A 144,179-nucleotide genomic window follows, 5' to 3' on the forward strand; every position below is an offset into this window, starting at 1 on the left:
CATAACATAACAAAATCGTGAGTCCTGTCTGAATCTTGTTAATTAAATAGTGGATAATGTATATGAAGTGTTTAATGCTCAAACTGAGAGCGGAGTTGATAAAATAATGAAAGGATTCGAGGTGGACATAAATAGGCTTGCTGGTGAGTTGAAAACACGGGGCATAACTATAACCACTAGCAGATCTGTAAGAGAATTTAGCAGGCAAAGGGTGTTGATAATGTGAAACCTACTGCTGAAACCTGTGGTTGAAGTAGAAATTTAAGATGAAACTTGGTACATGCATGAGGGAAAATGGAATACAGAGATATAAGAGGGACATAGGAAGAGGGGATTAGGTGGGGTCGAGGCTCCTATGGAATATAAACACTGGCATGGCCAGTTTTGGTGCTGTACAGTCTATGTAGACCCCAGCTCGGGTCTGAAATGCTGTACTCTGTCCAGCGCCTTGGGATGTCCTCCCGACGTGAAAGGGCTATACATATGTTATCTTCTTGTTGTTGTTGTCGTTCTATGTGATATTACTCAAACCTGTTTATAAATAATAATAATAATAATAATCCTTGCATTTGACTCCCCAAACAGCAGAATAGTCATGCAATCCCATAAAGCAAGCATAGAATCTGTTGGGTTACACTCATCTTTAGCAAAGATAGGAAGTTTAACTAATGCACTCCAGTTATTGATTGTCAGCCATCATCTTCAATTACTTGAACTGCTCCACTCATTCATCGTACTCTCTCCACTCACCAATTTCTGAATCAAGATCCACATTGTTCCCTTTTGTTAATCCTTTTAACAATGCAATCTGGTCCAGTGGCTGAGGTTACTGATTAAACATTTGGGCCTGTCATTGTGCAATTGTGCACCTTACTCTTAGTATTTTATATGAACAATGATCATTCGCTAAATTCTATAGAAAATGATAATTACACTGTGCATCTCAGTGAAAGGCATGGAAAGGAGATGAAGGGTCAAAATTGCTACACTTCATGGCAAGAAGAATTTCACTCCCTGACTTTCTGGTAAGAGGAAAACAAAGTTCAGGAATCAGTCCTTCTCCCAAGAACCAAGAAGCTACCAAAAATGCAATTGTACATATGTATAAAATACATCATGACTTCAAATCGCTTGACTTAGGCAGGTCAAAGAAATTATATATTCTACTTTCAATTCTAATTGGAACGTGGGACTTCAGCCTAGGAGCAAGCTATTCATAATTACTCCAGGGTCTCCTTACCTCAAAATGCTGAGTTTTTGTTTTACATTCTGAGGGTTGGCAAGTATAGTACATTAGTTGTCATATTATAGCCTCCAGAGACTATACAGTTGGCGTCGATAGCCAGACAGAGGACTTTGATAAATGTCAGTAATATTTACAGTGTAAATTAGAGTTATTTTAGTCCAAGTGTTTTGCCAGCAGTGGCTGAAGCATATAATGGACAAAGGACATGCTCCTATTTAAAGGAACTCCAGTATACTATGGTGCTGTTCATTGCACCAACCTTCACTGAGATGTGCTCCAAATCATCCTCTTCCAGTCTTTCCTGTCAATTGCATACATCATAAAACTATGGAATGGATTCATAAAAAAAAGGAATGGATCTATTCCAAAATGTAAAATAGGCCCAGTGGTATAGTGGACACAATACTCCAGCTGCAGCCTACCAATGATTTATACAAACTTAAGATAATAGCTTTACTTTTGTACTCTATCCCTCTTTGTATAAAATACAGCATACTATTATTCTTCACAGCCTATGTAACTTGCGATGCCACTTTCAATGACCTGTGTACTTGCACTCCTAAATTGCCGTCAATCCCTTTGCCCTCAGATCCTAAAAAAACACTACCATTCAATCTATGCTCCCATCCCTCATTTTCTTCGATCTCATATTCCCCTTTACACACAGTATATAATTGGCCACTGATCAGCCCATTGTGCTAATCTGTTTAAATCCTCTTGTGTTCTCTTGTCATCCGCATTACTCTCAGACAATCAAGTAGCTGGAGTAGAATCCATAATACTGTAGGTAGATTATTCAGTCTGTGGAAGGAAGGTCTTGATACACTGTATGGCCTTTTCTCTTTCATGCTTTTCTATGATACACAATGTAAAAAGGAGATTCTCCTGGTATTCTGACCAACAATTCTCCAGATAATAGTGATCATTCACTTCCTTTTCACCAACAAAACTCAGTCACTGCACTTTACAGTATATCAGTATATCCTGTGATACATTTTGGGACGTCCTCCAGACATGAAAGGCGCTATACCAAATGTAAGGATTGGTATTATTTTACATTAAAGGTGTTAGCCATCTGTAACTCTTCAAAAATTAAAGAGTTACGGATGATAAAATACTCAGAAAACACTTGATGCAATTTGGCTGTCATTCAGTTAACTGATTGTTGGAGGCGGCTCGCATTTTACCCTGAATGCAAGGCATCGAGTTAGACATAAGTATGTGTTTGATTCAATCTTTTTTAATTGCCTCTTTTGCCAGTCAAACAATAGGTCTTCTATTACCGTGGCTGCCATTGTCACCGTGTGACAGTGTAACCAAGACCCATTGAAAATTAGTCAGGAGGTTTGTTCGTGAAAAGGGATAGAAAGCAGACCTGTAGTTGTAACCAAATTATATAGGGCTTCCTTTAGTGAGTCTATTTTTGACTGCTTTATGCAAATAAGGAATATGCATTTTTATTCTTATATCACTATTGAACTCCACTTGAAGCTTTACCTATCCTAACTCACGCCTCTCCTATACCCCTCTATCTCTTCTGTCTGTCGTGTACAATTGAAAAGGTTTCAAAGAGGAACCACTCTGACTCTGGGACTTAGGGCTTTAACTCAGAGAACTAGATCTGTTTCCATTACAAAAAGATTAAAAGGTCACATAATCCAGGTTTTTAAAATGCTGAGAGCAATGTAGCTGCAAACTGTGTTTAAGTGGTTCTGTGAGAATAGTGCTGGAGGACGTAAGCAATAAACCAAGATAACTTAAACAATGCTTCAGCTTAGAAAGATTCACCTACCCCCCACGCGCCCCACCACAAACACACACAGACACATTTTTGGGACATCAGGAATATATTCTTAGATAAAGCATTGAATGCTGTGTCGATTGATGCATTAAAAAAGGGTTGAGTATGGGAGAAGAGGAGAGAGAGAACAATAATAATAATAATAATAATCCTTGCATTTGATATAGCGCTTTTAATAATAATAATAATAATAATAATCCTTGCATTTGATATAGCGCGTTTCACATCGGGAGGACGTCCCAAAGCGCTTCACTGAACACACTGTAAAGTGAATTGATTGTATATTTGTGTGCGAAACGCGGCAGCCAATTTCGCACAGCAATGTCCCACAAACAGTCGTAGATTGAAAATGACCAATTTATTATTGTTTTGTTTTTGGAGGGATTATTATTAGGCGTGTGGAGTAAGGAAACTTGCCCAAGGTTTCGCCCTGCCTGGAATTGAACCCGGGTGTCTCACTTGCAAGACGAGTGCTCTAACCACTGAGCTACAGGACTCCACAACAACAACAAAATGAGATTTCTATAGCGCCTTTCACATCGGGAGGACGTCGGGAAGGCGCTGGACAGTCAGTGTTTCGGACTCGAGCTGGGGGTCAGGATTGGGGAGGGTGGAGGGCAGGGAGGGAAGCAGGGTGATTGAAAGCAGTCGAACAGGAGGGACTTGAGATGGGTCTTCAAGGAGGCAAGGGAGCGGGCAAGGCAGAGGGACTGCAGGATGGAGTTCTAGAGGGTGAGGGCAGAGTGGCAGAAGGCCCGCCAGCCAATGGTGGGGTGGGCGAGGTGGGGGAACGTGAAGCAGGCCGGAGCCTGCTGAGCGGCGGAAGCGTGCAGGATGGTAGGGGGTTAGGATGTCACAGAGGTAGGGGGGAGCAAGGCCATGGAGGGCTTTCAAGGTGAGGACCAGGATCTTGAACTATATTCTCTGTGTGATGGGAAGCCAGTGAAGTCCGGCAAGGATGGGGGTGATAGAGTCATGGAGCCTGGTGCAGGAAAGGACACGGGCTGAAAAGTTCTGGATAATCTGCAGCCTTTGGAGGGAGGAGCTGGGGTGGCCGACAAGCAAGGAGTTTGCATAGTCAAGTCTCGAGGTTATAAATGTGTGCATGAAGGTTTCAGTGGCCTGCGATGTGAGACAGTGGCGGAGCCGGGCGATGTTGTGGAGGTGGAGGAAGGCAGAGCAGGTCATGCACGGATGTGGGGTAGAAAGGATAGTTGAAGGTCAAACAAGACCCCAAAGTTCCGGACTGGCTTAATAAGGTGGAGTTTGCATCCATGGGTGGTGATGTTGTCAGCATCTAAGGTATAGAGGCACTGACGGGAGCTGATCAGGAGAACCTCTGTCTTGTTGACGTTCAACTGAAGAAAGTTAGCTCTCATTCAGGACTTGATGTCCGACAGACATTCTGTCAGGACAGCAGTGGTCTTGAGTCAAGGGTGGAGGCAGAGAGGTACAGTTGGGTGTCATCCGCATACATGTGGAAGTTGACCCCATGTCACCAAGAGGGAGCAAAAAGATATTGAAGAGGAGGGGGCCAAGAACAGAGCCCTGAGCCCTTAGAATTAAATGTGTGTCAGCCTGGCGTAGTGGTAGCACTCACTTCGAATCAGAAGTTTTGTGGGTTCAAACTCTCTGTTGAGACTTGGACTCACATAATCTAAACTGAGACTCCAAAGCAGTGCTAGATGAGACATTGAACTGAGATCCCATTTCCCTCTTCAGGTACAAGTTAAAGATCCAATGGTACTTTTTGAAAAGAGAAGGAAGTTTTTCCCGGTGTCCTTGTCAACAAACCCTTAAATAAAATTGGTTATTCATTTCAAGGCTATTTGTGAGACATTGCTGTTGCAAATTGGCTGCTATGTTCACCCACAAATATAGACAATTCACTTTAGAGTAAATCCCATAAAGCACTTTGGGATATCCTCCCAACATAAAAATCACTGCAAGGATCATAATTATTATGATTATTATTATTCTAATATAAATGCTGCAGGAGACATGACAGTTCTTACTGTGATTATAAAAGTCTTGTATCAAGAAAGGCAGGGACTATGACAATCCATGACTGTTGGTGGGACACTGCTGTGCACAATTGGCTGCCGCGTTTCGCCCACAAAATTTTTAGTCAATTCACTTTACAATATATTTTGTGATGTGCTTTGAGTTATCTCGAAGACGTGATAAGGACCTATATCAAATGCAAGGATTATTATTATTATTATCTTGGACTCTGCTTGATTTTACTGTTGAGGGACAAGAACATTTTTTGCAGAACTTTTGCTCATCAGACATAGATGTACACAATTTGTGAGGCTACTGTTTATCATACTCATCAACACTCACTTCCTAGGTGTATCATTTTGGTTCTGCTGGTAATACTCTCACCTAAGAATCAGTACATTGTGGGTTCAAGTCCTGTGTTTGGGACTTTGAGCTCATGGTTTAGACTGCCACTCCAATGCATTGTGCTGCATTGTTGGAGGTACCATCCTTCAGATGAAATGTTAAACTGAAGTCTTGTCTGCCTGCTCAGGTGGTTACTAAATAATTAGTCATTTACTTCATGTAGAACGTTGTGTGTAAATTGTCTGCTGTGCTTGTCTTTAAAAGCACTACACTTTTGAGTTTTTTTTAATGTGATAAATTGCTATATCAAGCATTATTTTATTATTTACAATTTTCCATTTGATTTCCTCATGACACTTCATCTGGTTAAATTCATGTTGCAGAGATGTTGGAACCCGGGCTTTTAATTGGTTGCAAAACTATTTATCCCTCCTTCAGATTGAGCAGGGGAGACAGATTTAAAATTTGTAACAATCTTTTGGAAAAATAACTAATTGTAACAGATTTGAGGTAAAATAGTTCAGAAAGAGTAAAAACTAACAAGTTCAAAACAACAATTATTATTTCTTATTATTTGTTTTTAAACTTGATTTTAATATTTATTTTAGTAATTTATTATGTTGATATTTACAGTAAAGGTATTCCTGAATTTGGAGTGGTTGAAATTATCTGTCCCATCCTATTGTTTTATAATGCTGTATTATAAATATTGCAAGAATGATTACTTTCATTATATAAACTGAAAATGTTAAGTGGGTAGACACCAACCTACCAGTCTAACCATTAATATTATTAATATAGCAATTTGTGCATCCAATATAGTGCCTTTCACATCAGGAGATATCTCAAAGCACTTCATATAAACTTATTATAAAGTGTAATTACTGTATTTGTAGGCAAATGCAACAGCCAATTTGCATACTGCAATGTCCCTAACTATGAAGCAAATAATTAATTTTACCTGTGAGATTGGTGGTCAGGATACTGGTGGAATCTTCCTTCTCATTTCAAATTGTGCAGTGGGTATTTTGACATCCACCTGAACAGGCAGATGAGAGACCTCAGTTTAACATCTCATCCAAAGGACAACACTTTCAACAATGCAGAATCCCCCAGCACTGCATTGGAGTGTCATCTTAGATTGAGTTCAAAGTCCCAACATGGTGTCTGAACCCACAAACTTCAGACTCAGAGATGAGAGTGCTACCAACTGGGCCAGGCTGATACCTGCATCAAGTGAAATGGTATGTGTTGCAGATTTGTTAACCAGACCTTCTCAGAGTTAATCTCTGGATGAAACAACTCTTTTAAAGGAAAGACTTGTATATTTGATAATCATACGTTAACAATAGTAGCTTCCCGTCTGAAACAAACAAATACACATATTACATTATGAGGATTCCCTCAAGCTTCTCCAAACTGCAACATTATATGTTAACCTGTCGGGATAAATTGATTGTGTTTCCTTAATTCCTTGCATAATTAAAATGAAATTGGTCGTACTTAATTGCTGGTGAAACGTGAAACTGAGCAACATGAGTGATAGAAGGGACATGTACTAAACTGTACTATTTGTGCCACATGGTCTTATCAACCACCTACAACCTACAGAGCCAGCTGGGAGCCCCCAATCCCAGGGGGGNATTGAGACATCCTCTCCATGTGAAAGGTGCGATATGAAGGTAAAATTGGTGTTATTCATATTGAGTTTGTTCAGCATTCAAAATACCATAACAAAAAGAAAAAGTTGTATTATCTTTACAGTTGTGTTGGATTTAATTTCAAATATATAAACGTTAGAAAACAAGTTTAAAATTCTAATTTTCTCATTTTCTAAACTGCTTTCATGAGTGTCACTGCAGTGAAGATAAGTAGTCTTATATTTTTTTCCATCTGTTTTGTGCTTTGGACAAAAAACATCTGGTCCTCTGGACAAAACAGATCTAATCTGTTAATCTAATAACTAGATTAGATCAGATGGCTACTCATGTAGAGTCAAGCTGCTGAATGACAATTCCTCCACAGCCTTTATTTCCCTGGCTCCCCTGAAATCCAGGGCTGTTTCCAAACCCACCCGCTCCCCCGGTACATGCAACAGTCATCTCTGCTCACTTAAAACCCAAACCCAGACGTTCGAGCGCTGAAAATCCGGCCTCACGATTCACCGCCAGCTGTGGCTCGAGCAGCTCCTCACCTGCTGCCTCTCCCTATCACAGGCCCAAACTAACTTTTACTCCAAAGTCATCCTGGAGACCAAAAACAACCCAAAGACATTGATTTCCACCATCCATCACCTCCTCTGTGCACCCCCTCCTTCTATCCTCACATCAAATGCTAAGTGTGAAGAGGTCCCTAGACTTCTTTGCCTCAAAAATTGAAAACATCCACTTGATTGCATCGTCCTCTCCCCTTCCCCCACCCCCATGTTCCCTTTCACCCCACCCACATCATCCACACCGTATTTTCCCTCCGCCTTAGTGGGACCATAATCGCATGGTTCAAGTCCTATTAAACCAACCGCTTACACTTCATCTCAGTAAATGGTTTCTCCTCCCACCCCCACCCGGTCACTTGCAGGGTACCCTAGGGCTCCATCCTTGGCCCTCTTCATTTCCTTATCTATATGCTCGCTCTGGGTCATGTCAGCTGCAGACACGGGGTAAACTTCTACACGTATGTGGATGACACAAAAAATCCACTTTGCCTCCTCCAGCATCGACTGCAGGTCCACCGATGTTCTGTCAGCTTGTCTGGCAGACATCAGGGATGAGTGCAAACTTCCCGCAGCTGAATGTGGACAAGACAGAAGCCATACTCCTTGGCTCCCATCACCGTCTTCACTCCTGCAGATCTGCACTCCTCAACCTCCTTGGGCTCTCCCTCAGACTTACCGAACCAGTGCGCAACCTAGGCATCTGCTTCAACCTCCAGCTGCCTTCTTCCCCCACATCTGGTCCCTGACCACGATCACCTTCCTCCACCTTCGCCACATTGCCCACCTCCAAACGTACCTTACCCGAAATGCAGCCAAAACCCTCATGCATGCGTTTATCACCTCTCGCCTGCATTAGTCAAACATACTCCTCGCCAGTCATCCCAACTCCACTAATCAAAAAATCCAGCTCATTCAGAACTCTGCTGCCCACATACTTTCCCAGACCAAACTCTGAACCCCCATCTCACCAGTTCTGGTCAGGCTCCACCAGCTCCCATCACCGAACAGATTAACTTCAAGATCCTCACACTCGTGCTCAAATCCATTCACTCCCTGGTACCTCCCTACCTCTCCGACCTCCTCACTCCCCAATCCACACCCGGCACCTCCGCTCAACTGGCACCGGCCTCCTGCTTATCCCTCATGCTTTCAGCCAAAATGCCCTGAAACTGTGGAACACTCTCCCTAAATCCCCACCTTGCCCCCTCCTTTCCCTTTTTCCACTCCCACCTGAAAGCCTTCCTTTTTGACCGTGCTTACAGTCACTTCCCCTGCCACCCCCAGCTCAGACCAGGCTCCACTGTTAATCACCCTGAGATGCTACCCTGGGTGGAGGCCACCAAATAAGTGCAAGTTGTTGTTGTAGAAACAGAGTATAGTTTTTGTAAGTTTTGTGAATTGTGTCAAAAAAGTTAACTGGAACAACAACAACAACAAAATTACATTTATAGAGCGCCTTTCACATCGGGAGGACATCCCAAAGCGCTCCCAAAACTAAATATAAAGATAAATGAATTAACCATTCCATTTACTGCAATTGTCAGCCTGACTTATAAAACAGTCAATTTTATAGCACTCTCATCTCAGAGTCCTAAGATTGTGGGTTCAATATAACTTACTTGCTAAGGTTCTGAGTGTAGGCCCATAATAATAATCCTTGCATTTGCATAAGAAGCTCAGTCAAGGGTAACCCTGATGGTGGACAGAGCTGCAGCTGAAATCTCGGCCTATGTTGAGTTTGCTGGTCTGAACCGTTATTACATGAGGCTAGATTTGCCTTGGACTTTCCAGGGTTAGGAAGGGGAAATCCAGTCAGGATTCCTGGTCTTTGGTTCAAATCATATCCCATTAAATAGATATTTTGAATTAGGCGGACATATACAGAACATAAAGTCTTCATTTTTATTCAGTCTGAAAATTTCAAATCTGTTTACATGTGGTACTTTGAGGTACTTGATTCTGTTGAGGACACAAAGTGGACATGGTTACAAACCAATACACCATGCATTGTTTTCTAGTGTATTCCTTATCTGCATTGTATGTGGAATCACCAGGATAAACAATTATCAATGTCATTATTGCATTGCATTTCAACAATGACGTAAATAAAAAGCAAATGAATTTAAACTGTTAGAGACAACATGTTTTCACAGATCGTTTGGAATGGGTATCTTATTTCTGAGCCATTTCTGGTTTAATTTATTTCATTTATTTTTGTCAGCCGGGTGTCTGACACATGCAAAAATACATCACCATGCTTAAGAGTATCTAAACCAAGCTGAGATTTCCATACATCCCACCTACACATGGAAATCCCAGAGATAGATTGTTGGAATGGAATGTGCACTCTCTTCCTGGAGAGACACATCCAGCTTACCTAATTCTGGAAAGTATTAGACTCAGGTTGGCAAGCGTCAAGGCTTTGGGATGCCAGAGTGTGCATTAAAAATAATAATAATAATAATAATAATCCTTGCATTTGATATAGCGCTTTTCACATCTTCTAGACGTCTCAAAGCGCTTCACAGAATATACTGTAAAGTGAATTGACTGTATATTTGTGGGCGAAACGCGGCAGCCAATTGCACACAGCAGTGTCCCACAAACAGTCGTAGATTGAAAATGACCAATTTATTATTGTTTTTTGTTTTGGAGGGATTATTATTAGGCTTGTAGAGTAAGGAAACTTGCCCATGGAATTGAACTCAGGTCTCTCAGGGTACTCCTGAAGTCTAACCAGCTAAAACCGCAGAGTTTGCCAATTTTATTGCTGTCAAGCAAGCTTTCTGCTGCTTGTCCAGGTGGGACACCCTATCCATTAGGGCTTTGGCTTGCAGAGTTAACAGGAGCCTGCCCAAGTGACGGGTCTTCCCTTCCAGGTCCTGCTGATAAGCCAGACTGGCTGTGCTGTCATCAGCAGTGCCCTGGAATACTGTGGACCCGCCTTGCTCAGGAACTGGACTATCATGGGGTAGGCCAAGTGGGGACATGGAGCAGGACGGAGCCTGCTGAGCAGATGGAGTGGACAGGTTGATAAGGGGTCAGCAGGTTGGAGAGGTAGGAGCGGGCAAGGCCATGGAAGGCCTTAAAGGTGATGATGAGAATTTTGAACTATATCCTCTGAGGGATGGGAAGCCAGTGGAGCCGGGCAAGGGTGGGTGTGATGGGGTCACGGAGCCTGGTGCACGGAAATGGTTTCATTTAAAAATACAAAGAGTAAAATGAGTAATACAGTCTTCTATACTTTTTCCAAATTATACAGAGTATACATATAAAAAAGGCATTTGCACTAAAGATGGCAAATTGTCAGCAATGGATGAACATACACACATCTCTTTTTTCTCTACACCTGTTGTTTTAGGGGAATTTGCCCCTTTTTTTCACAAAACTCTGTGATATATCATAATATCAACAACGAAAGCAATTTTAGTTGAATTTAATGCTCAATTAATATTCCGGCAAGAACATGAACTCAGAAACGTGTCAACAGAAGGTCATTTACCACAGTGATTGATGGATACCCTACAGTTTTACTGAAAATAGAGCAGCAAAATAAGTAGGGAGTATAATTCAGTGAAATAGCATGTATTATATATGCATATATGGATCATCAAGTAAAAGGTATAAGAAAGAACAAAACTAAGTAAATTCATAGAATGATGGGAAACTGCAAAAATAACTTTATTTATTTGGCTCAATAAAGAAATTGTCAGATTAGTTTTCTAAAATAAATAATAGGTGGACCAGAACACATGATGTACAAAAACGTATTGTAATAGTAAACAGAATGCATCTTAATTCTTTACAAGCACTGATGTAAATCCTCTTATGTGAAATATTTTCACTTTATCATGATTATGCCAATTATTGATAAGAATTAATAATAATCCTTGAATAATAATAATCCTTGCATTTGATATAGCGCTTTTCACGTCGGGAGGACGTCCCAAAGCGCTTCACAGAACACACTGTAAAGTGAATTGACTGTATATTTGTGGGCGAACGCGGCAGCCAATTGCGCACAGCAATGTCCCACAAACAGTCGTAGATTGAAAATGACCAATTTATTATTGTTTTGGGTTTTGGAGGGATTATTATTAGGCTCTGTGTGGAGTAAGGAAACTTGCCCAAGGTTTCGCCCTCTGCCTGGAATTGAACTCAGGTCTCTCGCTTGCAAAGCGAGTGCTCTAACCACTGAGCTACAGGACTCCACGAGTTAGTTGTTTATGTGAAGACATCTGATACTCTGTCAGAAACATGCATGTTAGAGAATACTGATTTATTCCCGGCAAGTACTTTCAATGATTCGATGACCTTCAGGGTACTGCCATATTAATCTAGGAAGCTGTTTATTCAATTATAACTGTGGACATTTTTGTGTGCTTGAGGAGGACAACTGAAAATGTGTTGTATTTTATGCTGTTCTGTTTTTTTCTATCCATAAATATAGTCACTGCATATTTTGTAGGCGAAAGCCTACAATTTATTAAAAACAGAGTTGTACCTGAAAGTGTTTTTTGGGGTTTACTTTCTCAATCCCATTTGCATCTAATAAGAGCAAATGTTTACTTAATCTTTCCTTGTAGTTCATATGTCTGGAAATTAGCCTTTTTACTCTTCTCTACATTTCCTCTCGGAATTGGATAGGCCTCCACATCTTGTGGTGATTGGATCTGTTGCCAGAAACTTTAAAGGAGATTGATGAAGTTCCGCTCTATGGGCAGTAACATATCTGGGAACTGAGTTCATCCCACATTGGACAGCTACTGGAAGTATCAGCAGAATATAAGGGCCAAACTGGAGATGACCCCAAATGCTCAAGTGAAGAAAGTTCATTAACAGGCCAGCTCACAAATCTGTAAAAGCAGCAGCTTTTTTGTGGTCAGAGAGCTTTGAACAGCTCACCAAGGACTAAACATTTTGAAAGGCTTCGAGAGGATAAATAGTGCAAAGTTATTTCTGTTGGTTGTTAACCAATAACTGAGGGGAGAGGGAGTAAGTTTAGGTTTCACTGCCAGTGAAAGAGTTAAGGGGATGTTTGGAGAATGTTTTGAACACATAGGGGTTGTTACAAAATAGAATGTTTTACCACAAGTAGCTGTTGAAGCTTAGACCCTAACAACATTTAAATGGAAATTGGATAAATATTTAAAGAGGAACAATATAGAAGGGTCTGGAAAAAGGAACATGGAGTTGGAATTAAAGTAGTGAAGGAGTTGGCACAAGCATTTGCTCAATGGGCTAAGTAGCCTCCTTCTGAGCAATCATTTTGATCATTTCCGATTGGTGCGTACAAAAGTCCCCTGATAAACATTAGCAACTTTTACGATACCTACAATGAATTAGATCTGCAAATCACCACCAATTTGTAACTATCTGATTTACAGTTTTGTACTAATCTTCAATGAACTCTATTCTTGTTGATATTACGTCCACTATTGTAATTCACTTTGTTTAATTATAGAACAATCCTCAGTCTTTCATGGTTATTGCCAAAATATCTTGAGTTAAACCAGTTTCTCTCATCTTTTATTCGGCTTACTGAAAAGAATCCACACACTTGGGTTTTCACGCAGTGCAATAAATCTCATTGCAACATTTGTAAAGAATGTCAAAGAAAAGTGCTTAAACATAAAAATTAGTCTAAACAACTTACAAGACCTTTATACTATTGACTTAAATGATGAACATGTTAAATTCCAGCAAAAGAACAAATATTAACATTCTCTTCCTTCAGGAATCTTCCATAGTTTATATCATTAAAGTAATCTTTTTACATGAGTCTCAGTGCTAAACATCCCATTAAATTAACAAGTGCCCTTAGTCAAATTATGCAAACATTTCTGTGCTCTGAAAAAAAACCCTTCAAAGTAGAATTTTTATTGCAGGCTTGTTTAATAGCAGAGGATTTCTATATAAGGAATCTGTAAGAACACTAGAGTAAAGAATGAATGCTTCCAGGACCAACATTGACTTCTTAAGATAGTTTTCATTTCCAAGCACAATATGTGTTACGCATGACATACATTTTTGAATTTCCTTTTTAAGTTTCTAAAACAGAAATCCTTCATGTATTTTGTTACTAATCTGTTTTGTTTTCTTTTGTGTTGCAAGAGAATGTAAAATAATCATTTAATGCCTGCATTCATTTCTAATGTTCTAGCAGTTTTTTTTGTTCTGTTACAAAAATGCACATAACTTTGTTAAAATATTTCAGGATTGTGTCAAATAAATTGCCTCAAAATGAACTGTTACTTCCACTTACAACTTAATGTGCATATATTGCCAATCTACACAGATTATTGTTAATGTGCGCATATTATTACCAATTATATTATTACTTATTGTTATTTCATATATTATTGCCAAAGCACACATATTGTCAATACATACAGATTACCAAAGCACACATATTATTGTGAATGCTCACCTATTGTCAATACATATATTCTGTATGTTTCTATGTTAGAACTCTATTGTCGTAGACAGAGAGCTAGATGTACAAAAACAATACCTTATTTACTACAACAAGTTGCATTTTTAGAGTCTCCCTCATGCAGGTAGCGTCTTGAAGATAAGGGTATCCCATTATGGGTAGAATGATAGTTACATGTATGTCTTGTTTACATGGCTATCTGGCTTAAAAATTCAATGGATAGTGAATTGGTTACTGACAACATAGAAAAGCCATTGAATGTGCATGATTTAGAATGTAGGTCATCACTGTGTATTGTCCTTCTTTGCAAAGAGTCTAAACAGTGTTTGATGTTTGATTGTGAATGACTAATTGCTGAAATTACAGTACATATATCTTTGTTTAAGATAATAATTTTCCCGGTTGTCATACTCCTCTGCTATACAATCACACATGTTTCACTGTCTTAAATGTCAGCTCTTCTACATGATGGCAAACAGCTTTCTAAATATAGTTGTCTCCTCTTAAGAACAACTTGACATTTTCAACAAGAAATGTACTCTTAGCTGAGTTTGCTCTTATCCAGAAGTCACTTTTTATTGAAAGGAATTATTCTCAATGTTGTCAGATAGAGGTGTGTCACTCACTGTCTTGTATAAAAATGTTCGAGACATTCTCAAACATTAAGAAGCAACGTATTATTCAATCCTGGCCCGCTGTCCCTCTTGCAGACAACATCCCTTCATGATTTCAGGTGCACAAAAAGAATTGCACCTTGTGGAATATTTGTCTGTTTCAGGTCAAATCCATCCTATGAGTTCCAGCTCTGTTTCTTCAGCTGCTTTTTGAAGTAGTTATGGATTCAACTTTAACTGGTGACTTGGATGAGATACAGCAACAACGAAATTACATTTGTAAAGTGCCTTTCACGTCGGTAGGATGTCCCAAGGCGCTGAACAGTCAGGGATCAGGACCCGAGCATGGGGAGCAGGATTGGGATGAGGGAGGGCAGAGGATGTAAGAGGGTGGCTGAAGGCACAGTCAAAAAGGAGGGTCTTGAGTCATGCCTTGAAGGAGACAACAGAGGGAGCAAGATGAAGGGATTGTGGGATTGTAGGGCGGGTCGGGCGGGAGACCCAGAGCAGGCCAGAGCCTGTTGAGCAGAGGGAGCAGACAGGTTGATAGAGGGTCAGCAAGTCAGAAATATAGGAGAGGGCAAGACCATAGAGGGCCTTGAAAGTGAGGACTAGGATTTTGAACTCTATCCTCTGAGGGATGGGGAGCCAGAGGAGCCGGGCAAGGGTGGGGATGATAGGGTCATGGAGTCTGGTGCAGGAGAGGACATGAGCTGCAGAGTTCTGGATGATCTGCAGCTTGTGAAGGGAGGATTTGGGGAGGCCGACAAGGAGGGAGTTTCCGTAGTCGAGCCTTGAGGTGACGAATGCGTGTATGAGGGTTTTCGCAGCCTGAGGGGTGAGTTAGTGGCGGAGTCAGGTAATGTTGCGGAGGTGGTCATGGCATGGACATGGGGGAGAAAGGACAGTTGAGGGTCGAACAAGACGTCCTAATTGGCTTGGTGAGGTGGAGTTTGCAACCATGGATGTTGATGCACCTTGACCAAAGCAGTTTCCATGCTGTGAGCAGCACAGAAACCCAATCGGAGGGGCTTGTGAAGGGAGTGATAGGAGAGGAATGAGCAAAGCTGGGAAGCATCGACTCTTTCAAGGACCTTCGAAAGAAAAGGGAGGTTGGAGATGGGCCGGTAGTTAGAAGGCAGGAATGGGTCCAGGGAAGGTTGTTTTCAGGATGGGGTTGATTGTTGCTATTTTTAGGGGATGGGAACGGTGCCAGATGAAAGGTGAGATGCCAGAGATTGATGGTGTCGGAGAGTAGTGGGGCGAGAAGTTGGAGCTGGGAGGTAAGGAGAGGGGTGGGGACGGGGTCAAGGGAGCAGATGGTGTTTCATGCTGGACATGGTGGTGATGAGAGCAGTAGACAGGTTCAAAAATGTGGAAGGAGGGATGGGTAAGGATCGGAGTGTGGGGGAGAGATGGGGAGGGAGTGGCAGTTGGGAGGGGGTGGCAGCTGAACGGATCCCCTCAATTTTGGACTTGAACAAATATAGAATCTCCTCACAGTCAGAACTTGAGGAGAGAATGGGCAAAGCATGTGAAGGTGGACAGAGAAGCCAATTGATGGTGGAGAAGAGGAGCCTGGGATTTCCTTCACCTCCAAGATTATCTTGGAGTAGAAGGATGATTTGATGGAGACGAGGGCAGAGAGGTATGTATTTATGTAGTGGACCGTTAGATCAGATTTAAGCCAGGTGAGTTCGGCAGCCCACACTTGACCTGTGAGAGAGCGGAGATGGCTGGTGTACTAGGGTGAGGTTCATAAGTAGGAGATGGTTCAGGAGGTGAGAGGAGCAAGGGCATCAGAGTAGTGGAGAGGGAGTTGTGGAGGAGAGTGAGTGAGGAGGATAAATCAGTGTGGGAAGGAGGCCAGAGGGTGAGGAGTTCAGATGACTCCAGGGCAACGGAGAGGGATTGTGGGGAAATGTTTTTCCAGGGTTGGTAGGAGATGAAGATGGGTATGATGGCGGTGGAGGAAAGGGATTGAGGAGTTAAAAGAGATGAAATGGTGATTGGAGCTGGCTTTGTCTGTGATTGTGATATCCAAGACACTGAGGCCCCGGGTAATCACCAGATCAAGTGGGTGGCCATGAACATGGGTGGCAGAGTGGATGTGGAGGGAAAGTTTGTGAGAGGAAAGGAAAGAGGAGAAGTCTGAGGAGATAGAGCAGCAGGGGGTGAAGTGAAGGTTGAAGTGAATACAGAAGGACTATTAGTTCCATCCCAGCAATACTCTGCCTTTAGGAGTTATTACAATTACTAATGGGAAACTGCACTATAACATGACATAACATGTAGGAGTAGGCCATTCGGCCCTTCGAGCCTGCCCCGCCATTCAATCATGGCTGATCTTCTAATCTAACTCCAGTTAATAACCTGACTCTGCCTTATGCCCATATCCCTTAATCCCTTTTGCAATAAGAAATATATCTATCTCAGTCTTGAATATGTTCAAGGACTGAGCGTCAACAGCTCTTTGGGGTAGTGAGTTCCATACATTCACCACCCTTTGAGTGAAGAAGTTCTTCCTCAACTCAGTGCGAAAAGGCTGGCCTCTGATTTTAAGGTTGTGATCCCTTGTTTTAGTTTCTCCAACCAGGGGAACAATCTCCCACTATCTACTCTATCATGCCCTTTGATGATTTTATAGGTTTCTATAAGATCGCCTCTAATTCTTCTATATTCCAGAGAATATAGGTCCAAATTGGTCAGTCTATCCTCGTAACTCATCCCCTTCATCCCTGGTATTAACCTAATAAATCTACGCACCCCCTCCAAGGCAAGTACATCCTTCCTTAAATAAGGAGACCAAAACACATGCACAAGAACCATGTGAGAAGCTGGAACTCTACTAGTCTTCTGTTAACCACAGGTGTACAGGACTCCCACATTATAAGTGAACTCATTTTCTAGCAAGGAACTTCTGGCTTCAGCGCCTTAGGACATCCTTCTGACATAAAATACAAATTTAATTTTGTATTATAATTTTGTATTGTATTATAATTGGGTCGCCCCGGAGTAATCATTTCTGGTGGTAGATTATTGGTCCATTTTGACTCTGCATCCAATTTCCCACAGGATTCCTTTGCAATTCTGTATCAGCCTAGCTCTGTTGATAGCACGTTTGCCTTTGAGCCAGAAGTTTGTGGGTTTCAAACCCCAAATTGAGTGTCACTGCAATCTACAGAAAATTCTAGTAATGCTTTAAGATGACTCAGTGAATCAATAAGATGATATATCAAATGTAAGGATCATTATAATCTCTCTTTAAATCTACGGTAATAACTTGCTTCCTTTTACTTGCTAAATACTTGTCGCACGGAATTCCTGAATAGGAAATCTGACTGGGGATTCCTTGCAACACGGATCTAAAAGGAAGAAATGGAAAGGGGAAAAGGTAGGAAAATGAGACTACAGAGATAGCTTTTTCAGAGACACGGCAAATAACCTTCATATGTGCTGTAAATAGCTATGGTTCTATTGTTCTACAATGACCTCCAGATTCATTGATTTAATGTAAGTCTAATGCGGACATGTGACAATTCATGCACCTGTTCAGAATGCACCAGTTAAGATGATTCCAGGAGGTACTTTTAATACATGTGTCTGGTATTAATGCAAATTCTTGTCCTACGGTTTTCAGTCACCTACCCAGAAACAGGGGACCCTTTCTTAGACAGGATTTGAGTGAGTTCTGAGTGACCTTGGACATGGCACCAAATCACATCCCAAATACCATTCCACATTCTGCAGACTGTACATACAATGAAGCTCATGATGGACATGATTGAAAGGACCCTACAAAACATGCCTCCCAAAAGGTATGCTGTCTTAATTTGGCCACAATAATATGTGGCATCAATCTCAAAGCTTCTGAAGAAAAAATGTGCCCTTTGGCAATAGAGGAAGCAGAAGTACAACCTGCGTGTGCAGATGACTCTGGGGAAATAAGAAAATCCTTGTCCAGAGACATTTAAAACCTATTTGATTTGGGATGCTTGAACTGCAGTTTTTTGCCCCTGGCATTGCTGATGGTCCAAGGTGATCAGCAGGCAGAATGTAGACCCATAGAAATATTTTGAATTCACATGTGCATGTAGCCATAAAATGCTTGTCATGTATGTATCACCAAATGATACTTAACATAGTTAAGTGTCTATCATAAATGATAAAGTATGTGTAAGTTTATGATCAAATCTCTATTTTGATTCCTATCTACTGAGTTATTTCTTTCTCTGTATACATACCTGAAGACACTTTGTAAAATCATTGAGTTACCATCACCCAATTTCATAGGCATTAACTCATTTCTAAGACTCCATGGAGATAGATTGTGATAGTCTTTCATTTTCGGGTCGAGGCTTTTGCCAGTGCCTCTGGGAGCCCAGATCTTGAGTGCTAACATCTCCTTTGTGATCTTTTTAAAGTTACTGAATCCTTGACATTGTGACAGCTTTTATTAAAAGAGTTTGTGTTGAAACAATCAGTAACTTTATCCCAAAGGAGGAGATGAGCATGACAGAATTCCGCACACTAGTATAATCCTTTTAATACGGAATGAGATAAATACTTTAAAAGTAAGAATAATAAGGGATAAGGGAAGTGAGCAACAGATTGGGATTAGGCTGGGTGGCTCCTGTAGAGAAACAGAGCCCAGACCTGATGGGTCGAAAGCACTTCACAGGATATACTATAAAATGGAGTGACTGTATTTTGCAGGCAAACACAGTAGCCGATTGGCACCCAGTAATGACACCCAAAAATCCATGATTAATTTTGATTGATTCATTTTATCAGGGGGATATTATCACCAATTCTCCCATTGTACAGTGTGTCCATTTCCTTTTCAAACTTTGGGCTTTTAAGGAGTTGGTGAATGTGCTGGTAACAAACAGAAGGTATGCAGTAGAAAGAAATGAATATGTAGAAAGAATAGCAACATTACAAATATATCAAAATCTGAACAAACAAGAAAGCTAGCAAAAGATAACATATGGAAATACAGAATCATAAATGTAAAGACTGGAAACTTGGGGATGAAAAACAGAATTTTAAAGCTTCCAACAGAAATGTTTCTCAATTTGCGACAACGAAAAGGAGCATTGATACGCAATAAAGATGTAAAGAGGAAATCTAATACAAACTAGATTGTTCTGATTGAAAGATAAGTTATTATTAAGATTCCTGAGGAGAATGAGAGACATCAGATTACTAAAGAAAGGTAACCTCAAGGAGAACAATCAAAAGAAACACAGGGGAAATGGATCTGATCTAAGGAGATTGCTGGGAGGCCTATGTACTTAGATCTGCCCACAGAGCACAGTGGCTGAAGAGGAGACAGAGCTGGAAGGTGAAACATTCTAATCTTTTCTTTTAACTCATGTATTATTGAAGCTCTACGGCAGAGTCAAGTATCTGTCTTCAAATTCACAGAGAAACTTAAAAGATATGTGCTTAATCCCTAAATCCACCGTAAAATAAATTATCAGTATCTAAAACATACATATAGGGGTGAACAATGCAATAGGACAATTATTATGCCACTAAAAATTGTAGTCCCAAATAGTCTTTAATAATCACTGATCTATTACTCCATCCAGCAATGGTCCAAAGCCAGCAAAATCGTTTGACCACCACTGTTGTTACTATGCACAGACTATGAGAGAACATCTTAAAGCATTTGTATAATAAATGTGGTCCCACGTATTAATTTATTTGGGAGTTTGCAAGTGGCTGATTCAAGGCAGAAAGGGAGGGGAGAGCACAAACACTCTGGTACCCATCTGACAGCTTGGACCTTGTTCCATATTTCCTTTCCTCCCATCTTCCTAACAGATCAAAAGAAACATCTGCTTATTGAACCATGGGGCCACGTGGTTGGGTCAATGAACAGTCAGGGGATTGACGATGGAAAGAGCTGCATGCATGATGAAAACTCTATCATCTAAGTATATTGACATTGATAACTATCTAGGGTAAAAGTAAAGACATAATGCAACTAGGGTTCATTTCCTGTTCTTTGATAATTGTCCATCAACTGAAATCCAATGTTTCACGTAAAACACTCACGGGTAGAAATTCCACCTGGGATTAGACTTTCTCTTTCAGAACATTCAGAAATGGTAAAATTCTTAAGGCAGGTTTTCTTAATGCTCTTTCAAGAATTACAGAAGCTTAAAAACTAGCTTAAAAATCAAAAGTGAATTCAATCATTTTACAAATTCTGGATGCTCTGAAATTTTAACAGAGTAAATCTGGACTCAGGTGGAATGTTACCCGATCTGTGTTTTAGAAGGTGAAGCACATATTACATGAGGTTAGTTTAACTCAGAGTAATGTAAATTCAATACAAAGGAGAGTAAAAATATTTTGGGTTGAAGATAGGCTGCAGTAACTGCAGTAACTCCTTTACACTAAGGCTAAACTTACCAACAACTCACAAGAAAATAACCGTTTCTGATGTCCTGTGTTATCCATTGGAGTTCTTATTGGCAGAACTGTCCTTGTTTCTATTTTCGTATTGTTCTGAATGAAGCAAATCATGTATATAGAATCAAAGAAAGTTAAAAACTGGAAATGTGACCCATCATGGGAGGGAGTTTCTCCTGAATAGCCTGCCGATCAAGCCCCCAAATAAAATTGATCATTCACTTCATGGCTGTTTGTGGGATATTGCAATGCGCAAATGAGCTGCCATGTTTGCCTACAAATAATCAGTCACTACACTTTACAGTAAATTCTATGAACCACTTTGAAACAGCTTCTCAAAGTGAAACTCGCTATATCAACCTCAATTATTATTATTAAGTCTGTGCTGGTACGTTACTCCACATGAATCATCTAATTCCTGGTCCACTAGCTGCTCCCCACATCTCTTAATATTCCAATGTGGATGTGTAAAGGTTCTCTAAAATTAGGAAAAAAATAAAGGCAATTGTGAAGCACATTAACACTAGCCACAAGTGGCTTGTTGAAATTTTTTATCTTTAGCACATGCTATATTAATGGTTTGCTTCCACCCCAAATATCTTTACTCTGCTTTGTGTTGAAGTTACATTACTCTCCATTAAATTGATAATGTTTGATGTGTGCTTCACCTTCAAAAACATTAATAAGTGTTTTACATGGAACACATTGGATTCCAGTTGATATACAATTATATTTGCCAGATCCATACTGCCTTCCTGGATTCCACTTTGTTCTTCCACTCTGAGACGTTATCCTATGTGAAGAGAGCTTTGTAAATGCAAGTTGTTGTTGTTGCACGAGAGAAATCCAGCTCATGGACATCTCGCAATTCACAAAGATCTACAAAAACAGCAAAAGGAGAACTTAGATGGAACGTTTTCACCTAGAGAGTTGTCGGAGATGTGAAAAGGCCTACCCAGTATCCATTATAGCTTTCAGGGGAAGTACTGTGATTTGAATATGTTTTCAAAGCCCAGAGTTTTGACGCTTTAGTAATAATAATAATAATCCTTGCATTTGATATAGCGCTTTTCACATCTTCTAGATGTCTCAAAGCGCTTCACAGAATATGCTGTAAAGTGAATTGACTGTATATTTGTGGGCGGGGGCTTGAAGAGTTTGGCGAAAAGGCTTGGAGGTGGCATTGAATTGATCTCCTTGCTCTGGGATGCTACCCTTCATGAGGGGCACTATATAAATACAAGCTGTTGTTCTTGCTCTGTGAGACGAATGGTCTCTTTCTGCACTGTCTTTCTATGTTTGGGTAGAAGCAAACCATTAATATGATTAATATCCGTCCTTCAATACTATTTTGGAAAGCAACTTTTAAATGTCTATGGAGGACTGTGTAGACCCCACACTCTACTGTCATCCTCACCACACCCCAACCCATGGAGCTCTATCCAGATACCATTAACACTGATAACTAACCAACCTGCCAGAAAGCACTCGTGAAATGTGTGAGAAGGCATGCAGCCAGGTTTCCTTCCCTTGTCCAGGCAACCCAGCTGAGAGTTGACCTTAGAGGAAGTCCAAAGATGAATAACAGATGAGACTATGATTTGAATTTGTTTTCCAAACCCAGGATTTTGATGCTTTAGAAATGTAGTTATCAGACCACCCTCAAGCCATCTTAAGATCCAATGCTTTACACAGTCAGAGGGATTCACAGTAAATTTTTGAGATATGATATGGTGTTATATCAAATCCAAGGATTATTATCATTTGTAAACATAAGAAATAAATCTGAAACAAAAACAGAAGGCTCTCGATTACTCAGCAGGTCAGGCAGCATCTATGGAGAAAGGAAAGTGAGTCAGTGTTTCGGGTACACAACCCAAAACTGTGGCATGTTGGGATGGAGAGACTTTTAAGAGGACAGGGGATCCTCTACCCCATTTTCTCCTTCGTCTTCCTTGCCCTGCCTCATCCCTCTCTGTTAGCCCTTAAAAGCCTCTCCCTCCCAACATGCCACAGTCGTGGAACCAAAACGTTGACTCACTTTCCTTTCTCCATAGATGCTGCCTGACCTGCTGAGTGTTTCCAGCGACTTCTGTTTTTGTTTCAGATTGCCAGGATCTGTAGTGTTTTGTGTTTTGAAATAAATAAGACTTCACTTATCAGGTTTCTAAGAGATTCATACAAACCAGCAGAGAAGTGTCAATGCACTACCTGCATTGGATGTTAGCAGTTACAGTCACCGGATTGTCCAATTAATCAGAAAAGAATACTCATTTAAATGCTATGATGGTGTGCTGAAGGACATCTTGGTTATCAAAAATGATTGACAAAGTATTTGCACATTTTGTTAAAGCGTTTTCTGTCAGAGCAATAGTTATTCAGTGCAAGAGTTATTTTTAAAGCATAATAATCTGGCCCGGTTTATGTTGTCAAAAGTCATTAATCATGCTGACGTCTGCTGATGACTTTGTTTTCTACTTGTGAAAAACTTCAATCTGGGCGATCTGTTTCTTAACAGCTTTTGTTTGATTATTGTTCAGCTGTAAAATGTACCTGATTAATTGTTTTTGGCATCCAGTCAAAAGCCTGGAAGGCATAGGGCTTGGAAACAGAGCCGGACCATGACAGTGTGCCAGACTATAACAGTAAAACAGAGCCCCTATTGTGTAATGAAGAAATGGGCCTGTAGTGTGCTGTGTGTTTTCAGCCTTTTTCCTGTGGCAGTGTGAAGAGCGGAAGTGAGCTGCTGGTTTCTCAAATGAAGCATGCTGTGAAAAGTGAGTGCACATTTCATCCCTGAAAACCAGATGGGTCATTAGTCTTAATCTGAAGGGTTCTGTTTGTCATTATCAGTTAGCCTCATAATGGCAAGCTCTTGTTACTTCATCTATTAACCTGTTTATAAGGCTGATTGTGGGTGAAAGGGGTGATAATCTTGATCGGTAATTGTTACAATTTAAAATGTCCGTGTGAATAAATGCAATGTACTTTAAAACATAGAGCAGCGCTATTTATGCAATATACTTTTAGGTACCATTGAAAGCAAACATGTTTAATAGAGATTCCCAGAGGTGATGTGCAGAGTGTCATATTCCACCAAAAAAGGAGTTTGAAAGGAGAGATTTATACAGTAGAATAAAAGTTGTTGCATATTAAATAACATTAGCTGCAGGTGAGAAATTAATATGGGCTCAGAAAGGTCTTGGCCAAGGTTTCTGCGTCGCCTGAAAAGCCACATTGTGCTGTGTAGTGCACTTCCAATCAGGTATAAAGACAGATACAGTATCAGTGCAACCCTAGGCATACACAATTCAACCTGAAAAGAAACTTCTAATAGTTCAGCTCCTGCACACATCAGACACTTTAAGAAAAGTTCCAGCTGAATGAGCTATCTCTCATCACCAGAATTAGCCGTCTGCATCTGCTATCTACATTGGTAGTCCTGGCCTGCTGTCAAGGTCTTTCAAGCTTAATCCTTACAGTTTTTTTAAAAAATGCCATTCCCTAGAGGTGCCAGTTGGTGTTGTTTCTTTCTATTGATGATTTTTTCGAGGAATTGCTATAATTGACTATATATTTAAGTTTTTCAATCAGATTACAGTGATTTATTTTTGTTTGAATTATTTTATTTGTTCCTTAATCTCTTATTGGCTGATTTCTCTAACATAACAGGGTGAAAAATACGACATAATTATATGATAATTATCACGAGTGATTTTACATCATCAAAATTTCCATTCCTGTTAATTTTTCAATCAGTGTCCAGTGAACTTTCCTCTGCTTCAGTTTTATCGCAATTTTTGAACTCAAAGCCACCATTGAACTTGCAGATCGCAGTATTTCAGCACCAATTCCTGGGATACTGCTTTAACTGAACTTTATTATCACATGATCACATGTTGCTTACACCCCAATATCATTTCCCAGTGGCTCAGTTGAAAAGTAAGAGAAACATTATTTACCTGATTTGAGTATTTTGGAGAAAAGTTTGGATCCAGATTCTTAGAAACAGCAGTAGGCTATTCAGCCCCTTTAGCCTACTCCACCATTTTATAAGATCATGGCGGATCTGTACCTCAAGTCCAGTTACCTGCCCTTGTCCCATATCCCTTAATATCCTGATCTAACAAATATCTATCTACCTCCGTCTTGAAAATGTGAATGGATCCTGCATCCACAGCCAATGGATCCAGCATCCACAGCCTCACCTTTGGTATCTCATATTTTTCAACAGTGAAATATTTTTCAATGGTTATATATGGAATAGAGGTTAACACCGAGCTAATTTGGAATGGATATTGGTACCATACAAAGTTTAGATTGATCCAAACTAATATTATTGAAAGAAATCAAGATTGGGCCTAATTTTTAGAATTTGCTCATTTGGACCTCTTAGATTTAAAAATGACCAAATAATAATAATACTAATTAATTATTAATAATAATTATCACAGGGTGAAACACTGGGCAAGTTTCCTTACTTCACACGCTTCTGTTTGCCTAGCAGTAAGTAGAAACCCGGTTGTTATTCAATAGGTGGATTGCTTTTCCAGGGTAATAATTTCTCAAAAAAAAAATGATAATAATTTGGTCACTCAATCCATGACTGTTTATAGCACATTGCTGTGCACAATTGGCTGCCACATTTCTCTCACAAAATATACAGTCAATTCACTTTACAGTATATTCTGTGAAGCGCTTTGAGATGTCTCGAAGATGTGATAAGGCACTATATCAAATGCAAGGATTATGATTATAATTATTATTATAATCCTTGCATTTGTTATAGAGCCTTATCATGTTGGAAGGATGTGTCAAGGCTTTTCACAGGATTTATGGCAAAGAGAATGACTGTGTATTTCTAGGCAAACTCAGCAGCACAATTTCGCAAATCAGTGCCCCACAGAATGAATGACAAATTTTATTTGGGAGATTATTGGTCAGGAAACCGGGAGACACTCCCTTCTTTATTCAAATAATGCCACGGGATCTTTAATATACACCTGAACAGCCAGACTGGACCTTGGTTTAACATCAAACCCATTATTATAATGAATAATTATTTAGTACATTTATGTTTCATTAATTTATTAATTTTACATTCATGTAAAGTGTGAACATGGTTGTATAATATTGTTATATAGTATTCTTAAAGAACTTGAGCTATTCATTGATTTGTGAAAAAACTAGATGCTATACAGATCTGCTTGTGGCTATTGGAAAAGCAAGAGAAACATACTTTTATAAATGGCACTTAACTTTTCAGTTGATGGTCATTTATGAAACATGGTCAGAATGGTTTCTGTCAAATTTCATGATGTCATGCATTTTGAAGTGAAAATAGAAGCTTAAAGGATTTTGTTCTGAGCAAGCCACCATTCACAGACTCCATCTGGGTCCATTCATCTCTTATCTGAGACTTTGCTTCATTTGTGGTAAATGCATAATATTAAAATGAGTTAAAATCTAGTCGCTGCAAAATTTGTCAGCACTTTGCTCTATCAAATATAAAATTAAAACCAACATTAGATGCATTTTGTCAAGTCCAGGCTCAATTAGGCCAACTGTATGCACACTGGATTTTCCAATTCTTCCCTCCACAAACTGCAGACTATCTAGATCCTCTCCCGCACTAAGCTCCAAGAGCCTACCTTCCCCATTCTTGCTTTACTCCACTGGCTCCCAATCCCCCAGAGAATTGAGAGAATCACCAGTCTCAAGACCATCCTCTTTGATCGTGTCTTCGGTCATCTTCAGCGCCTTGGGACGTCCTCCCGACGTGAAAGGCGCTATACAAATGTAATTTTGTATTGTAACTTTCCTCCACCATCCCTTCAACCCCTTGTCCACTCCACAAATCTAATCCCCAGTTCAGGTACAAACCCTCGACTGTCCAAAACCTTGGGACTTCCCCCTGACGTGAACGACGCTATATAAATGCAATTTATTGTTGCTGTTGTTGTTCTTGCTAAACAATATGTTATATTTAAGGAGATATGGAGAATAATAAGGTATTATTTGGTGTTACTGAGTTGCTTTATGCTCATCATAATAAGGAAGAGTTATTTTAATTATAGATCAAATAAACATTTTTCATTGCATTCTTGAATAATTTTCTACACATCTGATTTGACAATTACAATATACAGCACTTTGGGACTTCCTCCTGGGACGTTATGTAAATCAGATTTACATTTCATTGTACATATATTCAGAAAATGTGGCAAATCATGCTTTCAAATTTACTTTATCATTTTTTACATACCATAGTAATCATCTTTATTTAAATGAATCTTAGTCAATGAAGTCGAAACTAAATTAGTGAGTAAAGCTGGGGCTTAATCATTGAGTCTTTCTGATCTGATCCTGTTGTAACTTAGACGAAACACTAGATGAATGGAGAAACTTTTTTATTTTATTCATCTATTGGTTTCTGTCTGCTGCTTAGTATTCCAGCACCAGGAATAGTAATTATAATCTTTATTCGATATAAGACTTTATCCCAATGTGGTAAAGTCTCAAAGTGCTTCACAGGATTTACTATAGAGTGTATTGTGTATTTATAAGTGGACAAGGAAGTGAGTTTGCATACAACAACAACAACAAATTACATTTGTAAAGTGCCTTTCACGTCAGGAAGGCATCCCAAGGTGTTGGACAATCAGGGATTTGGATCCGAACAGGGGGTTGGAATCGGGGAGGGGGTGAGTGGAGGGCAGGGAGGGTAGGGATAGTAGTGTGGCCGAATACACAGTCGAAGAGGAGGGTGTTGAGACAAGTCTTGAAGGAGACAAGGGAGTTAACAAGGTGAAGGGACTGTGGGATGGAGTTCCAAAGGGTGGGGGCAGAGAGGTTGAAGGCCAACCGCTGATGGTGGGGTAGGCCAGGAAGGGGACATGGAGCAGACCAAAGCATAAATACAGCAAAGTCTCACAAACAGCCAAGAAATGAACAATTTTTATCCATGGGAATGTTGACCAGGAAACAGAGAGAAATGCCCCTACCTTTTGAAATAATACCATGGGATCTTTCATGTAGACCTGGACGGGGAGATGGGATCTCGGTTTAAAGTCTCATTTGAGGATGGCACTTCTGATAAGGCAGCACCCCAACATTATACTTGGCTTGTCAGCCTAAACAAATACGAATATGTGACAAACCTGAAAAGCTGTCCAAATAAATGTTGTTTCCACTGTTACCACAGAACAAGGGTTTGCTGTTTGGTCAAACTCCAAACCGGTGGCCCACCTAGTCCATAAACTCTTATCTAAATTCAAGCTGCTGGATAACTGCAAAATCATAACAGAGGATTTCAGCTGAGTGCTTTCAGAGTGAATGATTATAAAGAAATATTAAGAATTCCAGGAATAGTTTCTAAGATACATCTTTGATCCAAGACGTAATCTCCCACATCTAACGTGTATGCAGTTTTGTGTGCTGGAGCCCACAAAATGCAACTATCTCAAGGGGTTTTAAACCTCGGTCCACTTCTATTTACTCTTGTTAGTGTAAACTTTTCAAACAAGCTGTAGAAATTCCATATTTAATCTGATATTGGCCACCAAAAAGACCTCTGTATCACTTTTTTTGACAATTTGAGTAAATATTTTAGCTTGAGTAGTGATGCAGTCTCAGTGTCAAAACCCTACTTACAGCAGTGTTTAGTCTGTAGGAATAAAACATTCCAGTTATCCAATTACTTCAGCGCTGCTCTCCTAAGAACCAGTGTGTCATCATACAAAAGAATGGAGATTGAAAGCTCCAAATTGTATTGAATAGTGTTTACTATATCAGCCCATACTTTGGTGTATGGAATGGGGATAGTGAGAATTGTAAAGGACTTTCTCAAAAACAGCTGATGCTGAAGTATGCAAGTTAATTGGCTGAACTTCCCATCATTCTCTCACACACACACCAGTACAAATTAAGCAGATTATACAGACAAGAGATTTGAAAAGAAATATGTAGTTAAGTATTTAAGTGAAACAATATAAAAGGATAAAAGGAAAGAACAGGGGATTGGGGTTAGTGTAGACACACCAAATGAAAGAGCTGGAAACATCATAGCCTCAATGGGCCAAATGGCATTCTTCTGTTCTGTAATTTCTATGGCTCTAATTGCAAATATCTGGGAGCTCTGTGAAATTAAAATCCAGTGGAAAAACCACTGACAAGTCTGTCCTCATAATTACATCCGCCTCAGAATTAGACCAGAACTGTGACTGCGCTGATAGGAAGTACTCAACCCTGTAGTGCTAACATGGTCTGCGTAGATACCCAAGCTGAACAAGAGAATAGGATAGAACTTGTCCACATGTGGGTGACAGAGTTTTGACAATAATATAGAAACATAGAAATCTACAGTGCAGAAGGTCCATTGAGTCCACACAGGCTCAATTCAGAGATCAAGGAGATCAATTCAGTCCACCATCCTGCCTTAATTTCTATAATTTCTCGCAGTGACCTGGCCAACAATCCCCAGCTAAAAAAATAATAGATTGTTCACTTTACAGTTAATTGTGGGACATTGCTGTGGGAAAATTGGTTATCGTGTTCACCTACAATTAGAGATGGGTGATCCTTTCCTCGCCTCTGGCCTTCATACTTTTTTGCTTTGTGGCAATCTTTCCTGTTGCTCTCTTCACATATATTCTACATAGAAACATAGGAATGTACAGGACTAAGAAAGATAATTGTAATTCAATCCAGCTGGTTGGTCTCAAAATGTTTTTATTAAAAATAATTACTTGCTGCAATATCTCATATCTCTGAATTGAATTCTTCATTAAATTGTTATCTGATTCCCTTTTGAATTTTCTCACACAATTTGCTTTCACCGCCTAAATGGGTAGTCAAAACATATGATACACCACTCGATCTATCCACTAGATTTATTTGGTAATTCTATGGCCATGGCTCCTCTAAACCTTCACCTCTTGTTCTTCTCAAGGTTCAAACACATTAAACCCTCTGGCACCTTTCTGCACCCTTTCTGTGTTGAAATGAAAATTCTTTCACTTTAATTGCTTCCCAGGTTGCCAAGATTCCCTTCAGTCTTTACTACCTTCATCAGGTATTTAAAGGCTAAGCTTGGTGTCAATTTACAGATCTCGTTGAACTATATAAAAAGTATCCAGGTGATTCAACAGTTGTGTAGCTCCCTGCAACTACACGCCATACATGGATTAAACATGAGTGAACATTATGAGTTTAGGATTAATGAGAGGAAAACAAGACTTTGTTTTAATAATAATAATAATCCTTGCATTTGATATAGCGCTTTTCACGTCGGGAGGACGTCCCAAAGCGCTTCACAGAACACACTGTAAAGTGAATTGACTGTATACTTATATTGTCTGCAACTCTTTGCAGGCATGGTAGTGTACTGCACCCGGGACCTCCGCCTACATTGCGGTTGTAATACACAAAATGTCATATTCCTCTGGAATGCTGCAGCGAGTTTATTAAACCATATCAGAACTCTTTTCTCTCTATAATCTCCCACTATTGCCTTATTTTGTCTTGCACCATCAACACCTCTGATCTCATCATCCACTGTCCTCCACCTAATTTTTTTCCTTTGTCTTTCTTTCCCCGCCCCCTTCTCTGTTTGTCCTTAGAAACTGTTCCCCTTCCAACATCTCCAAGTTCTGACAAAGGGTCATCGACCTGAAACGTTAACTCACTTTCCTCTCTCCATAGATTCTGGCTGACCTGCTGAGTGTTTTCAGCAACTTCTGTTCTTATTTCATAACTTTTAAAAATGGTGGAAAACCAGATCTATACTTACCACAAGCATCTACCACAGCTCACAGCTGCCTACTCAAAACTCAAGATTCCTAATATACCTTTGGGTTTACAGGCCCAACATATCCCACACTTGCAGCCTAATTTCTTCCATGTCCAGTATTTGTTTATTGGCTTGAAAAGTTGGTTATACTGGTGTGGATCCTTTGAAAGATGTTAGGCCAATTAGGACAATTTATAATAATAATAATAATTCCTACATTTGATACAGTGCCTTATCACATCATTAAGTGCTTCACAGAATACAACAAAATTATGTTTGTATAGCGCCATTCACGTTTGGAGGACGTCACAAGGCGCTGGACAATCAGTGTTTCGGACCCGAGCTGGAGGTCGGAATCGGGGAAGGTGGAGGGCACGATGGGGTAGAAGAGTGACTGAAGGCACAGTCGACGAGATGGGTCTTGGGACGGGTCTTGAAGGAGGCAAGGGAGGGGGCGAGGCATAGGGACTGCGGGATGGAGTTCCAGTGGAGGCAGAGTGGCAGAAGGCTCGCCCGCCAGGGGTTGGCAAGGCAGGGGACGTGAAGCAGGCCGGAGCCCACCGAGCAGAGGGAGCGGGCAGGTTGGTAGGGGTTTAGAAGGTCACAGTGGTAGGGGGATCAAGACCATGGAGGACTTTGAAGATGAGGACCAGGATCTTGAACTGTATCCTCTATGTGATGGGAAGCCTTTGGAGTTGGGTGAGGATGGGGGTGATGGGATTGTGGCACCTGATGCGGGAGAGGACACAGGCTGGAGGCCGACAAGCAAGGAGTTTGCATAGTTGAGTTTGGATGCAGTGGGCCTGCAGTGTGAGACAGTGGTAGAGCCAGGTGATGTTGTGGAGGTGGGGGAAGGCAGAGCAGAACTTGGCATGGATGTGGGGTAGAAAGGATAGTTGAGGGTCAAACAAGATGCCAAAGTTCCGAACAGGCTTAGTAAGGTGGAGTGTGCAACCATGGATGGTGATGCTGAGGTATGAAGACGCTGAGGGGAGCCAATCAGGAGGGCCTCGGTCATGTTGACGTTTAACTATAGAAAGTTCGCTCTCATCCAGGATTTGATGTCTGACAGACGTTCTGTCAGGACAGCAGTGATCCTGGAGTCAAGGGTGGAGGCAAAGAAATAGAATTGGGTGTCATCCGCATACGCGTGGAAGTCTGCGGATGATGTCACCAAGAGGGAGCATATAGATATTGAAGAGGAGGGGACTAAGGACAGAGCCCAGAGGAACGCCACATGAGACAGTATGGGGACTAGAGAAGAAACAATTTGTGGAGATGAAGTGGAGCCAGTGTGAGAAGTAGGATCTGAACCATTCATGGACAGAACCATGAAGGTTGTGGAGTCCTATAGCTCAGTGGTTAGAGCACTCGCCTTGCAAGTGAGACACCCGGGTTCAATTCCAGGCAGGGTGAAACCTTGGCAAGTTTCCTTACTCCACACGCCTAATAATAATCCCTCCAAAAAACAAAACAATAATAAAAAATTGGTCATTTTTAATCCATGACTGTTTGTGGGACACTGCTGCGTGCAATTGGCTGCCGCATTCGCCAACAAATATACAGTCAATTCACTTTACAGTATATTCTGTGAAGCGCTTTGGGACGTCTAGAAGACGTGAAAAGCGCTATATCAAATGCAAGGATTATTATTATTATTATTGAGATGAGAGGAGAGGATATAGGGTAAAGTGAAATGATAGTGTGTATTTTATGGACAAACAGGGCAGGCAACTTACAAATAGCAATGTGCCACAAAAAGTCTTAGGGAGTGTGACTAATTTTATTTGGGGATTGTTGGCCAGGACACCGGGAGAAATTCTTTTCTCTAAGTAGTGCCATGGGATCTTTAACATCTATGTGGATAGGCAGACAGGACCTCAGTTTAATATATCAAAATGAAATTACTTTCTACACACTTGTATGTGCAAATACTTAAGTGAGATCTCTGCAAAGGTAGATGATGGTTTCTGAATAAAGAAAAAAAAATGATATGCAGATTTATTTGCAACTATAAACCTCAGACTGCAGACAGCTGCAGCTGTTCAATTGGCCATGTAGATGAGCATTCAATTTTCAATAAAGATAATAATATTAATCATCCTTGCATTTGATATAGCACCGTATCACATAGTCAAGACATTTTAAAGCCCTTCATAGGATATACAGTCAAATCTGTTAAAGCAACCACCTCTATTCAGCAACCACCTGCTGTCAACAACCACGCTGAAACGGTCCCAACCGATTTTCCATAATAATAATAATCCTTGCATTTGATATAGCACCTTATCACATCTTTGAGATATCTCAAAGCATTTCACAGAATATACTGTAAAGTGAATTGACTATATTTTGTGGGCGAAGCGCGACAGCCAACTAACTGCACACAGCAGTGTACCACAAACAGTCATGGATTGAATAAACAATTTATTATTTTTTTGAAGGAATTATTACTCCCGGAAAAGTGATCTGCCAATCAACTAACAACCAGTTTCCTAATTACTGCAGGTAAACAGAGGTATGTGGAGTAAGGAAACTTGCGTAACATTTCACCCACCTGGGAATCAAACCCAGATCCCTCGTTTGTGAGACAAATGCTCTAACCACTGAGCTACAGAACTCCTGATATATAAACCACTTCTATTCGGCAACCACCTGTCAAGCACAATGAGTGGCCACTCTATTTTAGCCCTATCAGTGAAGAGATACCCTCTTTAATAGCCAGTTCTAAATGAATTTAAGGCTATTTCCACTGGGATGTGTGTAGACTCTTGGCACATTTACCAACACTGCACTGTCCACATGATGCCCACAGCTTCCCACCTCACTGAAGAGGTCATTGCATTGAAAGGTTTTTATGAAAATGTTTTTAAGATGTATCAGAGTATATGCAATGGCTAATTAGATGGCCCATGTGGAACATTTCTAAAGATGACTCACTAACTCATGTACAAAGGAATAGTTGACTTTGGAGGCAGATAATAACAGATGGAGAAGGATTTAGTGTGGTTCAAGGGAATAGCTAGATTTACATTAGGATTTGATTTCCTTTCAATTGCAAATGAGAGAAAGTGGAATCTGAGAAATAGAGGAGTGGTTTTACAGAGATTGCTTTTATTTGTGTAAAATTAATCAGAATATCCTTCTGTGTAATATTACCACATATTTGATGTTGGCATACTACTAACACAATTAATTATGCAGTAAATGTATCCAATTTATTAAAACCTACCTTTAGTTTGATATATGGGTTTGTATGTGCATTGAATTTTTCTATAAACTTAGAAATTTTATACATACACAGTACATACATATACTTACACAGATTGTCTTCCTGCACTAAACATGTTGTAAAGCTTACAGCTAATACATGATGCTGAAACAAATTGGAATATTTCAAATGATAGAACAAGTCAAATATCTGGAAAAGATCTATTATTGTAATATTACCTATTATAATAACAATGTTTGCATTTGATATAGCGTCTTATCATATCATTGAGACATCTCATAGTGCTTTGCAGAATATACTGTAAAGTGTAGTTTGTGGGCGAAACACGGCAGCCAATTGCGCATAGCAGTGTTCCACAAGCAATCGTGGATAGAGTGACCTACTTACTTCTAGGTAAACAGAGGCATATGGAGTAAGGAAATTTTCCCAAGGTTTCACACCACCCAGGAATCAAACCCAAGTCCTCTCATTTGCGAGGTGAGTGCTCTAACCATTCTGCTACGAGACTCCACTATTGTGTTCTGTGGAGCATTTGCTTATTTCACTCTGCATATCCCTATATCCCCCTAAACTATTCTCAAACAGATATTTATTGACCTTGTTTTTAAGGAATTAATCGACACAGCATCAACTGCTGTTGATTTTTTTTCTTTTTCGCAAAAAATGATGAGACATCTTAAGAAATTATCATTGTAAGTCTATGGCGACATTAAACCCTCTTTCCAGTTTGACTAACCCTTTAACATTTTTGTCTTATTAAACCTAAACGCATAATATTCGCTCATATCTAATTCATGCGTAGCTACCACTTTACCGTTCCAGTGGAAGCAACACATCTTATTATCCTGTTGAACTCACCTGATACAGGGAATAGTTCAACTAGATCCATGCATTTATGCAATACCTATTCTGTCAAAACATGATCAGACTGGGACAATCACGGATTTGTTCTTTTCAAGAATGTGTTGCCAGAGAAATTTGACCTTCCTAAATCTATATTTGTCTAATATCTACAATTCAGAAATAGAACCTCTTATTTATTTCCATGTCTGGATGATTTCCCTTTAACCTCCTCGTCTGAAAAATCATAAAATATATTTTCAGCATTCTCCACATGTGGTAGCAATCGTTTTACTATTGACTAAATGTAGAGACAGCCTGGTACACGTTTCTTTTACACCATGATTACTCTGTGTAATTTAACTAAAGCCTCTAACACTTAATTTTAACTGGATTAAAAATTATAATGAATGATACAGACACACCATAGAAAGAGATCGATATCTTGATCTATTTGGAAAATATGATACTGCAAGATAAGCAATCCATTTCTCCTGTATGGACATCAACATTTTTGTCAAAATATATGCACTTCTTAGATTTTTTTGAAAATATTGTGACATTGGGATCTTTGTGGTGATGAATAGCAAATACTTAGAGGGTGAATATATAAAATAATCCTTGCATTACATGTTGGGTGAACAACATCAAAACCACTTCACAGTTAATTGCTGTTAAGGGAAGTGACTTTGTATTTGTTGGTGAACATGGAAGGCAATTTGCACACAGCAATGCCCCACACACATCTATCAAATGAATGACCAATTTATTTGGAGTATTGTTGGTGAAGATATCGGGAGAAACTACCTTTTATTAAATGTGATAAGATCTTTAAAGTCCATCTGAACAGGCAGACAGGACCTTAGGTGACTTGTTCCCCCCGCGCTGCACTGAAGTGTCAGTGCAGATTATGCAATCAAAGTCCTCCTTGAATGCAAATTCTTCTGCCCCGGAGGCAGGATTGCTACTAAGTGAACCAGTTTGGCACATTTACTACGGAAGTCTGTTAAACTGTTGAAGAAAGTGATGGCTCACATTGCCAATTCCACTTATAGGATACATTAAAGTCAATGTGGTAATTGCATCACATTTAATTTTTCATTTTATCCAGTTGGTGAAAGTATTGCCCATTGTATAACTCAACCAAATTGATCAGGAAGAGTGTCAAATTAATCGCTATTCTTTGCTGAGTTATCTGATCTCAGCTGGGGCAGCAGATTGGCACAACAATTGGCTTGAGCATTCGGATTATGAAGGGAAATATCAGCAAGGGTTTCCTGTCTTGATCACTGTCACTGTTGTTTCCTTGTAAAGTGCATGTGTGTAGATTTTTAATGATAACAGGATTAGATTTAGCTCTGTTGTCTCTGATGCTTAAACAATCTGCTGACTCTTACTGTCAAAGCTCACACATAAAGAATAGCCACTTGTTTGAGTTACCAAATATGTTTGTTCGTTTGTTTGTCCGTGGAGTCCTGAAGTGTATTGGTTAGAGCACTCACCTCAAAAGCAAGAGGACCCGGGTTCGATTCCTGGGGAGAGCGGAACCTTAGGCAATTTTCCTTACTATCTATACCTATGTTTACCTAACAGTAAATAAGAACCCGGTTGGTAGACAATTAACGGTTCGCTTTCTGGGGGTAATAATCCCTTTAAAAAAATGTGGTCACTCAATCCATGACTGTTTATGGGAGACTGCTGTGCGCAATTAGCTGCCGTGTTTTACCCAAAAATATACAGTCAATTCACTTTACAGTGTATTCTGTAAAGAACTTGAAGATGCCTCAACAGTGTGATAAGGCGCTATATCAAATGCAAGGATTCTTATTATCATTATTACCAAAGAACAACCACATCCATGAAAATCTACCCAAGCACAAGAAGTTGGGACCTTCAGGAAAGGATAGCATTTGAAGGGGGGAAAGGAAACAAAAAATAAATTTACCTCAATTCAGCATGTTACAGGGAATGGTAATTAAGTTTGCCAATTCCAAAAAAAAATGTGCTTTCTGCTTTTAGGACAACACATCTACTTCAGTTTTATAACATGCAAGTTACTTTCATTGGAAAAAAAACATTGGAAAATTATATAGCAGTAAAACTGAACCTACCTTCCAATATACGGTGAAATATATAACACGTTTCTTATTTTCTCCCAACAGGTTAAGTGGCCAGACCCAAGTGATCGGAGGATCACTTGATAAACTCAACTAATACAATCCTCATGCCTTCGTCATCTCCTCTCCATCATTGGTGGCCGTGCTTTCACCACTATACCTGGAAACTCTGAAACTCCCTTTCTCAATTCTTTCACCTTGCTCCCTGTTTGCCTATCCTTCAGACCGCACCTGAAGACCTTCCTCTTTGACCATGCCAAAGGTCACCTCTCATATCTCCATGGCTAAGCATGAACCTATACCATTGCTAAGCGCTCTGAGATGCTACTCCGCAGAAAGGACGCTATATGAATGCTAGTTGATGTTGTAGAATACTATAACTTCATTAATCCATGGCAAAAAATTATTTGATGTAATTTACATTGTATTTGAAAAGATGAGATTGTTCAGTTGGGATTCTGAGACACTTTCTCTACTTTGGCCTCTTTCTTTTTCCTGCATATCTGCTGCACAGACAATTCCCTGTGTAGAGGCTGAGAAGTAGCCTGTCCTTGTGCCAAGGCCAATGAGCTGTTAGGAGTATTAAGGTATCTCAGTTTCATACTTTTTCTTGTTCCCTCCGGAGAGGCAAGATCATGGAGGGCTTTAAAAGTGAGGATGAGAATCTTGAACTCGATCCTCTGGGGATGGGGAGCTAGAGGAGCTGGATGATGATGGGGATGATAGGCCTGTGGAACCTGCAGCGGAAGAGGGCACAAGCTGCACAGTTCCATATAGTCTGCAGCTTGTGGAGGGAAGAGTTGGGAGTACAGCAAGCAGGGAATTAGTGTAGTCAAGCCTGGACATGATGAAAGCATGGATTAGTGTCTATGCAGCTAGAGGGAAGAGCTAGTGGCGGAGGTGGACAATGTTGTGGAGATGGGGGAAGGCTGGATGGGTAAAGGTACAGATATGGGGTTTAAAGGCCAGTTATAATAAAAATAATCCTTGCATTTGATTATCCCCATCAGTTCTTCGAGACATCTCAAAGTGTTTCGCAGGATACACTATAAAGTGTAGTGACTGTGTATTTTGTGGGCGAAACGCGGCAGCCAATAGCGAACAGCAGTGTCCCACAAACAGTCTTGGATTGATTGACCACATTATTATTATTACTTGTTTGGAGGGATTCTTACCCCCGGAAAGCGATCCAATTGACGAACAAGCGGGATCCTACTTACTGCGAGGTAAACAGAGGTGTGTGTGTGGAGTAAGAAAACCTGCCTAAGATTTCGCCCTGCCCGGAAATTTAACCCAGGTCCTCTCACTTGCAAAATTTGCAAAGGCAGTTGAGAGTTGAACAACAACACTTAGGTTCTGTACTGGCTCTGTGATGTGGAATGTACATCCATAGATAGAGATGCTGTCAGTGCCTGAGGTGAAAAGGTGCTGACAGGAGCCAAGCAGGAGAACCTCTGTCTTGTCGACATTGAACTGTAGAAAGTTAGTTCTCATCCAGGACTTGATGTCTGACAGACGTTCCGTTAGGACAGCAATGGTTCTGCAATCGAGGGTGGAGCCAAAGAGATAGAGTTGGGTGTCATCTGCATACATGTGAAAGTTCAGCTCGATTAAATAACCCAGCGTATTTTCCCCTCTAGCTAATGGAAAATGATACAGATTCTTTTATCTAAAATAATCTGCGGCTGGCAATGCTGTCAACACTCACTAAAGACCTGAAAGGCTGAAGGGATTTCATTTTATATCGGCGAGAGCCTTGAAGTTATCAGCTAACCATAACTGTTAAGAGAGGTCATCTTGCAATGTGTAAACTAATGGCTCCTCTTCTGCTACTGAAGTAGATATGTATTCTATCCAGTTTCTTCAGCAGCAACTACACATAATCCTGATTTGCCCGTAAGGCTGGATTCCCCACACATAATACAGACACATTACAATGCTTCCTGTAAAGGAGAGAAGTTATTGCCAGAAGTGCTCAGCTGTTAAACTGAGATAACCTCAGCTCTGTCTGAAGCAGTGGCATAAATTTCATGTAGACAATTACTTTTTGTCAGGTTGTCAGATTAGCAGACATGTCACAGAATAGCAGAAGGAAAAAGGGAACTTCTCAGTTACATCAAAGAATCTTGGTTCCTGCTCCATCAGCTCTTTGTCATTTAATTTCATGAATGAGGGACAGGGAGGACCACAAATAACAACCGCAGAAGGTTCATGTGAAGAAATGTTCAGAAATGTTCAGAAAAGTGCATTGAATATTTCTTCTTAAGATGAAAGGCCAATCCTTGATCCAGATTCACCCTTATAATCATTTACATTTAAACTTATAATCAAGTCTGCGGCTTCTCATTTTAGACATGATTCAGGGAAGTAAGGATAGGATGCCAGATTTTCAAAACCGAAAAAACTTGTGTTTGGCATAGAAAATATAATTAAATTTGAGTCACCAAATTGTAATAATGGTGAAACAGCAAAGGCTGAATGAAGTATCTGGCATCAAGACTCAAAGTTTGTAAATTATGATCTCTGGAACCATATTGTTGCCATTGGAGAGGGTGCAAAGGAGATTTACCAGGATGGTACCAGGAATTAGGGATTTCATTTATCAAGACAGGCTAGAGAAGCCAGGATTATTCTCCTTGGAGAAGAGAAGGTTATGAGGAGACTTAATAGAGGTTTTCAAAATTATGAGGGGAGTCGATAGGGTGAACAAGGAGAAACTATTTCCACTGGCAGGTGGGTCGGCAACCTGAGGACACTGATTTAAAATAGTTGTTAAAAGAAACAGAGGGAAGGTGAGAAGAATTTTTTTCACACAGCGAGTTATTCAGATCTGGACTGCATTGTCTGAAAGGGTGGTGGAAACCAATTCGTAATAACTTTTAAGAGAGAAGTAGATAGTTATTTGGGGAGGATAAGTTTGCAGGGCTAAGGGGAGAGGGCGGGGGAGTGGGATTGATTTTGATAGCTATTTTCAAAGATCCGGCACAGACCCGATGAGCTGAATGGCCTCTTTCGGTGCTGTATAATTCTATGATTCTAAGTGATAAACCTACAGCAGAGACCAATAATCTAATGTCATGCTTTTGTTTCTAAGGATCAACAAATGCAATCACTTTGAGATGTCCACCCAACATGAAATATAAATTGTATTGCATTGTAATTCAACGTAGGATTTTTTTTACACAACATTTGCATATGTTAATTATTTATTTTGTTTTCAAAGTTTATATTTCTCCAGAGAATGTAAGTTTCTGCTCTGATTATGAATTGCAAACCAATTATAATCCTATTATAAAATTAAATCCAATTCCTCTTGTATTGACAGTATGGGCTACCCTGCAAGATCAAGAAAGGCTTTATTTGGGAACTGTTGAGAACTTGTTAAGGGCTTCCTGAAGGTCAACACCCCCAGTGTTAGAAATATTTTCACTGCTAATTCAGGTGAACCTTTGTTCACCCTGGAGTTTTTTTAAATTTGTTGTGTTGTGCTGCACATAAAAAGGAATATTATTTTAAAATGTCTTTTTGTACAAGGCGCATAAAGGTATATTATGTTATGAAAAACAGATTGTGCAGTTAACTGAACAATGAGCATCTGAGAAGAAACAGAATGCAATAATATTTCAAGTGTGAGTAACACTGTTGTGCTGGGATTCAAGTCTCAAATGCTAAGGAAACCCAAGTGGTAAAGGCAGTGTTAATAACTGTAGTTTCTGTGTTCCCACTATTAGTCACACAGTCATGAAGTTTACATAACCCCCATTACCTTTGCCTAGTCTATAAAGTGAGCACTCTGTTTCAGACCTACACCCAATGACTCAGAAAAACAGTCACCACTAATATAAAGACTTTAAGAGTAATTTGGATTTTGGATTGGATAATAATTCACAATATACCATTTGTATAGGTATTTTTTTTTTGTCAGCAGGTGTCTGACATATGTGGAAACGCATCACCATGCTGAAGAACATCCAAATCAGACTAAGAGTTCCATGCATCCCACTTATACATGAAAATTCCAGAGATATTTATTGGAATGGAATGCAGACGCTCTCCCTGGAGGGACGCATCCTGTTTACCTAATTCTGGAAAATATTAGGCACAGGATGGCAAGAATGAAGGCTTGGGAATCCCAAAGTGTGCGTTAGGATACTGCTGAAGTCTAAAACCTCATAGTTTGCCATTGAGAACGCTGCCTGGGAAGCTTTCCTGTTGCTTTTCCAGCTAGGACCACCCTATCTGTTAGGGCTTTGGCTTGCAAGGTTAACAGGAGCTGATGAGGGGTCTATGTCCCCAGTGACTGGTCTGTCCTTCTAAGTCCGCTGATGAGCCAGGCTGGCTATACTGTCATTAACAGTGCTTGGAATACTGCGGACCAGCCTGGCTCAGGAACTGGACTACAGAGACCGCCACAGAGGGTGGGCTCAATTTTGACATCCATTGCCAAATATGTCACCTTGGTGCCAGTTCAGCTCCAAAGAAACCCCCAAAGAGGATAGTCACTAGTTGGTTATTTGACAAGTGCAAGTTTGAGACCTCACTAAGTGGATGGCAGGTACCAGGAACTCTCTGCGAGCTTCCATCTTCCTGTCCTCATCTCGGACGGACATCTCTTCCCACTGAGAGATGGTTCAATCAGGTGGAGCTGTGGAGCTCAGTTGCTTACCTCTCTGGAGACCAGTGAAAGTGGATTCCAAGCATTGGATGGAGTGCATGCTTCAAAGAGAGTCCTGTTGACCAGTGCTAGGAGAGCAGCTCCAAGGCAAATTGGTGATTCCTGGCTTTGATCCATTGTCACCCCTCACTCCCTCCATCATTCCGTGCCCGCCGCACCCCCCCCCAGGGGTTTTCAAGAGACCATGTAGGAGTGAAGCGAGTATTGACTTACGACCACTGTATATAGACTTTAGTGAGTCAAATTGTCAGATTTGCTCTGAAGCCAGGAGTCAAGTGCAAGACTGCTGTATGATATAAGCTGGCTCATTTAATGTGGCACAATTCATAGAATTGTGGAGATCTGTCACCAAACACGCAATAAGAATGCAGCATCAGATGATTGAGAAATAATTTTGATTCCTACTTTCGAACCGTGCATCACCACTTACTGCAGGAATTCTGACCATTGGCTTTTGCATCACCAGACATCACACATGGTGAGAACTGCAGCAAAGAGCTTGAAGACAGTTAAATTGTCTCTGCCATGTTGCTTCAGTAACATTGATAGTTTAACAATCTATATAGTTGGCTCTACATCCTTTATAATAAAAAGAATTAAATAGAAACAAAAACATTCAAACTCAGTAAACTGTAACACTTTTATCTGCCTTGCAGGAATTTACACTGGACTTTCCTCTTGGCTGGATACTTCAGTGAGGCTTGAAATTTCACTAATCTTACCCTGTAAGACCATCTTGTTCTTAACATGTATGATTACCCAGAATTATGGAATACACTTAAATGTATTCTTCATTCTTTTTTGATCATGCTTATGGTCACCTCCCCCATTCCTCTCCCCCTGGCTCAGGGTCAGACTCCGCCACTGGTCAAGTGCTCCAGGACCCTACCCCACGTGAAGGGCGCTATATAAATGCAAGTTGTTGTTCATTTAGAAGTTGGCTTCCTACAGTTCTTAAAAAGAACTGGTATACAAATGTAGGCTGAATTTTTAAAAAATGCACAATTCTGGTCAATCTGAAATTTTACTGCAAAATGGTCTTAAGTTTATCAACATATGTTATTGACCGTCCTAACTGCTATCTGGTGAGACTATTAAGTGCCTCTTCTGGATTGGCTGCTTAAATGTTATAATAAATAATAAAAATAATCCTTGCTTTTCATATTGCATTTGATCATGTCATCGAGATGTCTCAAAGCACTTCACTGTAACCTATAGTGACTCTATGCTAATAGGTGACCATGGCAGCCGATTTGCTCCACAAACAGCCATGAAGTGAATGACCAATATTTTTTTTGTCTAGGACACTTGGGGAAATTGCCTTCTCTTTTAAAATACTGTTGTGCCATGGGATCTTTCATGTCCACCTGAACAGGCAGACGGGACCTCGGTTTAATATCTAATCTGAAGGATGGCATCTTTGACAATGCAGGGCTCCCCCACCCTAACCCTAATCTCAACACTACATGATATGTTCGAAATTGTGAGCTGCACAGAGGAAAATTGTGACTCAGCCCCGACTGTTATATGAAATTTCTTCTTAATGGTCAGTATGACTAGCGGGAAAAAATTCCTAAAGGTCTAACAAATGACGAACTGCCCCGTCACGATTCTAGTCATCTTTGAGGAAGAATCAACTATCCCATTAATTAATAGCACTAAGAGCTGACACCCCATTTTTGTTTAGTCTGTACTCTAACCTTGAATAAATGTAGATCTAAACAATGCCAAGCTCTTTTGATCATTATTGCTTCATTTAATATTCCCTCAGGAGGTTTCATGATCTCTGGGAACAGTCTGAGGAACTGACCACACCTGTTGTGCTTAGGTTTCACACGTCTCTATCATTGCCTTGTTTCTCTTCTGTCATTTCCCCTGGGCAGCACTTGGTTTTTATCAATGACTTGCTTAAAGAGACTGTATCTCTTTTGTGTGAATTAAATAAGATGGGTTTAAAAATGATCAAAAGCAAATCCTTCATAATGTACTGTATTACTTACCTTGGTCCAACTAATTCAAAATGTTTTAAGTGAAATTCCTTAGAGGAAATATCATCCACGTGGAACGAACACGTTTTTCTGAACAAACAATTGCCCTCTTGGCAGAACAGATACATATGCAACATTTTCATATAGAAAATCCATCATAGTAGTTGCCTTATGTTTACTGAAGTTTGTTCTGTCTGTCACAGTAAAAGATGATTTATTTTTCTGACTAAGGTTGCCAATTGCCTTTTTTGCTTCTCAGCGTCAGTCTTTGATATCAGTTCAGGTGCAGAGTGGATCCGTCAGTGCAGCATCTGTTCACCCTCCTACAACTACTTCTCGATCATTCAGTCTAATGAACTTATTTTCACCTGGAATTCTGGTAAATTGCATACCATTCATTATAACATTATATTAACAATCCTTCAGATTACCTACAAATGCATAGTCATTACTCTTGATATCAATTACCTGTGAAGTGCTTTGACACAGTTTGATGTTATAGGTGCTACATCAAATCTAAGCTTTATTAATAATAGTAGTAGTATTATAAACTGATCATTAATCCTGTAACATAGTGGTTAGAGTAGTCGCCTTGCAAGCGAGAGGACCCTGCCCGGACAGGGCGAAACTTTGGGCAAGTTTCCTTACTCCACACTCTTCTGTTGCAATAAGTAGGAACTCAGTTGTTAGTTGATTGGCAAATCGCTTTTCCGGGCGTAATAATCCTTTTTTAAAAAAAAATTGAAAATTATAATAATTTGGTCACTCAATCTACAACTGTTTGTGGGACACTGCTGTGCGCAATTGGCTGCCGCGTTTGCCCACAAAATATACAGTCAATTCACTTTACAGTATATTCTGTGAAGGACTTTTAGATGTCTCAAAGATGTGATAAGGCCTTGTATCGTATGCAAGGATTATTATTATTATTTTTGTGTTTGTCGAATTGGTCTTCGAACACTCACTTTCTAGGCTCACACATGAACAATGATCACTTATTTAAGTGATGTATCAAAAAGCTCTCTGATGACCATAGGTTGTGCCTCAATAGAAGGGAAGAGAGAAGTCCAAATGCATGAAAATGTTCATAGCCAGAACTGTAATCTCTCAGAAAGAGACTGATAAAATGAGGATAAAATTTTATATTTTCAATGACTTAACAGTGTCAAAAAAGTTCAAAATTTCCATTGCACTGTTGCCACAAAGTGTGATGAACAATAACAAATATCTCACAGCTTGCATTCTATTACACATATCAAACATTTAAATGTAACATTACAGGGATAGGACTGGAATGGATTTCTGAACAGCTATGACAAATAACACTGCAATTTACACCTAGGTTCCAACAACTCATTCACACTAATGGTTAAGATCTACACTGTCGGGTGATTGTATTGGAATATTCTGAGAATGTAGTTTAATGTTTTTACAACGTTGGATCAATATAACTGAAATAATAAGAAATTTCATATCTAACACTGAGCCACTGGACAAGGTATGTGCTTAATAAAATATAAATAAATTCCAGGTTCAACCCTCCGTGATTTATACTTTTTTTACTCTGAAATCTGCAAAGATTTGAATAGATGGAATAGTTGATTTTGCACATGAATCTACCACTTAAATATTCAAATATATTGTTTTTCACCCAGAGACTTGTTTGGATGTGGAATGCCTTGCCAAGTAATGAGGTAGAGGCAGAATCCGTTATGAGTTTCAAGAGGAAAGTATTCAAATGTATGAAAGATAGAGGCTTGAAGGATTTGGGGATAGACTATCTGTGACTATCTGATAGATTATCTGTGAGCCGGTGTCATACTTCAAATAAGACATTAAAACCAAGCTCTTGAGTGCCTGATCAAGTGGATTTTAAAGATCCCATAACCCTATTTTTCTCTTTTTGGGGGGGAAAAATCTCCACTGTGAATTGTTTCCGACCTCCTGGGTCTAGTGGCGAGGATGTGGGTGGCTAGCTGACAACTCAGCTCTCAAAAAGGTCCCATCTGTTGGCTTTCTCAAAGGAAAAGCAATGTTAATTTTCTTTACTTTCCTGTGCATAGTGGTTAGTGCGCTCACCTTGCAAGCGCGAGGACCTGGGCTCAATTCCCGGCCAGGGCGAAATTTTCCTTACTGCACATGCCTCTGTTTACCTAGCAGTAAGTGGGAACCCAGTTGTTAGTTGATTGACGGATTGTTTTCCAGGGGTAATAATCCCTCCAAAAACAAAAAAAATTTGGCGGGATCAATTAATAATAATATCACTACTACTTATAAAACTTGCATTTGATACAGCACATATAATATCAAAGTGTGTCAAAGCACTTCACAGGGAATTGGTATCAAGAAGGTCAATCAATCCACAACTGTTTGTGGGACACTGCTATGCGCAATTGGCTGCAGCATTTCACCCACAGAATATAGTCAATCAATCCACAATATATTCTGTGATGCGCCTCAAGACATCTCAACGATGTGATAAGGCACCATATCAAACGCAAGGATTATTATTATTATATTTGAAAGAAAGAGTTTGTCCTGGTATCCTGGACAGCCTGTCAGATAAAACAAATGGTCATTCATCTCCTGCCTGTTTGTGGAATGTTGTTATGTACTAATTGGCCGCCAAGTTTACCTACAATTACAATCACTGCACTTTACCAAAATCTTGTAGAGTAGTTTGTGACTTAAAGTGATGCAGTGCTGTAACAGATTTAAATACAGTGGAATCCGCTTTAGCCGGACATTGGTTAAACTGGATATCAGGTAAATTGAACTAAACACCCGGTCCCGATTCATTTGTATTCTTACCAATTGTAAATATGCTGTCTAATTCAGTCAAAAACCCGCTTACTCCGGGCAAAATGCCACACTGGTCACCACTGAATGCATTCACTTGGTCTTCAATGTGTCCAGCGGCTTCATTCAGCCACAAGGGGCTCCCGGATGTAGATGGGAGGAGTATTGGTTATTTTCAATCCACGACTGTTTGTGGGACACTGCTGTGCGCAATTGGCTGCTGCGTTTCGCCCACAAATATACAGTCAATTCACTTTATAGTCTATTCTGTGAAGCGCTTAGAGACGTCGAGAAGATGTGAAAAGCGCTATATCAAATGCAAGGATTATTATTATATTATTTTTAAAAATTAAATCTGTCTTTTGGAAGTAATATTTTTGATTCTTTTGATCTATTTCAGACTGTTGAGAATAATTGCTTAAGTGTGATGAAAGACACATGATGAGTCGGCAGCAGAAAGCAAATCTACAGCAATTACAGATGGCTAATCGTTATTGCAGATTGCTGCTCAAACAATCCCAGTTTATTGGTGTTTGACATGACCAATTTCCCAAAAGAAAATGTAATGAATGAGAAAGTTCGAATTCTATCGATTTTCAGGTTTGTACTGTGCTTTGCTAGGTACACTGAAGAAATCCTATGTCATGCTGATGTTGTTTCTGGTGTATATTGCATGAGTGACCAAGGTCTATGCATCTCAGTTAACACTACCAGTGCAAGTTTAAGTGGGTTTGGTTTCCTCCACTGTGTAAAGACTGGCTGTTCACAGCTACCTAATCCCTTACTTGCCCCAAGTGATAAATCTGAAAACTACAAATACACAATGAACTCAAACCGGTACAGGGATGAGAGCGAGGACTTGCCAAGGTTTCTAAAGTGTCAGTGTGACTGAGGCTGCATTCCAGGCTAGAACAACAGTATTATTTTCTCTGCAACTAAGTGCAGTATTTTACCAGTAAAATCTGCTGGAACAGGTACTGAGAAATACTGAGGAGGCATGCAACTTCCCTTTTAAATTCAAAACAAGTTTTGGGCCAACTGATTTGTAAGGGAATAAATTAGATCTCCAACTAGAGCTACAACAACTTGCATTTATATAAACTAAATTTGCCATTATTTGTATCTGAACAATGCATTTACATAACAAACTTCTGTGTACCACATTTTATTTGCAATCAAAGGAAACAGTTTTCATCAGGTACAATAAGAAAGATGATAAAATAAAGAATTACCTATTTGGAGCCTGGGAGAAATCAATGAAGAAGTATCCGAGATTCAATTATCGTATTACTGACAAAATAGAGATGTGACAGAGTTAAAGTAGGCAGACTTTTACTTGCATTTTGTCTCAGAGGGCCAGAGAAGTGCTAGAAGAGGCTTCCCTACTTAGGAACAGAATTCAAATCATTGACAGACTTGGGTTACGTCCAGAGCAGGCAAATCTGATTGTCTGATTTTTCTAATACCAGGGTTTGACCTCAACCTGGAGAATTAAATTTGAAGCTGGTTTTCTATAAGTTTATTTTAAGAACCTCAGAAAAACTACTTCAACATAAAGACTAAATTCAACATTTGCCAATATCTGGATTTCTAAGAAAATTAAAGTATACCAAAGTGGAATTTCTTCCTGTATATGGTCAAAATATTTTCAATGTTTCCCTTCATGCTACAAGATCTTGCAGTTAATAGATAGCAAAGGAAAATGTTCTCAAAAAAAACAATGTGTTGAACACTAATAATCATCCTTGTATTTGATATGCTTTATCATGTCTTCAGACGTCTCAAAGAGCTTCACAGAATATACTGTGAATTTACTGTATATTTTGTGGGTGAAACGCAGTAGGCAATTGCGCACAGCAGTGTACCACAAACAGTCGTGGATTGAGGGACTATTTTTTTTAAAGTGATTATTACTTCCGGAAAAGTGATCCGCTAATTGACTAACAACTGAGTTTCATTAAATGGAGATTACAGAGCCCAGTATTGTCTCCCAATAGGACATTAAGTCATAACAGGCTTCCAAAATCGTTGGCTCCTTTTTACATCAAATTGATTAATCTTTCAGAGATCATGGTTTGGATCATCAATAACGTACAAAATAACAAACAATGTTATTTTGCATTCAGGAGTGTAAGCATTATAATTTCACAATGTTAGTGCCAAGAAATATACCGGCAATTGCTCAGAAGAAGAAGCAAAATCAACACAGGCTAATCATATCTAACTCCTAAACCAATTGGTAAATTAGTGAAGGAACAAAGAGAGCATCTTACCATCAGAACCTCTGTCAGAAATAACAATTGTAAGGAAGACCCTTATCTTCCTTACAATGCACTCCAGGACACTATCGAATGTGAAGCGTGCTATAAATGCTATAAACTTCTCTACAGCCAGGATCAGTGACAAATGTTTAATTATTATCTGTTTAAACATTTGTCACTGATCCTGGCTGTAGAGGAGTTGGCTTAGAGCTGCCATTTAGCCTGAAAGTGAAGATCCCTTGTTAACTCGGGTGAGTTTCTGTTCATTTTTTCAAATGTCATAAGTGGAGATACAGCTTCCACCAATGATGTGATTATTAGTTATAAAAAAATTGGTTTATTGTTATAACAAGTAAGGGAAGTTTAGTTTATAGTATATCTTGTGAAGCCCATCAACCCCTCTCTTTATCTGCCGCGTTCGCCCACAAATATGCAGTCAATTCACTTTACAGTGGCTTCTGTGAAGCGCTTTGGGACGTCCTCTCGACGTGAAAAGCGCTATATCAAATGCAAGGATTATTATTATTATTATTATTAAAGAGGCTATGAAAAGCAAGGTGCTCTCTATTTCTCAAGCCAGAGGCAAAAGCTTATGCCAAGTCTACGAAATAAAGATTAGTGGGACTTTTGGCCCATAGGAATAGAGAATGATGGGCAGAGTGAGAGCCATGATAAAGAAGGTTTCAGCTGGAGAAAATCTACTAAATCTGTTTGTGGAGTCCATGAGATATTAATGAGTGTCAGGTGTCCACTGGCGCCAACATAGCCAGGGCTGGAGTGCAACCACTTCTTTGGAGAGGTATCAGTTTTATGGAAAAGAAAACAAGTTTAAGTGTGAGAAATTTATCCTGTACATGTCTCCAAATAGCGGCACAGATTTCCCCAAAGAATCTCTGTAGAATTTACAACTTCCCAGAATAACAAAAACATTCTCAATGTTACCCTTAGCTTATACACTAAAATATTCAGGAAACCATTTCTACCGTGCTTTCTGTATATTATTATGATTAATATCAGAATATCAACTTTTACCCCATTTACATGGCAGATCCAGAATCAGTTTATATTTAGTTGAAACAAATGGTAAATCCTATTGTTGTGAATCACAGCTAAAGGAACTGATAGAAAACAGCTTGAAAATTAAGGCTACGTTTAAAATTCTGGACACTCTAAAATGGTGCTTTAATGGAATAAATGTTGACCCAGATGTAATTTCTCCCCACTGAGTTTTAATACTGTTGCATAAAATGGTACTCCGGAAATCAGCCCACTTTGTTCTGCAGAGTGCATTCGAGAGCAATTGAAACATATATAAAAAAATGATGAGCATGTGAGCAAGGATACATATAGCATTGTTGCATACGTACCATTGTTTTGAATTCAAAACACTTCTGCACTGCACTTCTGGCCGATTTTCCTTTCCCATGCATTGATAAAGCAAACTGAAAGAGAACTTTGTGCTAGATCTAGGAGCAATGTGTGTAAAATTTCTGTTTCATTTTGATGAATGCAAATTTGTGACTTTATTTCAGTTCATGCAACTAAAATACAATAGATCCCTCTTCATAAGTCATGCAAACAGATTATTACAATTTATAAACCTACTCTATTAGTAAGGTTTATGAGGACCTGGGTTGATTCCCGGGCGGGTCGAAACTGTAGGCAAGTTTCCTTACTCCACACCCCTTGGCTTACTAGCAGTAAGTAGAAACCCGGTTGTTAGTCGATTGGTGGATCGCTTTCTAGGGGTAATAATCCATAAAGAAATTTGGGGCACTGAATCCAAGACTGTGTGTAGAACACTGCTATTGCCTGCTGCGTTTCACCCACAAAATATACAATCAATACACTTTGACAATATGTTCTCTGAAGCACTTTGAGATATTTTAACAATGTGATAAGGCGCTATATCAAATCCAAGGATTATTATTGTTATTATTAAGGGGTAGTATCTATCTTTTGCCTAAACCGCCTCTATCTCCATGAAAATATAAGAGATAAAATGCTTTTTTCCATTCAGTATTCCAAGAACATACCAAAGTGCCTGGTATTTAGATTCTAAGCAAGCAGGGATAAACAACATCTGTTATATCAGTATTACAGTAAAGTGATACTGGAACTCAACTTACTGTATTAAAATTAAATTAAATTGTGTCTTCAGCAACAATGACTTTTCCCATCTGGCTGTCAGTCAAATGCAGGACTGCAAAGAATGAGACCCATGTTATTCCCAATGAAGCCACTTGTTATTAGGTGGTGAGTCCTCTCCATGGAGAAGAAATAAGCTTACATACAAAATTGTTTACAAAGTACAACAACAACAAACAACAACAAAATTACATTTATAGAGCGCCTTTCACATCGGGAGGTGCAGAGGCGCTGGCGCGAGCCAATCAGGAGGGCCTCAGTCTTGCTGACGTTCAGCTGGAGAAAGTTGTCCTTTGTCCAGGACTTGACGTCTGACAGGCAGGCGGTCAGGAGGTCCGTAGTCCTGGAGTTGAGGGTGGAGGCAGAGAGATGGAGTTGGGTGTCATCCACATACTTGTGAAAATTTACCCCATGTCTGAGAATGATGTCACCAAGGGGGAACATGTAGAGGGTGAAGAGGGGAATGAGGACAGAGCCCTGAGGAACACCGCACAAAACTGTGCAGGGGCAGCAGAAGCCGTTTGCTGTGACGAAATGGAGGCAGTGTGAAAGGTAGGACCTGAACCAGTCAAGGACAGAATTTGGATGTTGAGGTGGGAGAGGTGGTGGTGGAGGATTGAGTGATCCAGTGTCAAAAGTGGCGGAGAGGTCGAGGACGAGGAACCCGAGGGAGCCCTGGTCACACATGGTCAGGATGTCATTTGTGACCTTGACCAGAGCAATTTCTGTGCTGTGGGCAGCATGGAAACACGATTAGAGGGAGTGGGAGGAGAGGAAAGAGCGAAGCTGGGAGGAAACGGCTCTCTCAAGCACCTTGGACAGAAAAGGGAGGTTGGAGATGGGCCGGTAGCTGGATAGCTGTGACGGGTCAAGGGAAGGTTTCAAGGTGGGGATGATAGTGGTTGTTTTGGGAGGGCAGTAGCAGCTGAGCAGATTCCCTTGATTTTGGACTCGAGGAAGTCCAGCATTTCCTCACAGTGAGTCGGAGGAAAGAATCCGCGAGGCGTGGTGGGGAGGGCAGAGGAGCCGGTTGGTGGTGGAGAACAGGAACCTGGGGTTGCCCTTCGCCTCCAGGATTAACCTGGAATAGAAGGACGATTTTGCCAAAGCGAGAGCGGAGCAGTAGGTTTTTATGTAGTCCAGCCAGATGTGCCAGTGAACTGTTAGACCGGATTTGAGCCAAGTGAGTTCGGCAGCCCACACCTGGCGTGAGCGCAGGTGGCTAGTGAATCAGGGTGAGGATCGGAAATAGGAGGCAGTTCGGGAGGTGAGGGGGCAAGGGCGTCAAGTGTGGTGGAGAGGGTACTGTGGAGGAGAGTAAATGCAGAGGATGGGTTGGTGCGGGAGGTGGGTCAGAGGGGGAAGAGTTCAGAGAACTCCAGAGGCGCGGAGAGGGATTGTAGGGAGATCGTTTTCCATGGGCAGTAGGAGATGGTGGTAGGTTTGGAGGCAGTTGGGAGAGGGATATAGGAGTAGCAGTGTGATTGTTCTTTACCCCAAAAAATTAAGGAAGAAAGTGTAGGGAATACATCACCTTCTTCTTTAATGTAGAATGTTGCAAAGAGGTTTGTCTTGGTAAATGGGAAACTTACCCATTTAGGCACCATAGATGTCAACCTGGATCAGTTGGTACCACTCCATAATTCAGTGGTTCACAAATAAAAATGTTGGTAGCCCCAGTGTGTGGCCACTAATCTACTGGTGGCTGCAGTGTGACTATTCGCAATCTACATTACTTTTCCCCTTCGCGAGTCAACTGGTGTACAGAAAGAGAGCATATGCCTGACTGGCCACCCAGCCACCCTCACAGAGCTGCCTGGGAGGTGTAGTCCAGCCACCTCTTTCACAACAACAGCATTCATTCGAACCCCAAGGACCTGCATTTGAACACTGTCTAGTTAGTTGTAGTTCAAAGCTCTATTTAGTCTGGTTTCAACAATGCGAATTAGCACAAATTTAAGTGAGTTCCCACTCCTCACTGCACCAGTTACATTTTTCTTAAAAAAAATCAGGTCTAACATTGCATAGCAAACAGCAGTTGTGAAGCAAAATGTATCCCGTCCCTCAAGACTAGGAAAAGTATAATAATACTGTAGTAACGCATTGCAGTATCATTGACTGTGAGCTCAAAGTCCCAAAATGTGGTTGAACCCAAAACTCTGACCCAGATGTGAGTGCTACCAACTGAGCCAAACCTACACAAACAGTTGACTAATATACCAATTCAAACTTGGGACCTTGCTGGTCTGCATGGCTCAGTAACACTCTTATCAGTTTCCATCCCCAATTTAGTTTCTGTCTACATTTCTTGGAGAAGAACTGCTCATTATAATCCTTTTTTTAACCCATTTTAATGTAAACATACAACTCCTTTAAACTTCATGTCTACTAATATTTAACAAGAGTAAAACACAATGCTTATTGAGTGTCTGGTATAAAACCTTGACTGGTGAGTGGATATTGCATTAAACAGATACGTAATGAAATAGCAATTCCGTTTTGGTAAATCCTGTTGATTCTATTTGTTATAAGCAGACAAACATATTAACATAACAGATAAAAGCATTTTTCAATACCCACATCAAATTTACAACATCCAACAATTACTTTTCTGTTGCAACATTCAGGCTAGTAATACTTTCAAGCTGCTTGGGTTCTGCAATCCTTAAAAAGAATTACAGTACATTGAGCAAAGGGATTGGCATGGGAAGCCTGTAATCAGATTGCAGTAACAATACTTCCATGCACAATACCAAACAAAAATATATTTTTTAAAAATCCAAACATTTTTTAAAAATGAATTGAGGCTTCATTTGTATTGCAAATAATATGCATTTAGCTACTGCTGGTACATCAATAGGAATAGTTTATAATGTCACAGCAGAACTGAATGCTATGCAGATTTGCATTTATTTTGTATTTATGTTCCACTTAATACACCCTGATAGCTCCTTGGTGTCAGTGTTATTGAAGGAAATCATTTAAAATGCTTAGTATATTTTTCATTATTATTTTATGAAAAAATATGTACTGTGCTTAAAAAACAATCAATATGGATAGTGCTGTTTGGAATGTAGAATCGTGCAAATTAGTATTAATAACAAGACCAGTATCCATTTTCGTGTTGAATTGTAATCTTACAAAACAATGAAATACCTTAGTGACTTTACACAACTGACAGTTTAGCTGAAAACATATTTAGTACAAATGTATTCAGGTCTGAATAGATGTAAAATTGATAAGTGTACAGTATTTGTTATTTGGGATCATAACTGAACTACTCCCTAAGTCATGACAGCACTGTTGGCAGAGACTGCTCTTAAAACAGTGAACATACACAGACACAATCAAAAGGATTACATAACAATAAAAGGAAAACAAAATGGGAAAGGAAACCAAACATGAAAGGACTACATTCCTTTAATACGATTCAAATATTAATCTGCTATAAAGCCCAGGTCTCCTGCATTTAAAAAAAAATCAACAATGTGTTTTAAAAAGTCATTAGATTTCAAATCTACAAAAATTTACATTTTGGTATTCGAAGTGAACTTTCAATTAACATATACAGATTTCTATAAAGGCTGAAAATACGTTAAAACGCATGGCTACACAGATTAGATTTTTAATAGTTAAGTATTGGTCCGATACAGTTATACTGTCATTTGAAAAAAAAAGTGACAAGCATCTTTATGAGACTCTGGATTCTGAAAATTATACTTAAATGTGTGGTTGAATATCTCTTGGTGTCTCTACGGTCGACAGTGGCTGCCTTGTGTTTCTCAGCATACTGTAGTGCAGCCAGTCTGTGAAGCCTTTTACTGTGTTGTAGAGGTGATTGCTGTCAAAACGAGGTTGCTTGGAAAGAATGGGCCTGTGTGAAAGAAGCAGGACTGCCAAATGTACTAATATGGGGATGTGGCGGGATCACTGAACTGCACACATTGAACTTCTAGGAGGGTTCACAGTTCTCGCCACAGGCTCCTGGCTGTAGTTCACAATATCTGCCTTCACTACTTGCTGTCACATAAAAAGAGAAAGAGACACACACAGAGGTATTAATGAATATTATACGTTTCTTTTGCATATTTGCCATTAAATAAAAGTATAAATAGGTTTAGTAGGAAAGGTGACAGCTATTCAGAGATTGAGGCATATGTATAAAACTCAATTTCAATTAAAGTAGTTTGAATACTAGTAGTTTGGTAAACACCAAGCGTCAATGGAATAAATTAATTTATGCACCACAAAAATAAGTAGAGCAAAATTCCTATTAAAAGCCTTTTCTTGTAATCATGTTATTTCTTGAGCAAAAAAACAATTACTGTAATGCAACTATGTATCAATCTTAGTGCTTCCATTTTAATACAGGAAAATAGTTATAAAAGCAGTAATAGTCACCATTATTTTAATACAAGTATGTAATTTTAGAATTTGGAAAAATCTAACAAAGATATCTACTTTTTGTTTAATACGACATTTTTTTAAAAAAAGCAGGAAGGTTGTTCAAATTTCTCCTGCAGTACCTGAGCTACTGCACAGTACACACTTTACTCTGGCAGTGTGTGGAACCCTGGGATAGGTTCTCTTCGTGTGGGTAATTTACCAACTCGGCCCTGACAATACGCTGTCAATCACGTCCAACAGAAAGAAGCATTGAGAGTGAAAGGGAGATGGAGAGGAAAAACAAAAGAAAAGAACAAATGAGTTAAAATGTTTCATGATAGACATGAATAAGCGATCTTTGCGGATAGCAACAAAATATTTAGGTGTATGGTTCTAGAGAAACAAATATACAGGACAAGAGATGAGATGAAAGTTAACCCACTCAGCAAATTTTCCTTTTATAAAACCAGTTTAAACTTTTATCAAAAAGAATCCATGATCGGTTAACTTATGTCCAACAAAGCAAATGATAAGCAACTAAGTAAAATTTTCTGATTAGTCTTATATTTGAATAGAAACATTTAAAAGCAGAGGCATCAGGTAGGTAGTATGTGATATTCAAATACTGTAAAAGACAAATATAGGTGGGTTGCAATGAGATCATTAAATCTGGAACTAGAAACTAAATTCTAAGTTTAATAAAGAGAAAGATGAAAACACAAACTGTATTGAAGTATACAGCTTCTCCTGAAGCCACATAAACTGAACCTGTAGAAGTGGGCTTCCAAAAATGCTACCTGAAAACCCCAATTAAACTGAAGTTGACAAGAGCAACTGATACCTAATATCCTAGATTTCTTCAAAGGCTTTGACGTAAGACTGCAATGAAACCATCAATTTTACAGCTATTCAATGACAGTAATAATACATTGGAAGCCGGTTAAGCCGGACACATTGGGGACGGATATTTTGTCCGGTTTAAGAGGTGTCTGAGGTTAACTGAAATACCATTCCCACCCAGCAGTGGAGACCCGCCGACCCCGTATAATAATATGCAATAACGTTGTTTCACTTGAAGCATTGTCAACTAACCAGTGAAAATTAAAATACTCAATTCACATAATCCAGTAAAATATATTTACCTTTGTTTGGCTGCAAAATATAGTTCAGTACTTTATGCCCAGCACAGGGGCGCTGCTTCCTCCCACCCACTGCCATTTCCATTGGACAGGAAGCCGTCAAATTATCGGCAGCGTTGAGGTGATTGACAGCCTGCAGCCACTTGTGACTGTTTGGGCTCCACTCATTCACAAGTGACCCAGCTGTCAATCAATCACGATTCCCTCCCTTGTGCTTCCCTGCTCCTCCGCCCCCTCATTGATTGACAGCCCAACTCCAGACTCTTGTGAATGGCTGGAGTCTGCTCTCAATCGCAATTTGACTCCTCCCATCTACATCCGGGAGGCCCAAGTGAGTGAGAAACCCGCTAAAAAGTGACTCCATACATAGGCAAGAATTATCTAATATAATTTGACCTCAGTCAAGACAGTGAGTCTCGCGTTGGTAAATAAAATTAAATGCACGTGCACAGGTAAAGCAAGCTGCAAATGCAGTGGCTGTTCAATCATTGCTGCACATAATATGATTACACCTGCAGATTGATGCTTTGAGTTCTGGAGGAATGCAATGCACTATTGACTTTCAGAAAGTATAATCTAGCACTCTTTAATGTCAATTATATATGCCAGCATCTGCTGGAGCTATAACAACAGTACAGGTCAAAGACCAGGAAATGGGACTGAATGGATTGCTCTTTCAAAGAGCCAGCACCTACATGGCCTTCCTCTGTGCTGTATATTTCTCTGGTTCTATGCTTCTAAGGCAACATATATTCTGTATATATTGCAAGTTTATCTACAGTGTAGCCCCAATCATTAGCAATATACCTCACAATATATCAATACTGGGTCCGAATGTCTTCTTTCATGCAACTAACATCTGGTTAGGGCATAAGTAATAGGGAATTGATAAATAACATGAGTGGTCAGGGTTAAATTCAGTACTATAAAAGGTAAACATTGAACATTTGATTGGCTGATAAGTGTTCTGTCAATGTTTCAATTGATCACTTTCTCATTATCTTATCTAACAAAGTGAGCTATGATTAACTAAAGCTCCCCTACTGATGCTATCTTGGAAAAGGTCATTGACTCCCATGTAAGGCCTTAAACTGAGTAGTTTTCAATAGCCTTATCTAATCTCAAAGCTCCTGGCCTCTCTATCCAGCACTCCAGGCAACCAACACACAATTAACGCCTAAAAGGTTTGTTTAAATTGGAAAGTCCAAACAGAACTTGCTGGTGAATAATAAAGGCTGGCAATCATTCTTTCAGCTTTTACTGATACTGGATAATTTATTGGAGTCAATCACTCCAAATTGCTTACCAACAGGTACTAATCACATTAACATAAGCACGGCATCCATCTGAATTTTACTTACTTTCCTCAAACATGCTGCCAAGTTGAAATTCAAACCAATACTATTCACATCTGTCTCACAATGGCTAGGAGATCTAAACCCCATAATATCAAGTTGGACTAACAACACTCAGCTTTCAATCATCTGCTCCAGCATAGAATGAGAGGGATCAAATAGATTTCAGCTCAATATCTGTATCAATGTATTTGTTTCGTAAGGCTTAGTTCCTCATCCTCACCTACAAGGCCATTCACGGCCTTGCTCCCTCCTACCTCTCCGACCTACTATCCCCCGACTTACCCGCCCGTACCCTCCGTTCCTCTGGCTCCGGTCTGCTCCACATCCCCCGTCCTAACATCGATGGCCTTCAGTCTCCCAGCTCCTAGGCTCTGGAACTCCATTCCCCAGTGCCTTCGCCTTACTTCCTCCCTTTCCTCCTTCAAGGCCGGTCTCAAGATCTTTCTCTTCGACTGTGCCTTCAGCTCCCCTCTTGACTCTCTACCCCCTCCTCGCTCCCTCCCTTCCCTCCCCTCACCCTGACCTTTTCCCCCCTGCTTGGGTCCCGACCCAACTGTCCAGCGCCTTGGGACGTCCTCCCGACGTGAAAGGCGCTCTATAAATGAAATCTTGTTGTTGTTCTTCACATTCATCCCATTTGTTGAAAAGAAGCACAATGTTGTGAAATAGTAGCAAAACTATTTCCTATTGGTACGTAATGTGATGCTTCACCATGAGTTGCCACCATGCTATCAGGTGAATTTCAGTAGAGAGCCAATTATACACAATAAATGGACTGATCCCCTTGTAGACAAGCAAACAGTGGGAATAATTGGTTAGCATGCTAAATACAAATTGATTACAGTGCTAAAATCAAGCCTACTCGCTTTCTGCATGTTACAAAGCATTAAAATGGCCAATTTCCAGATCGTTAGGTCACCATCACTTCCTGCTTTGCTGCACAAGCAGGCTTAATAGGAGCCGAGTAAGAAGAATTCCTGCCCAACCCTTCAAGTCCCGCCGATGAGCCAGGCTGCCTAATCTGTCATCAATGGTACCTTGGGGGTATCGCCTGGTTCAGGAACTGGACAACCGAGATCAACAACAACAACAACAAGATTCCATTTATAGAGCGCTGTTCACGTCAGGAGGACGTCCCAAGGCGCTGCACAGTTGGGTCAGGACCCGAACAGGGGGAAATGGTCAGGGTGAGGGGAGGGAGCGAGGAGGGGGGAAAATGGTGAGGGGAGGGAAGGGAGGGAGCGAGGAGGGGGGAAATGGTCAGGGTGAGGGGAGGGAAGGGAGGGAGCGAGGAGAGGGAAGAGAGTCGAGAGGGGAGCTGAAGGCTCGGTCAAAGAGAAAGGTTTTGAGACCGGCCTTGAAGGAGGAAAGGGAGGAGGCGGCGAAGGCACTGGGGGATGGAGTTCCAGAGCCTCGGGGCTGAGAGACTGAACGCCCGACCACCGATGGTAGGGCGATTGGGGCGGGGGACGTGGAGCAGACCGGAGCCGGAGGAACGGAGGGTACGGGCAGGTAGGTAGGGGATAGTAGGTCAGAGAGGTAGGAGGGAGCAAGGCCGTGGATGGCCTTGTAGGTGAGGATGAGGATCTTGAAATCAATCCTCTGGGGGATGGGGAGCCAGTGGAGGCAAGCGAGGGTGGGAGTGATGTGGTCCCGAAGCCTGGTGCGGGACAGTACACGAGCTGCAGAGTTCTGAATGACCTGCAGCTTGTGGAGGGAGGTGGCGGGAAGGCCGGCGAGGAGAGAGTTCCCATAGTCCAGCCTTGAGGTGACGAAGGCGTGGACCAGGGTTTCAGCAGCGTGAGGGGTGAGGTAGTGCCGTAGTCTGGCGATGTTCCGGAGGTGATGGAAGGCGGTGCCAGTTGTGGTGCGGTTGTGAGGGAGAAAGGACAGCTCAGGGTCGAACAAAACGCCGAGGTTCCTGACTGGCTTTGAGAGGTGGAGAGTGCAGCCTTGGATGCTGATGCTGTCAGTGCCTGAGGTGCGGAGGCGCTGACGCGAGCCAATCAAGAGGGCCTCGGTTTTTCGCACGTTGAGCTTAAGAAAGTTGTCTCTCGTCCAAGACTCGATGTCAGACATCACCACAGAGGGTTGATTTGATTTGATTCCGACATTCCATTGCTAAGTACATCACATTGGCTTCAGCTCAATTCCAACTGTTCAAAGAAAACTCAATTTATATAATATTTTACAAATCAGTTTTACGAAATGCAAACACTTAGTAATAATATGAATTATGTTATACTTGAGAATGCCAACATCAGTTGGAATATTGTCTTTTCACCCATGAGACCTGGACTTAGAACCACATTACATCATGTCTGTGCTGACTCTTTAAAAAAACACTCATGGTGATGGGTTTCTGTATGTGTCAGACTCAGCTCTGCCATCACTATAAATAGGTTAAGTGTTCCAACGTATTGTGCTATGAAATGACAGAATATGGTTCTCCACCATTGATTTTCATCATGACAAGCTCCTAAAATGGACTATGCCACTAGGAAAGATGCTCAGCAGCATAAATCAAGGCGTGCACTCAAGGCTGTTCTTGTGCATCTCAAAGAAGCCAATTCAATTTCAGACTCTGGGAACAGTTCTTCTGCCCACCCACCTAGTTGAAATGCGCTGGAAGAGACATAGGATCAAGAATACATTGAATGCTATAAGAAAGAAAAAAAATAACCACACAATTATTAGTGCACAAAATACATCAGCACTTTTAAGTAACATGAATTCCACTGAAAAAGTAACATTATAAGTAAATGAGGTAAGCAATCAATCACTCAAACTTTAGGTGCTGAATCGACCATTTCATTCTAGTACTCCTACTTATAAGTGTAAAAGGGTCAAACTAAATGAAGATACACTGTATTCTTTGGCCCACTCCCATACCTTGTTTAGCCTATATGTCTCCACCATCACTAGCCTAGAAAAAGACAAATGGCCTTTTAGGAAGCTACAAAACCTTATCACTAAAGTCCCAAACTTTCTGAAAGAAAGGGCTTGCAAGCAAATTCTTGTCATACTTAAACCTCCAACCCCAAGAAGGAGTGATCAGAGTTTTCCTGCTGTGAATTGAAACTACATTTTCATGAAATAATTTCTATTTATCACTATTCAATGCAGTTTTATTTTCCGTCTCATGTGCAAAACATAGGAATGCACCCTCGTAATTTAATTTTTTTTATTTTCTATAGACAAATGATTAATGCTCTGGTATTACTTGTTGCCAATAATCTAATATGACTGATACTGTAAAACAAGATCATCACAGAGCACTGGTGTCATCATATGGCCGTTCCATACATTTGGTTAAGAAACCACAATGAATTTCCTCCATTCCCTTTTTTATCTTGAAATATGATTCAAGCTAAAGTATCATTCACCAGAAACCTTCCCATCACATTGTTCAAATAGACATTTTTTCATATAAGAGTCTGGACAGTGAGTGTCAGCAGATTACTTATCCATAAAAGGCATAAAAATTAATCTTTTCTGTCCTCACTTGACATTCCACATACACACATATAGAGGCTACTGGACAATAATGTCTTCTTAACACAAAGCACTGAGACAGATTGAAGGACGGTGTCAACTAGAGGTAACTAAGGCAGGATGTCAAATTCCTGGCTTATATCACTGAATATCAGCCAGCAATCCCATCACAATTGCTTTTCCTCCAGATTTCCTTCAGTGCTAAGTGATGTTGCTAAATTTCTTGTAGCTGATGTAATGACCTGACAGTAATGCAGTGGCTCCCTGACGTGACAAGATGTGGGAGACCAGCTCCACATGAGCTGAAAAAAACATGAAGCACATTTTCTTCAAGATATTTACTCTGTGGGAGTACTTTATACTGAAATAGTCATTGAATTCTGTATATGTTACAGTAAAGCTGTGAAACCAGGAATTTTGCAAAATCCCTGAAATTTTCAGTGAAGTTGTGACACCATGAAATCACTGAAATTAGGAGTTAGGGATTTTATGAAAAAGTGATAATTTCATCATATTGATAACCTTGCCTTGACACTTGTTGCCACGATTAAAAAATGAACACATTATGAAAATTAATATTCTATTCACCATAAGCTTCACGTGACATTTCATTCACTGATGAGTAAAATGTTCATTGTTAACACAAACGAGGCTTCCATGACACGGGGAGTTACATTTTAGCTTTGCTTTGAAGCATTTACAATGGTTGGTTTGACATTTCTTCTGACCGCAGTTACACTTTATAAAGCCTTGTCCACCACAAACAGACTGTACAATGACAATTTGACGGAGTGACATTGACTTCTCCTGGTTAAGGTTTAGAGTACAAGAGTAGGGAAGTCTTGCTGCAACTGTATAGGGCCCTGGTGAGACCACACCTAGAGTATTGTGTGCAGTTTTGGTCTCCTTATTTAAAAAAGGACATACTTGCCCTAGAGGGGGTGCAGCGTAGATTCACTCGGTTAGTTCCTGAGATGAGGCGACTGACCTATGAAGATAGGCTGGATAAACTAGGGCTGTATTCTCTAGAGTACAGAAGAATTAGGGGAGATCTTATTGAAACATATAAGATTCTTAAAGGGCTGATAAAGTAGACACTGAGGATCTGTTTCCCCTGGTAGGAGAATCTATAACCAGGGGTCACAGTCTTAAAATTAATGGTCAGCCTTTTAGAACAGAGTTGAGGAAACATTTCTTCACTCAGCCAGAAGGCTGTAGATGCTCAGTCCTTGAACATCTTCAAGGCTGAGACTGATAGATTTTTAAAAAAAGAGGGATTAGGGGATATGGGGATAGGGCAGGTAATTAAATTTAGGTCTGAAGATCAGCCATGATCTTATCGAACGGTGGGGCAGGCTCGAGGGGCCGAATGGCCTAGTCCTGCTCCTAATTCTTATGTTCTTATATTCTTAACGTAGGTTTCTGTTAACAATCATTGTGGGCAGAAATCAAATTGGTTCCTGAATATCGGCCTTCACTGCTATCTTGCACTGGTCAGTGTCTATATCTCTATTAATGGTAACACCAAGGATGTTCCTGGGATCTCCTCTACTCCTGTCCACTACTGGGATGGGGACAGCCACTTTGTCTCCAGGTGTAACAGCTTGATGATCCAGCCGACTCTGCAGCTCCATCCTCTCTTGCCTGTGCTACTTGTGCTATATGTGCAGCAGCACTCTGCTTTCTGAGCTGATGAAATTCATGCGATCTTCCAGGGCATGTGAAATAGTATTCTGAACAAGAGGACCACTGGACATCTCTATTGTAGTAGACATGGAGATAACGGGGTTAAGCTGTGGTGGATCTGTGGCACTGGATACTGGAGAAACAGATGCACTGGTAGTGGGTGCCTCAATGACCTCGATTAGACTGGGTTGTCCTGCAGAAATGTCAGCTGACAAAATGGGTGGGTTCGGCAGTGTGTGCAGCCCCATCTCTGTAACTGAGTGGTGGGATCAAAGCTTCTTTGGGGGAGTTACTTGAGGTGGAGTCGTTGTCAGCTGAAAACTTCTAATTTCAGTGATATCACCTTTTCACAATTTTACTGAAAATTTCAGGGATTTCACATAATCCCTGGTTTCACAACTTTACAATAACATATATAAGGTAACTAAAATGTGGAGGCCATTTCTCAAGTTAATCAGTCCTTCAGTAAAAGAAAACACCATCACTGATGCAACAAGAAACCAAGCTCAATTTAATTAAATAGCAGTGCAATTCTTTAGTTAGCAATGTGCTCCAATTTTTTTTTAAAATTGCAACAGATGATTAGCACGTAATATATCGCACAATTTAGATTTATTTGGGAATTTCTTTAGAATTGGCTCCCATTTTTAAAACTGCTCTCCATGAGAACAGACCCAAGTTACTTGAGAGGACAACTCCTGAATGTTATTGCCTTATCATAGATGTCAACTTTAGTAATTGTATTTTTTTAAATATTAGAAAAGCAATTTTCTTCAAAAGGTGAACTTTTTTGAGCAGCTCTGTAACAGTAAGGGTTACATTAATAATGTCTTGTCATACTTGACCTTGGACAGTTAGTCACAAGAGATTTAGAGATTTTGGATCTAATGAACTGAATGAGGTTAATAGTGACTGAATCAATCACTGGGTAAAGACTGGACAGAATTATAATCCAATCCATTTAGAATTACTTGAGTTCTCTCATCTCTACATCAAGAAGCAATTACTTCAGATATAGAGGGTCAATTATTTCTAGTTAAAAATAGTGATTGTTTTCAACAAAAACAGAATTTGACTACAGGTGCTTCTCTTGTTTGCAGACATTTTTTCAACATTGAAAACTGGTTCTACACCGTTCCTGTTTCTGCTATTGTTACATGGTAATCCCTTGGGTAATGTTTACCTTGCTACAGGAATGCTAATGATATTGGAGGCACAGACTTCTACAATGTCTAATTGCATGTTCCAGTCAGGGTTTACTTTATTTGGAGCCACTCTAGCAACAGTGGGTGAACATGCACTCAGCTTCATCCCACACAATCAGGCTCTCCACTTCCACAAAGGGTCAATGCCCTAATGAAAATATTTCTCTTAACTTTTTAAACTTATGTCCCAGTTTGTTGAAAAGAGTAACAAAGTGAAGAGGAATTTTCTTTCTGTCATAGGTCATAAATCAAGACTCATTTCGGCTTCTGATAAAGCAATAACATTCAGGAGTTGTCCTCTCAGATTTGTGCTGCTGTTGGATATGTTGCACACACTTTAGAATGACTCTGGTAACTACTGCCCTTGCTTACATGAATATACAGCATAACTCACGAGATAACCTTAAAGTTTCCAATAATATTCACGGCAAAATTTTCGGTTACTTTTGGAGTTAAACTTTCCTACCTCAGTAAGATCTGAACAAACTATTACCAGAAAATAAAAAAACCAAAGTCACCTTTATTTTAGAGTTAATACATTTATAATCCTTGCATTTGATATAGCGCTTTTTCACGTCTTCTCGACGTCTCAAAGCGCTTCACAGAATAGACTAAAGTAAATTGACTGTATATTTGTGGGCGAAACGCGGCAGCCAATTGCGCACAGCAGTGTCCCACAAACAGTCGTGGATTGAAAATGACCAATTTTTTTTTGTTTTTGTTTTTGGAGGGATTAGTATTAGCTATGTGGATTAAGGAAATTTGCCCAAGGTTTCGCTCTGCCTGGAATTGAACCCAGGTGTCTCGCTTGCAAGGCAAGTGCTCTAACCACTGAGCTACAGGACTCCACATTCAAGAAGACAGTAAATAATTGCCGGTCTCCATTGTCTTCCTGTAGATTTCAAGGTCCTCATTCTCACCTACAAATCCATCTAATCCCTTGTATTTCCTTATCTCTCCGATCTTCTGCTACTCTACTTCTCTGCTCATCCTCTCTGAGTGTTCAACTAACGTGGACTTGCTGCACGTCCCCTGTCCTCTCTGTGCCAGTGGCATTGCTTTTAGTTCCTGTGCTCTTAACCTCTGAAACACTGTACCTCTATCGCTCCATATCACCCACACCCCCTGCTCTCTTTGTCACACCTCAAATACTCAAATTGAAAAAGCACCTCTGGCCGTCTCCCCTCTCCCTTACTCAGTATCCAATTCTGTCCCTGTAGAGCACTCAGTAATGTTACGCGATGTGAAAGGTGCAATACAAATGCATGTTTTGAATTTTCATTCACCATATAGTAACGGACTTGATAAACTGTGGCTTTTTTCTTTGGTGGTCAGAAAACTGAGAGGAGACATGATAGAAATGTAAAAGATGATGGGAGGCTTAGATAGGGTGGGTATGGAAAGATTATTTCCAGGGTCAGGGGATCCAGGATGAGAATTTTAAAATCAGAACTGAGAGGTCCAGAACAGAGATTATAAAAAAAAATTCACACAGAGAGGTGGGAGTGTGTAATTCTCTGCCATAGTCAGTTGTTGGGCGACATCCATGTGCACATTCAAAAACAAGACTGGATATATGGTTAAGAGGGAATAAAGTTGATGGATATCGGGAAAAAAGCTAGGATATGTGACTAGGGATAGGATCTAGTGTAAGCAATCGAGTTGAGCATAAGCACTAACCAGACTGGATTGGCCTGTTTCTGAGCTGTACCTACTATGAACCTGAACCCAAAGTCAGTACAGCTAATATCCTTCATTGTTCATTTGGTTCCTGCTGCAGCACAATGTTTAACTAAATATGATGGTGAATTAAAAAAAAGTTTCTCCCACTATCTTTACCCAGTTACTTTATCTAAATACATAATATAATAATCCTTGCATTTGATATAGGGCCTTATCACGTCTTCAAGACTTCTCAAAGTGCTTCACAGAATATACTGTAAAGTGAATTGACTATATTTTATGGACGAAACGTGGCAGCCAATTGCGCACAACATTGTCCCACAAACATTCATGGATTGAGTGACTTTTTTATTTTATTGTATTTTTGATGGGGTTATTATCCCCGGAAAACCAATTGACTAACAACTGGGTTCCTACTTACTGCTCGGTAAACAGAGGTGTGTGGAGTAAGGAAACTTGCCCAACGTTTCACCCTGCAGGGAATTGAACCCAGGTCTCTCGCTTGCGAGACGAGTGCTCTATAACGTTATAACCCATTATAACACAAAATGCAGTACGTTTCAAAGTGGCATACTACATAAGAGATAAATATATATGTGAACACCGGAAATTTAATAAAATACACCGATGGTATCTGGTAGTCAGAATATATTACAAATGCAAGATTAAAAGAATGGTGGGGGGTGTAATCCAGGTGTGGATTACTACTGTAATCCTGTGATCTGCCCGGCTCAGGAACCAGACAACCAAGACCATCACAGAGGCATGAGAGTAACGGGTAAGCTATTTAGTGAGTTAATAGAATTTACCAAAGTATTCTAAAAAGAATTCTGTAAATTTTGCTGCTCTTACAGTACCTGTGATTGTTCGATCTCAGCTTTATTCAGCTTGATACCAAGGATGTCAGCAGCAAATCTTTGGAAACAGAGAAAGACCTAAAATAAAACACAAATTATGTCAAAACAAATATTTACACTGTCAAAATGTCACTAATCCACATATCTCAAACAATAATATTTAGCATTAGACTAGTTTAAATCAAAACTCAATATTTAATACAAGCTGTACCTGTTGAAGCTACATTTACAAACAAAGGATCCAATATGGAATGTAGATTGACACACAGATAGACACTGCATCTTTATCTATACTCATTTGGGAGGACTCAGCGAGAGGACTCGGAGCTTTAAAAATGTAATTTTGTTCTTGTTGCCCCGTCTTAGCTTTGTCTGTGTTCTTTATTTTGTTTGCGCCGCTTGGCTACGTGCCTGCTCTGTGACGCAGGTTGCCACAGCGCCACAGTCAGCCGGCACGGCCACTTGGTGTAACTGCAGTGCGTGCGTACATACGTGTGTGCTCTGTGACTCAGGCTGCCACAGCACGACAGTCAGCCGGCATGGCTACTTGGTGTAACTGCAGTGCGTGCATACGTACGTGCTTTGTGACGCACGATGCCACAGCGCCACTTTGACTCGGCGGCCACCAGGTGTAACTGTAGCGAAAAACGCAAAACTGAAAATAACTCATGTACAATAGGAAATGCCCCAAAACAAATATGCTCATGTCACTCCCAGATGCAAGACCTTTCCGATCAGGTGTAAATTATATCTCTATGTCAATCAGTTATTGAGATCCTTCTTGAAGCGCAGTATTATTAGTATATATATAGAAATTTATATTTACATAGCGCCTTTCATGTCAGGAGGACGTCCCAAGGCACCTCATAGTCCTAGCTAGGCACTCAAGCTGCAGTGGAGGGTGCCGGGGGAGAGGGAATGGTGAGTGAAGGTGAGATCTTAATGTATTTAAAAATCTATGGAAAAAACGCTGAAAATCCATATTATTAAGAGGTCATTAAAGTATATGTATAAATTACACTCTTTTTGACTTTCATAGAAAGTCTGTCAATGTGATATTTTACAAAGGAAGTGATATTCTGCTAAGTGTATTGCTTTACACTTCTACTTGGGTTTCCCAAACTTTGACTAAGATAGTGGATTCTGAACCTTAGAACCATAGAAATGTACTGCACGGGAGACCCATTCGACCCATCATGGCTGTGCTGCCTCTTCTAAAGAGCAATCCTTTCAGTCCTATCTACCTACCTTCCTTTTCCCCACATTTCTCTCGTTTACTCTTTGTTAGATACAGTATCTATCCAGAGTTGTGACAATGTGAAATTGTCATTCCAATTTTTTATCTCAAACCTTTAGGTCAACGAACAACATTGTTTAACATTTTAACTACAGGTTCATTAAATAAGTGGCACTTCTCCTCCCGCCATCCACTATAATCTATTAATGTTTACTGTCCTCTATTTCAAGCGCTCTGAGATGCTACCAGGCATGAGAGTGCTATATAAATGAAGTTGTTGTTGTCCTATGCTCTTCAAGATTAAAAAAAGGCTGCTTGCATCTTAAGAAAAAATGCAGACTGGAGAAAAATAATGGACTACTCATTGCTATCTAACTGTTGTAGTCATAATAAACTATTATATTTTAAGTTAGAAGCTATCTTATAAAATATTATTTTTAAAAATAAATGTATTTTTGAAAATGCATATGGCTGCTGTAGCTTAGAAGTAGGAAACCAGTGTAAATTAATAATAAAACAATGGTTCTAACTATGATATTTAAGCAAAATTCAAGATAGAGGTTTTTCATTCCTATTAATCTACTATTCTACTATGTACATACGGTGACCAATCTCGATATAAGGTTACTATAGCAGTTGTTTTCAAGTCTCAATAAGAGTGAAAATCTAAAAAAAACTTGTATAAAACCAGAGCATCACATTTATCTGGACATATTGGGAGCTGACGGGTGGTCCAACTCTAGTTTGTGTCGATTTGGCCAATTTCTACTCTCTCAACCACATCCTGCTGATAATGCAGCAGTCAATTAGTGTGCGTAGGGAGTTTGTGGGAACAAGGTCAAAGTTCATCCCAGTGATTTAAGAGTATATACAGTGGTTTCTGTGGGTTATTATTAGAGAATATTAGACTTACTTTACTTGAAAACCTACAACTCTGGATACAAGCTCATGTTTACATTCCAATTTATTTCCACCTCTCCAGAAATTTATACACAGATATTGATGTTGGGCAGAAATAATAATCTTTTGAATTTATGATTTGTGCTTGTGATTTTCTGGGGAGATATATTTTTAAAAAACAAGGAAAGCTCACCTTAGGGCATCGTTATGCAACAACAACAAGATTGCATTTATAGAGCGCCTTTCACGTCGGGAGGACGTCCCAAGGTGCTAGACAGTTGGGTCGGGACCCAAGCAGGGGGGAAATGGTCAGGATGAGGGGAGGGAAGGGAGGGAGCGAGGAGGGGGTAGAGAGTCGAGAGGGGAGCTGAAGGCACGGTTGAAGAGAAAGGTCATGAGACCGGCCTTGAAGGAGGAAAGGGAGGAAGCAAGGCAAAGGCACTCGGGGATGGAGTTCCAGAGCCGAGGGGCTGAGAGCCCGGCCACCGATGGTAGGGCGGTTATGGCGGGGGTTGTGGAGCAGACCGGAGCCAGAGGAACGGAGGGTACGGGCAGGTAAGTAGGGGGATAGTAGGTTGGAGAAGTAGGAGGGAACAAGGGTGGGAGTGCTGTGGTCACGTAGCCTGGTGCGGGACAGTACACAAGCTGTAAAGTTCTGAATGACCTGCAGCTTGTGGAGGGAGGTGCCGGGAAGGCCAACGAGGAGAGTTCCCGTAGTCCAGCCTTGAGGTAATAAAGGCGTGGACCAGTGTTTCAGCAGCATGAGGGGTGAGAGGTATGCAGCACTTAGGCCACATTAATCTTAAAACGTGGCCACCAACCACTGCCTTAATATTGGCGGCAGTGCTTCAAGGTAAACAAAGCTGTGTTGCTACCTTCAGACATGTCAAGACACACTTGAAAAACTAGTTTTCACAGCATCTCAAAGCATTAACTTAAGCAGCAACAATATAATACTTCCATACCAAAATGCTGTAATTGTTTTTGGCTATAGGTGGCTGAGCACTGAGCCCGCTTAATTGCTGGCATGCAATTTCTCCAGATGCTGGGTGAGGTCCATCAGCCAGAAATGAAAATTGTGAATACATCTTTACATCTTTTAAACCAAAACGTATGGACAGTCATTTTCTTGTCACTCTTGGTACTGTGCAATGTTCCTTATAATGTAAACTGAGTAGATTCCATAACTCTGAATTACTGCACTAAATCTTCCATCCAAAATAATTCTGTAATATAAATGTGGCATCAATGCTCAACTTAAGAGCAATATTGGCAGAGGCCCAAGACTATATTTCCCCTCGATTCAAAAGTGGTTTGTGGCAAAGCGGAAGCATTAAAAAAAGTGGAGGATAGAACAAAAAATATGAAAGCCTATTAACATCCATACATAGACAACACATTAATGGGTGGAAAGGCTTATCAAAATCCTATTTACACAACAGCTGGAAACTAATTTTTGTTAAAACCTGCGCCTGCTCCACTTCAGTAAGCCAAGTGCAAACTGTGTGGATCAGAAGGGTCACAAATTTCAATAACAATTCCCACCTCCTAATCTTGGTGCAGATTAGGACTGTGAAATAAAACACACACAACAGGCTGGAATAAACAGTTTGACTGGACGCTCCTACTGAAAATAACATGGAACAATGTCAAGACATATATAGGCCAGATAGCTTCATACTATCCATTGCAGTTTCTTGGTCAGCTCTAAAATGAGGGCATTATTTCCATTGCTCAACCATATTGAAATAACCCAAGATTATATTTGGGTATAATTTAATATGACTGTATTATTCAACTAAAACACCTTCGTTTACTATTGGACTCCCAAGTTCTTTTCGCCAGTTATTCCAGGAGCAGGTAATTTGGTACGAACAACAGAATCCCAACCAATTTAGCTTAGCAGTCCAACCTAATATATCCATCCATTTCTGTTATGAACATATTGCACAATGAAATGTTCACAGGTCCAGATCTGAGGCTCAAAATTCCTCATGGTCTATAGTCTTAAAACTGTTAGCTTAAAATTTTAATTTTTGCAGGATTTAGAAATTTCTCAAATTTAACACAGTTCTTAATAAGACCAGGAGCAGTTCAGGGATCCAAACGGTTGGTTTAAATAATGATCAAAACCGAGTCTCGCCACACTGCACTGGTCCTGCGCCTGATAACACTCTAATTATCCTTTCTTTATTGCAAAGGGAAGTCCTTAACCTCCACTCCGTGCTCCATGAAAGAAAGATTAGGTCAAAAACTCCACATCATATGACTCAATGGTTCTTTTTTTTCAAAAAAAAGAAACTGTTGAACAGGTTGCTTTATACATTAATCCCAAAAGTGACAAACTAAAAATGTATTTACTTTCAAATATCCAATTACCTTTTCTAAAATGAGAAGGTAATTATGTGGCTGTTTCTCTTATGTAATGATCATGAACTATATTGATGCAGACTTCAGTACCTTCCAATATGTGGTGAATAAACAATATTCAAGTCACAAAAGCATATAAGATTTGTCTCATTTACTTTTAGACTGTTTGTGGTTTTAGGTAGAAGGAATATCCCAACAATTACATACTCTATACCCTCCTTGTTTGCCAGTCTGCCTCTTCCCAGTCATTAGTTTCATAGGATTTGCAGTTTAGGACAAAGGCTGAAATCGGGAAACAAGTTTACTTTTCTAACTACCTCAGAGGAGTTTACAATATTCTTCCACTAAATTTTGGAAAAGGGAACTTTGGTTTCATGTTTTCTATAAATACAACTTTTCAAGATTTTTTAAAACATATACGTCTGAATTACTCAGCTAAGAGTAGAAAAATAAGTTTGCTTCCCGATCTCTGCTTTTGATCCTATACTGCAAGTCCTATGAACCACTGCACAGGAGTAATATAGAATACCGAGTGGCAAGCCAAGAATCCATGACTGGGATCCAATGGGACTGTACATATTGCTGTCTGTTCTGACTAGTTCAGTTAAAGATAATTCCATCAATATAGCATAAAAGGTTTCAGATTACTCTAAATCAAGCTAATGGAGTGTTTGAAGGTAATATTATATAGAATCTACATTTAGCTACCCCTTTTACACTAGAGGTCAATTCAATCATGCCAGAATTTACCCTGTGCTCTGAACCAAGAAAGTATCTCCTTACATGTGCAATGCACGTGCTGGCAAGCGAGGAAGAACAGGAGATCAGAACCATTTAAAATGATACCCGATGCCAGGATCATTTTTATTATGTTGCATATGATACTGGAGTAAAAAAAAATCATTAATAGTACGATACATTTGATTCAACCATCTATAGTGTCAAAAACTATTATAGCCATTTAGAAACTGATCAATGCTGAAATGATCTGTTTGCTAATACAGTTGTTACTGTACATCACAATGGCAGTTATTAAACTAATTCTAGTTGAAAAGTAAGTAACTGGCAAACAAGACCTATATCAACTCAGCTTTTGTAGCAAATGTTCAACAGCAATTTATCACCAAAGTCGTCTATCTTCATTTGTCTTGAATTGTGTGTGTGATGGCGCCAGTCCAGGACATCTATGCACTTAAGTCTTGTTTTTGTCAGTATTAGTACTATTGACCAAAGTTAAGAGATCATCATCCTTTTAATAGCAGACAACAAACATACCCATTTCTCACTTTTACACTGTAAACATATCACTGGTGCACAAAATAATCCAGGAATCAATCAGGTGGAAATGCCTCCCACATTACTACTGCAGAGATTCAAACCAGATAGGCAAAACAAGGCACAGGGTCTAGTTCTTTTACCCTCGGTCGAATCCTAGAATTGCAATTCATGTAAACAGTTCCAACCTGTTGAATATGACACAGAGGTGGCTTAAACTTACAGAGTCTCCAGTTTTGGCAGAGACAAAATAACTACTGATGTTGTTTTCATGGCAAAAGCGTTGATGCTTGTCCGCCTTCACAGTTCGCATGTGCTCCAGGTCAACTATGGGGAACAAAATATACACAGTTCAGTAAGACTTCAGTGTTTGCACATCTGCATCACATAAAGAGCTGTGTCAATTGGAAAAATGCTTAAAGTCACAGTTTGATTTAAAAATAATTAAGTTTTTAACACCGTAAAACCCCAACTAGTTTCCTCCTGTAAAGCTCTATCTTCTAATATGATGCATTTAACACTTTTTGGTGTTCGACACACATTGACATAATTCACATCCATAAAATTAATTGCATCAAACCACTGTCATTTGTACATGGTGTCATCATGATTAAAAACATGCGCACCTGCACCTGTTCTAGAAGTTCTCTTTCCGCATTGAGAGCATTACTTCTTTAATGCTTTTCAGATCAATTTCGAATCATGCACTATATGAGCAAAAGTGACATGAGCTTGCAAATGTATTCAACCCTATAGTGCTCAGTTTATTTTGTTGAGACACACACACAAACCTAAAGATAGGTTATTTTTTTTAAACCAAAGTGAGTGAATAGCACTGGCAAGTTTACAGATACAATGCAATAGAGTTTAAACATTGCATACAATAGCTATAATCTACTGTATGTCACTGATAGCATTTTAAAATATTAGTTATTTCTACTAATGCATTATGAAAATCAAGATTGTTCAAAATGATCTGATTCAAACAGATGCTGAAAGATTCCCCGACCATCCAAATACTTACATTGGGACATTTTCTGGAATCCTTGAAAAAAAGCCAAAAGGCTGTAGGGAGAAAATATTCTGACCTATAACTGTCACTCTGCACCCTGGAGGTATAAGCAATGCTGCCAAAGCAAGCCTAGTACACAACATTGGGATTTCAAGAACTTCAAGGTGGGTGGCACACGATAAGCTGACCTGTAAAGGTCTTTCCACCAACATACAGAAAGACTTTTGTTAAAAAAGTGACAAGACAGCTTGGGCTGTCAATTGCTGGAAGACATTACCTGGAATGCGGATTAGCAACTTTACTGCTTTTACTTCTAGAATTCAGTGGCTAACTTGGTTAGTACTCGTAATACTGCTGAAGGTGGTGGAATCATATGGGTTACAGTGACCTGGAGGGTGGTGGTGATGGTGAATTCACATACTTCATGTGCAGCTGTACCTCTCAGGAAAATTAGATACAAGCTATCTAATGAATTAAATTTCCAATTGTAATCGGGTTTTCAAATACGTAATATATTCATACATTAAAAGCAATTTTCAGTTTTTGGAATTTGATTAATTTTCTTGCAACATTAAAGTATCAATAAATCATCAAGTAGTGAAAGCAAAATAAGTACTGTATGTATTTGTACACTTTCTATATTGTGGTACTCTTACGCGCCTCTAAGTGATAAATGATTTAATAATACATTTACTAATTCTGCTTTCAATATCACTCAATTTTGAAGTACACCAGAAACAGACAGTGGATGTCTGAATGTCCCTGTTTACAGAAAACTCAAAATGGTCTCAGATTCATGAGCAGTTTGTTTACAGAGCCAGCTTAGTTGTAGGGAAGATGAATAGTTCTCAAGTCAGACTACACTGAGAATTGGATGTTGTCAGTAATCTTCTGTAGCAGGATAAAGCAACTACACATAAACAAATGCGCACTGTAGAAGAGGGTTATGTCATCACTGAATGGCCACCTCATTGAGAAATACTCTTAGGCAAGATTTTGCTATGGTTTATCCATGAAGCAACACAGACATTATTTTATTTGTAACATCACACATTATTTTCTACCCTCAATTTGCCTATGGGTTATTTATTGCTCAGATCCTCCACTTTCCAGTCAATGCCCTACGTTTTCAGCAGCTGGGTGTGATGTCCCACCGTTCAGTTGAATATTCCTTCATGCCTACAACAGTGAATGCAGAGTCTCCCAGCTGCTGAGATGGTGTATTGGTCAGGGCAGCATTCAAATCTCTTCTGTGTACTTAAAAAAAACTTAGCTAGCTGGAATTTTAAATTAAATCCTCCAGAGCAGTATAATAAAAACAACTGAGGTGACCTGTTTAAATCAAATGTAAATTGGCAGGGTGATGGTCTAATTCCACTGGCTGCTAAGCCTAAGCCTATATGTGAAACAAGTGGTAACTTCATAGCTTGGTATTTATTCAGATAGGACCACCTGATCCCTTCGACTCACAAAACACATTTATACCTCAAACTCTCATTGATAAAACAGATAGTCAACCATTAACAGCATGTCTGATTACAGCAGATTGCCTGACTTTGCCAAACATGTCCCGAAAACTAGTTTGGCTCAGGAAGACCCAATTTCCCTTTTTCTCTCTGAATAATTGTATTGAATCATTGAATGAATCTCAACAGAGTGGAAAGGTTATTTGGGCCTGGTGGAATTCAAATCTAGAACCAAGCAAACTAGTACAAGTGGGAAGCAGTTGAAGGAAGGGAGGCTCTGGCCTACATTGACCTGTTCTTGAGCATCCCGGAAGTGGAATCAGCTACACTACCTTCATGTGAGGATCTGGATTAACCATATGGTTTAAGTTCCATATGCTTAATCCAGATCGAGTATTCAGTCTGTGCCATTGTACTTAGACCTCTGGAACATCAAGGTGACTGGCACATCACACTCTGTCCTGTGTAGATCCTCCCACAACACTGAAGACAGATGCCCATCAAATAGCTGCTGAGGAAAGAGTTTTGAGATCACAGTGGCTGAAGGGTATTACTTGGAATCTGGGTTGATGAACACATGCTCATATATCGAGGGTTTGGTATCTACCTTGATTGGTATGATCCTCAAATAGGTAGGGATTTAATAAAATGTCAGAATTGACTCAGCCCTTTGTAGTTGTCTTGTTAGTTTGGTTTCTGGACCAAGCAGGTACGCAGCACTCCAGGGCACTGCTGATGACAAACCAACTAGCATGGCTCGTCAACAGGACCAGGAGAGGCAAACTGGTTATCTGAAGCAGGAATTCTTCCTATTTGGCTCCTGTTAACTCTGCATGCTAAGGCCCCAAAGGGGTAGCAGAGCCGAGCTGAACAAGCAGCGGGAAGCTTGCCAGCCCGTTCTCTCAACTGCAAGGTAAATTTTGTGGGCTGCTTAATCTCCCACAGCACCCTAATCCATAACACACTATGGGGTTCTCTAACCTTGGCTCTCACCAACCTGTGCCTAATCCTCTCCAAATTTAAGTGAATAGGGTGTGTCCCTCCAAGAAGACTGTGTCCACTTCCAGATGGGAAGCTGTGAGGAGAAGGGTAATATATAATACAAAATTACATTTGTATAGTGCCTTTCACGTTGGGAGGACGACCCAAGGCGCTGGACAGTGAGGGATTTGGACCTGAGCTGCGGGTCGGAATCAGGGAGGGTGGAGGGCAGGGAGGGAAGGAGGATAGCCGAAGGCTCAGTTGAAGATGGTTTTGAGATGCACCTTGAAGGAGGTGAGGGAGTGAGGAGAAGGGAATGTGGGATGGAATTCCATAGGGTGAGGGCAGAAAGGTTGAAGGCCCAACTGCTGATGGTGGCGTGGAGCGGGCCGATGGTGGCGTGGAGCAGGTTACATCCTGCTGAGCAGAGGGAGTGGACAGGTTGTTATGGGGTCAGCAGGTCACAGAGGTAGGGAGGGCAAGGCTATGGAAGGCCTTGAAGGTGAGGACGAGAATTTTGAACTCTATCCTCTGGGCCTGAGGAGGATAGTGTGGGAGTGGTTGGGTCACGGAGCTTGATACGGGAGAGGACACGAGCTGCAGAGTTCAGGATGATCTGCAACTTGTGGAGAGAAGAGTTGGGAAGGCCGACAAGCAGGGAGCTGGCATAGTCGATCCTAGATGTGGTACCACATGAGGCATCATAAAGTGAAAGGAACCCAACCCAACAGCACTATCAAAACAAGATAAGAAAGATCCCAAATGACCTCTTACCTCAACATCCTTCAGGACCACTGATTTGTAACATATCTCAATTCCCCAAAACAAACAATGTCCAAGCACATTAAACCCATATCAACAGACAACCATATGAAAGTGTGAATTTCTACATAAAATGTACAATTCGATCAAAATGTAAATCAATGCAAAATTTTGAAAAGACTTTTTTGAAATTTGCGAGGAATAAACTATTATTTCTAAATCCATATTAAATCCTCTGCAAGGCCTACACTTCAGATAAACATTTGCAACTTCTTGTAAAACACTCTTAAGCATTTTTTCCAGTACGGATGTCACGTTAATTACTCTTATCCGTTGGTTTGCATCATTTCTTTACTGAATAGTACACTGCCCAGTAATTTGGATGGGGCTCATTTATGCAGCATGAATTGATATGTAAAAATATTTCCTTAATTGATTCTCTATCGAGTACGAACATTTTCTCTATATCCCTGCAAAGGAAAAAATAATTTGTAGCTGTAAATATAGGTTTAATCAGCTTTTGGCCAAGGTGTGCCTGAAAGAATTGAATGCATTCCAAATAATTGACCTTTCCTGAGGGTAGGGGTGTGAGAGAGAAGAGGGTGGACAAATTTCAATCAGCTAAAAACAAACACATTTCCTTTAAATTGAAGTGAGGGGGAAAAGGGAGTCAATACAATCTTTTGCAAAAGACACTTAATTCTTAGAACTTTGTCAGTACTTACGAACAGCATTTCAGAAAGACTGATGGTTGTTAATATGATGAAACCCGTGGTACAATAAAGGTTACAACCAATTTCGAAAAACAGGACATTTCTTTTGAAGCATTTACAGCTGTGAAAAGTGCAGACAAGACCCAAATGATCACACAATTATCTCCTTGCACTCAATGCTACAGAATCTGTACATCCTTCGCAAATAGTACATATAATAAGTAGACATAAACATGTGATCTCCCCACATATAAGTTGGTTGTTTGCATTGCTGGACTTAAAGGAACTGCCAGCTTTTACTCTTTGTAATTATGCTTTATCAGGCAACAATCTCACACACCAATCTGGTTTTGCTCATTTTTGACAAACTATGTGTCACATTAACTACCCCCAGGAAGTAATTCCAAACACAAAATAAACTGTTTATGCCTTTACTCAGATGCCTATCATGACAGATTGTTATTAGCAACAAACAGATGAAATAACTCCATTTAATTCTGAGTATATGTTTATTCAAGTACCTTTATGTGCAGTACTGTAAAGTACATAACAAGCTTGATTTTTTGTGCAATGCAATAAGCAGTACAAACTGTTGAAATGAGGTACCAAATATTCTGCCAAATAGCTTTTTTAAAAAATGGTATTAGTAAGCATTTGAGATTTTGGCATCTATAATAATTTTATATAAACATGAATAAAATTAATACAGTTTTTACAAATGTGGTAATATTCTTAACATGTGAAAATCGTCTTCCTACAATTCAGACTTTTAAAATTCAAGTTAGATGTCTACTGCTTGATTTTTCTCATTTTCTGTCCTATTCTTTTCAACCTTGGTGGTGTTCTACACTATGAGCTTTGGCCCTTCACCTATGTCTCTCCATTTTAATTTGAAGTAAACCAGTCCACGGACACCAAATTGGCTGTTAGTTAATATTTCAACACGTTGCAAGTATGTTTGCAAACTATTAATAGGGGGCCTGAATAGAGCTCTTATCAGAGACAACAACAAGAACAAAAACTACTTGCATTTATATAGCGCCCTTTACATGGGGTTGCTTCTCAGAGCAGGTAACCTGAGGCGATGTAACCATGAAGTGAGAAAGAAAAGACAATAATTCAGATGGAGCATTTCATACGGAGCATTTTAAGCATAATAATAATTATTCCATTTGATATTGTGTCTTATCACATCTTTGAGATGTCTCAAAGCGCTTCACAGAATATACTGTAAAGTGAATTGACTGTATATTTTGTGGGCAAAACACAGCAGCCAATTACACACTACATCTTGCAAAGGAAGACTAAATTCAGGAGTTACTGCAGCTGCCATCCATCCATGGATGACCTAATACACATTTTTAAAAATAGTCAAAAAGCTATCTGGGGGAAACTATGGTTCCCTCAATTTATTTAATAAATTGTGTTTCATTTGAAAATAAAAATACTCCTCAGATTTACCTGAAGCATTCTTTAGAAATAAAAATGTTTTTTCAAATTATATGTACAAGTATATCTAAAGTACATTTTTTCTGCTTAGATTTTATATTTCATGAACAGCATTTTTAGTTCTTAGTTTCATAAATCACTAATCATGATGAAAATGTATCCAAACACAATATTATTTAGCCTCTTAGTTGTAATTATACAGAAGCTTTGTGTGATAAATTCTGATGCAAATTTCCCTTTTAGTTTCTCATTTTCCTCTGGATGATAGTCATTTACTTCTGTTATTTTCCTCAAGATCAGTTATTAACTTTTGCTAAAAATTCATAATTAATTGAATCTATCTTATTGCACACTATAGGAAAGATATCAAGGTCTTGGAGAGGGTGCAGAGGAGATTTAACAGAATGGTACCAGGGATGATGGACTTTAGTTATGATTTACTTTAGTTATGTGGAGAAACTAGAGAAGCTGGGATTGTTCTTCTTAGAGCAAAGAAGGTTAAGGAGAAATTCAAGAGGTATTCAAAATTATGATGTGGAATCCTGTAGCTTAGTGGTTAGAGCATTTGCCTCGCAAGCGAGAGGACCTGGATTTGATTCCCAGGCAGGGCGAAACGCTGGGCATGTTTCTTACCCCACACGCCTCTGTTTACCTAGCAGTAAGTAGGAACCCTGTTGTCAGTCAATTGGGGGAATCGCTTTTCCGGGGCTAATAATCCCTTCAAAAAAATTAATTAAAAACTGTAACAATAATTTGGTCACTTAATCCTTGACTGTTTGTGGGACACTGTTGTGCGCAATTGGCTGCTGCGTTTCGCCCACAAATACACAGTCAATTCACATTACAGTATATTCTATGAATCACTGGCAGGTGGGTCAGCAACCAGGGGACATAGATTCAAGATAATTGGCAAAAGAAACAGAGGGGAGATGAAGATTTTTTTTTACACAGCGAGTTGTTATGAACTAGAATCCACTGCCTGAAAATTTGGTGGTAACAGATTCAATAACAACTTTAAAAAAGGAATTGGATAGGTTCTTGAAAAAGAAAAATTTGTAAGGATACGGTGAAAGAGCGGGGAATTGGGACTGATTGGGTAGCTCTTCCAAAGAGCCAGCACAGGCATGATGGGACGAATAATAATAATAATCCTTTCATTTGATATAGCGCTTTTCACGTCTTTTAGACGTCTCAAAGTGCTTCACAGAAGACTGTGAAGTGAATTGACTGTATATTTGTGGGCGAAATGTGGCAGCCAATTGCACACAGCAGTGTCCCACAAACAGTAGTGGATTGAAGTGACCAATTTTATTATTGTTTTTTTTCTTGAGGGCTATTATCGGGCATGTGGAATAAGGAAACTTGCCCAAGGTTTCGCCCTACCAGGAATTGAACCCAGGTCTCTCGCTTGCCAGGCAAGTGCTCTACCACTGAGTTACAGGACTCCTCAAAAGTATTGAATGGCCTCCTTCGATGCTGTAATATTCTATGTTTCACACATCATATAGGTGTGAGATATTAATTGATCTGAAAATTATTGAAGATTAAATATTGTAGATTGAATGGTAAAAAACATTCAAATGCATTTAATTCAAACCTAAAAAATAAATAAGGTATTATATTGGAGAAATATGTGAAATAAATGTATTCCTTAACTTACAAAGCAAAAACTAGACATTTACAAAACATTTAAAAAATATGAGATTGTGTTAACAATTTCCTAAATATTACTATTAAACTATTTCTTCCTTCCAATTTCTCACACTTTTAACATCTGTTATCAACCACGACTGTGAAACATATAAGATGCCAGAGATTTATGGTGGTCCACCTAAAACTTGAATTTGGTCCCAATGAGATACATTTCCACTTTTAACAAAATAATGGAAACTATGTTTTGAAATACAAAATGTCCTCCGCATAGTTCCAAGATACTACCCCACGTGAAAGGCACTACATAAATGCAAGTTGTTGCAATATTTTGTCAGTTTAAATGCTAACCTCATCATTTTAAAATTAGATCACTAGGAACACAAGCAAATCTCTTACTCTCTTACTAGACTGCCAGTGATTCAAATAAGCACCCCACGACACACATCTCAAAACAGTTCCGATCTATAAATGACCAACAAAAAACATTTAAGGATCCACCAAGCCACGTCCTATCACCAGCATTTGCCAAAACATTTTGGATGACGAAAATAATCTTGTGCAGAACAGTGTTCAGGCAAATGAGCACAAAATGTACCCGACACACTGCCAGTCTATGAGAAGGGTGTATCCAAGTTCCTGCAGGAATCCTTTAATGGTCCACTGATGGGCAATATTTAGGCTCTTATTGATCCAATCTCTTACTCAAATGCTAGCCTTATTAAATGGAAAACCTTGGCCTGTTCAAATAGCAACTCTCATTATCCTTTTCAATGTTTAGGCAAAAAAAACAGATGCCATGATGCACAACTAAAATAAGCTTGAAAAAGAAACCATCCAATACATATGCCAACATAATGAGACACACATTAGTAGGACACGTTATGAAGGAAAAATAGTAATGTGTACTGTGTGCACAACACAAGATTAGTGATCAGTGAAATGCTGCAGTGTAACTATGTAAATTTGTTATACTGCTCACTCCTCACACAGGTGTGAAATGAAATAAATCAACTTGGGTGGAAGTTATTATTTTTTTGTACATCAATGAAGAAACAATGACTTACTGTTTAAAGAAATGTTTTTAAATATCTGGATATTTTCCACCTCCAGAGAAAAATCAATCCATTTTTACAAGAGGTTTGTTCAAGAAAATAGAAATAGGCCTGAATTCTGTAACAGGAACCAATTAGTAACGAGTCAAACTATGACACCGTAATTAATTAATTGATTAACACTGAAGAATGTATGAAAAAGTACAGACCATTTTGAATAGTAATTTACTCTGTGTTTCAAATTAGTTACAATTGAAAGGACAGCCTGTCATGATGTCTCTAGATAGCGTAGGCCACCTACAAAGGCATGTTTTCAGGATGCATTGTAGCCATTACAAGCAATCTCTTTCCTCCTCCAAATGTGAGAATCCCTCTAATCACCTTTTCATATCCTCATACACCTCAATGGGCAAATATAAAACCATTAGTGGGAAGTAAACTTGTTTGCACAGGATCAAAGATAAGTAGTACATAATGAGTTTGTTGCAGGAATTTTCAGCTATCACTTATCTCATCACTGTAAGGATTAGAAACTTGCTCTAGGTTTATATCCTAAGTCTCAATGTCTCCTTTTCAATGCAGAAAAACTAGTTTTAAGAAAAATAGTACATCACAGCTAATCTTTTTTAAAGTACTGCAATGTTGCAACAGTGATTTGACTGCACGTCCCAGCAGAGAAGTGCATTAGAAAATCAACCAAGCACAGTTTTCGCTGGAATGTTCTTCTGAGCATCGATTGGATAAAATATTAAAATTTTGCAAATCGAGACAAAGGAAATTGAGGAGACTAATCAGTGAAGAGATTCATGGATTTAAATAGGTCTAAAACTGGACAGAATCCGAACGACACATTGTGTGTGTGTGTGTGTGCATCTTCAACTGTCAGCAATGACAACAGTATACTGACCCCCACATTTAACAATCCTCATTGCTGTTCGTGGGACCTTGCTTGTGCAAATGACTGTTTTGTAGTTACCTGTGAAGTGTATTGAGACATTTGGCATAATGCACTATAAAATGCAATGTGTTTCTTTCTGTATGTCCAGTTCAATATTATAGTAATAAATCCTTGAATTGTAAATACAGCCGTATCAAATTGAAACATCTCAAAACACTTCACAAGAGTTTTTTTTNACAAAGTGCAGTAACTGAATTTGTAAGCCAATGATGTCCCACAAACTGCTGTGAAGTGAATGATTTTTTTTAAATGTAATGATTTTTTGCAATCTTTATATTTGATATGGCACCTTATCATCTTCTAAACGTCTCAAAGCGCTTCACAGAATATACTGTAAAGTGAATAGACTGTATATTTTGTGGCCGAAATGCAGCAGTCAATTGCACGCAGCAGTGTCCCACAAACAGTCATGGATTGAGTGACCAAATTATTATTTATTTATTTTTTNGAAGGGATTATTATCCCCAGAAAAACGATCCATCAATTGACTAACAACCAGGTTCCTACTTAATGCAAAGTCAACACAGGCGTGTGGAATAAGGAAACTTGCACAACATTTTCCCCCCAGCCTGGGAATCAAATCCAGGTCCTTTCGCTTGCGAAGCGAGCGCTCAAACCACTAAGCTACAGGTCTCCTGGTGAGGTAGGATGCTGCTCCGAAACTGTGGGCATTATGTGGGCTGGGCAGTGTGGTGGGCTAGGAGAGTTGGGATGGTGCAAATATGGAACAGTCTGCACTCATTGTGAATTTTTGGCTCATGTAATTTTTCTTAAAAAATTCCATACTTTTTTTTAAAAATCCATAAGAGCAAATTCCAGATACTTAAAGTCCAGTTCACCAGCGGTTGAGTGTGATTGAAATGTGGCCACAGAAAACATGGAAATGCATCATCAATGTAATAATAATATTCCTTGCATTCCCGTCAGAAGGACATCCCAAAGCACTTCACATGATTATTTTATTGTGAAATGGTGTGACTGTGTACTTGTAGACCAACACCGCAGGTACCAAATTTGCATAGCAATGTCCCACAAACAGCCATGGAGTTAATTACCTATTTTATTTGGGGTATTGTTAGCCAGGACACTGGGAGAAACTCCCTTCACTTTCCAAATAGTGCCATGGGATCTTTAACATCCACTTAAGCAGGCAGATGGACTTCATTTTAATGTCTCATCTGAAAGACAACATCTCTGATAATGCCATACACTCCCCGCACTGCATTGGAGTATCAAATTAAGATAAATTAGATAGTAAACAGGTATATTTGACACATGTTGCAATAAACTGCATTCTCAAAATCAACAACTACTTTCTGTTTCTGTCAATTATCATGCATACTGAACAATACGCCATTGATTTAATACTGAAGTAGTAAACTTCAGAATATACCATAGATTGGTTGATATTTTACACAATAATTGGAAATAAAATGACAATGTTACTTTCTCATGGTGATCCATTGCTATCACTCCAGGAGAGACATTTAGAGTTTAAGCTCCAGAGCAGCACTTGAGTTTAGGCAATATTCAACTCAAATGCAGTCAATGAGTATTAATACTCATTGTTATGTATTGGAAATTATGGGCATCACATCAGCCACAATAATGCTCAGTTTCCAATGCATAACGAGTATTAATACAGTGTATCTCATTTTTCAATGCACCGTTCTTCAAATGAGAAATGTTAACTCATGCCTATCAGTTTATTCTGACATTTCAGGAGGAACTTTAAAAGATTCTGCTGTATTTTGAAGAAATATAGTTCCTCCCTGTATCCTAGCCAACAGTGCCAGTTAATTCTGAATTTACCAAACCGCGGAGTAATTGTTTTTATTATCATTTTAAAAATGTTGATCAGGTGCCATATTTGCCTACATGGAAATAGTCACAACTGTTCAAAGGAACCTAATGTATGAAGCTCTTCGAGATAAGGGAAAATAGCAAATGCAAATATGATTATTCTCACCACTTGTTATTCAACTAATCTCTCAGTCTCTTTGCTGTAAGTGGCCGGAGTGAAAAAGAAAACAAAGAGAGGTTCTTATTAAGTCTGCTCAAAAGGTTTGCCAAAGACATTTAATTCAAACAAAACAAACAGATGCCTGGTTACAAAAGTTGACACTTTACAGGCCCACAGTTTTTGAACACTAAAATCGCCAGGAAATTGCAAACCACACGCTTCCACAATTTCAATATTCCTGAATCTTTTAAATAATCAAACAAAAAAATCAACTGTTCTTAAAAATGGTTCTTAAAATGTTAAAATATTTGTGTTTTATCTGATTGTGCCCATTTATAGCCATATGCAAAAAAAACAGTTTCACTGGGGATAGAGCTGATTGAAGAGACAAAGTGTTTATGTGTTAAATATCACCCAAATCTTATCTAGATAAGATCAGAGCCTCCCTATTTACACTATGATCATAGAACGACTGCACTAATAAAGTCACAATATTTGCTGAAGTTTTATACAACTTATAGAATGGTGAATTTATTGCCAAATCACAGTACTTTCCTCACGAAAACTGAAAGCAACTTTGCTGCCTACCACAATTAAAACCGTAACAGTTCAGTAAACTGCAGTAATCTGCAAATATATTAAAAATACCAATGGTTTTAAAGTGTGTTAACTTTTAAGGTTTCAAAAACACATATTTGAGTCTCAACTGTGATAATATCACATATTATGATGTTTATGATAAGATTACTCACAATTATCTCATACTATTAGGCTTCAGACTATGGTCTTAAAATAGCAGAATCTTGGAAAATATTCACGAATTCAGTGTTAATTTAGACTAGAGAATGACTTGCTCAGCACATAAAAAATAACTGGAAAATCGGCTTCCAAATTAAATTGAACTTCAAGATGGTTTTCAAAATTCAATACGATTGGAAATTTTTAAAACTTAAAAAACACAAAGGAACAGTTAAGGAACACGAAAATTTAGATCCCAAAAGCATACTGCACTTCATCAGAACCTTAATTTTAAATTTGTGCCTCATGTTTCTGCTAAACACCTTTTTGTTCTTTACAATTATAAGTTGTAACTTGGCAGCAAAAAAAACATCATGAACTGTTTGTTGCATTGTGATAAATCTCTACACAGATGGGAACTTTCCATTTTAGAAAATTTGCACAATGAATGAAAATAAACAGAAGTTCTAATGTATGTGAAAGCAATGTTTAATTGAGCTGCATTAATTAATATTACGCAATAAATCTGTTTTCACCTTGTAAAAGAAATTGTTGCAGCTCCCTGAAAGCCAAATCCAACAGCATCCGGCATCCAATTTTTCAATGGTGCTAACTCCAACATGTCAACAAACACAACTGCAGGACCATGGCATTTATACATACTAGAAATGCCAGCTTGTATTGAGGGCAATGTGGAAGGAGCTGGGGAGATCCATTTTTACTCCCCAGAGAAAGAGAGTGAAAGGGCCTCTTATATAGTCTAAAAAATCTGGATTTTCTTTAAATGGATTTAAAAGGCTGTAATGAGTTAGGTCTATATTTCTCCCATTTTGAAACACAGTTCAGTCAATCCACTAGAAAAATAAAATATGCATGTGTTGGCCAATAATAAGCCAACCATGTATTTATTGCAGCTATTAGCACACTTGAGGCATTGTGGTATAAGATTACGCAGAAGATAAACTTCCCTTATAAATACTTAAACCACATAGCTTGAACAATTCTGACTATAAAGGCTATTTGGAACTGAAATGACTTTGCAGTTTGGAATACATACAGCAGGCAGAACAAACATGTCTTGATTACACATCCTGTAGTTCCTAGATTTGACATTTTCTTACAGATATTAACCAGTCTATACTTTGTTTTTAAGGCACCGCTGCAGGAGAAGTAAAAATAGCTGGTGCTTATTCGCAGATCACCTTCACATTTATTTTAAGCTCTGAAGACTCACATATGTATTCCAAATTGTCAGTGATACACAGTAGATACAATGGGGATGATCCCAAAATGCTGCAATTCCCTGGAGTCAGTGGAATCAACCAGTTTGAAACAATTTTTCACCATTCATTGTTTCTGATGTTTCAGCCTACTCAAAGAGATAAATATTGTACATCGACCAATTTCAACAATATTGACTCCACTGCATGATTAATACAATAAAATGGAGGATATATCATTGTTTCTGTAAATCGAAAAACGTATAAAAAGCCTTTGAATTCTTGAGAATGATCAAAAGGTAAGGCTTATTCATTAAGTTCCTTTTTCAACAACTTGCATCTTTCCAGCAAGCAGAATGTCTCAAAGGCTTTACAAAGACTGAGTGGGAGACCGATCTGGGATTGAATAGGGAGAGGTGGCCAAAAAGTATGGTCAAAGAGATAAGCCTTTAGACAGGCTTTGAAAGCGGGGAGTGGGGGCGGGGAGGGGGGAGATGGTGGGCGGGAGAAATATTAGAAGAATGGTGTAGAAAGTGGTAGCAAACTGACTAAAGGTTGAGGTAGAGGGCATGAAGCAGGCCAGAACTGGGGTAACAAAGAGAGTGGCTTGGGATCTCTGACAGTCCAGCGCCGTGGGACGTCCCCCGATGTGAAAGGCACTATACAAATGTAATTTTGTTGTTGTTGTCAGAAGTAGGTTGGGCAAGTTCATGGAGTCATTTGAAGGCAAGAATGAGGATCTTGAAGTAAATCCACTGGCAGACAGTGGAGCCCAATGATTCACGTACCCAGTGGACACAGCTTGCCGTTAAGAACATTGTCTGGCAAGCTTCCTGCCCCTTGTCCAGCTCATATGACTACCCATCGGGGCTTTGACTTAACAACAAAATTACATTTATATAGTATCTTTCACATCGGAAGGATATCCTAAGGCGTTGGACAGTTAAGGGCTTTCACCCAAGCTGGGTTTGGAATCAAGAGGGGTGGAGGGTACCGGGTGTGGGGTGGGAGAGTGTCCAAAAGCACGGTCAAAGAGTAAAGTGTTGAGACAGGTCTTGAAGGAGGCAAGGCGGAGGGATTCCAGGATGGGGTTCTAGAGGTTTGGGGCAGAAAACCTGAAGGCCGGACCGCCAATGGTGGGGCAGGGGACATGAAGTGCCCACCAAGTGGAGGGAGCAGACAGGTTGGTATGGTGTTAATAGGTCGCAGAGATGGGGAGGAGCATGGCCTTGGAGAAATTTAAAAGTGAACATATGGGTTTATAAGTCAGAGTTAAACATTGAAAAAAATTTGGCTCACAGACAAAAAGGAGTCTGCATTACTTAAACTCAAAATAACATGTTGAATTTAATTTTTTTTTGAGCATTTTATATTTTCAAACATTCAGTCCTAGAGGTAGGCAAGATGTAACTCGTATGATATTTCAGTTATGAAAATATTTTACAAAGAACATTTATCCTAGTTTTGCATAACTCTGCATCAGATAAACTAACCCTGTGCTTTGTTACACAGTGAACAGCTGAGAATTTAATAAAATGCAGCTTTAATAAATATCAAATATCACCACTACAATATAATATTTCTTTGAACACATCCCATAAAGATACATAAGCTTTGCAAAAATATCACAGCTGATGTAATGAGTTTCAAAATGCAGCAGATGGTGCTACATTGGTTATGGTTTGATCAGCTATGTTGCATGAAAGGCACAACTCTCTGAGCATAATTTTTTTTAAAACTTACTTTTATTAACTGCTTGTTCAATGGGCTGGCTAATCTTTTGGAAACTGCTGTGGCTCCTTTTTTGTCCATCTGTAATCCAGCTATGGATACCAGACAGACAGGCACTACAGCCTATCTTGGGTTAGTTGTAGATGGTGTATATACCACATCAATATTAAGAAATGCAAGGGCTATTAGCAATACTATTATGTAATAATCCTTGCATTGCTATAGTGCCTTTCACGTCAGGACAACAAATTGCATTCATTTAGCGCTTTTCATGTCAATAGACGTTAAAGTACAAAAACAGTTATTTCTTACCATTTCAGCAGTATGCCAATGTGAACAGCATCATGAACAAATTATGTAATTATGTTGTTAGCAAACCAATAACAACTTACTTTTAAATAGCATTTGTAAACAAAATGTCAAAGTACTTTTCAGAATGAGACAAATTGGAAATGAAGTGAATAACAATAACTCCTATTTATATGGTGTCTTTCACATATGATTACGCAACCTGCAAAGGTATTGGCAGACCCACATTTCACAAAATGTTTTTTGGCCTATTACTGAATAAGAGAAATACCATAGTTTTCAAATAGAATTCTGAATAGTATATTTAATGCTATATATTTTCCCCATTGTGCTCTAATGAATAGGTAAATAAGTAAACTATTAGCAGGCCTTAACTTATTTACAAATTAATTGGATCACATATACAGATAAACTATTCTTTCACTGTCTGTGAGTGTGTGACATTCTGAAACCAAAATTGAAGGTGTATGTTTTACAGTTATAGGATGTATTTCACTGCAGCAAATGTTCAAAAAGTGAATAGATGATAGTGTGCAATTTGGATATTCGTCTCAGTTTGTGTGATGGGAATAAAAAAATATTGTTGCAGTATGCATCAGGTGAAGAAAATTTTATAAATTACCATCTCATCCTAAAAGGTAATATTATTCTTTTGGAAGAAACATAGCTTATTTTAACTGCAATACAATTCTTTTGTTAAATGGAAGTCATAACACAAGTGTGAAACCAAATTGTGAATTTGTGAAGTGCACAGAGGTCAATCTGAAAGGAAGATGGGTTTACATTTTCAATGGTAAACCTTTACCAGAACTTAAACATTAGTTGTAAAGAGCATTTGTGTTGTTTTATACAATTAATAAATCTTTAAATATTCATCCACAAAGGCCACAGCTCCACATAAAATTCTACATGTATTCCAATGCTGCTCACAAATAAACATGCAAGTATGTTCATCGTTCTAATTTGAAAACGTACATCCCATCAGTATGGCATATGGCAAACAAAGCATGTGAGAGTAATTCTTTGCCCCAAACTGGCCAAGGCATTTGTAACCTATTTCTGGAGGCCAACGTAATTCCTTAACCATGTATTCATTTATCTCAACCTTTTGTTTGGTCAGCCTCTTTTTTTGGTTTATTTATCTCAGCCTTTTTTTTGGTCTGACACACGTGGAAACTCATCAACATGCTTAAGAGTATCCAAACCAAATTGAGATCTTCTACTCTTTTCAAATACAAAAAATGGAGCACTACTCTCAAGCTTTCCATTGAAAGAAAATACTACATATCCTTTGGAGAGAGAAAAAGTAATAATCTCTGCATTTTGATACAACACCTATAAAGTAAAGAATATCTAAAAGCACTTCTTCACAGTTTTTGGAAAATATATTGAATATATACAAAAAGTACATAACTAATAATATTATAAGCAACCTCAGGGGGGCATAAATTAGCTGATTTGGCAGAGAAATGGGAAATTAAATTTAATTGGACAAATGTGAAGTTATACATTTTGGGAGGAAAAACTAAAAATGCTAAATTTATATAAATCATTAGCTAAACTACAGTTAGAATATGGTGTCCAGTATTGGTCATCCAACTTTAGGAAAGAGGTCAAAGCAACAGAGGTGGTACAAAAGAGATTTACTCAGATGATACCAGGGTTGAGTGGTTTGGCCTATGAGCGGAGACTGGAGGAACTGGGACTTTTTCAACTGGAGCAAAGAAGGTTGAGGGGTAACCTGATAGAAGTCTTTAAAATTATGAGGGATTTTGATAGAGTCAATAGGGAGAAATTATTTCCACTGGTGGGTGAGTCATTAACTAGAAGGTATCAATTTAAGACAGTGAATAAACAAGCAAATGGGGAGGTTAAGAAAATAATTACACAGAGTAGTTGCATATGGAATGTCCTTCTGGGAGCGGTGGTTGAGGCAGAATTCATTTGGACTTCAAAAAGGGAAATACATATCTTAAAAAGAGTCAGCTACAGCAGTACGGTGAAAGGTCAGGTGACGCGACTGAAGGAATTGCTCTTGAGGGAGCCAGCAGAGTCACGATGGGCCAAGCGGTCTTCTTCTGTGCCGTAAATTTCTATGAATCTATTACTGTGTTTGTAGGCAAACCCTGCAGCCAATTTGCGAAATGTCCCATAAACAGCCATGAAGTGAATGACCAATGTATTTAGAGAGATGGTGGCTAGGACACTGAGGAAAATTTTTAACGTTCACCTGAATAGACAAGCCTTTGATTTAATGTCTCATGTGAACAATGATGCAGCAATTCCCCAGCACTGTAGCCCAGGCTATGAGCCTAAAGTCTGCACCTGGGGGTTTGAACTCAAAACTTTCTGACTCAGAAGTGAGAGTGCTAACCAATGAACCAGGCTGACACTTATTTGCTAAGAGAATTAAATACCGTATGTATCCACTACCTACTCCGGTCACAATAGTAGTCCAACCCAATTCAATTCCTGGAGCCCCCCGCCCCCACCCCCCCAAAAAAATGCCTTAGATTAAATCATGGAAGACTATTATACCAGAAAATAGAATCACACCAAACTGCTCCAGGCACTGCGTAAGTTATGTAACCACAATACATAAAACAGTATTTTACAAATGTAGAACATTGTTAAAATTAAAATAAATCATATATAAATCACCAGGTTTGAATATTCTTACATGCAAAACATGTAATTTCTATTGATTAATGAACAGCTAAAGAAACTTGCATATTATTTCTCTGGCATTTTTTCCATCAGTAATTATTTTTATCAATTTCATGTAGATGATAATGTATCTTATAAGCAAAATAATTTGACAGATTTTAAATTTCCAGTGCAAAATATACATCCCCAGACAGTGTATCCACTGTGATTGACTACCGAACAACCTCCGCCTATCTCCTCACCCAACTAACTACAAATAATTATAGTATTTTACATCTTTTCCTGCTGGATGCTTCAGTTTGTGCTACAGAATAAGGAGATTCCACAGTAGCTAACAGAGACATCACCACAAATCAAATGTGCTTTACCACGAGTTGAAGAAAAGCCTATTTGACTGTAATGATACTGCCAGACTACCCCACATCAGGTGGTTACTCACAGTTAATGATCTGTGACATACCACACAAGAAGTTATAAAAAGACTTATTATATACAGCACGTGCAACAACATTTCTTTCTGGATGGCTAAATGAATGAAGACATTGAATGTTACTGTAAATATGAATCAAAAGAAAACTTACAAGAAACGTGTTTTCTTTGAGTAATGCAAATATGAACATTTTTCATTAATACTTAACCTTTTGGTACAGGACAGTAACCACATACAGGACCCAAACCAACAGAGGGATTATTTTCTAAATGCCTTAATCTACCAATAATCTATAAATTGCAAAAACAAAATTAGGACACCGAGGGAACAATGGTGTAGCTGGAGATCTGACCAGTAAATCAAGGGGAAAAGCTGTCAGATTGTAATTTTTTTTGCATTCAGTAATACATATATAGTACTATACAAAATAAATAAATATGTTAAGTGTTTATGCTGTTTCATTATATAATGAAAACAGTCACAGTTGGTGCAATGGCAGGTCACATAGCAACTTGAAACAGCAATTGTTTCAAACTAGACGAGGTACAATCGACCTCTGCAGAAAGTACTGTGCTCAAATTTGTAAGCTATTTATTAAAACATGAAGTGCATTGCTAATACTTGGCCAGCCTGACAAAATTATGCAAACATTGTTACTATAACATAGCAGTAGCATAGCAAGTAAAAAAACTACCTAAACTGAACATTGAAAGTTAACGTAAAGACGCTTTTAAATGCAGTATTAGTACACTTGTAAAATGCATATTAGCTTGCAAACGATAAAAAAAGTAATCTAATATCTGTGCGTTAACTGATTTAACTCCAATATACCCTAAATGCTCAATTTACTGATCATACAAATTTGAATTCGATACTTTAAAAACAATTAAACAAAAGGGATTACAATAACCAGAAACATCAAAGTTAAAATTCAGAAAGCTCAGGTGCTAAAGCAGTCATTGAAACTTGTTTTATTTCTGGGACGTCCTCCCGTCGTGAAAGGGCTCTATAAATGTAACTTTGTTATTGTTGTTTCGACTTAGCCCAACTGACTAGACCTCATCTTGTTCACCATATCTATTATCGCACAAGTATTCCCATTGGTGCAGTAAATGTGCCCAAAATTTATCATGTGAAATGCTGATATGTACAGTACAACCAAAAAAAAACAACTTCCACTGAACAACTAACAAAAATTCAGTTGGTTTCTATATCATATTATGTAGTTTTATTAGAGTACAACCCTTAACAGGTCATGAATTAGATCTGTGTCAATAAGTGAAAAGGCTATGGTAATTAGTGTTTGACTACATAGATTTTCGTTAAAAAAGACAGGCATCAGAATAAAATGCCATTTTCTCAGATAAAATTCTCTGCCCTGTGTTCTTTATAGTGAAGTTATGTTGTACAGAAACTCAGCCCATAATACTGCATTTTGTCCACATAAGCAATGACATTCTTTACACATTCTGCCATGTGGTTTGCCCAAACCACGTGCTGATGGTACTGCTTATTGTCAGGTGGCATGGCCCAGGTCTGACTTCTCATCTGGAACTTCATTCCATCAACTGCCCCACCATCGGCAGTCAGGTTTCAGCCTATCATGCTGTACCCATTCTCTGGAATCTCATCGCAGAATCCCTCCTTCCTTCTCATCTTTCAAGATCCATCTCAAGACCTTCCTCTTTCATCATGCCTTCAGTCATTTTTTCCCCTGTCCGGCTCCCACCTAGTTCAGGTGCCTCAGCTCAGGTACTTGGTACATCCTCCTGACGTGAAAAGTGGTATATATGCTTTGTGATGCCTCAAAGACATGACAAGGTGTGATATCCAATGCAATGATTATTATTATTATAAATGTAAATTTATATTGTACTGTATCCCTACCAACTCTTCTTAAAGATTTGCATCATTTTTGTTCCCCTAGTATTTTTCTCACATACATCTTCATTTCTCATTCTGCCTCCTCATCATTCACAGCTCCATTCTCAATCACTGTCTTTCCTCAGTAGTTTCTAACTATCTTATTGCCATCTTATCCAATGGCTTTTCTTCTGGTGCCCATATATCCAATGAATTAAAGCTCCATAGCTGAGTGCCTCAGTTCCAAGTTAAGTGCCACATTTCCATTACCCCGATTCTTCCCAAGATCCAAGGGCCACCTCTTAAACTATAACTTTAGTCACCCCTAAATTCCTCCCTCTTAGGGGTAAATGTCTGCTATTCACATTGTTTAGCAATTTTTGAGATTTTCTTTTATGGAATATATCGGGCTTTTTGTCTCACATTGCATTCCTCTGACATTACTGTGTACAAATTCTCAGAAATTGCATCAAATGGGACATATTACCCAGAACAAGATTATAATCTGCCATTATGTGGGTCAGATAGCTCAAACAAGATAGTAATCCAGCAGCATGTCGAACAGATTACCCAGGACAATATTATAACCTAGCACCATGTGAATCAGAATATCCAGAAGAGGATGGCTGAAGGCACTGTCAAAGAGGAAGGCCTTGAGATGGGCCTTGAAGGAGGCAAGGGAGGGGGCAAGGCGGATGGATTCTGGATGGAGTACCAGAGGGTGGGGGAAGAAAAGCTGAAAGCCTGACTACCAATGGTGGGGTAGGCAGACCAGGGACATGGAGCAGGCCAGTGCCCGCCGAGCTGAGAGAAAGGACATGTTGGTATGGTGTTAATACGCCGTAGAGGAGCAAGCCCTAGGAAGTGCCTCATGGTTAAACTCAATAAAGGAAATCCTGTTTCACTACAACTATTGCCAAGCGTAAGTACAACCTGCATCCAATACCAGGTCTTGGAAGCATATCAAGGAAAATAATCTTCAGGTAAAAGATTATTTTATAAAGATGTTACTTTCTTCTATTTCCAGATGGGAGTACCTTGAAAGATATGATTGCAAATGATGATTATTAACATTTACCACCACTAGATCCAACTCTGAATGGTAGGAAAATTATTTTGAGAACCATTATTTGAACTATTTTAACCACAATAACTCAGATTAGACATCAACAATGGTGGCAAATACAAACGACATTGGTGCATCAATTTATAAAAGTATTTTACTGCAATTTAACTTTAACATGAAGCCTAACCTATTATTTAAATGTAGCATGTTACAAAAAGCTGTACTTTTTAAAAGAAATAAAGATTTGTTTTGTTTGTTTCATGCAGAAACACGGTAAAACAGAAGATTTTAAATAAAAATCCACATAGGGGGCATCTCAAAACACCTCACGGGATTTTCTGTAAAGTGCAGTGACTTATTTTGTAGGCAAATGCAGCAGTTCATTTGTGGACAGCAAACAACCATCAAGTGAATGATTATTGGCCAGGACACCATGAGAAACTCCTTTCACTTTTTGAATGGTGCCATAGGTTTTTAACAGACCAAAGTTCAGCGTCTAATCCACAGAATGATAACTCCAATAATGCAGCACATCCCTAGCAATCTATTTGAGTATCAGCATGTGTTATATGAATTCATATTCATATATGAATTCAGCCCCCATTGTGGGGCTTGAACCCACAACCTTCTAACTCAGAGGCAACTGTGCTACCAAACCAGGCCAGGCTGACACCTAAATAAAACACCTGATGATATTAAAAGAGAAAATGACAACTGCAATCTAAAGCAGCAGATATTAACAGATATTAAAAAAGGTAAACTAAGCAAATTAAATTTCAAAATCAAATACTGCAGCCCACAGAATTTTGACAGGACAAACCTATTATTGGATTTAGATCATTTTAAATAATATATCAAACAGGTTGATTTAGATACTTTCAAAAACAGTTACTATACACAATGAGAAAATCCCACCTTTGCCATGTTTTTAAATTGAAAATCAATGTATATTGATCATGAAAATAATAAATGATTTCAACACAAAAAGAGTCTGTACAAGGCCACACAGAATTTAGTTCATACAGTAGTAACACTTGCACATACTTTCCACTTACTACACCACCCAAAGATTTGCAAGAATTACTTTGGTAAATACAGAAATAACAAACATGACATTCTCCAAGAAGTTTGTTATATTGATCAGATACACAAAGGTTACCATAGTCCTAAAAGGAAGCAGTCTCACACAGCTTAAGCTTTGAGCTTAATCTTTGCAGCATCCGTAGCGGAACTGCAACGAATGAAAAGCAATCTTTAAAAGCTCTCCTGTGGACCGCCCTTAATATTTTTAACATACGCAAAGAAGCAGCACAACTACTGGTTCCTTCTTAACATTAAAATATAGCCAAGATTCGGTCACCAGTTTTGCAATGCTCTACTCATATCCAGAGCTACATTTTACTTGCACTCAGCCAGACTACAGTAGCAGGATTTATACTATGAACTTATTCCCCAGAGCAACAATTTATACTTTAAACACCTTACTTCTGGATTCAGTCAGTACACAGCTCACATATTAAATATATTTACACACAGCACAACTACAAATTACAAAACTCTGACATGAAGCCAACACTTTCAACTGCACTATTGTATCTGCATTCATACAATTAGCCATTATTTATGGCAAATTACCAGAACATTTTTTGCATACAATCACAAAAACTCATTTTCTTAAACATTTTTGCAATAACTAGCATCTGTTGTGCAATATATGGCACAGTTCAGTAGCTACCTACAATATCACCTTTTCCTATCTATCAGTGTTATTCTTGGGCCATCACCACTGAAATATAGTATCCTCTGTAAACATTCACATTCTCTTCCTGCAAAATTTTACTCTCGCAAATTGTGCACTCATCAGTTCAGCACTTTATGTGAACATTTCTCCATCTACCGAGCATGGCATGTTGCGAACATTTTTCCTTCCTGTTGAAGCCATACACTTTCTTTAGGGAATCTGATATCAAATATTCTGGAAACTTGGTGAAAATGCTTAATCTTCTAAGACATTAGAGACAGCCCCATTCATGATCTTTAGTTACCGCCCAAAATATCACTGATGAAATGACTCAAGCTTCTTTTTTCTGCTGCTATGAAGTTCAAAACAGGGATATACACCAGTGAGCTTTGCTTCACTGTAGCTCACGCAGTTTAGCTGACAGTATTCTTCTGTTCCTAGACCCCCAACTGCAGTCGCAAGATTTACACGTCTTCTAGCACCAAATTATACTTCAAAAACTGGATTCAGTCAGTAGCCAGGATTATCCATAAACAAGGTAAAACTACAAATCATGAATAGCGACTGCAAAACTATATGGAAGACAGGATGCAGCTATTGAATAAGACAATTTCAATCACAAAGAAGATTTTGACTCCTATAACCAAGTTAAAAATAGATGGCAAATATTCACATGTGAAACAAGATTGATTATATATATATATATATATATATAATAGATCAAATGTCAGGGTGTTTGGGAGGGCAAATGCCAAGCAAAATCAGAGGCATTCAATCCAGGGGATTGTTGGATTCCTGAACATTAGAAAAGACCAAATACCTACCTGTAAGGGGAATGTAGATGACCCTGAGAACTATATAATGGTGAATCTATAAAATACACTTTAGAGTAAACCCTGTGGAGCACTTTGATACATTCTTCTGGCATTAAAGGCACTATAACAAATGCAAGGATTATAATATATTCTCACATCTGCAGTAGGTAAAATATTAAACGAAATTCTGAAGGAGAAGAAAATGAAGTACTAACAACATATGGAAATATGATATGAGTCAATGTGCTTTAATAGGAGGTAAATTATGCCTGAAAAATCCGTAAAGGTTTTGCGAGGAAATGGCAGACCAAGTGCATAAGGGAAAACAGTGAACAGTATATATTTAAGGTTTAGTAAGACCTTTGACATAGCGCCACATAAGATCTTACCAGACACAAACCAGGAAAGGATCTGAGGTTTTGGTAGTCAGCTCTTTGAAACCATCCATAAAGTGTGTGGCAGGGGCAAGGAAGGCATACAGCTGGAGGATAGAGCACAAGACCCAGTATATAATACTGTACTGAATGGTCTCGCCCTACCCACAATCTTGTGGACAATTCTGAAGAAGTTCATTATCCAGTAAGAATATCCTGGCATTGGAGAGGATACAATGAAAGGCGGCCAAATTGATGTATGGAATTAGGCGCTTGAGCTTTGAGACAGTAAAAGCGACTAATGTTTACATTGGAGATTATGGAGTGTGCTGAGTGAAGTTTTCTTGAGTCTAGAGAGTATAGAAAAACTTTTCTCCAATAACATCATTGATAGAATACGGGAAAAGTAGGTTAAAGGTGGATTGCTCGATCAAAGAGCTACGATGGGCTGAATGGCCTTCTGTGCCATAAATACCTGTGGTTCTAGAGTTAAGAAGACAACAACAAGGGATCAAGCTCAGTTGGGGGAAACAAACACATCATTTAACTATTCTCAGTGTGAAACTGTTGTCCAAGAAACCAGCAGGTCTCCCCTTGTCTTGGTTGATTGCACTCTTGCCTCAGTCAAAAAGCTGAGAGTTCAAATCCCACATCATGACTTTGAACCCAGAGTCTAGGCTAACACTTCAATAGAATGCTGGTGGTGTGCGTAATGAGAGGTAGAGGGCAATTCAGGAAATCGAACCATCACAGTGGTCTTTTCCAGTTGTACATTTCTATGCCCTGTATTCAATATATCTTCCAAGTAGCTTAGTAAAGAGAAATAGTATAAAGGAAAACAACTAGTTGAGCCACACAGCCTCAATAAAAATACAACCAAATATCTAGTACATCTTTCATAACCTACAGAATATAATCCGAGCGTAGTCATTGAGAAAATTTAAATATTTACCCATTTGGACATACAAAATACATTTATTTTAAATTTAGATATCATGGACAACATGACGACTCAAATAATGGAAAGGAGAAGTTATAAACCACCTTTCCCTCAAGAAAAACGTTATACTTTTTACTACATATTGGCATATCCACATCCGTTCTCTGACCAGGAGCTTTTTTTNCCACCTCCGTCACATTGCCCGCCTCCGTCCATATCTCACAGCCAACGCTGCCAACCCAACCCTGCTAAACCCTCATCCACGTCTTCATCACCTTCTCAGCTGGACTATTCCAATGCCCTCCTCATTGGTCTTCCCAGCTCCACCAATACACAACATTCAATTAATCCTAAACTCCACTGCCCAGATACTCACCAACACAAAACTCCGTACCCCCGTATCCCCAGTTATAGTTAGGCACCACTGACTTCCAATTATCGAATGGATCGATTTCAAGATTCTCTCATTCGTTTTCAAATCCCTCACACCTCCCTATCTATCCGAATTATTTACCCCCTACTCCACCACCTGCTGCCTCCGCTCGGCTAGCTCCAGCCTCCTGTTTGTCCCTCGCCCCTCCACCATTGGTGGCTGTGCCTTCAGCCAATACAGCCCAAAACTCTGCAATTCTCTCCCTCAGTGCCTTGCCCTCTCCTGACTTTCAAATCCCTCCTAAAGACCTTCCTTTTTGATCGTGCTTACGGTCATCTCTCCCCTCCCTCTTCCCCTGGCTCGGCGTCAGACTCCACCACTGTCAAGCACTCCGGGATGCTACCCCGCATGAAGAACGCTATACAAATGCAAGTTGTTGTTGTTCTTGGCATAAAATCTTCAGTTGATTTACTTTCTTAATGCAACTGGTTAGGCATAACGGAGAGTTAGCCAACCTAACAAAATACGTAGTTCAAATGAAGGTATGAAAAGCTGAGCTACTGTTCCAAAAAGATACCTGCAATAATTCCTTTTCAATCTAATAATAATGGATGAAAGTTTAGAGATTTATGAAGTGAAGGAAGTTTATTTATGACTGCTAGTGGATTCATTTATGCTCCTTGAACAAAATAAGTAAAAATACATAAATATTATCTCCTTTTCCTATCCTTGTGGATATGAACTTTATTCCACTACACAGGTTTATAAATAGAACATTTAGAAATAGCTTTACCAAAAGGTGTCAGTATAAATTGTAAAACTAATGCCTCACAGCCACCAGCAGTGCATACAACTTAAAACATACATTAAGATTTAACCTTTCACCTGGCAATGTATCATTGCATCATTTCCTGTGTAGAGATAGCACTCCTGTACTAATCAATCACAGCTAAAGAGAACATACAGTCAACATTCTTAATTAGTCTATCCACTCTCCTCCTCGCTTCCATTTGTCATGAGCACTGTTTAAAATCGGCATTATTAGTCTTTATTTGGGAGTAGATCTGGTTAACATCTCCATGTCTCACGAGCAAAAATCATTCATCCATCTGAAGTACACTGGTGCCTGATAATTCATACCCCTGCATAGAAGTTGCAGATAACCAGAGCCCCCAAACCCACTCGAGTATCATAAATCACAGCACACACAGCTCCCATGCAACCTGGGTTAATTTTTGTTTACAATAAATCTACTGAGAAAGTTGGTTTGACACTTAAGGAGTCTGGTTTCAGATCCAATGATGGGAAAAGCAAAGAAATCTGACACAAACTCCAACTAAGCTAAGTGTTTTGCCTTAGGGATCTGTGCAGACTGGATAGTATTAAGAGACTAAAACAACTTTATAAAAAGGACTGACTGCAAGACAAATCAAAAAATTTAAGCAACTTACTCCACATCCATCCAAATATGGCCAAGTGATAACAAGCTTGATTTTATTCTTCTGAACAAACTAATCTTAAATAAACTTAGTGGTACCATTTCAATTACACAATCAGATCATTATGAAGTTTTCAAGCATTAAATAAAATACAGTTTGAAATTACCAAACATACAGATGTGCTCAGGCCTTTTCAGCAAACATAACAACCGCAGCAAATTCAGGAACCTCTTGTACAGTGGCCTACAAAAATACTGTAACTATATATTCTTTTCCTAAACAGTGCATACCAATTAAACCTTTTTTCTCTTCTGGCTTGTTTAAACATTCCAAGGCAGTATAAACATAAATGGCGCTAAACAAATGCTAAATCTCACTTTGTTAACCAACAAATGTGTGCACGGTGTCAACAAAATATTTAATTTTGCCTTTGTTTAAAAGCATCAAATATAATTTTTATGGGGAAAAAACATATTTTGACTTCCAAGCATTTTCTTAAAATGACTTAAATAAATGAAATAGAATTGTTGAATCAATCTGAAGTTTTGCTTATCTAAATAAGGAAATCAGCAGCATGTCCCACTTCCCCCAACAGTATGTTTCAATAGCTGAGAATTCAAAACGAAAATCGGTTTCCAAAGGCTGCCTGGACCAATATTACCATTCTGTTGTATCCGGTTAAAGCAAAGCATAATAAATACATTTTAAGCACCGATGCTCAATTTCCAAATGATTAATTAAAGGGACAGTACTTTGGAAGCACACTCCATTAAGTGAACCTGCATTAAAATAGGGTTCTATTGTATTTTGTGCGGAACTCTTTCTGGTTCCCAGTTATCTTGTTGTCTGCTGATGAAACACAGTCTGAGGAGAATGCTCACTAATACCACTACAATTATTCTGTATCCTTATTCAGATCGGTGGATAGAATGGCATGTCACAGAATATCTGTTCCAAAACTGCTTCCAGCCACCATGAAGAACAGCAGCTAGAGGAAACTGACAAGACACCGATCAGCATATAGATCATTACGTTTAACCTTTAGATCGTCTTGGAAGTAATCCTGGCTCAGAGACTAAGTCTAGTTAAATGCATGGTGATACCCACTGGATCAGTAGAAGGAAATGTAGGTATAATTGCCCTAAAACAAAATTGACTATAATTACTTGTAATATAATAACGAGAATGTTTTCTAAATACACAAGATACTTTTTCATTCATAGACATCTTTATCATCAAGTTGTTTGGAAAGGAGCCAGGACTATTTCACTGGAAGAAGGATTATATTCACATAGATTAACACTTCAGTTGCATTTTCCATCAAAAACCAATAGCTTTATTAGCTTTTGCTCTTTCCTTCAGATGAATAATATATTCTTGGCTCACTTCATGTTTTAACATCACTATACCACCAACAAAACAGTACTAGCAAAATATTCAAATCTAGTTAAGGCTAACTTTAGCGTAATGTTACAGCTTAGCAACAGTGGCCGCTCATCAGTGAGGTAAGTGAGAAACTGCCTCACCTGAAATTTCAGGAGCATGGGAGCAAAGCAGTGCTGGCACAGGAGCACAAACAATTTCTCCTAAGTTTTCCTTTCACTATTCTTGTGACTAGATGATACCATGATCCCTAGATACTGACTTCCCCACCTGTGGAAACAACTTCTCCCTATTTACCCTAACAATTGGATAAGTCAGTACAAATTGGCTCAAATAAATTGCATATAGAAAATTACATTGCATTTTGCATCCAACTGGAAATGTTCCATTTTCAAAGGATGAAAAGGTGATACAGTCATTTATTGAGATATATTAAATGAGGAGCTATTTAAATGGTATAGGGAGGGAGCTTAAGTGGCTTATGGGGAGAAAAAACACCAGCATAGATTGATAAACTGAATAGTCTGCTTCTACACTGTATTCTATGATTCTAGAAATATAGAATGAGCTCTAAGGATCACCCTAAACCCATGTCAGATGAAGTTGGCCTGATTGACAATTGATCAGCTTGGAGATCATTAACTTTCCTTGCCAAAAAACCAAAGCAACAAACAAGAAGATTTTCAATGTTGTAAATTGAAAGTCACATGAACGCAACAGATTCTATGTAGACAATGAAAGTTGTGGAGACTATTCTTCCAGAATTCACACACAAAACAGGAGAATGTTGGAACAAAATTATGAACTGTCTGCATTGCTGACAATGACAATTTCTCATTTATAAACAAAAGCTTTCCATTGCCAGACAGTTATATTTCACTTCAGTAAGTCAAGTAGGAAATGCCCTTTTGAAGTTGGTGTTAAAGTAAAAAATGTTTGGGTCCTCATTATACAAAGTTTACATCACATATCATAATATAGCTGATATAGGAATTTTGAAAACTGATAACAAATCTGACAAAACGTGAGCGAAAAGGAAAGCAATTCTACATTCCTTCCCCACTCATTAATCTACTATGAAGGGGATAACGGTTCAACAAAAATATTGTAAAGCATATAATGCCAAAACAACCAACAATTTATATTTATTCTGCTCATCTAAATTCATACACTTAAACACATCTGCCTGCAAAGCATTGTTTTCTTTCTTCACTTTTTTTTGATCAGTCTCGAGTCTGACACACATGGAAAACCCATCATCATGTTTAAGAATATCCAAACCAGGAAGAGTTTCACATACACATGTTACATATCCATGGAAATTTCCCTTTTCTTACAGTTAAACATTTAAGAGGTAATATAGATCTGATTATTTATATAAAGTTATAGTCCTTACTTTTATTTCCAACTAATCCGACCACAGGGTGTTGATTAGATTCCTCATTTACTTTCTTCACTGCAGCATACCAATCTTCCAGGTTTTCAAAACTCTGGTAATTTGTGATATCATACACCAGTAAGACACCCTAAGGGGGAGATAAAAACAAGACAGAGCATCATTCACTTGAACAAATAAATACCTACCATTAGCTTTGGGCAGAGAAAGGGTATTTATTCATTCATCAAGTGCCAGATACTAGCATTATAAAATTATGTGGTATCAATGAAGCTAAGACACGAATATCCAGCTCCTAAATAAATGGGTCTCAGATGACATGCTGGAGAATGGTAACCAGAATCAACAGCTGCTTAGATCCCATGTTAATTACTGTAATTTGAATTTTCAGTCCAAACTAAAACAGTCACTGAAATGCATCTTTCATTGAATTAGCCACAGAAATGTAACCTGATGCATTCTTGCATTAGCAATTTCTTATATTCCACAAGAAAATAAAAGGTGAATCTTATGAGGATGAACAAGAAGATTAAGGGAAAACTGATCTGGTAAACCCTTGTGTTTCGGATCAATAAAATCCCACCCAAACTAATAAAGTCCCACACTTGAAGCAAAGCAGGAAATTATGTCAGTGGCAACTTAATAACATGGAACTCAGCCATTTTATTGAAAAGCAGAGTGAATGGGTTCCATAGTGCAACTGTATTATAACCAAATGTGTGCTATAAAGACATGTATACAAGCAGAGATGAACCATAATAGGGATAAAAAAAACAATAACTTGCACCTAATATCTAGCAACTAAGAAGGCGAACGGCATGTTAGTGTTCATTGCAAAAGGTTTAGAGTACAAGAGTAGGGAAGTCTTGCTGCAACTGTATAGGGCCTTGGTGAGACCTCACCTGGAGTATTGTGTGCAGTTTTGATCTCCTTATTTAAAAAAGGACATACTTGCCCTAGAGGGGGTGCAGCGTAGATTCACTCGGTTAGTTCCTGGGATGAGGGGACTGACCTATGAGGATAGGCTGAATAAACTAGGGCTGTATTCTCTAGAGTACAGAAGAATAAGGGGAGATCTTATTGAAACATGTAAGATTCTTAAAGGGCTGATAAAGTAGACACTGAGGGTCTGTTTCCCCGGTAGGAGAATCTATAACCAGGGGTCACAGTCTTAATATTAAGGGTCAGCCTTTTCGAATAGAGTTGAGGAAACATTTCTTCACTCAGAGGGTAGTGAATTTATGGATTTCCCTTCTCCCGAAGACTGTAGATGCTCAGTCCTTGAACATTTTTAAGGCTGAGATTGATAAATTTTTAAAAAATAGAGGGATTAGAGGATATGGGGATAGGGCAGGTAATTAGAGTTAAGTCAGAAGATCAGCCATGATCTTATCGAATGGCGGGGCACAGGCTCGAGGAGCCGAATGGCCTACTCCTGCTCCTAATTCTTATGTTCTTATGTTCTTATATCACGCCCTTCATGCAGGATAATGAACATCTTTGCAAGAGCAAGAGGAGTGTTCTGGTCCTTATCTTGGGAGTCCCTCCGACTCACTCACTGTCCATCCAGTAATGTGAATCACTTTGAGATGTTCTCCCGAAATGAAGGACAACGCCTATATAAATTAAAATTGTGTATATTGTATCGGAGAGAGGGAGGAGATGAGAAATTGAGATAAGAGTTTGTACTACAAGGATGTAAACAGTAGTATCCCCTCTCCCTCCCATACTCCAGCAGTCATTGCTCTTCACATTTTATGTGTATATATAAATGATCCAAACTTAGATATTGGGGACATATATCAAAATTTGCAGACAACATAAATAGGAAGAATGGCTTACTGTGAAGAGGGCTCTAGGACATAGACAGATTAGTGGATTAGGCAGAGTTGGCAGATGAAATTTAATGCAGAAAAATGTGAGATCATACATTTTGGGAGAAAAATAAGAAGAGTATTATGAACTAGATTGTAATATTATAAAATGAATAGAGACCTAGGGAGTTCACATAAATAAATATTTTAAAATGGATGGGTATGTTGACAAAAGCTGTCAAAATGGTAATGGTAAACCCATATTTTATAACGGGGATTAAAGTGCAAAAGCAAAGAGGTAATTTTAAATTTAAGTTGAAAGTACAAAAGTAAAGAGGTAATAAAGAAACAAATCGCCTGCCTCACCATCGGCGGGCAGGCCTTCAGCCACACTGACCCCACCCTCTGGAACTCCATCGCGCAGTCCCTCCGCCTCTCCCCTTCCCTTCCCTCCTTCAAAACCCATCTCAAGACCCTCCTCCAATGGAATGCTGAATCTCTACAAATCTTTAGGTTAAAATACTGTTTAATTTGGAGCTTCAGAAAGAATATCAAAGCTATACAAAACACAATCATCCCACAATAAGATTTTTGTTCCTGTGGTGGCACACCAAACGTAGCTAACACCCATTTTAATGTAATGTTTAGAAACCATAAAATTCCATTATGGCAAGATTATAGCAGGTTTAACTGCACGTGTGCACCAAAGGACTCAGGCCCTGCACACCAGGAGCTTTCTTACTAAAAAAAAGCCGTCTTTGGGGTCATTGATCACCACCAACAACATTGGCGAACTTTTTCTTAAGCTGAATAACCAACTTCTGCATTGTTAGGTCACCACAACATAACCTTCTGCTTTGCTCATGAAAGCAATAAGTATATCAACAGCAACATAATGACCCGGATATTGGCCATTTTAGCATAAAAAGCTGGCAGTCCAGCAAGTGGAAATCAAGCGGCCTGCTACAAAAGGCTCAGTGAATGGGTTCACAGTGGACCTGCTTTATAAGTGAATTTGTTATGTAGTGAAATGGCTGCTAATGCCTAAATTATCTTCACAAACAAGGATAATGAGGTACAGTTTGAAGCATGTCACAAAATTGGCAGCTCCTATCAGACAGAAAACCTAAAGACACATTCAATTGAAATCCGATCCTCCTCTTGAAGAGCAAACACTACACGCCAAAGTGCAAGCAAATGGTCTGCTGGCAGAGAAACAGTTCTCAGAAGACTTAAAATAGATCCTTCTGAATACCAAATTCTGGCCGATTCCAGGTGAGATATCTTGTAATTGACAAAAATCTTCAGCTTTTGGAACATAAAAATCCTGTGTAAAACAGTCCAAGAACTTGTCTGGCAAAAAACTCAAACTGATCTGGGATAAGCATAGAAGTCCAGGATCAAGCAGTGAAGTGGATTTGTGGCAAACGAGGGAAGCGGCTGCATGGAGGAAGGACTCCATCCTATTCTACCTGTCGCTGAGCACCCTAGAGGCAGAGTCAGCTTCACATCAGTTACGTCTATTTGTCAGGGCCCCTCACATAAGGAGCTGGATTAAGCAGCTGGTACTGGTATTGGCACTGGATTAGACCTCAAGGATATCACAATGGCTGGCACATCACAAGGTGTCCTATAAAGGTGCTCCCACCACGCTGAAGGCAGATGTTCGTCAGATAGCTGATACGGAAACTTGGGGTGACAGCGACTAGAAGGCATTACCTGGAGTCCGTGTTTGTGAACGTGCATTTGGTAACGGAATATCACAATCAAGCAACCCTCTATAATAATAATAATAATCCTTGCATTTGATATAGCGCTTTTCACGTCGGGAGGACGTCCCAAAGCGCTTCACAGAACATACTGTAAAGTGAATTGACTGTATATTTGTGGGCGAACGCGGCAGCCAATTGCGCACAGCAATGTCCCACAAACAGTCGTAGATTGTAAATGACCAATTTATTATTGGTTTTGGTTTTGGAGGGATTATTATTAGGCGTGTGGAGTAAGGAAACTTGCCCAAGGTTTCGCCCTGCCTGGAATTGAACTCCGGTCTCTCACTTGCAAAGCGAGTGCTCTAACCACTGAGCTACAGGACTCCACTCCTCTGTGGCAGTCTCAGTAGTCCAGTTCCTAAAGTAATCCAGAGCACTGCTGATGACAGCACAGCAAGGCTAGTTCATCAGCAAGACTTGGAAGAGCAGACCAGTCACTGGGAGCAGGGACTCTTCCCACTGTTAACTTTGCAAGACAAAGCTCTAATGATAGGATGTTCCTTGCTGGACAAGCAGTGGGAAAGCTTCCCAAATAATGCCCTGTAATGCAAGCTATATGATTTTAGCTGGGTAGACTCTAGCACTACTTCCAACACACACTCCGGGGTCTGCAAGCCTTCACTCTAGTCAACCTGTACAGGACATTTAATGCTGAGAGCAAATCATAATTTTAAATAAGCAATATCAGAAAAAACCACAGAAAAACAACAAATCCAGTAAATGACCCTTTGTTTAATAATAATCCTTGCATTTGTATTTTTATATTTTATTTATTTGTATTTTTAGACGTTTTGACAATATGATGAAGCACTACATCAAATGCAACAACTACTTGCATTTATATAGCACCCTTTAATATGGTAGTCTTGGGGGGAAAGTAAGAATTATAATAGTTGTTGTTGTTTAGAAAATGGCAGCATAAAAGCCGCACAGAAAAAGTGCCTTGTAACATAAAGCACATCTTTCTTACCCAAACACATTATGCCAAGAATGCCTCATAGCCAAGCTCTCAAGAATAGGAGTGACATACTTGGGGTTCCCTGTAATAGAAGCATTTTACAGTTATAGATGTCTTTTCCAGTGCAACAAATAATTTTTGTTGTGTGTGTTGCATCTCATATTTTTTTCCCCTCATTAGTTTGCAATGTACAGTACTATAGAAATCAATATGAACTACTTTCATCTAATAAGCATACATCTTCCAAGCATCTATATTTTTAAATCTTTGGGTTTGACATAGCGTCTTGTCATATCAGGAGGATGGTTCAATGCTCTTCACGGTATTCACATGGAGAGTGCTGTGATTGTGTATTTTGTAGGCGAGCATGGCAGCCAATAGGCACATAGCAATGTTCCACCAAAAGCCATGAAATGAATGAAATGAATGACAAATTTTATAGTATAAAAGCCCTTGCATTTAAATATGGTGCCTAATCATGTTATCAAAACGTCACAAAGCACTTCACGGGATATACTGCAAAGTTTTGTGGGCAAATGTTGTCTGCCTCATCATTGTCATCCCTTATCTAAGGGAGTTTTGGCCAGGACACCAGGAGAAACTCCCTTCTCTTTTCGAACTGTGCCACAGGATCTTTAATGTCCAGTAAAACAGGCAGATGGGACCTCAGCTTAACACCTCATCTGAAGGATGGCACCTCCAAGAATACACCACTTCCCAGCAGTGCACTGGAATCAGCCCAGGTGGTGAGTTCCAAGTCTCAACATAGGGCTTGAACTCACAATCTTCTACCTCAGAGGCTACCAATTAAGCCAGGCCGACAACCACAAATATAGTACACGTCTTCCTGAAACTCAAATTTTTTTTATAATTTCTATGAGGTAGTATGTTGGGTCTCCAGCTGCTTAAAAACTAACTAAACTCTAATCTTTCCATCTCCCACTTTATGAAGGAACTTCTGTGATTCTAAAAGTGTGTACAGTTCAAAACCAACATTCAGTTAGTCCAGAAAGAGACACATTACCACAGTACTTCAAGTATGTTACTCTAGTAGACCAGTACAAAAACTGACAGTTAAAACACTAAATCACCATGCAAGGACTGGAATGTTTAACTTGACTAGAGATATTCTAGTTAATTTATGGCTAATCTGAGATACAGAGCTAAAGTTCAATACTGCTAAAGCAATATTAATTAACAGCTTGCTAAGGCAAAAGAAATATAATAGCTGGGTTTAATGTTTAAACATGAACACAAACTTTGTTGTTGTTTTTAATATGACTAACACTTTTGATCTTGCTCTGCTTTTCAACAATTCATTTCTTGTTTTTAATTTGTCCCCATTATTAACTAATTCAAACAATTCAAACAGTTTAATATTCATGCATACAAAATATAATATTTCTCCTAATGCAAAATAAAATATTATACGATTAATAACTTATCACACATTATTGCTTTTACAGACCAAGAAAAGTTTCTAAATTTGCTAAATGGAGACCTGGTAGAAATGAGAAATGGTAAAAGGGGAATTAAAATTATGAAGGAACACAAACCAGGAAAGAAAATAACACTTGCAAAATTATTGTAATGAAATTTATGGAGTCGTACAACTGGATTTAATTCAACTGTTTATTGTATGTTTTTCAGAATACACATGTCCTCTTTTAAATCAGTACACAAGCTACTGAATAGCAGTTTAAGGAAGAGGGAAAGTGGTTTAAAAAACTGTGTAAATAAAATAATGATAATAAATAATAATCTTTGCATTTGATATAGCACCTTATTATGTTATCGGGATGTTTCAAAGAGCTTCACATGAAATACTGTAGTGTGTTTGTTTGACCTTGTATTTTAAAACAATTTATTCTCAAAAAACAATATTAGACAAATAAAATGAAAGAAACCTTGAGCAAAAAAATACTTTTAGAAAAATTGAACTGTAGAAGGATAGAAGAAAAATAAATTAAAGGAATGAATAGACAATTAGATACAACAAGCACAGTAACAAAAAAAAGTTTATATGAAGAACAAGGGTTTAAACTGGAAGAGAATCACTATAGTTTGAACCAATTTACCAAGAAACACTGACACAAATCATTGTGTTATGCAAATTGTTCTAGAACCACTGACACTCTATTCACAAGTTTTCGGACAATGCAAGTCTTAATATAACAATATTTTTAGAAGAACCAATTTAGAATAAGCCTTATCAAATGCAAGGATTATTATTATTATTATTTATTACTACTGTAATTGATGGGTTGCAATGTAAAACAAAGAAGAATAAGGTGATTTCAAATTATGTACTTCAAAAAGATCAGTTATAAAATAAATAATAATAATCCTTGCATTTGATATAGCGCTTTTCACGTCTTTGACGTCTCAAAGCACTTCACAGAATATGCTGTAAAGTGAATTGACCGTATATTTGTGGGCGAAACGCGGCAGCCAATTACGCACAGCAGTGTCCCACAAACAGTCCCGGATTGAAAATGACCAATTTATTATTGTTTTTTGTTTTGGAGGGATTATTATTAGGCGTGTGGAGTAAGGAAATTTGCCCAAGGTTTTGCCCTGTCTGGAATTGAACCCAGGTGTCTCGCTTGCAAGGCGAGTGCTCTAACCACTGAGCTACAGAACTACAGGACTTATAAAAGTCAATGCTTTTGTAATTTATAATTATGAAAGGTGGATATTCAAAAAAAAACACTGGATTAGTAAATCCATTTTTTGAAATGGGGAAAGCATTCACTAGAATGAACCTATTGATTGCACTGCTTTGGCCATGACAAAGACAATAATTGCCAAAGAATTTCCTTCAATGATGCCACATTTAATGCTTTGAGCCATTCATCCAAAGTAAAAGGCAAATTTCACTGTGAGGTAGAAGAAAAAAAGCGCTTACCTGAGCTCCATAGATGTACTTGTCCAACATTTTGCCTCCTATTGTTTGCCCACCTATATCCCAGACTTGCAATGTGACATTTAAATTACCTGGGTAATAAGCAAAGACATCAGCGTATTTAGAGCCACTTAAACAAGAACGAGCAAATACCAAATACAAATTTGCTTATCCTGAAATTATCCTACAGGTCAAGGATTTTGCAAATAGTAAAAGCTCAAATAGCATCATCCCTATAGATGAAAGCATTAATAACCATTTCATCAATTGTTGATTTATACTAAATTATATTACTAAAACCTACAGCCAGCATATACATTATTAAAGCACCACTGTTTCATGGGTTACTTAATACAGTCTATGAGTAAAACATGTACAGTGTTGAAGCCCCACAATAACACATTCATTGGAACGGTTATAAACAATACAACTTGAAGAGGTGAATATTAATTAAATAATATACTTCTTACAATGTTAATTTTTGTGTTTAAATGTACATGTAGTCTGCAAAGTTGCAAAACAATTATGGAAGGATTAGAAAAATTAACATTTCTGTAACAAAAACTAATACTAAAAACATTATTTGACTTTGAACATATTTCAACCATACTGTATTACATTCTGCAGCCGTTTGCATTTGGCAGCTACAGTCAGTATATCAAACAGCGTGCATTTAGCTAAACATACACTAAAGGTCTTTCTGCGAGTCTCAAGGACGGACTGTCCTCTCCACCATTAAATACTACAGGAAACATTGAAAATTGTATATAGTAGAAATAGAAGAAATAAATGGGCAAATTTTATATTACGTAAGAGGTAGGACAGCACAGTGACCAGTTCATACCGGCCCAAATTTAAAACCACCATTGGGACTCAATATTAACCTTGTAAAATATTTTTTGGCGCATTTTGTAAACTTCTTTTAAGTGTCAAAAGCCAAGGATGGAACTAAAAACATTAGCTTGGCCATTTTTCATATAGCAAACTGAAATAACCCATTCAGTGGGACAGTCCTATTTACTGGATGGCACCCAAATGGTTACTAAAACATATTTTACGGTAGATCCTTTAAGAAAGGAATACTCTGTATTAATCAAAACTCTGTGAGCAAAATGAGATGATGGACAACCACGCATTTCTTTCAAGTTTACCTCTTACTGTGATTTCTCTGCAACCACCATTTGTGTCGCTTTGCAAGACACATATTTTTGGAGTTTCAAAATATATTAGAAGACTTATATTTCCTCAATGTTGATATTCAGCAAAATAATAAGAGCTTTATTTGACCTCAAATCATTTGCAGCATAGCAGTTACGTACCCAGTAATTGTATAATTAGATGCATTGGAAGACTATCACAGATTAAATCGTACACAACCTTAGGAAATCCAAATCTTAATTAACAGCTTGATTATTAACGTAAGTCTAATTCAGTGTGCCCAATGTACTGAGGTTATTTAATGTTGAAAATAAAAGTTAATAATTGCACATAGGTACATTAATCCATCGGCCATACCCACAAGTCTAGCTTCTGAATAAAATTAAGTGATATTTTAATAATAATCATCCTTGCATCTGACATAGCGCTTTTCACATCTTCTCGACATCTCAAAGCGCTTCACAGAATATACTGTAAAGTGAATTGACTGTATATTTGTGGGCGAAACGTGGCAGCTAGTGTCCCACAAACAATCCTGGATTGAGTGAACAAATTATTATTGTTTTTGTTCATGAGGGATTATTATCAGCCGTGTGATAATAAGGAAACTTGCCCAAGGTTTCGCCGTGCCAGGAATCAAACCCAAGTCTCCCGCTTGCGAGGTGAGTGCTTTAACCATTGAGCTCCAGAACTCCAAATTTTAAATGTAACTAACATTTTCATTCTTTTAATACTACATAATTTACATAGTGCCTTTTACATCACAAGGATATCCAAAAGCACTTGACAATTGGGCACCAGAACTCAGAGTGGGAGCTCTATCGATCTGGGAATCCTTCCCAACATACAATACATTTAATCTCCATCAGCTTGAGTACCTTTCCTATCACATACAAATCTTAACTGAACTTTTACTTTGATTCTTATAAATCACTTACTATTCCACTTCCTCTAGTCTGGATCTGTTAGCAACTGCCTGTGAGAGTATGTTACCGCTCAGTTTGAGATATGGATTTTTGACAGTCACGGATGGTTAGAATGATGACTGAAGTCACCTCTCCAAGATAGTGACCACAAAGCTTGTCCGGCTCCACTGGCTCTCATTCCCCAGAGCAGAGATTCACAATTTTTTTTTCAGCACCCTCCCCTCTCTTTGGAGATTCATGTCACATGTGTGCCCACCACCCCACCCCCCTTTCTAAGAAATAGTGTTTTTGCATAGAACAAGAGGATATTATTTTCTCAGCCAATGCAACATATTGCTACAGAGAGAAAACAAACTCGCATAGTACCACTACTCTACTACAAAATAAACTTAGTGCATTTCACATCCCTCTTCCTGACAGGCCCACATTTTTTACAACACATATATTTACCATAAATAGCAGCTAATATGTAATAATAAAAAAAAAATTATTATAATCTTTGCACTTGATATAGTGCCTTATCAAATCTTTGAGAAGTCTGAAAACGCTTCACAGAATATACTGTAAAGTGAATTGACTGTGGGCAAAAAAATATATACTTTACATTATATTTATATACCTCCTGCTTTGACTTTCTTTCCATCGCTCTCCACATGGAGAGGTACTAACATAAATACTTAAGACAGTAAAAGAAGAAAGGATCCCTAAATAGGTCCTACTTAAGGGTTCTTTCTTCTTTTACTGTATAAGTGTTACTAAATAGGGGGACGTGGGGAAAGGAAATTTCAAACATTAAGTTACCTTTCATCACAAAAAAGCCGCCTGAGCACTGCCAGGTTCTCTCGGGTTACAGTATTATTATTATTCTCTCCCAGCCTTATGTCACATACTGTACCCCCACCTGCAGCCGACAAGGGATAACCTTGTTGCACCCCCTCAGGGAGGAACGCTCCAGTTTGAAAATCAATGCCCTAGAGAACTGAATTTAAGATCTTCCTCCTCACTTTCAAACCCCTCCCATGGTTTTGCCCCACTCTGCCATTACTTTGATTCCATTCCAATCTCCTGGGGAACCTCAAGAAGTACAAGACATTCTTCTGTAAGTGGCTAATTTTTATTTTTGAGCCTGGTCAGCAAGTATCAGCAGACTATTTCTATATTGCATATTAAGGCTTGTTCACATTGGCCACAAAACCAGACACTTGCAAGTTCATTTCCTTTCTTCTGCCTGTCCACTTTGATTATTGAATCTGATATGCCAATGGATGCAAGCCTCAAGAAGCAGTTCCTGCTGAAGCCTGAAACAGCAGAACTGATGTATCCCAAACTAATTGTTTTTATCGACCAAAGTAAAAATGCAAGATCATTTACGAACCTTAAATTAAAAATCAAAAGTGCAACCGATTAAAAGTTCTACTGTACAAATTTCACATTTACACACTACTGAAGTAATTCCCCAATGTGGTTTCCTTCATTTTCCAGACAAAATAGTAACCTCACGCCATTGCCAATGAAAAAGGAAGATCCTCGATACATCCCTGTGAAATACGTTTATTTCTAGAAATGAGGTAGTCAGCCTCACAAGTAGAAATAAATATATTTCACAGGGGAAGATATAAAAACTGCTGAACACACTTACTGTATGTTTTCACGTTTAAAAAACAAATATTATACACATATTTTGCTCTGTTCTGAAAGCGGGAAAAGCAGAAAAAATCATCTGGAATTTCCAAGTGACATCACCTAACCAAACACTGCAGCTGTGGAAAATAAAGAAGAGATTTCCAGAGCTTTCAGCCCACGTGAGCAGAATAAGCACCACTCTGCAATTGTGGAAAGGAAAAATCACTTTGTACTCTGTAAAAATTGGCACTGTATGTGAAGAGATTAAAAACAATGAAGCCACAAAAGGTATCAATTGCTTAGCGAGGTCTCAATGGTAACAGTTACCCTGAATGACCAAGGCAACCCAATGCCATCTCTGGGATAAGAAAGAAATGCTCGGAACACTTACCAAAATAAGACATATTTCTCCCAACTGTTCACAGCAATATTTTGCGTGGTTACGGCACTTCAGAATTGTGCTGAAAAGGGTTAATGGCACTCTTTAATAACAGCAAAGTCCCACTGCAGGGTAAGCTAGTGACATATATGACTTGTGTCCAAACAGGTCCCCATGGGTCACAACAAAAAGTTTTCTTATGACCCATTTGCAAGGTCCAGGATCAAACGGTGAGCTAGGTTTCGGATAAACATGAGGGGACATGTACAAGGAGACATCTAACCTACACTATCTTGTCGCTCAGCATCCTGGATACAGAGGTGGCTTCATGGCTTTATATAGTATCAGCCTGGCTCAGTTAGTGCAGTCTCATTTTTTAATAATAATCCTTATATTTGATATAGCGCTAATTACGTTGTTGAGACATCTCCAAGTGCTTCACAGGATATATTGTAAAGTGAATTGACTCTATGTTCTGTGGGCAAAATGCGGTAGCTAATTGCTCACAGCAATTTTAATATGTTATCCAAAAAGGTAATGACCCATTTGCAAGGTGTTCAGGCCACACATCAGGAATTTGACCTCAGTCTCAGCTGGCACTCCAATGTAGTGCTGGGGGTGTGCTACATTTTTGGAGGTTTCTAGGATGAGACATTAAACCAAGGTCCCATCTGCCTGCTCAGTGTTGTGGACATTAAAGATGCCTTAGCACTGCTCGAAAAGAGAAGGGAGTTTCTCCCAGAGGCCTGGAGAACAATCCCCCCAGATAAAATTGGTCATTCACTCCATGGCTGTTTGCAGGATATTACTGTGCCAGATGAACTGCAGCATTTGCCTACAAATACACAGTCAATGCATTAAATCTGCCATTAGTAGGCAAACCTTCAGCTATTCTGCTCCAACTCACTAGAACTCCAACTCAGACTTCACCTTGCCCTCTCTGCCTTCAACATATAGCTCATCTAGACCTCATAATCCATACTTGGCCAACTTCCCCCTAACCTCCAGCAATCGCCTTCTCCTGCTTGGTAATTCAAATCAGTTGTGTTAAGCGCTTTCAGACATCTTTCCAACATGAAAGATGCTATATAAATGTAAACTGTCTTGAATCAGGTCTGCCAGCATTTTGAAGTCAGATGTCTGCTAAATAGGTGATGAGGAAACTGAAGCTTTGGATGACAGCTGCTGAATAGCATCACAGGTTCATGAACACATACTCATGACTTGGTGGTAACCTTGATTTGTATGTAGAATGGTAAACAGTTATTCTGTACCTTCAATTGGTGAAATCATCTCTCAATTAATTAGGAAACGGGCTGTCAGGGTGTGGGTAGGAGATTGGTGGCAATGCTCTCATATATTTTGCTGCTCACCATACTACTTGCAAGGAGTTCCTGGTACCTGATTGTCCACCTAGCAAGGCTTCAAACCTGTGCTTGTCATATATCTAATCACCAACAAGGCACTCAATCTGCTTCAAGCATTGGAAGATTACAATACAGTTAGTCCTCTGTATCAGTTTCAGTAATCTGATACCTGTGCCAGGCAAACCAACCAGCTTGGCTACTTGGTAGGACTTGGAGATGCAGACTAGTCACTGGAGCCTGAGATTCTTCCCAATTAGTTACCGATACCCTGCAAATCTGAAAGGTACTGGAAAATACTTCTCAGTCCTTTGCAATGGTAAGCCTTGCAGTTTTAACTAATTCAATTAGAGCAGTATCCCTTTGTTCACATCTTGACAGCAAGTGTTAGCAGGCCACTCAACCGTGGAGGGTATCACAGGTGAGCCTCACTTCTCCCTGCCACACACACAGCAGCCTCTCACCAGTAGAGGGTACTGAAGAGGGACAAGAATCAAGAACGCTGTCCTGTTTTATCCTTCCGACCATAGACCAGAACCAATTTCGCCTCACCAGGCTGCCCCAGCTGAGCCCAGGAAACCACGGTTTTAGTAGGTTAACTCCAGCAGTATCCCAATACACAATCTGGTCCCCAAGCCCAGACTACTGTCAACCTCTACACAAGTTCTTTTCAAAGGCCAGCACAGACACGATGGGTTGAATGGCCTCCTTCTGTGCTGTATAATTCTATGATTCTCCAGGAATAGTTAATCAGGTGTGTGTCTCTGGAGAAGCACTCCTTTCCAGACAAAAGGAAACTATACCTATTGGGACTCTACTTGGTTTGGACAGTTTGCAGCATGGTAATGAGTTTCCACCAAGTACCTAGCTGACCAACAAAAAATATTCACAGCACTACACCTAGTATCATTACTAGCAATAATTCTAAATATCAGTAATAGATTATTGCGTTCAATTCATGCAGATAAAGACATCAAGCTAAGAAAATCATTGAACAAAAACTCAAAAGATTAATGTTAAGCTTATACTTGCCTGGTTCAAAAAATATAGTACATTAGAAATTAATTGCTACCATATCTATTTCAACAGCAAGATTAATAAAGGTCTCATTTTTAGACCCAAGGAGCAACAATTTTGTTCCAGGGGCTAATAATCACCCACAAAATATACAGTCAATTCACCTTGAATATAATACATTATGTGAAGCCCTTCAAGATGTCTCAACAACGTACTATATCAAATGTAAGGATTATTATTATTTTTATTGCTCAACCCCCGATTACTGTGTTTTCAACTACAAGAGGAATCTTCAACTGGGAACGTGAGACATGCGATCCTTCTCTCTATCTCTCTCTACCCCTCCATACTCTCTTCCACCTCTCTCTTGTGGAGTTCTGTAGCGTAGTGGTTAGAGCACTCGCCTCACAAGCGGAAAGACCCAGGTTCAATTCTTGGGCGATGCAAAACTTTAGGCACCTTTCCTTACTCCACATGCCTCCATTTACCTCGTAGTAAGTAGGAACCCGGTTGTTAGTTGATTATCGGATCACTTTCCAGGGTTAATAAAATTAAAAATAATAAATTGGTCACTCAATTCATGAATGTTTGTGAGACACTTCTGTGCGCAATTGGCTGCCGCATTTCACCCACAAAATACAGTTAATCCACTTTAGAATATACTCTGTGAAGTCCTTTAAGACGTCTCAACAATGTGATAAGGCGCTATATCTAATGCAAAGATTATTATCATTATTATTATTCATACAAGTAAATCTTTTGACATAATACTTGTGTAACTTATTAAATGTACATGTTCATCAGTATGCAGAGCTACCTTACTGAATCTCTTACCTGGTAGTGTTAACCTTTTCAAAAAGAAATCCAATCCAATTGTTTGTTTGTATTGTTTGCCAAAAGCTTCTTGTGCAAAACGCGTTGCCAAAGATGTCTGCAACGGAAATCATATACAAGATCAGTCAACCAGATATTCTTAAGGATTCACTAATCAGTCATTGAATGGATCAATCAGTTTTTTAAAAATGAGTTATTGATTTGATTCAAAACAGAATATGCTATTTCCTGATGTCTCTCTTTTGCATAGTTTGTATTTTTAAATGGACCAATTTGATTCCTCAATCTATATCCCTAACAATTCATCTCTCTCTTTCACTCTGTAATCAATCCATCTATCTGGTTCAATTGGTAGCACTCATCACCAAGTGAGAAGGATGTGGTTCAAGCCCAATATCAGGACTTGGACCTCCAATACAATGCTGGGGGAGCATTGGATGGAAGTACCATTCTTCGGATGAGACATTAACCTAAGTTCCTGTCTGCTTGTTCAGGTGAACGTTAAAGATCCCAGCACTAGTCAAAAAGACAAGGGAGATTCTCCTGATGTCCCCAGAAAAAATAGGCATACACGCCATTGCTGTTTGTGGGGCATTCCTGTGCATACATTAGTTGCTACATTCACCTACAAAATACATAATCGTTACACTTTACAATAAATACTGTGAAAAGCATTGAAAAATCCTGGCATGAAAGGTCCTATAGCAATTTCAAGGACTATATTATGATTATCATCATCATCTCTTGTTCACTCTATCACTATCTACACAGGGTAAATGTCACTAAGTGAGAAGGAGGATGTGGTTCAAGCCCGATGTCAGGACTTAGATCTCCAATACAATGCTGGAGAAGCATTGGATGGAGGCACCATTTTTCAGATGAGACATTAACCTGAGTTCCAATCAGACTTTAATCCGGAATTAGGAACCAAAAACAAAAAATTTCCCTGCGCCCACACGGGTGTAGACTCCCGCTGGCCGACTCTCCTATCGCACACCCACTTGCTGACGTTCCGTGGCCAGAGATCTAGGCTTTAACTCAGTTTGAATCTCATAAGCAGAAGATAGCTTATTCACTATCTATTGCTCATGGGATTCAAACAATTACAATGCTAATTCCCCTGATGTGAAAATATCTACATAGATGCATTTTGTTATTGTAATAGTGGTATCTGCATTTCATGGCATTTTTCGGCACTGAAAGAGCCAACGCCGAAAAAAGCTGGTAAGGTAGCAGCAATGTAATTACACTTAGCCAGAATTCCAGTTTGCCAAACTTGCTGCATATCTCCCGTTCTCTCGGCACAACCATTGGTAGCCAAGCCTTCAATTCCTTGAAGTCCCACCTCAAATCCTACTTTTATGAACAAGCCTGGGGACATCTCCCCCTTTCCTCTTGGTCTGTTTTCATTTAAAGCACTCTGAGTTGTTACCCTATATAAGTTATGCACATATATAAATACACACATATATACCATACGTGTAGATTATTTCGAGATATTTGTAGAATATTTTTATATATATATATGTTTCTCTCCAACAGATGTAAATATATAGCAGTACATCTGTGTGTGGATACATGTCCTTCTATGTGTATATCTATAATTCTTGCTATGTGTACATATGTCTATATTCTAAATTTTTCTCTGTACATCTCTCTCTGTGCATCTCTCTGTGTATATATATCTTCCGCTGTACATTTCTCTATATGTGTATATCTTCCTCTGTACATCGCTCTGTATCTCTCTATGTGTATAATCTTTCTCTGTATATTTCTCTATATGTGTATATCTCTCTCTCTGCATATTTCCCTATGTATATATATATATATATATTGTGTCTCTCTCTCTCTCTCTCACTGCTGGTCTGTACCTTGCCCGAGGCGCCGTCCCCTAAAATGACCACTTTGAGCTGCCGGTCCTGCGCCTCCTCCTCCGAGTCCGACATCGGTGTGTGTCTCGGTCTCTCTCACTGGCTGCCGGGCGCCATCGTGAGCCGCCACAGTGGTGGGGTGTGTGGTGGGGGTGATGATGGCCGGGCCTGACCCGGGGAGGGGAGAGGGGGGAGAGAGAGAGAGGGAGGGAGCGCGGGGACACACAAACCCCGAGGGAGCAGACGGGCGACCACCAAACCCTCCGACCCCGCGGGCGGGCGGGCGGCAGTGAGAGCAGCGGCAGCGCTCGGCTCGGCCCGACGGCCCTGCGGGTCGGCTCTGGGCTTTCGCCGCTGTTGGCGGACCGTAACCGTGTGTTTACACACCGACACGCGCCTCCCTCCCTCCCTCCTCGGCCGCCTCGGCGTCTGCCAAACCTGACGCAGCTGCGCTATCCGTCGCTAAGGAAGTGACGTGATCCAGGGGAGGAAGTGACGTTAGAGAGCGCGAGATGCACTCTGCCCTCCCCACACACACTGTAATGTAGTGCAGTGCAGTGTGTGGTTGTGCTGATGGCCGCCCTGTCCCTCGGGCTGCGTGTGGGTCTGTCTCTGTGCTGCTGTCCGCAGTCACAAGGCGTTCGGGCCGCACAACGTACAGTCGCTGCACTCCCTACAGCCTGTTCTGTGCAGCGCTTTGAGGCGTCTCGAAGCCGCGATAAGGCGCTGTAACCAAGTGCGGGGATTATTAATAATATTAGTGTTGCCATTACAAGGTCGATCGCCCCCCCGTGTGTTTTCCTGATTGAGCTTCGCCTGCCCCGGTTTCACTCTCCCCCGGCCGATTCCTTGTCCCTGTCTCCCGACACCTCCGCCTGCTCCACCCGCAAAAAAATGTTTTCTCACCTGACGCCTGGAATCTAACCACGTCCGCCTTATAACATCGCCCTCCTCCGTCGCTCACTCGCCCCCATCGTGGCCGAAACTTTCATCCACACTTTGTCACCTCCAGACTCCCACTACTCTGCCTCGCCAGCCTCGCTAAATGTACTCTCCACAAGCTCCAGATCACCCAGAACTGCGCAACCCACATTGTATACCACAGTAGGCTCTTAAGCCCATCACCTCTATCCTCGCCGAGCTCCCTATCTTCCAGAAGGTCCACTTTTAAGTGCTTACCTTCAAATGGTTCTTCTGCCTCAGCTCCTCTCTGCTTTCAAAACCGGTCCATAGACATGTCTCTTAACAATAATAATTGCATTCGATATAATAATAATCATCCTTGCATTTGATAAGCTCTTTCCACATCTTCGAGACGTCTCAAAGCACTTCACAGAATGTACTGTAAAGTGAATTGACTGTATATTTGTGGGCGAAACGCAGCAGCCAATTGCGCACAGCAGATATAACGCCTTATCACTCCTTAGAGATGTCTCAAAGCGCTTAAGTTATCTTCCCTCCCTTAACCCTCAATCTCTCCCCCACCTCGGCTCCACTTCATTTTACATCTTCGAAAGTGCTTTGAAATTTCTCCACATGAAAGGCATTACAACAACAATAACAACTTGGATTTATATAGCACCCTCCACGCCGGACGGCGTCTCAGAGCGCTTCACAGTAACGGATCTCGGGGCCGAGCCAGGGGGAGGGGGAAGAAGGTAACCAAAGATGCGGTTGAAAAGAAAAGTCTTCAGCAGAGACCTGAAAATAAGAAGAGAGGGTCCGAGGTGAAGGGAGTGAGGAAGGAAATTCCAGAGCCTTGGGGTATAGGGGCTGAAGGCACGGTCGCCGAGGGTGGAGCAGAGAACACAGGACAAGGAGGAGGCCAGACCCGGAGGAACATTATATACATGTCAATTGATGTTGAAAGAATTAAAGGAAAGTTTAGAAGGTTTTTCACCAGAACATTGATTTTTTTTCGTCAGGCAGGTGTCTGATACATGTGAAAATCTATCTTCATACTTAAGAATATCCAAATCACATAAAATTCCACATACACATGTCAAGCACACATGGACATTTCTACTTGTCTAGAACGGAGTGCACACTTTCTGATATGAAAATGGTGAACGTGTGCACATGCAGGATTTTACATCAGTTGAGGTGGTGAAAAATTTTTTCGGTGTAATTATTGATCATTTATTTACTCCATGAAGAGTTAGCATCTATAAAACTAATCAAAAAGTTTTGTAAAAGAATGTAGCTGGAGGACCTTCAAGCTCCCCACACAGCCTTGCGCCTTCCTACCTCAATGACCCGCTAACCTCTCATGAACCTGTCCATTCCCTCCGCTCAGCAGGCTCCGGTCTGCTCCACATCCTCCACTTGGCCCGCCCCACCATCGGCAGTCGGACCGTCAAGCCCTCCCCCACAGCCTTTGGAACTCCATCCCACATTCCCTTTGCCTCGTTTCCTTCTTTGCCTCCTTCAAGGCAGATCTCAAGACCTCCTCTTCGACGGTGCCTTCAACCACCCCCCTACCTTCCCTGCTCTCCACCCTCCATTACCCCAATTCCACCCCCACCCCCCCACCCACCACTCGGGTTCAAATCCCTGACTGTCCAGCACCTTCGGAAGTCCTCCCGACATGAAAGGCCTGTATGAATGTAATTTTGTATTGTATTGTAGCTGACGCCAGACACAAGAAAGTATGAAACGTTCATTGATAAATAGACATAAGATGAAAGCACAAATGTGATTTGGTGGTGACGTTGATGATAAAACAAATTTAGTAAAGTGAAGTAGTAACTTGCTGCAGGAGGGGAGGAACTATTGTATGCAAATATATCAAATATATCACACTACAACACTACAAAATTACTGCAGTGTTGAGCAGTATATGCAAAATATACTAGCCCACTGTCTCTGTAAAGTATTTTGAGATCTTCTATGTGAAAGGCTCTATATACATGCAATCTATTGTTGTTAGTGATAAGTATTTCATACATGATCTTCACAACTGGCAGAGAAAAAAAGTTTTTCCTGCACTAGGTCTGAACTTGATTCAAACCCAGGATCAATGGATGCACAAGTAATTTTCAGGCCCCTTCCACCAGGTCTACTAGATCAAAATGGATTAAGTGTTAGCTTCCTGTGCTGTCTTAAAAGATCTGTATTGATATGGGTTTTATATTGTTGCTCTTTTCTAAAGTAAGGAGCAACTAAAATCAATTACACATAAACAAGCAAAGTAAGAAAAATGTGATGGAGCTGGCCAGCTTGTTAAGGTTCTGAACCAAATTGGCTTCCAAGTTTTTTTCCAAATAAGAGCCAAGAAAAGTAATTTCTTAATGTCAGATGTCTTGAGTTACTTCAATTTAGCCTCCCACCATCAATTACTCTTGTACATAATGCAGTTGTATTACAAATTCAGGGCCAAAATATAAATCTCGTTGGCAGTCTGAATACAACTACTGTGTAAGGTTAATTAATTGCAGACAGATTGATAACAAGCACTACTGTTTCAAAAATGTGTTCATGAAGATGCAAAATAAACCATATTCATGGGTAACAGTCAATAGCTTGTAGCAATGTCTATATATTGATGTTGTGCAAGTAGCATGTGAAAAAGTAACATTACATCAAGGAAACTGGTCTGCAAACGTTCTTCTGTGATGACTGACAGAGGAGCATTGAACTAGATCAACAGAAGCAATCTCTGCATCATTCTACAAAAGCGAACACAAAGCAAAAATGTTCTCTTCCACTATTGATAAATATCTGGCCTGCAGTTCATTGGCACTGATTCTGTTGAGGGCATGTTATTGCTTTGGTCTTCAGTACAAGCTCAGATCCCTTTAAGTAGGATGAAAGAAGTTTGATGAGTTAGCACCATTATTCTCGAATTGGCATAAATAAATGGACAATACCAATTGTAAATGAAGCATTTATCATGAAGGGGTTTCTTTGCGATTATAGAAGAAACCTGGTGCCAAAAAGCAAAAGGCTCAAGTGTACAAGTCTGTACAGATGTGAAAAATGCATCTTGATACTGAACAATAAAAAGGAAGGAAGTGTTCAAATTATAATAACAATCCTTGCATTTGATATAGTGCATTGTTATCTTGTCAAGATGTCTCACAGCACTTCATGGTATTTTACTGTGAAGTGTAGTATTGTATTTCTATGTGAATGCAGCAACCAGCAATGTCCCACAAACAACCATGAAGTGAGTAGCCAATTTAATAAAATAATATTTCTTATATTTGAAAGCATTTGAGATATCCCAAGAACATGATACAGCATTATACCAATACAAGGATTATTATTTTATATACATACATATATATTGGTTTTAAAATGTTTTTGAGGAAGTACCTGCAACCATACCTCTTTTCCTTTCCCCAAAGATACATGTGTAGATCCTGAGACCTTTCTTTAGTAATTAGGAGTTTTCTTTCTAGGTGTTATTAGGCCCTGGGTATACTGCAACAGAGCACATTTGTCACTTCAAAAAAAGGACAGGCAGTCCTTCATATTATAATGATAATATTCTCATTACAGTGCTACTTGTTCAGCTATGAATGCTGATTGACCACCTCATTGACTCAAAAATAATAATAATAATCCTTGCATTTGATATAGCGCCTTATTATGTCTTCTAGATGTCTCAAAGTGCTTCACAGAATATACTGTAAAGTGTAATAATTGTATGTTTTGTGGGCAAAACGCGGTAGCCAATTCTGCACAGCAGTGTCCCGCAAACAGTCATCGATTAAGTGACCAAATTATTATTATTATTATTTTGAAGGTATTATTACGCCCGGAAATGCGATACTCCAATCGGCCACCAACCGGGTTCCTACTTACTACTAGGTAAACAGAGATGTGTGGAGTAAGGAAACATGCCCAACATTTCGCCCAGCTGGGAATCGAACCCAGGTCATCTCATTTGCGAGGCAAATGCTCTAACCAGTAAGCTGCAGGACTCCAAAATGCTTTACTAAATTCAAGCAAAACAGGACAGGTATCTTTCTTTCTTTCACTTGACTTTTGCCTACTTTTAAAACTGGCCTCTTAATGCAAACCTCTTATGAACTTGACAACTCTTTATCAGAAATGCTTTTTTCAACTTAGTACCATTATTAAATATTTAACTTACTACCGCAACTTTATTGCGCTGCTACATATGTGATCACCTTTGTTGATACTCAAGTTTACATATTTATTTTCAATGCCACAGACAGTTATGTGGAAAATCTTGTGGTATATAATGCTTACAAGATAAATAAAGGTTTTCTATTTACAAATTAAAATAATGTTTAAATATTTGAGTTCCATTTTTCCATTGCATTAGGATTGAATTTTGAATGATTTCCAAAACCACCTCTATCCACACTCTTTTGGCTAGGGAATTTTATAAGTGTTGCTCACTTTTCCAGTAAAAACTCCACAGACAGTCATCCAAGCCCTTATGATGTGTTCCTGGGAATGGAGCTTATTATTCCTACTTCATGAAAGGTATTTTCAGGCGTGTTATTTAATCCGAAGTTCAATTTGGAAGCAAAGTATGTTTAAAGAAGGATTCAAGGATATTCTGAAAGAAAGCTGTACGAAATGCATAATTTAAAGAAAAAAAGTTAAATACTACATGAAATTCATTTCAGCCAGTAACTGTAAGAACCCCCCCACCACACCCCACCCCCACCCCATGAAATTTGCCAAACTTCCTTACAAAGAGTTTGATTTTCCTGAGCTGAATTCATAATGTTTGTTTGAGCTTGACTTTCCTAGCTGAAATAGTCTCTTGAGTTCAAGAAGTGTAGACGCCTGACTTGTTCCATAAGAACACTTTTCATTTTGAGTTAAGCTGACTCCAACTTTGTAAATAACTTTGCATCCAGTGGATTACTCTGCACTCATTCTAACTGCTGTTTGTCTCCAATCTCTTGCTGACTCTATTCCTAATGAAGTAACATAGATTATCCCAGTATGTAAACATTTGTACAGTCTGATGATTACTGTCCAAATGTGCACTTTTCTCCAATTATTGTTTTTTTTATTAACTCCCTGCAAGGAAATTTTTAGTGAACTGTTTAGCATATAATCATCAAAATGCTGTCATAAAGTACATTAGTTTAAGTAAAAATGTACAAATTATCCTTAATTCTGGAAGGTGCATAGGAAGTTGAATTTTCCCATGTTCGACATTTTAGAATTTATTTTTTAAATCCTGAGCAACTATGTGACAGATTGTCAATGTCAATCAGGTGAAATAAGTATTTCACTCCTGTGCATTGCACAAACAAAAGGATGGAATATTTGCAATGACTGTTGTCAATAGTTTGCATGACTTGCTAAAAATGTTGTAGGGTTCATTCAATGCCTTCCACATCTGAGCCTTTGATTCAAATCGGAGTCCTGGGAGTCCTGTAGCTCAGTTGTTAGAGCACGCGCCTTGCAAGCGGGAGACCTGGGTCTGATTCCCAGCAGGGCGAAACCTTGGGCAAATTTCCTTACTCCATATGCCTAATAATAATCTCTCAAGAAAAAAAAACAACAATAAAAATTGATCACTTTAATCCATGGCTGTTTGTGGGACATTGCTGTGCGCAATTGGCTGCCGCATTCGCCCACAAATATACAGTCAATTCACTTTACAGTATATTCTGTGAAGCGCTTTGGGATGTCCTCCCGACGTGAAAAGCGCTATATCAAATGCAAGAATTGTTATTATTATTGTTATTCTGTTAAGCGCTTAAGACGTCTAGAAAATGTGAAAAACTCAATATCAAATGCAAGGATTATTATTATTATTAATAGCCCAGATAGATGGAGTGAAGGCCTCACCTTCATAAATGGCTACAAAGTCCCAATTCAACTGAGCAGGCACAATCTCAATCTAGGTTCTAACAAATGAAAGGCTATAGCATTAAGTGACCTCTAAATTAACACTTAATTGATCATTCATTCCATTCCATTAGAGAAGGCACGTTCATATCTGATGCATGAAAGGGATAAATTGGTATAACATGGAGAGTCTAATTAGGTATGACTAATGGCACTGTTATAATGATATATATATACACTGTAGGAATGATCCATCCGGTATAAACCCTAGGTTTCTATGAGCAAGCTGACTTAAAGTCATTCTTTTAAACATTGTCACAACAAGAAGTAGGATGAAATTCTGAGAAGCATCAAGGGTGTTAAGGGGGGTGGTGTGTTAATGGCGGTTGTAAAAGGGAGGGGGACAATGCTAGAAGATTAATGGTTGACTACATCTGCACCTCTAGACCTAACCCTAACTTCACTCCCCATGGATAGATAATTCTAGCGTCAAGACCCATATTGGGATTTTGAAGACGACTCTGATACTGTGCTGTACTAGTGAAGTATTGAATTGTCAGAGGTTCCATCTTTCAGATGAAGCATTAAACTGATTTAGGTGCATTTCCATCAGAGTTTGGTTATGTGCAGATACAGTACAACAACAACTTGGATTTACAACAACAACTTGGATTTATATAGCGCCCTTCACGCCGGAATGCATCTCAGAGCGCTTCACAATAACGGATCCTGGCGCCGAGCCAGGGGGAGGGGGAGGAAGGTGACCAAAGGCGCAGTCAAAGAGAAAGGTCTTCAGCAGAGACCTCAAAATAGGAAGAGAGGGAAGGAGACAAAGGAAGTGAGCAAGGCCATTCCAGAGCCTTGGGGCATAGTGGCTGAAGGCACAGCTGCCAAGGGTGGAGCGGAGGGGTCGGAGGACGAGGGGGAGGCCAGACCCGGAGGAACAAAGGCAACGGGGACTGTTTTGAGGAGAGAGGAGGTCAGAAAGGTAGGGGGATACAGAGGAGTGCAAGGACTTGAATACAAGGGTGAGGATCTTGAAGTCGATCCTCTCTGGGACAAGGCAGCCAGTGCAGTCTGGCAAGAACTGGGGTGATCGGAGAGCGGAGTTTGGTGTGGGTGAGAATGCGGGTGGCAGAGTTTTGAATGATCTGGATTTTATGGATGGTAGTGAATGGGAGGCCGGTGAGGAGGGCTTTAGAATAGTCCAGCCGGGAGGTGACAAAGGCATGGACTAGGGTTTCAGCGGCTTTCAGAGAGAGGTATTGGCGGAGGCGGGTGATGCATCGGAGGTGGAAGAAAGCGGTGCTGGTGAGGGACCGGATGTGGGGGAGAAAAGATAATTGGGTGTTGAACCTGACACCTAGGGTGCGTACAGGTTCAGAGAGTTTAAGGGGGAGGTTGGGTAGGTGGAGGAGGTGAGAGCCGTGAGATTTTAAATGTTGACGAGAGCCAAAGAGTATGGCTTCCGTCTTGTCAATGTTCAGCTGAAGGAAATTTGCGTTCATCCAGCTCCTGAGGTCTGACAGGCAGGCTGACAGAACATCAGGGGCCTGGGGGTCACAAAGAGAGGTGGAAAAATAGAGTGTGCTGTCGTCCACGTACATGTGGAAATGTACCCTATGTCGGCAGATGACATCCCCAAGAGGGAGCACGTAGATCAGAAAGAGGAGGGGGCCAAGGATAGATCCTTGGGGTACCCCCGCAGGTAACCGGGTGAGAGCCGGAGGAGAAACCGTTTGTGCAGATGTACTGCTGGTGGTTTGTGAGGTAGGACTCGAACTAGGCGAGGGCGATCCCACTGAGGTGGATGACGGAAGAAAGGCGGTGGAGGAGGATGGCGTGATCGACTGTGTCGAACGCCGAGGAGAGGTCCAGGAGGATAAGGAGGCAGAGGGAGTCCTGGTCACAGATAGAGAGGATGTCGTTTGTGACTTTCACAAGTGCAGTCTCTGTACTCTGGGCAGAGCGGAAACCAGACTGGAGACATGTTATTGCCAAAGTTGATTGGCAATAACATGTTCGAGGACTTTTGCGAGGAAGGGCAGGTTAGAAATGGGGAGGTAGTGGCTGGGGTTTAAGGGATCTAGGAAAGGTTTCTTGAGGTGGGGGCTGATGACAGCAGTTTTGAGGGGGACAGGGACTGATCCGGAGGAGAGGGACTGGTTGATGACGTCAGCCAGTAGTGGGCAAAGGAGAGGGAGCTGGGTGACTAGCAAGTTGGTGGGGAGTAAACTATTTCTTCGAGCATTGTCCCCCTCCCTTTCACAACTGTGTGTTTGTGTGTGCCGAATTCGGATGTGATGTGTCTTACTGATAAATGACATGGCATTGTCTCAATTCACAAAGACATCGAGGGAATCGATTAGAAGATACAAGGGCCTAATTGTTAACTCTTATGGTTACCTTGGGGTCCTGATGGACACCAATTTTAGACTGGACACTGTCCTGAAGGACTACTCTAAGAAGAGGCGAAGGGCACTCATGTCATGCTCACCCCTTTTCAAAGATGGCAAGGTCCCAATGCATGTCAAGCTTTTGGCATACAACACTTGTGCGCAAACAGTCCTCCTTTATGAATCTGAGCTCCAGGGGACACAGCTCTGCCGACCCGACTGCAAAGTCCATGATCAAACAGTGAAGTAGATTTGGGGCAAACATGGGAAGTGACTACAGAGGGAGAGGCTCCAGCCTACACTGACCTCTCACTTAGCACCCTGGAGGTAGAGGCGGCTTCACAGTGGGCATGTCTCTTTGCTAAGGCCCCTCACATGAGGACCTGGATTGAGAAGTTGGTGCCTAGTAAGCCTGGTATGCGCCATTGCACTTGGACATCAAAAATATCAAGTTGACTGGCACGACACAAGTTCTCCTGTGAAGGTCCTCCCACCACACTGAAGGCAGATGCCTACCAGATAGCTTATGAGGAAACTCTGAAGCTTGGGGCAACAGCTGCTGGAAGGCATTACCTGGAATCTGAGTTTGTGAACACATGTTCGTACGTCCAGATAGTGGAACCATCGCTCAATGGGAAGGAATGTGTGCCCGAGCTGTGGATAGAAAATTGTGGCAAATGCTCTCATCCATTTCATGCTGAGATACATTGCCCACTGGGAAGCTCGCAGGGAGTTCCTTGTACCTACCATCTACCTAGTGAGGGCTCATACCCATGCTTGTCGCATGTCAAACACCCAACTGGTGACTATCTTCATTGGAAGCGAGGTAAATGGGGTCTGCTTGGAGCTGAACTGGTTCCAAGGCGTCATGCATGACAATGAAACGTCGGAATCAAGCCAGCCCTCTGTGGTGGTCTCGGTAGTCAAGTTCCTGAGCAAGTCCACAGTATTCCAGGGCACTGCTGATGACAACATGGCCAGCCTGACTCATCAGCAGGACCTGGAAGGGTAGACCAGTCACTGGGGGCAGGGAGTCATTCCACTCAGCTCCTGTTAAATCTGCAAGTCAAAACCCTAATGGGTAGGGTGATCCTAGCTGGACAAACAGCAGGAAAGTTTGCACAACAGCAATATCAATGGCAAGCTATGCGGTGTCAGGTGGTTAGACTGCAACAGTACCCCAACACACACCACACACTCTGGGACCCCCCAGCTTTGGCTCTTGCTAACCCGCGCCTAATACTTTCCGGAATTAGGTAAGCACGATGCATTACTCCAGGGATAGAGCCCATATTCCATTCCAACAATCTATCTCTGGGATTTCCACATGTATGTGGGATGCATGGAAATCTCAGCTCGGACTGGATACTCTTAAGCATGGTGAAGGATTTCCGCATGTGTCAGACACCCGGCTGACACCCCGCCCCCACCCACCACCCCCCCCCACACACACACACAATATGAGAAAAATGGACAATTGAGCAAATGACAGAATCCTTTTTTAAAAAACTTTCCCTGGCAAGTGCCTTCAGGACAGGGGGTGAAAGAAAAAAGAACAACCTAAAATTGGCACTGACTGCATGATCTCACTCAAGACAGGTCCTAATGATCGTTGATGCTGTAAATTGATGCAGAATGCAGCTACTCGAAACTGGTGGCAAAAATATGTTAACACATCCACATTTTAATAAAATGATCAATTGCAGTAATTTGCTCACGCACAATCTGTTAACCGATGCACTAAAGCCTGCAGCTGTTCAGCTTTTAGCAATGCTATTTTCACCATCTTGACAATCTCAGTTGCTCTCTGCTTGTACTTGTCTGCTGGCTTCACTGTGGACGGGTTTCCAAGCAGAAATGGTCCCAGGTGGGACATGTTATTCCAAGTACTTGATTGCCACTGTATTTTGCAACCCAATATTCTGGATAATGTATCCCACCTGGGACATTTTTACTGGAAAATCCATTAAGTCGACTTGCATGCAACAGGAATACAAAATGCTCCTGTCTGCGAACAACTGTCATAAAAAGACCATTGATTTTTTTTTAAAAAGTCCTTTTTGTTGATCGTAAGCTAAACATGGCGCAGGGTGGCATAACAACTGCCTGCTTATTTTGAGTTAAAAACGGTTAAAAAAAACATATTGTAGATGGCGTGATAAATAAACAGAGTTGTTCTGTTACTTGGACTGTGACTTATTCAGTACAAATTCACTTATGTTGCAAGCATTTACAAATAAAGTTTGTGCTGAAAGTTTTATGTGTGATTTAAGTATGCATTCAACTGAGCATTTATTGTGGGATTATTTTTATTCCGAACTGTCGAGAGATATGTATTTTTGCAAAGCCGTAGTTTGTATTTTGCCTCCGTAATTAATGAAGGGTATACCAACCCCCTCTCCTCTCCTTCTACAGTCTTACAGATTGTGTTATTTGGCCACCGTCCATTTATTGAGCTATTTGTTGGAGGTGCATCTATTCCTGCCTTGAGTTGTAGTTACAAAGAGGCGTAATGGCATTTTCGTGCACACACGTATTTTTGGACCCACACGAAAACCCTAATGTTCAAAGATGAAAAGCATCTTCAATATATCTTCAATTGAATGCACAGTAAAGTGCTGAGTAGTTAATGAGCACACTTCTTTATACACTGAAGTATGCCTTGCACAATACTGGGACTGCAGTACTAAATGTGACTTCAACATCAGTATGGGGCCAGAAGAGCTCATTCAGTTCGGCATATAGGTGGTTGTATGTCTCTACATTGTCGATCTAAGGAATTTGTAGAAATTAATTTCTGATCAAGGCTTGACATGTCACAAAACCCAAAAGAACAATTTGACGACTATATTTGATTTGCACATTATTAAGATCTGTGGATTTGAATAATGCAACACATCATTGAAATGTGTACACCGGTAAGTGGTGGTGTTGTCTTAGCACAGGCGGAGGCGCAATTGAACGCATTCGTTTAAAATGTTTGCTTATTTATTTTACACGCAGAGAGCCACCAATGTCTCCAACATTACAGTATAGTGACTAAATAGCTCAATCAGATCGGCACAGCGACCGTAGATTGCAGTATATATTGCCATCCCACTATTTTTCAGAGGATACAGTATTCTTTTTGCATTCTGTACAGTTGATTTTCGCTTAAATTTTATTTAAAAGATGCTTTATATGACAATTATATTTTTTAAAAAAGTATGGCAATTGTGAACATACAACGGAAATCCTGAATTTTACGATGGCTTTACAATATTTTAAGATATTATACATTAGGTTGAAATGATGGTAAAATGTGTTTTCTATTTTATATAAAATGTACATTTATAGTTGAAAAGTGTTTCAATAAACGCAGGCATTGGAGTGAGAGAGTTGGATCTCATGTTAATTCAGTCACAAATGTAGAAGGATAAACGACACATTTCAGTACAATTCAATGATGAGAAATGTTTGGTTCCATTCCGAATATTAAGACACTTCTTTTCGTTCGCTTAGGGTGAGATTGAAAATAAATCAAACTTACTGTTTCTATTTCTGGAGAATCGCTAAATATTTAGGGCCAGTTACAAAATAGTGATTGAACAAGGGCACTGGGAATGTTGGGAGACAAACTGGCTTTACAGCAAGATTAGAAATATATAAAAATGTGCAGTCTTAAACTCTGCAGCATCCGACTTGGCAGACATTTGTGAAATGGGTGTTTTGAGAATGGGGTACAGTTACAGCCGCTGCAGTCGCTGTAGTCCCGACTTTTGTGTCCCAAAATGTCCCAATGTCCCATTTTTTTCGTGACCTCTACGGTTTTTGATTTACAGGATGTATTTCGGGTTTGATCAAAAGATATTGAAATGGGGCCCTGACATCACAGCAATACTAAGGACTCATTTATCTTACGGAGCTCAGTGCTACACTAAATATATTAGGAAAAGCAGCCATATATATCACCTAATATACAACACGGATAACACGATAGACTGACTATGTAATTATGCATGGTGACAAAAGTGTCAGTGGTCAGTTCAGAATGGCATTTATTTCCACAAATGTGACTCTAAATGCCTGGAAACTTTTGCGTCTCATCTTGTTTTCTTGGAAAGTGCAGAAACTAATTTCTAGCTGAACATAACGGGACGTCTGTCTGCAATAATTCCATGTGCAGCATAAAGAATATACTCAGTCATTTAAAGAATCATAATCCGCTATCTGCGGGATTCACCTAAAGTTAAATATTTACAACTACTGCCCAAAATATCCGAGCATTGTAGATCACCAGTTGGGAACCAGATGTCAGTGCTCATTGTTTGTCGTTCTAACTATTGCGCATCTGGTATTTCCTCAACGAAAATAAACGTTCAATTTTGATTTAATACAAATGAGAGCTTGAAGGTTCATTGGGGTCTCCTGGACGATTCTGGGATCGTGGTCTTCTCAACATATTTATGTCGTCTGCTTTGTGCAGGTTCATTCAGCAAATGTTGTTGCTTTCTATTGTAAAGTTAATCTTTGCTTTTGATTATTATTGGTCATTGACCTCAGGACTATCTGTGGGTCACTGCGGTGCACAAATTGACCGCCCCGTTCGCCTACCAACAAAGACAGTCACTACACTTCACGAAAAATAAACTGTGAAGCGATGTGAGACCTTTGCATGTGGAAAGGCACTATATCAAATGCAAGGATTCTTATTAACAATAATAACATGTATTTCGACTTATTAACCATTTCAGGTAGATGAATTCAGATCTGCTTGCATTGCTATTTTAGGTGCAACCAGGGACTTTCAGGGCAACAAATCTGATGGAATTTTCACATCTGAATTATAATAATAATAATAATAATAATAATAATAATAATCCTTGCATTTGATATAGCGCTTTTCATGTCTTCTAGACGACTCGATTGTGTAAAAAAAATTGTATAAAAAGTGCATTGTGAACAAATAGACACGTATTTCTCCTGCCTTCCTGACATAATAAATGCAAGAAGATGTATCGTTATCCTTACTTTTATAAGTAACACGGAATTATATATTGTTTTCTATTTATCTCCTCGCTGGATTAAAATACGCTTACAGTCAAATAGTTGGCTATTGGATGGGGAGGGGAAGAGCACTTGCAAACGAAATAACTGCGAGCAATGTCAAAGTCCAAGTTGACGTGAAACGTTTTTATAATATAAATTAACAAGCATAAGAATAAAAGGATCGATGTTATTTTTCAGTGTCCTGCTATACTGTCATTTTCAAAATATGCAACCAGTAAGTCAAAACAATATTTATGCAATAAACATATGTCGAAAAGGCCAAATGCTTGCGTTTTGGAAAAAAAAGAGTAATTTGAGATCATTAAGTGTGAAACTAGATATGGATCAACAAACGGAACATGTCTGTGCAATTGAGAATAATTTTAATGATTAAGTACTATTACGGCTGTCAAGTGCTCTCAATTTAGTTATACAAGATACCTGCTTTGAACATTTTAAAACTTTCACAGACTTTACAAGAAGTTATAGTAAACAAGTTTTTTTTAAAAAAAAAGAGTAAAACAGTTTGCACAAAAAGGGGACAGGACCATCTCAAAGGTAGTGTGAATTCTCTTGCAAAAATTGCGGTTTCCTTTTCAATTATTTTTCTTGCCATCTCGCATATTTCACCAGAGCAACAACCTATCCTTAGCGGAAGCGGCAGCACATGGATTACTATCGTGTGACTCCATTCACTTTGAAAACTTTGCAAGACGAAATAATTTTAAACCTTCAAACCGACAATGTACTTTTGATTTTTTTAGAAATGTCAGCAAAGGCCGTTGGAAGACCCGGGATAAAGGGATACTGTAACTTTGAGAGTATGAATAGGCTCCATTTATACCCAACAGCACTGCAGGTTATTATACAGATTCCATTCAGATAAGAAAGTTGGGGAGAGTTTAGGAATTAATATGCAACTCAGATAATGCATATATATATATATATATACATCAGGTATTCACGTTCAGGCCCGCAGGCGTGGAGAATAAGTTTAGGGTGGGAGATAACGGTTCGGTTGTGTCTTTTCGTGCAATTAATATTAAGCCACGATTCTTGCCACTGCAATTAGGAAATAATGCAATTTTTCACAATCCGCCTCTTTCGACGAGTATTAAGTGATGGCCTGTCCGGCTCCGGTTTGCTGCATTAGAAGCAGATTTAAAACCACCTGTTCACTGCAATGAGCGCAGTGTGAACTGTCTGCTCCTCTCAGACTTGCTGCCTCCTTGGTTTTTCCGTCTGAGCAATGGCACCGACACACGGCATCGACCGCAATTAATATCTATTTCATTTCAACCCAGTCAGCCCTACCAGAACTCGCTCAATTCATAGGCGAAAGATCGCATCCTGCCTTAAGTGTTTTGAACCAATTGCATTGAAAAAAGCACACACACAAATTACATTTGGCGACGATAATTAACAGGATTAATAATCGTTCGTTTTAACTGTAAACTGTGGATTAATGACGCCTATTAGTTGCCAGTCCCTTCTCTCCCCCACTTCTTACACTCCTTTCTCTCCCCACTGCCCTACTCAACAAGTTCAATATAAAATGTGTATATTTGATCACAGTATAGTTTTGATTTAAGATAGGGACGCACATATTTTCCAACTCAAAAACAATGCACGTTAGATGCAACTGGAGTCACACTGGATTCGTCATTTATCATTCATTGAACTCATTTATAATGTGTTAATTGGCAAACAAATTAAAAGTTTACTCATAAATGTATCATTTATTAAAAATAAAATTAATTTACGAAAGCTATTTCATCAGTGAGTCCGGAATGTCTTTTGGAATTTTAATTTTAAATATTTGAGGCTGTTTTAGAAAAGGTTAGTAACACCTGAATCTCAATCTGAATTTTGTTCTCAACAGTATTTTACCATCCAACAATAATTGTATGTGTGTGATTATATAACTTCGGGAAAGGTAGTTAAATCGGGTTGTTAGCTTGGAACTGTAACATAGCGTAGGATGGCAATATGTGGAGAGTTCAGAAATATCATCTAACACTTTGGATCCATAGTGTATAAACCATAAAAATAGTGTTCAAAATGCAACTTTACGGATCAACCGATATATGAACAGCATCAAAAGCAATTGGTACGAATGGGTTCTTAGAAACTGGACTTGAATTACATCTGTTTATTGCTGCATTTAATATGTAGCTCACATCGTTGAACGTGTATGTATGTATGCGTTGGATTTTAATATAGTTGCCTGAATGGACAATATTATGATAGCCATGCTATTTTCCCTAAAATGATGCAGGAAATGATTAATTTTAGAAATGATCGACGAGATAATCAGTATTTTGTTTGGCAGAGAAAAGCAGATGAAGCGTCTCCTCGTCAGTCTATTATTACACGTCAAGCTTCAGTGAGATTATAACACAGTATGATATCAAAATAAACAAGCATTCTTCATGAAATGTAAATGTTCCTAACGAGATATAAATAATTCCTGGAACATGGTGATTCAATCCTCCAGAAAAATGTCGATTATTTTTTTAAATTGATTTTGTTTCTTTCAAGTTTCAAAAAATGAAAAAGGTGCATCAGTAATATAAATATGGGAAGAAATTTCATCCAGGTCTAGATTTACTCTAATAATGTACATCTCGAAGCGTCCAAAATTTGTCAAACTCTTAAATACCGCTTTAATTTTGAAGCCAATTTTCTATATGACTGAATTTAACAATTTGCCAGATTCAGGACGTTTTGAAACACTAAATAACTAGAATAATTTTACACCCGGGTGGAATTTCTCCTCAAAAATTTCAAAACGCCACGATTTAAAAACAACCGACACAATAGTCCAAACTCACTAATGTAATTTAGAATTAATTGTTTCTTTTCTGCATTGACTGGACGTATCAAAGCATCACTTGAGCTTCTCTCCACACTGTGGTAAACTGGAAAGTTAACATCGGATTAGGAGAGATCCAATAGTTTTACATGATATACATCAAAATGTTATGAAGTAATGGAAAACTCATTTGTTTACACGTGTACCTGAATTTTTGCATCGAAATTCAAACGTTGGGAGAAATGACATTCATAAATAATGTTTAGAATAGTTATACTGCATTTATACTACAAATAAAGTATTCATCTGTCAAAGCTTTGCTTTACGAAAGAGCTGGGCACAAGTATTTAAATGAAGGTTAGGTGCAATCTGAATTAACTGATTTTAAAGTTATTCTAATGTGTTAATGTCCTCACCTCTACCCTTCGAAGGCTGCGATTACATTTACCAGCCGATTCACGTAAACATAACATTAGCATTTTTTTGTTAATAGTTTGAAATACACTTTTATTTTGGATCTTGTTCAAAGTCACCTTTTTAGTTTAATGCACATCTTTAGAAATGTGTACCATCTGGGGAAGTGTGAATGAAAATATGTCCTTATTTTGAAATATGGAAATCAACTTCAAATAGTTCCCCAAATAAGAGCTCAGTCAGTGCTTTTCTATGACTGATTTTAAATTCTAATCGCCCCATGCACCACTGTTCGGGGATTGTGGCTTTTTATTGCACCTTCCTTCCCCAAAATGATTTTTATTTTGGTTTGCAGGCATTCGCCTAACATTATACAGTAACTGCACTTTACAGCAAATTCTGTGAAGTGCTTGGAAGCTTCCTCTCATGCTAAAGACTATGGCAAGAGCAAAGGCAGTGTTATGCAAAGGGCAAAGTGTTTCCACTACCCCGATTCTCCTTCAGTGAAAAATTAAATCTATTGAAGAAAACCTTTGAGTCATTTGACCTGAATAATACATTCAAGCCAGAACGTGTTGTTTTGAATTATAGGCATGGTTAAAGTGTGGCTTGGAAAATGTTATTACTGATATATAAATTCATAGAAGATGCATCTGTACTAAAGACTGCTAATGGTAAAATTGTGTGTATCTGAATGGTTGTGATCTGGTCAGATTCACTTGCTGCAGTGTGCAGTTTTTTTTTGGCTGTCAGATCAAAACTAGGAAGGTATAAACTGTGCTCCCACACTGCCCGTTCAGAACTGTATCAGGAGAAGTTATGAAATACATGTATTTGCACAAGCATTATTAACGGAAATATGCAATAAAATGATCGTCCCCTTTAAATTCCCTTAAGAGTTAAGCAACACATGTTAATGTAACTATAATTAACGCTGTTTTCTCTGACTTCCATGCAGTTTCTGCTCCGGTTTGACTACCATGAAGCCTTGCTGTAGGATTATTTCCATCTCCTTCAGTGTTATCCCCATATAACAGACTTGATGCTACGAGGAAAACATTTACACCTACATATCGAATATTATCAGAGATTCATTTTTTTCTCATTTACAATTGATCTTAATTTTAAAACAAATGCATTTCATTTGCACGTGGCCCAATAGTTATTTCTGCACGCATACCCCATACCAGGATTGCAAAATATCGAGCAAATGCTGCTTCACTGAGCAGACTCCAATTTGTATTGATTTTCTGGTTTACACTTAAACCACCAGTACGTAAAATCACAGTGGTTATTTTAACCAGTATTCAAAATCCGTCTTAGCAATGGTCTATTTAATTTTGTATCTAAATAAAACAAGTCACAACGGTGAATATATGTTTGTTACGTGCAGTATTTAGAAATAGGATCTGAGTTGCTGCTCATCACTTATGCTCTTATATTCTTTCATTCACCAGTTAAAACCTGAGGATTGTAGAAATGTAGATTTTTTTTAATGATCTGAGCAAAGGTAAAACAATTATATCTGTGTTTTATGTTCGTCTATGTAATCTTTTCAGTTGATAGCGCCTCTGATTGAGTGAACTGAATATGTGAAATCCGAATAGCTGTAGAATTTTACAAGAGCACCTGACAAGTAATGTATTTTCTTTTGTATGATGCACGTTTCTCCCAATGCATTATCTATTTGCTAACTTGTGAGCATTTGCTAAATTTACCATTGCAAACAGCTCACACCACCAGGAGCTATCACCTCACTTCAGCAATACATGGAAATAGGATAAATTCAAGCATGGGTGTTTGTTTTCGCAAAAGAGCCACCTGATCATTTTCGAGCGCAGTAAAATGATTTTGTGGTTGAGGAGCACATCGTAATCCTCAATTCTGAACGCTTCACAGTCGCATTTTTTAAATATCAGTTGTAGCATAAAGTGCTATAAATTGCCTCTGACTGAGTTAGCAGCACTCCGTGCAGAAATCCAACCGCACTTTTACCGAGACGATTGCGTGCAGTGCTTTCATTCCTTCCCCTCTGTGCTCACGCCTTAAAATACCGGCCACATGTACACTGTAAACGGCGAAGTAAAACACGAGCAAAACTGCAGAACTCTCGGAGTCAGTTGCGAAGGTGAACAGTGAGGCGAGTTTCCTGCAGACGGCGCTCGCCCTTCCCGGCGCCATCTGAACCCTCACAGTCACTAAATCCGGAGGGAAGCTCACCACATATATCAAACCCTTCAGCATAAGATCTACCAACCCCTCCCCCCCCCCACCCCCACCCCCAGCACCCTCACCCCACCTCCTGCCCCCCACCACCCTCCCCACCACTGCTCCCACAATTGCGCAATAGTTAATACATCACCTCACTACAAAGTAGTTCATGATGCGGTCTCGAACAGTGCACATGGAGACTCTCTACCACTTCACTTGCATTTATACAATCTGTGAAGGTTTTTAATTGCAGGCAGCTTCAGCTCAAGGTTTAGAGGCACTGATGTTCAAGCCGAGCTGTAACGTCATGGGAATCTGATACTGGCTGCGCTGTGCCTTTGGCTTTCTGTCACCGGAGAGTACAGTTAAATTCCAATAAAGGCACATCTCGGTTGGCCAAGAATTCTTTAATGTTGGGATCAGGATTATGGCTTGGATCGAATTTTCTGTGAACTGAAGGGATGGCGGAGTGGGGGGGGGGGGTGGGAGGGGGAGGGGGAGGTGGTGGTGGTGGGTGGGGGGGGGGGGGGCTGAATTAGCAAATCTTTGTCCCACAATATTCATTCAGCAATTCAGTATAAACACAGAAACACTTACCAACGGTATATTTTACACAAAAAACCACTAGATTTCGACCATGCACGTTTTGGCTGTGGGTTAGATCCGTCTTGGTGAGCATCACACAACAAACAATTGCGAGAGATTGATGCCATGGACCAGGATTTTGCATTTTAAGGCTTGAGAGCATGATTTTGTCAATTTAGAAACCACACTTACAGCAGGGATGGGGTTGGAGCAGTGACTTCCCTGGAGTCTGGGCAGCTAACATTCTCCTCTTTGCAGCTAACGAAATCTCTGAAACTAAAGATCAGCATCTTGGTTAAAACTAACTTGAAACGTGCACAGATTTATTCAATCTCCGGCAAGAATTGGGACGGACAAGGGGGTGGGGGGGGGGGGGGGGGGGGGGGGACGGTCGTCGTCTTCTTTAATGTGGAGTCTGAGCTTGGCGTTTGGTTGATGTTTTACGTGGGGCAAACGCAGTCTGATGGTGAAGGACGGATTCCGACTGCTCTCTCGTCCGCTTTACGCTTTAAGATCTGCTGTCTTTTGGTGATTTTGAACGTCGTCCTTTACTTCCTCCACTCTCCACTATCCTATGCACATTTCTCCAGCCACCCGGTTCAGTTCTGACACAGGGTCATATCACAGCCCGAAATATCAACTGAATTGTTTCTCTCAGTTGACTGACTTGTTCTGGATCGCCAGCATTTCTGGGTTTACTTTCAGACGATCACCGTTTCCAGTTTTATCTTTAATTTTCTGCTATGCGTGCGTAAAATTCGCCAAAATCAAACACCCTTTGCCTTTGACGAGGCGCTGTCTGGTGGAAACGTCTCAAACGCTTTTACAGCTAATTATTGCCAACACGAAGCACTGCAAATGCTTTTAGGTCGCAGAAGGGAGAGAAAAAAAAATGCACGCGTTTTATTTGGGGGTTTCTTTATTTTTTCGTGTGTGTGGTTTTCAAACGTTTTGGGAACTCCCGTTTTCGGGCTTGGAGATGGCTAACGACTGAAATGACTAATTAAAACGAGTCCTCCTTTTCCCGACAGTGATCAAATCTGTGAATGAAGTCCAAGTGTTGGTGAGACTTGAGTCAACAGTCACTGGCTCGGGGTATCCCCCAGACCCAGCCAGTGAATCGCTTGCTTGTCTGCAAATGCTCTCAAAACAAACCTGGGAAGCTCGTTCCTTTTGACCACGGGTGTGTAAAGGGACGCAAAAAGTGCTAAGAGTGGCAAATATCCGGAAAGAAGGGAATAAGGGTCTCTTCTTGTTTGGACGTCGGCGCTTCCTGTTTTTTCTGCATCAGAAACTACAGTATGACAGATGTAGTGTCATAAAGATCCTGAAGATACTGGTGAATTCAGTCTCACACGGGCGAGGAGGTGGTCACAATATATAGCCAGATGGCAGAAAGCGGGGCCAAATGTAATTCAAATCCACACTGCAAAAAACGATTGAATAATTCAGACTTGATGTGGCCGATAAACAGAAGACTTAAGGAGGAAATGAAATCGCATTGTGATTTGATGTGCAGAATCCCCACGAGAGGCACATTTGCACAAGAAAATCCATATTAGTTGTTTTGATTTACTGCCTATAAAAATAATATTTTGCTAATAATAGCGAAATGCTCTTATATTGGAAATCACACCGAGAGGACATCTCGAAGCGCGTCACAGTAGTTACTATAAAGTTTAGTGATTGTGTGTTTTATAGGCGAGCGCCTGATATTTTAGGGTATTTGTATGATCTCAGTGTACATTGCACTTTCCTATCAATCATCGGGGTTTTTTAAAAAAAATATTTGCTATAGATAAAATTGCTCTTCAAGTTTCTCCTCACGGATTTCACTAAAGGCGAAAGCTCCAGTTGAAGAAGTACTGTATTTTTAGGTAAGCAGCGATTTAAAAACGCAGTTAAACCGATTAGTTACATTAGTTACATTACATGAGTTATATTTATATGTACTCTATTTGATTTAATATACTCTTGAAAATCACACATTTTTAAGTTACGGAATTGTTTTTTGAAAACAATACTGCATCACAGAGAATCTCTCGAAAATAATAACAAATGTAATAGTACAATAAATAATAATAATGAAAACCCTGGACATTTCACGTGTGAATCACTGTGGTACATTGCGTTGCCTTGACCATTCCCGGGGAATGCAGCCGCGCTTGCAATGCTTAGCTAAGTAATTGCCTGTTGTGACTGGCTTTGTCGCTTTGCCAGTCTGTGCGCGGCTAATTCTTCCACTAAGACATCCCCTGTTAGATGTGTTTGACTTCAAAATGAAATCTTATCCGCCTTAAAATCGCATTCCGGGGATGTCTTCGGTGGATTTGAAACCGTGGCGTCGATGTTTACGAATTCCATTCCATTCAAATCAATCGTGAGCAATCATATAAAATGATTCATTCCCTCACAAAAGGGGACACGGGGCGATTCGACTCTGTGGAAACGTTGTGAGGAATGTCTGAAGGGAGCTTGTTATCCGCATAGCCAAATAATAGGCAGAGAGTCGCAGGTGCACGGCCAACATTCTTTCGAAATCCAATGCAAAGCGTCTTGACACGTTGACATTGGCATCTCTCGGCACTGTGTTGAGTGCAATAGGGGTGAATGCCAAGAGTTGCCACCGGCCCTTCAGGTGTCCTGAGCAAAATAAAACGTTTACATGGTCGCTGAATAGCCTGGGGGTGGGGCGTGGTGGGGGGTGGTGGGACCTTCCTAAAATAATCCTAATTGAACACCTTTCATATCCATTATACACAGTTGTTCCCACCGCTTCAGCTCTCTCAGCATCAACGATCACACCAACAACGCCCACGGTGTTTCGAATCGAGCGATGGTCTGTGTATCAGTGGCTTATTCTGGTATGAGTCACGGTTCTTGTCGGGATAATCTCTTTTTTTCAAAAAAAACACACGACCCGCTCATCCAGTCTTTGGACTTGAAATTTAATTGACAATACAGAGATTTTTCCATTCCGTTTCCGGGGATCTATGAAAGCTGCGATAATATCGATACGTGAACTCGAAATATAATTCTGCGCCTGAGATGACCTCCAAAATAAACATTAATATTTTGGAAAGTTTGACTTCTATTCAGTCATGGAGTAAGCTTAAATAAACAAGATATTGCGCGGTGTTAGAATCCACAGCTATGATTCTGATTGCCAACTAAAAGTTAGTTATTGATAACTTAGAGTCTTATACGATAGATACTGCAAAATGTATAATCCTATTGTATGTTGTTATAGAGCCCAGCAAATAAACATATTCACCCGACTCACTGTGCTTCGGTATTTGCAGTCAAATATTCTTTCTAACAATGATAATACCCAATAGAGACGCGGAAATATTTTATTTCAATAAAATACTGTTGAAGTAAATCCATTTCCAAGAGGAACTATTCGGAATATGTAGAATCCGGAGCTTAAAACTCAACAGCCTGTCCTGAACCACCGTGAATTAATTAAAGTGTTACCGCTGCCAAAAGATTGGTCTCAATCAATGAAGCAATTCATGGAAAAGGGAAACCTAAAATGCTGTCTCATTAGCACGTCTCTTCAAAAATAGCTCGCATGTAATGGTTTTGTAATGAAGAAAGACGTGTAATATGATATTTTATCTCCAGCTCCGTATATTCGCATTCGATAACTCAAGCGCAAAATACCCAGATCGCGCTGACTGTGCGCAACAGCTTCCCATTTTATTGCGGGCGTCCAGCGCCTGAGGACGTCCTCCCGACGTGATGGGTGTCATGTGAATGCAATTTGTTGTCGTTAGTGGGGGGAGGGATGGGGAATCTCCTGCCTGCAGTGACATGAGAGAAACTTACGGAAACGTTTGACAGGACCATTTATCTTTTCAGTTCACCCCAACTTTTTCTGCACCGACGACATTCGTTTCTCATTCCCGAATCGCTTGGATAACTTACCGGGGCCCCAACATCTCTATCTCTTAAACAACCAATGGGTTACAAATTGTCTTTAATTCAGTAATTTACAGAACCGGATGCAAAATGAGATCAACTAAGCGATTGATGCGCCATTGAGTCGGGGTTTGCCCTGACCCTCTCTCTTGCACGCAGTGTTTTGCAAGCACCAACTGTACACATTATTGCTTTAGACAGCTCTTGAGAACAGGGCACTGACTCTATCCCCTTTACTGACAGCTAAATGCAACTTTGTCCAAACATACTGACAAAGTGTGATTCATATTTTTTTTTCGCGCGAGGGATAGAGCTATCTTTGTTGCTATAAAAGCAACTGCCTACCGCATAATTTGCGATGTTTCCCAAATCCA

The 144,179-nt window shown here is 39.5% G+C and overlaps 1 protein-coding gene across 1 annotated transcript; it reads right to left on the reverse strand.

Moving 5' to 3' along the window:
• Positions 1–53,434: 53,434 nt before the first annotated feature.
• Positions 53,435–119,920, reverse strand: rab28 (RAB28, member RAS oncogene family). The gene is made up of 7 exons (XM_007888990.2): positions 119,644–119,920; positions 117,773–117,869; positions 110,475–110,563; positions 103,023–103,152; positions 72,752–72,855; positions 66,747–66,824; positions 53,435–54,957 (listed from the first exon to the last, which is right to left on the reverse strand). Exons 1-7 carry the CDS (start codon positions 119,716–119,718, stop codon positions 54,865–54,867), a joined length of 666 nt encoding a protein of 221 aa, XP_007887181.1. The 5' UTR covers positions 119,719–119,920; the 3' UTR covers positions 53,435–54,864.
• Between the last annotated feature and the right edge of the window lie 24,259 nt (positions 119,921–144,179).

This window comes from Callorhinchus milii, unplaced genomic scaffold (genome assembly GCF_018977255.1).
Source record: "Callorhinchus milii isolate IMCB2004 unplaced genomic scaffold, IMCB_Cmil_1.0 Scaffold1, whole genome shotgun sequence".
Lineage (NCBI taxonomy): Eukaryota > Metazoa > Chordata > Chondrichthyes > Chimaeriformes > Callorhinchidae > Callorhinchus > Callorhinchus milii.

Bases quoted from the DNA above. Each gene is read 5' to 3' on its own strand.
- rab28 (XM_007888990.2), bottom strand. From the start codon at position 119,718: ATGTCGGACTCGGAGGAGGAGGCGCAGGACCGGCAGCTCAAAGTGGTC. The intron at 110,564-117,772 runs GTAAGAGATTCA...CTTATTACCCAG, and splicing joins GAAAAGGTTAACACTACCAG to GTAATTTAAATGTCACATTG. The intron at 54,958-66,746 runs GTACTGTAAGAG...TTTATGTGACAG, and splicing joins CTGAGATCGAACAATCACAG to CAAGTAGTGAAGGCAGATAT.